Source organism: Haliotis asinina, chromosome 2 (assembly GCF_037392515.1).
Source record: "Haliotis asinina isolate JCU_RB_2024 chromosome 2, JCU_Hal_asi_v2, whole genome shotgun sequence".
Classification (NCBI taxonomy): Eukaryota; Metazoa; Mollusca; class Gastropoda; order Lepetellida; family Haliotidae; genus Haliotis; species Haliotis asinina.
In genome coordinates this window covers 60,935,215-61,079,393 of record NC_090281.1, presented here as the reverse complement: position 1 = coordinate 61,079,393, position 144,179 = coordinate 60,935,215, and the positions used below count along the sequence as shown (strand labels likewise).

At 39.1% G+C, this 144,179-nt stretch overlaps 1 protein-coding gene across 1 annotated transcript; it reads right to left on the bottom strand.

Annotated features, from left to right (window-relative positions):
• Nucleotides 1-29,657: 29,657 nt before the first annotated feature.
• LOC137272757 (cholecystokinin receptor type A-like) lies at nucleotides 29,658-105,321 on the bottom strand. The gene is made up of 4 exons (XM_067805145.1): nucleotides 105,192-105,321; nucleotides 56,527-57,258; nucleotides 32,102-32,485; nucleotides 29,658-31,533 (listed from the first exon to the last, which is right to left on the bottom strand). Exons 2-4 carry the CDS (start codon nucleotides 56,915-56,917, stop codon nucleotides 30,992-30,994), a joined length of 1,317 nt encoding a protein of 438 aa, XP_067661246.1. The 5' UTR covers nucleotides 56,918-57,258; nucleotides 105,192-105,321; the 3' UTR covers nucleotides 29,658-30,991.
• Nucleotides 105,322-144,179: the final 38,858 nt, after the last annotated feature.

Genomic DNA, 144,179 nt, shown 5'->3' with positions numbered 1-144,179 from the left:
ATGCAATTAACGATTATATTTTGAACTTTACTAAGTTTACAAATCAAGGCATGTTTTCCAAAGCAGTTTCAATGGCAGTATGAAATCATTACAATGACAACGACAATTTGATATACAGCTGAATGTTTATAGCAATACAGTCAGATGTAATAGCATTCATGAGGCAGCAACATTATTCAGAAATATGAAACGGATCCAGGCTTGATATCCTGGATGAAAACATGATCCCCGTACATTCGATGTTTTTGAGGAAATGTCAGTTGGCAGAGGTTGTGCTCGCCCCATAAGACAGTCCAAATACCTTCTGCCTAGCTTCATGTCATACTGAATATGTCTTCAGCTGTTTTAGAAGATGGTACATGAAACGTCGTATTTCTTATTTCGGATATCAAATCAATATGTCGTTAGAGTTTGTTGCTGAACAAAACATCAGGATTATGCAAGGGCGATCGACTACAAATCGCGCTTCCATTTGTTCAATGCAAAGACGCCATGCTTTTTCATGCATGGCAGCCTAAAGTAGATTAGTGCGATATTTTTGAAGATTTATTCTCCTGAAAGCCAATCAGATCCATGGAGAGAGTGAATATGGTTTTACACGCTTACACCGCTTTCAGTAATATTCCAGCTATATCACGGCAGAGGCACCAGAAATGAGCTTCACACACTGTACCCATGTGGGGAGCCGAACCCGGGTCTTCAGCGTGACGAACGGGCGCTTTCACCATCAGTCTACCTCACCGCCCCAAATCCATGGAGCAGAAATGAGAGTACTAGTAGCCTCAGTAGCACCAAGAATCACTGCAATGTGTGCAAGGCGCTCTTAAAATATCCCGACTTCACGTAGCCCTTCCTCGTATCAGAGCCGAGTCTTATAATAGATGGCATGATGACCTAGTCATCCAAGAAGTAAGATGTATGAATGACATAGTCAATGCGCTATTGAAATAGGAAGGCTATGTTCTACATATTCAACGTTGAAACCGGTGAAAGGAATCTTGATTTTCTGACGAACCATGTTAAATCGAGTTTCAAGCTCATATATAATGATCACGGAAAACCAGCCGAGCAAAATATCACAACTACTGGTAAAATGATATGAAGCTATCGTCCCATGCTCACAGACGTGAAGAAAAAATGTCATGAGAATGTAAGAATATTGATACAAAAACTGCCACAAAATAGGCTAAGATAGCAAAATTCACATACTAATCCCTAGCCCCTAAATGTAATTCCTACATCAAAGCGCACACACGTAAATGTTCACAGAGTACCAGACACTCTCCGTGTATAGAAGCGTCCGTTAAAGAACTGAAAGTTCCTCATTATCACATTACCGAAATGAAATACGAACCTCGAGCTCGATATCAGCAGACATGTAAGCTTTTGGTAACCTTAAACATGAAACTCAATGGTTCAAATCAGTATTTGTACACAAAATACATCTTTGTTGACCGTAGTTTTGAATACCTACACCTTTCCAGAAACATTGTTAAAGAGAACACATAACCAGATAAGAGGAAATGATTAGATAAATGGCATTTGGACGTGGCGTCATATAATTCTTATAATCAGCATTTTCTCCCAAACTTGCATCGTACCTCCGTAATGTTATATTTGATTGACAACATAATTACTCAAGGACAAATGACGCCACAAATCCTAATGATGAAATGAAGTCATTAACATACAAGGGTGATACATCGACATACATTTCCACTGCAATAAGTGGTATGGTTTCCGAACGGTGTCGTCCAAAAGTGTTGCTCGGGAAACAAACTGACGATGAACACTAACCGGTGAAATCAGTCAGGGTTAGAGTTCTCCAAAATATATATAATTTGAGGTAAACTGTAACATCTTCGAACACGTCTATTATGTTTCTAAGATGCTTCGCTGGTTGATCATACGCGCAATATGGTTTTCAGCAATCTCAGATTAATAGGAGTTAATAGTTCGAATGTAAACAGTCTTTAAACTGTTTAGCATTGGTTTTCTTCCTAACATGTGTCCCATTGTAGGGGGCAGACACGTCAATAAATCAGAACGTCAGTTATCCCTGAACTGTTACGTTATATCTAGTTCACTGTCACCGTCAGTTTACTTAGATTTCTCGTCTGTTACGTTAGTATTAAATTTTAGAAAATAAACATGTGCAGTTCGCTCTAGCCCCACGTGGAAGTTGTACTGTACTGGGCTAAAGAGTACTTAATTACACAATGCATGCAAACAGTATTTCTTAATGAGGATTTAAGAAACGTATAATTGTGTTATATTAATGTCTCAAAGCTTTACCTATGTTTGTTGCTTACTTTATAACCACATTGGTCACCATTCAATAGTTAAACTGTTGACGAAGCTGGAAATAATGCATAACGGTCATGGCGCCGAGGTATGGTAAACAGCTAAATTGGTCTACGAGTCATGTAATACATGGACTTAGGAAGTAAATATTGTTGCTGGGAATGGTTGAACTTAAGAACTTCCACGAGGGTCATGAGTACGATACATTGAACCAAATGATAGTTTCTTTTCCCATTCTTAACACATTGTCTACCATCAAAGATAAGAATTCTTAGAGCTACGAAAGATCCGAGAAAAATTGCCCTGGTTGTTCAGCAATGCCTGTTCAGCAATGCACGTTCAGCAATGCACGCATGTAGTAAGGGACGACTAACGGAATAGGGATGTTAGGTGCATGCATGCATGCATGCATGAATGCAATCGTGTTCCAAATGTGTTTTTTCTCGAATATTGTGTGCAGCGCTAAACATTTGAGAAGGAAAGGCTTGTATCTTATTAACTTAGACATTATGCACGAGATAAGGGTTGGTTATCTTCATTTAAAAGGAGTAAGGATATTAAGTGGAAACTGTCGCTTGTTTTATGAAATGAATCTTGACTGGAAGTGGAATGGTGGTTTTGTAATAAAGTGGTGGACAATTTCACATCAAAGACCAAACGAATGCAAAACTAAATCTTTGTTCAAATATATGTTTTTATGGTGAATGATGCCGTGATTAACAGTATTCAGTTATTACCAAAATAGGAGACTATTGACACTTTCCAACAATTAGATTACCTTAAGACAAAACATTTTACAATTTATTGGCCGAGAAGTTACGGTGCCGTCTATCTTTCAAATCGGCACCAGCATAATCAATACACCTATGACCACGGCATTTTAATGCAATGGCTAGAAAGCACAGATCGAATAGGGTTTCTGTGTCGACGAGCAAACTGAAACGTTAAACGATCCCAAACAATCTGCATGTACAGCATTTAGTGTGGAACTACCAAATAAAGAAATGTGTCGCAATTAATAATCCTATTTAAAATAAAATTGGTTTTAAAAACAAAAAGACAAATTAGTGTAAATCAAACTCAATGGCAGTACATGGATCAAAAGCAGCAATATGTTTCAAGGACATTTTTAAATACAACTGCAGTGTAAACAGCAATAACGTCAGTGATGATAACATTGATCTTGTAGTAACGGTGTTCAGCATTTCACAATAGTTGTAGGTTGGCTATCCAGGGTGAATGATCCTCGCTCAGCCACTGCTTTTGACACAATGTAAGATGACAGAGACACGTGGTTGTTCCTTCGGTAGTCGAAATACCATGCGAAATGTTTCATGCTGAATGATCCTCGCTCAGCCACTGCTTTTGACACAATGTAAGATGACAGAGACACGTGGTTGTTCCTTCGGTAGTCGAAATACCATGCGAAATGTTTCATGCTGAATTAGTCCGTCGCTGTGTTAGAAGATTCCAGACTACTATTTACTAGAAGGCATAAGAATATTGTGAGTCTCACATCGGTGAATTAATACAACAAAATAATGATCAAACACAACATTATGAAATTAGAAAAAATAATGAAATATAATTACAAGATTGTTCGACAATGACATTTGACACCTTTTCTAGTACAAAAAGTGATTATTTTTTATTAGAAGCATTGAAAATCTACTGCTACTGCTGCTGTTGCTGCTACTACTATTATTACTTCCACTACTACTACTGCTACTAGTACTACTCCAGCGAGGACCCGTGAAGATCTGGGATAGCATATGTCCTAAGCAACCCATGCTTGCCACAAAAGGCAACTATGTTTGTCGTTAGAGGCGACTAACGGGATCGGGTTTGATACATGTCATCGGTTCCCAATTACACAGGTTGTCACTGGATCACTGGGTCGTCTGGTCGAGGCTCGGTTATTTAAAGACCGCCGCCATGTAGTTGGGATATTGATGAGTGCGGCCTAAAACTAAATTCACTCACTCACTACTACGAGCAGACTACGTCCCTAGTGAAATGTACATTTTAAGACTGGGAACATATACAGAATCTCCGCTGAGTGACTTCTGAAACCAAATATATCTAGACGAGTTGCTAAAACGTATGAAATCCGAGTTTAGCCAATATAAATTTCATGAACGAGACTTGTAATATTGTATATGTCTCAAGCATTTTCGGTTTGCAAACAGAAACCAATGTTCTAGAGTTCTTAGTATAGACACAAGAAAAACAAATGATCCAAATCTCGCATCCATAGGGTTTAATGGTGTGTTGTGCGGTGGCAGACGTTGACATTAATCGTTAGCCAATGGATGAGGTATGGAAAACTACATAAACAATTTTAACTATCACCTAAAGTCACGTAACGGTTTAAAAATACTGAAAACATCTGAACATGATATCGTCACAAGAAATAAAGTTGCAAGACTCACATTTGTCTTCCTTGGTGCCACGTTACGTTTTTCACAGTCAGAGGAGATGTCTTGACACCATGGAGGCTGCTCACACGCCAGGCATATGATCCCAGCACCCCACGTGCTTTTCATGGTCACATGATCGGAAAGTGGTGCTGGGATATGTAACAAACTAACGAAAACTGCAAAAGTTTCAGACAAAGCGGGTTTTGAACTCCATATGGTTGGATTACTACAACGGGAGGTAATATCACACACAAGGCTGAAGTGATAGCTGCACTATGATACGGAGACAGTACAAATTAGAAAGGTATTTATGATGCATATGAAAATTATGTGATATCTGCACGCGGAAATAATACACAAAAACTGTTTGAATCTTGCATTAACAGTTAGTACCAAGCACGTTTCAGTGGCATAAGAATTAGTGGTGTCATTACACAGAATAATCGATGGCGTCACAATGGCATCCTTGGGGATATGGCTTGATTTCTGGATTTCAATGATTGATTTGACGTAAGTTATTTTTCAAGTTTGTATGTCAAATATTTGAAATCACGTCTTGCTCGCGTCAAGCCCAATGCTGTTTTTTTCTTTTCATTTCGTCCGTCCATTCTGAATGATGATTATCATTATGATTATCAATTTTGCAACAGTGTAAAGATGTTTGAAACAGTGGACAGAGGGATGATTAACCGGAAATGGAGCGGCCTTGGTAGTAATAATGTTCTTGAATATTATATGTGAAGATATATGACCATCATTGTCTTGAAATGACAGTCTGAGGATATTCAGTAGAAACCTGATCATTACTGTGCTGACGGGCCGTCACTGCTGAGGCTGATGATAGTAGGTTGTACACATCCGTTTGTTTATTACTCGTCACTGTAGGCTGTCATTGTGATCCTTCTTGCCTCGTCGCCTTATTATTGAAGGATGTGATTATACGCATTAATGTGGTTGTTACGTGGTTACACGTCACTCCATGCTGATCGATGTGTTACTAACTGTTGTTCGCTATTGATTCAGATATTGTTATTCAAAGAAAATGCTATTATTAAACCGCTCATCAAAAACAAGACCATGGACAGTTCACACTTAAAAAGCTATAGACCGGTTTCAAGTTTCTTAGTTTCTTGTCGAAAGTCAAAGAACGAGCAGTGTTCAAGCGATTAATGGATCACATTTCATCCAACAATATCCTTGACCCATTCCAGTCAGCATACAGACAGCTTGCATCGTCTGCCTCAGGTCCAAGAAAGATCAAATCACACCTTCACTGGTGTTTCTACACTGGTTACCTGCCACATTTCGGATTGACATCTAAATGTTATGCATCACTTTCAGAGCTCTTCATGGACAAACACCAGAATACACTGGCCCAAAAAAGAAACGCATAGGTGAAAATCCAATGTTATGAGAGATGATTTATTAACTTAAATTGCACAAAAAGTAATGGAACTTGAGCAATGATAATTCACACGGGTATTAACAAATGTGTGTCAAGACATATACAATCATTCACAGTGGTATTAAGCGTCTCTATTTTCCATGGCATAGTGAGAAAGTCAGTATCTGGTGTGACCACCACGGGCATCAATCACTGCTCTGCATCGCCTGGGCATTGACTGTATAAGACGTCGTATCCGCCTTTGTGGGATTCTTCTCCACTCATCTCGCAACGCATTCACCAACTGTAGACGTGTCTGTGGCTGCGGCTGTCGACGTCGTAACCGTTTACCCAATTGGTCCCATAAATGTTCAATTGGGTTCAAATCCGGCGATTTTGAGGGCCATGGAAGAACTGTAATGTTGTTGTTGGCAAGGAAATCCGTGGTAATGCGTGCTGTGTGCGGTCTTGCATTGTCGTGCTGGAAAATTTCCCTTCTAGCGTCAATTGTAGGAACAACATGACGGTTCAGAATTTCATCCCGGTAGCGTACAGCATTGAGATTCCCTTGCACATGCACCAACTGTGTCCTGCCGTTCATAGATATGCCTCCCCACATCATTACACCTCCACCACCGTGTCTGTTGACCTCACGAACGCACTGTCGAGCATATCTCTCATTTCGACGTCTGTAAACACGCATCCTTCCATCATGTCTGTACAGCAGAAAACGTGACTCATCGCTGAACCAGATCCTCCTCCAATTCAAGAGGTTCCATGCCCGAACGTTCCTGCACCACTGAAGACGTGCACGACGGTGATGGGGATGCAGAACAGGTCCTGCATGAGGTCGCATAGGTCGAATTCCATGCTCTCTTAGGCGATTCCTGATGGTTTGTGGAGAGACTCTACGCAGCCCAGGAACGTGATCAGCGGTATACGTAGCAGTGACGGCCCGATTACGCAGATGAAGCACCCGGATGTAGCGGTCTTGTGCTGGAGTTGTCACCCTTGGTCTCCCACTCCTTGGACGGTCTCTGGTCGAGTTGTGTTGCGTGTATCGTTGCCAGAGACGGGAAATCGTGCTCTGCCTCACATTCAGACGTCTGGCAACTGATGACTGACTTTCCCCAGCTTCCAGACGTCCAATGGCTCTATTTCTGTTTTCTTCATTTAACCTTGGCATTTTTCGCGTCGCATAGAAAGAAATTCGAAGAATGAATCGCAACAGGACCTGTCCCCTTTTATAGCCATCATAATCAAGATTGAGATCCTGCATTTGCACGTGCATAATGCTTTCAGATTTTCCCACGTGCAGATTATACAAAGCGTTTTCAAGGTGCTGTGGTGTGGCGAATAATCACCAGAGGTTGTGTTTGTTTGTCTGTTTTGGTTGTATTGACTATAAAAACACTTAATATTTACATTAATTGTCATTCCATTCCATATTTTCCGAAAAAATCTACTTTAAAAATGAGATTTCAGCTATGCGTTTCTTTTTTGGGTCAGTGTACCTCTCCAGTCTTCTGTGTCGGTAAATGTCAACTCGGCCATTACGATCCCAGAATCGCCAGGTACTTGTCATTCCTAAAGTTCGACTCCTATGGGAAAATATCATCCCAACGCGCAGTTCCCAGTCTCTGGAACAATTTGCCCACTCACACCAAGAATGCTGAATCTTGTTTCAACTGTCTCTCTGTACATAGTTTTAACTATTTTTTTCTCCAATAGTTTTTAGCGCCATCAGCGGGTATCAGCACCTGGATGTACTGCTATATAAACACCCACATTATTATGAATATTATATTATAAAATGTTGCAATGGGCAGTTTGGTGTTTCAGGTGTTGTCTTGAGGACCGATGGGGTAGCCAAATGCATGTCTCTGATTTCTTCCCAAACCAAAGGGGTTGTTGTCTCCATATCTGTTTCTTTTAAGTCACTGAAATCCTAGGATGTATGATTAGACAACATAAGCTATGAAGGGTACTGTAACTGATGATCAAGAATACAAGTTAGGTCGATATGCAGATGACCCTGAAATATTTTTGGATGGCTCAGTGGAAAACCTGTACTCTGCTTTAGACACACTTAATACAGTTTATTATATGTCAGGGCGAAAAAGTAAACATAGATATGACTAAAGCAATCCAACTGGCTCGAAACCTGGTAGCAGGGATATACTATGTCAAGATCTGAACATAGAATGGGAAAGAAAACAATTCGAAGTATTGGGAAAAAAATTTACTCCAGATTTGAATGATTCATGGGTTATTAACACAAAGAAAAGATTGGAAGAAATTGGTAGATTACTGGCAACTTTGACAAAAGGACTGTTGACTGATAGGAACAATTGCTGTTATTAAGACATTGGCTCTTTCAAAATTAGTTTATGTTTTAACACTTTATCTAACCCCATAGAGAACTTTATCACCGAACTTGAAATAATATTTTAAAAATTCATTTGGAATGACAAAATCAAACGGAGCACTTTAGAAAGTGATTACAAAATGGGGGTTTTGCTCATGATTGGTATCAAAACATTTGTTAACGCCATGAAATTATCTACTCTCACACTTTACTTAAAAAGACAAATCCTGGTAACCCATGCACCTTTCCATTTAAGGATATACTAAAATATGGAGCAAATTTTCAGAATGTAACTGAAGTTGATAATTTATTTTGGAAAGATGTTTTAAAGGCATGGCCTGTATGGCTCAGTAACAATTTCAGAAAGTCTAACCACATATTAGACACTGGGCTAAAAGTGCAATCTTGACCATTAGAGATCTGTGTGATGAACATGGTTTTATATCCTTTGATCATTAAATCTTAAATTTGACAAAAGAGGTACTCATTTAGATCTTGGATACATTGCATATAGTTTACATGAACCTTGGAAAAGAGTATAAAGAAACACGGATACAAAAACACAAACAATCTTGCTATAAATTCTCTCCAAAAGGATTTCATATCCTCAAAATGTTAAACCTCACATGTGCCAAAATGCGAAACAATATTTCATTGTAATGATTTTGATTGGCGTTTGATTTCTGATACTTTAGAAAGAATAAAAAAGGTGTGAAACTGTTAGATTTTTCAATATACATTTCTCAAAGGAACTGTTTATACCAAAAAAGATTTTTTACTAATGAGTCTAGTTGACCATACCATGCGGTGTTTTTGTAATGAGTCTGCTGAGGCCTTATGCCATGTATTTTGGGATTGTGATGAAACAAAAAAACTTTCTGGAAGAATATTGAACAGTGGATCCAAACACGTATTTTGACAAAAAAATTGATTTGGTTTGGCTTTTTAGGTAAGAACCCATTACTGAATCACATAATCTGCTAAGAGGTATATTTACACTAAAACGTCTCACTCTTTGAAAAAACAAATCCAAAAGTTGATAATAACTTGAAGATATTGAAAGACATTTTTACCACTGAAGCATTCATCTCCAGAAGAAACAATAATGTTGAAAGCTTTTTAGCCAAATGGTTTCCTTTCATCCCTGAATTTAGCCCGGAATGACCATTTAACTAAAACATGTTACTGACATTGGTAACTGAATTGATGTACCCATTGTACTCTATCTGTATTGAACCGACTTTTTGCTATGTACACATATTCATTTTTATGCTTTCTCATATTTTTGTACTCATTATTTTAGAAATAATCAAAAAAATGAAAAAAATTATTCACTCGTCACGCCGAAGACCCGGGTTCGACTGCCCACATGGGTACTGTGAAAAGTCGGTATTGTGCTGTCTCCCGTTGTGCTGTTGCTGGAATATTGCTAAAAGCGGAGTAATACCATACTCAGTCACTCACTCATTCACCAGGCTTCATCTGTACAACTATAACTTTGTTCATTACATTGCGTTGGGTCCAGAGGGAATGTGTGACGCGATTAAAGACGGAAATGGCTTCGTAGACGATCACATAAGATCACTAAAGTTCGCAAAACGGGTAAAATGTCCTTTACTTGTACGCGTTCCATACTTTATTTGTTGTTAGCGCCACACTTAGAAATATTACAGTGATATCACAACGGTATTTTGTGAACACTCGAGTGATTGAAGATCCATAGTATACGATGATACATGAGACATGTAATTGGACCCATCATCTGAACAAGCATGGACAGCTGAAGGATACGTCTAACCTGAATCTATCTAATTTTCTTTACGGAATCAAGTGTAATTTCTTCAACTCGCACTGTGTTTTGAAGGAAAATTTCAAACCAACAAAGTTAGTTCATGACAGCAATGAAATCCTGAATTCATGTGTATTTTTCAGGTGAAATGACTTCAATTCTATGCAAACTCATACATTACATGTTCTCCAAGTTAGAACAAATAAATCCTTCGTAGCTCCTCTTTCTCAGCTAAGGCGTCCATTTGAAGCGTCTCTAATATCCCATCTTTGACTATGGATTGCTGGTTCCTAGTCTCGAGGGAGAGGAGGCGACTGTCAAATGATCTGTATTTGTCGGATCGTGTCTTGCCCAGACCAGTTTATATCTGGTTCAGTGACTAGCGCGTACTTCTATATTCCATGCAAGTAGAAATGTTATTTTCAAGTACGCAAAGGATCAGCTAGTGGGAAGAGATATGCTGTCAGCCAATCCTGCTGACATCGGGAACAATCATGGAATATATACTTGGGGGGCTTCATGTAAACACTATTCCTATCTTAATGGATCCCATAAATCATCACCAGAAATTGCTTGACTTTGCATAGGTGAAGCTTTACTCCAAAGATTCATGACCTCGGTTCGTCGGTGGTACCGGCAATCGCATGTTCTGGTTTGTATTTGTGATTACATTTGGGGTATTAGTTGTACTGTTTTATCATTTCGGTGTTATTCGACTGGTTGAGCAATGTACCTATCCAAGATTATATGACATCTACAGACGAGGAGGAAATGCATTTATGAGAGATAACGTCATCAACTCCCTTACGTCACCTTATAACCACACACCATGCACGAGACAGACACGACACATATATTGTAACAGAACGAGTTTTGTTAAGAATCTGTTATTTTTTAATCGACTGTATTTACTTGAATTGTAATGTGTCCTTTCCATCTTTGATTGGGTGGACAGAAAGGAGTGTTCGGGTAACGCACTTATGAAAATGTCCTTACAGTTTCAATATGTGCTGACTTTCTTCCATGTCGTTTGTAGTTACATTGTTTGACTTAGATAAAAATACTTCAAATGTTATCATTGCTAGGGCGATGGTGTAACTTAGGGCATCATTTTTTCATAATGTGTGTCTGTCCATGTAGCAGCCAAATTCTGAACATGGGAAAGAGAAACGTGTCTGGAAAAAACCTCCTAATAAAGACAAAGTTATCTGAATAATGTTCTTGATTCTCATTTATATTAATTTACTACAATGTCTTGCATTCTTTGGGTTTGTGTCGGCGACTGATTAAAAGATAAACAGTTTAGATGTCGAGGGCAATACAATTAGAAGGGTAAGTCGGGCGATGAGAAACACAAAATATAATAATGCTGACCTGACTAGTTGAACCGTTCTGTCGACACACCGAAGGCCCTGGAGTTTTCATTTTGATGTTGCTGGCTTATTGCTGAGAGCGGTGTATAACACGAGTCACTCACTTTCCCCGCCATGCGATACACACTTACACTTACACAGGAATCATGACCTTGCAATTGTCTTCGCTCATTCGACAGTTTCCCCAATCACTGAAATTGTGCTCTAAAGTAGGAATATGAGGCAGGTTTTAAAGTCCATTAGTTGTACTCTAGGGCGGGACATAATGCGAGGCTTTAAACTCCATTATTCCCCTCTCATAATCATCCATGTTCCTGGGCTGTTCCAAGTGGCATTTGGAGTCTCCAGAAAGACATATACCACGACTGTCTAGAAATTGAGTTATTTAGAAGACTATCATCTTAACCATAATGACCACACGAACAGCCTTGAACCCAAATTGTTCACCAAAGTGCTATCACGCATCCGGCATTCAGGCGCTGGACATAAGAGTGATTATGTCTTTCGTGGTGGACGTTGTCGCCCAGCAGTGGTAACATTGCTCGCAACATAATTGTCTTCGGAGAGTTTTGTTTGAAACTGTCATATTACATACCCGGTAAGGGCAAATCATGTTTGAAGTCAAGCCCTGGTCGAGCATCTGATGGTCTGGTCAGAAACTGTTTGTTCAGACTATCACGACTGGCTACTGGAGATGACTGATAACGTCCAGGTCAGTGGAAGGCGGATTGAGTGTTGAACAAGTATATCCGGAGGAGAGGGTTCCAGATGATAAATCTGCCAGAGCTTGACAAATGGAAGACTAATAAGCGGTTTTTCTTATTTGCTTTAATTGCAGGGAAACCTTGGAATGAGTTGTCTTGTCTTGTTTGTTTTGCCATTGTTAATTTGTAGCACCTGATACTATCATTTCGTCAGGGCAGGTTGGTAGGTCAGGCGCCCGATGTCAACATCATTCTATCGAGTGCAGTTAGGTAAATAGGAGGAGAGTGCGCCAGATCCATCAGTTGAGACAAATGACACAGTTTCACAGTCGTTTACATTCCATCAGTTGAGACAGATGACACAATTGGCACATCCGATGTCAACATTCCGTTGTGTGCGCTAAGGTAAAATAGAAGCTGGCACGTGTTCATTCCAGTGGTGAGGATGTGTGAAAGAGCAGCACCCAGTGTTACGATTTCAAATAATGACAGTACTGCATAATCGTCAACACTCAATCATGATTCTATGTTTCTTAAAGGACAGAGTGGTCAGTGAAATTGACACGCGTTTGAAATACCATTCTTCCTGCACTAAGCGTGCAAGATCCCAGTCTCCAGTATGAAGACCCAGATTAGTGGTTTGCGTTATGAGACTCTTCAGTGGTACTCCCAAGTCATCCCTCTCAATCCATGTTGTAGAGTCTGACACCGCCCCTTTGTAAAAAGCAGTAATAGCTGCTAGATCAGTATTCATACGATATAGTGAGTGAGTCTACTTTTACGCCGCACTCAGCAATATTCCAGCCATATGGCGGCGGTCTGTAAATAATCAGGTCTGGACCAAACAATCCAGTGATCAACAGCATGAACATCGATCTGCGCAAATGGGGACCGATGACATGTATCAAACAAGTTAACGAGCCTGACCACCCGATTCCGTTAGTCGCCTCTTACGACTAGCACAATCGCCTTTTATGGCAGGCATGGGTTGCTGAAGGCCTATTCTACCCCGGACCTTCACGGGTCTAATACAATATAGGGTTTAGTGACACCTAGACATACACAATAAGTTTCGGTTTGATTACACATGGAAGTACTGGCAGTGCTCTCCGACGTGAACTCAGAGAGAGTAAACAAGTTTATGACTCGTTACACCGAAGTAGTCTTGGGTTTGATCCTCACATTTGTGTGTGGAACCCATTTTTCATATCCGCAGTCGTGATGGTGCTGTAATATTGCAGAAAACGATGTAAATGTCATATTAAGGTACTCGTGGTGTTTTTGCTCCATGCTATTTTTATTTCATTTTATGGTTACACGCCAGTTTGAATCTAAATCTGTGATTATCTTCTTATTTTACTGTCCTTTATTAGCAGGTTTTAGTTTGAAATTTGTTGTTTGGAAATATTACTGCATAACCTGGTCAAGTCACAATGTGATATGTAGAGTAAAATATAGCTGACGTGACTTTCAGTGAACTCACTCACTCACCCTCTCAATATCCCGTTGCGCCCTGTCGACAAAGCGACAATAGCCGGCATTTATGTCACTTTTGCTGAAGGTTAGCTGCTATCAGATATTCTCGTTTCTCTTGCGTGTTTTTCTCACAAACCGACTGAGAATATTTACTTTATATTACTCAAGCTATCACCTCTGAAACACAGGTATTCATGTTAAGGTAACCGGCAATTTTACTGAAACTCTTATTCGTCACTTAGTTTCTTTTTGAATCAGCTCAGACAGTGTTGGTGTTGAACTGAATGAGTTTCCTTACCATAAAGCACCAATGACGCAGTGACGTTCCTGAAAGAGAAGTGCCTGCTGCAGAACCCCGCCCCACGAAGCGTTCCAAGAAAACGGGTCACGTTCTGTTTCATCGGTTCCACATAAGTGCATGGTTTGGGAGCTCATTCAAATCATGCACCTATGAAAGGCCAGGTTTTTAAATTCCGACAAATCACTGAGCTTAGCTGAATTATGTACATAGTCTGTGTAAATAAATACAATCTTTACAACAAAACTTTACCGTTGGCGAAATGTTGTGGTAGCCCAGTTATGTCCTTATCTCTTTTTTCAAACTTAAATGTGATTAGATGACATCATCTTTTCTTTAAAAGCAGCAAATATTCATATCAGTCATTGTACATTTAAATATGTAATGGTTTATAGTATGAAGTAAACAAAGAACACCATATACAAAATCAAAATCAATAGGATTACTAGCAATATGACAGCAATCTTTAACTCACTGAGTCTGAACCAGAAAATGTTTAATTACTCTATGCCACACATGGGATATGACCCGCGATGGTTTGTCTTTGATGTTTGACATTTCTGTATCAGCGTCGGGAGATGAGACGCCTGAAAAGTGGACTCCCCATGTGAGAAATCGTAATCAGAGTTCATGACACTTGAGTACCATGTAGAAATGATAACGCTGAATCCCACTCCTTGGAGTAGAATGTATTTGAGGAGATTTTAGAAATTTCTTTTGCGTTCTCATGACGTTAATTAACTGTGGCATATTGATTTCTACAGAACAAATAATTGAATATCGTCAACCAAAGAAACCCAATGTACGACAGAACTCGGTGTGCCTTGTTATTGTGGTAAAGTCTTTCAATCTACAGTAATTGCGTCAAAAGATCATTTTAAGGTACACGATAAACTTTAAACACGCTATATTTTCAAGACCGATAAGAACTTACTCTGGACGCAATTTCAAGTCAAATCAGACCCGTTTAAAAACAAAAATGATATGTTATGGATCAATTTTAACTGTGTGTGCAGGCCTCTACGGTGTTTTGGGGGAGATCAGATTCGAAAGATGGATTTTATATTCTAAAGAAAGACATATGTACACAGACTGGTGTCTGTGAATGTTTGTTTCTCAATATAGATGTATGGTCAGTAGTCGTTCATGTTTTTGCTATAATACTTCAGGCTAGTAAATACGGCTTGTTGTTTGCTGCAACATTCCAGCTATATGTCGTCAGACTCTATGTAATGGACCAGACATTCCAGTGACTGACATCATGAGCGTTATAGCGACACAGATATGTCACGATAACATGCATCAACCACATCAGAAATCTTAACCATCCCTTCCAGTCTGTCGCCTTTCACACTAGGTATTGATTAATAAAGACAAGCCCCAACCGGGATCTTTACGGTTATCAACATGGTGTCCAAACACTCATTTCTACTAAATCCATAGTTACAACTATCACACTATATTTACCGTCTAAAACTATAAAAACAAATATATTTCTGATGTTTTAACGAATAACTCTTCGATGTCATCATTTGAATCAAAGTATGACTTTAAAAAATCAACGCCAATTTCCAAATCAAACTTCTCAACCACCTTCCCTTAACAGGTTACAGGACAAAATCATGTCCCTCAAGTGGCATTGGAATGTCGTTTCTTGTTGTGGCCATTCACTTGAAGGACATTTGTATTACTGAAGCGAACAAATTGTGTTTCCCTTAGCACGCAACTAATGGTAGTCTCTTGGGATGCCTTTTTGAACTATTGTATTTCGCCGATAGCAAACTTTCTGCATGTTCTGCTTCCTACCACGAAAAGTACTCCGAGTTGACGTTAAACCTTTATTCCCAGGGCCAAAAAATAACATTTTGATGGTATTTTCCTGAAGTCTAAACACACTGACAATGTATCAAAGGTTCATATTGTACTCATGTATTTTGAATTAATTACATTTTAGAATAATTGTTTTTATACGTTTGATCTCTTTTTGAAATCTGTTTACATTTTTAGGGGTTTGCACTACTTCGGATGAATATGATTCATTCGCTAATGCATGGTTAATTCCTAATTGAAGTTGTCTTGAACTGATGTATAATGCGAAGGTTAGTTGTCGGTCTTCTATGCTGCAAGAGTCCTTTCGGCGCAGTTACGTTGTGATTCGAGCCAAGATCAATGGCGTTGGACAAAGAAGAATCTCTTCGCCGTCAATGTCGATAACATCGTCCCCTATCTTCGAATGTATACAAACTTTTTTCAAACATAGTATGTTGCAAATGGCGTCTAGATCAAAGGAGCTCCCAGTTTTTGTGACCTCCCCAAAGGTGGAAGTTTTACCGAAATATATGGTCACGTCACGCGTTTTAGAATTTTAGATTTTTTTAGATTTTTAGAATCTACTTTCCTGGTTTTCTTGACATTGTAATGTTTTAGACACATGAGCTGAACTTCCAATCCACCCATATTTTATACATGCCCTTCTTGATAAAGTCAAAGCTGTAGTATATTCCATTTCGGTTATACTCAGAAACTGACTCCATGGAACGTAAAAAGTAATCTATTGGTGACACTTTTTTATGACGGGATCACTGAATAAATGGTAACAGCAGATATTTGCGAAGCACATACATGCTTACGATGTAAATCAGTAGAAGTTCTGGTTCAGACCTAATTGGATCGCTGATATTTTGTTATTTTACTAGCGTTATACATATGAAACCGACTGTTTAGATACAAAGTGATTGATACTCCCAGTCCCCACAAAGGCGGTTCAAACCAGTGTGAAACTGAACGTCATTGTTCCACACGCAAGCACCAACACAAAATGTATTGAACCACTTACCCTACAACTCATGGCAGTCACCTTTTATTCTTAATTACTGTACATGCATATGGCAATTTCCTTAGTTAATGCAGATATTATAGATGTTACACACAAATATTGTTCATTTGAATCAATATTTTCATGGCAATAGCCCTAATAATCATAAATATGGAAATTATATAAATTTAATAACGTTTAATCCAAACAACGTAACGTACTTCAATCTCGTATGTGTTTGAAAATCCCCAAATTTGTACAACCCATGTCCCATTGGATAGTCTCAAATCCAATCCATATTCTTAAAGATCAGTTCATCCCAAACTGGCACATTGGCATTATTTCTAGGCCCACGGGAATTTGTTAGGAACACCTGAAGGCATTTCCCAGTTTTGATGATCTAATCCTTCAAAAAGCATTTCTTTGCCATTATTGAGATTTGGAACATGTAACCATAGTTTACCAATTAGGGCGGGCTACTCGTTTTATATTCCAAGTGACAAGAGAACGTGTCAACTAGGCACTTCATCGCAGATGAATATCATTATATTTTTCATTGCGAAGCACCAAATGCTTTAAGGAAATAATATTTACCCACCCATGTAACCTCTTTTCCTGAGAAAACAAAGTTTACTAAAATATTATCTGTAAAAACATCTCGAGATAAAATAAATCTACCAAAACATATCCTATGTTATGTCAGAAAAAATGACAATATGTTGATTTCTGACATTTTGAATTTGAAGTTGTATATATTGAATTGTAAGAATGAAGAATTGAATTGGCTAATTATTTGAAATCTGTTGAAATCGCACTTGAACCGTATTGAAGATCTGGCGCATATGGAGCAATGAACCTAAGGCAATATGGCTGGTTTTATGGAGGTGTTTGTATACATTACACAACAGCTAGATTTCCATTCCAGCTCTGACTGGCAGCCAGCTAAGGTGTAATGCGCACCAGCTTCGTGATTTTGGTGATAATCGGTGTGTTTTGCATCACTTTTAATTTTGAGGGTGCATGTTAACTGAGCCAGACAGCTAGCTGTTAATGTAATGCAAAATAGGCGTGTTCGGAACATAGACGAGTGTCTGGGCTGCTTCGGTGGTGATAAGATCGCACATGTTACCAATGAACCGCACGCGGTAATAACAGGTCTGAGATATATACTGTTAAACAAGTAGGGAATGGTCAATAAAACGGTGACCAAACTACTGATATTTCATATCGTTGATGAGATAAACAGATAACGGGTACATCTGACCAAGACTGATATTATTCGCTGAACTATAGATGATAATAAGATGTTTCTCAATGACTGGACGAAGGACACCACTGTGCAACATTTCTTATGAAAAGTCACATTCAGTTAATAATGGCGTGATTATGTGTCTTTTCTCGAGACAACCACGGATTCGACAATTCATAATTAAACGTCCCATGTTAGCCTGTTAATTTAATCTCATTCTTGTGGCCATCGGTTGTTGACGGTAACGTACGTGCCGTCAAAGTATAACTTAGACATGGTCGATGGGTGACAACTCTGAACTGTGTCCTAGTCATGGTCAGGTTATGTTATTCAACTGGAGGAACATAGTAACAATACGAGACGTGTTATCTTCAGTCATTCTAATATTCGAAACGAAACCCATGTCGGCGCCTATGTCGCCATGATCCCACTCACACTATTATTAGCCACCACAAAACGATCGTCTTGTCTAAAATTAACCGCATGAGAGTGTTCATTACGACGGGTGGTCCACAGTTTCCTATTACAGTCGATCTGCTAAAACAGTGCCAGTTGTCTCCCGTGGTCGACTTCTGTCATCAACGTTATTTGTCTTTCGATATTGCAGTTCTAATTTGCCAATAACTGACCGTGAAAATGGTTAAGAGCTTGCTCCACAATGTTCTGTGTTGTTTCAACTTCAAACATGCCAGTTTGACATTGACGTTCCTGAAGGAACTGATACCGTACTTTCAAATACGTTTTAACTGAGTTTGAACCATCATCAGAACAACGTTCAGTCTGGCCTATGTCACGAACAGCAACGCACTGACACGTCTTACTGTGGATGTCGAACATTACCTCCACGATGTCTGCATGCACAGCGTGAGACACGCTTGCACGAAATCCAAAACATGAGGTGAATGGAGTGAACATTTTCTTTCATCATACAACTCAAAGTTCCAAAGTAATATCACTCCAAAATAGATTAGCGACCCTGCTTTTATTTACTAGTTGCATCAAGAATAGGTAGTTGATGAATAGTGATTATTTAATATAAAACAAATCCCCAAACAATAGAGCAATTCAATATAAGCGAATGCTTTCAGTAAAACCAGCACCACTGAACATCTGGATTAGAATTGGTCTTCAGCGAGCCATGTTTGTCGTGGGAGGAGACTTAGGGATCGGGCGATCAGACACGCTAACGTGCTTGACACATCCTATCCCAACAACGTATGGACGTCTGTAATGTAACTAGAAACTATCTGCAGGGGAACACAAATCGTCTCGTCTCAGATTCTTAGTCACGAATCAACAATCGCTCAAATGTTCCCCTTTACTCACAACTGGTAGCTTGTGAGCCCTTTAACGCATTGATCTTGCTGAAAGGCACACGCCGCCAAAGTGATGTTAAACACATACTGCTTTATGCACAACTCTGGATAAAATGTGCTATTAATTCATTTTCTAACATGGTTTATGTAGATTCAACTCACTGACACGTGGTAATATGGAGGTGACTCTCACATAGCTGCAGCGTTCACCTGTCAGTCTCCTCAAGCTATTGAAAGTATCGCCATACGTCTTACTCACAGATGTAAAACTTTCAAATAGCCTCCTCTATCTTCGGTGAGTCGTGCGCGTTAACAAACAGTTCCAAAGACAATATCAACGTTTCACCTGCCAGCTTGTTTTGTAAGCCAAACTGTATATCGTGTTAAGGTTTTATAGCTTAGAGAAGATCGTATGTATCTTGATAAAGAACATATGAATATATATCACCCCTTCATTATGGCGATCTAAGCGAATGTGTTGAATGAGTGAGTTTTAAGGTCACAGACATAATATCATCTTACCCAAATTCTATTCTTGAGACACATCTCAATTTTGAGGAAGTACGTGATTTATGATGTCTTTTAGTGGCATCCCTTCACCTGATGAAGGGATCTGTAATGATCACGAAACGTTGTGTGGGAAAGAATAATGACTGAAACTTAAATCCATAAACTATCTTGATACGTTGTTTATGTTGAGACGCTTAGAACACGCTGAGCGGTGTACAGCAGATTGGCACACACCAGAATGTCGTTCCTCAAAGTCGACATTTTTCTCTTTTTGTCATCTGCAAATGTCAGACCCAATACCAGCATGCATACCAAATATCGTCGCTATGGACGCTCAAGGGAGATAACTGTAGACCAAACGACGGCACTGTAAAGCTGTAAACTGCCACTTAAATACTGACCAATTGCTACAGGTAACTGGTAACACATACATAGACGGCATTTCCGTGTTCTAGTTAAATTGTCCCCGTCATATGAACAAAGATGTTAATGGTGAAGACACCGGAGTCTAGCCATCGCCGTTGTCAAATTGTTTTGTTTTCCGATGAATCGAGGTGTATTCTTTGACTTCAAAGAATCGAGCTGTTGGTCCTTACGAGCGTCTTATGGAATTTAATGTCGTGCAAGCTGATACTTCTCTGGGCGGGTCTATAAGGTGACGATGCATCACTGAGGCTGACTAAACCGCGATTCACGTCGTCTGGATGGACAGATCAATAGTAGAGGGGCATCATTTCCCAACTCCAAGTGTCATTGGCACAACATACCATCCCGTGCTTATCATGCAAAGATTAAGTCGATTCATCAACATGAACAGCCAGCACTGAGTCTTAGTTTTTCCCCACTGAACCTGAGTGGGGCCTTGTCGACCATCAGAAGCATGCCTCGTAGGATCATGCATGTCTATCCAACATACTTGCTTCAAAATGATTTCTATTTACGAACCGGTTTAGGATTGGTCTCCAGCAAGCCATGCCTGTCGCAAGAGACAACTAACTGAATCTTGTAGCCAGGCTGTTTGACCTGTTTGACACGTCACCGTATCCCAGTTGTGTAGATCGATGTCCATGTTGTTAATCACTGTATTGTTTGATCCAAGCCAGATTACTTACAGACCGCCGCCACACAGCTGCGATATTGATGAGTATGGAGTTAAACAACAAAACAATCAATCTTTTTACCAGTACCAGAGGGATCAGAAGAGATCTCTTAACGATTCATACTGTGCCCTACTTTTCAGGTCTGGTTCGTTGTTCGAAAACCTTTTTCCAGAGCCTAAAATACTTTTTCATGAACCGACAATTACGCCAATGTTCTCCTCAGCATGTGAAACATACAAATGGATCTGAACTTTTTTTTTTTTTTATTAAGTCATGTCTACATAGCCTTAACATATTTTCCATCAGTGAGTCATTATTTGTTTTCGTGCCATTATTTCGAGTTCATTTTTCACCTGGACTACGATTGAGGTTCATTCAGTTTGATCTCATGAGCGTTGTGGCATTTCCGTAAGTCACGTTGCAAGAAGCTGTGTAGGAAGAAATCTTCAAGCTATAAGATTAGCTTCACGATTACTGAAGTGACATGAGCATATTTTTATGCGGACAAGTCAAACCAGCCTCCAGGAATGATATGTATCCGAGAGAAGATGTTTGTGAAGTATTCTAGTTGTCATATTTCTGACATCGTCTCAAATGAAAAACGAACATGTTATTGTGAATGTAAAATCTCCGCTCAGAGAATAATTTCTTTCGATTAACCCGAGAATCATATTCCACTGTACGTGAAGAGCACGTTGGGTTGATGAGGGCACGTATTTAGAACTGACCACTGGAAATCACTGAAAACCAACTTCGTTGTTCTGTTGCTGTGTTCGTTTTATCCTGTTGTTGTATTGGTTTTTGAATGATTATTACACACACACTAACACACTACACCCCCCCCCACACACACACACCCCACACACACCCACACACACACATACACACTCACATATACACACACACACACACACAGTACCTTACAGCTCTGTTGAACATTCCCTAGAGGTTTCAGGTGCACAGTTTAAGAAAGTATTGAAATCAAATCTTTCTGTTGGTTGGTGAACTGCGTACATGTTTAGAATACAATTATTACCATGTTGTTTTGGTTTCCTTCACAGTGTGATCTCATTGTTTCAGCTCTAATATTTCCGGCTAACTCATATGACCTCCTCTTTGCTGAAACATTCCAGCCATATGACGTAAAAAAAACACACATTCCAGTGACTGAAATGAGCATTGGCCAACACAGATGGGTCACGATAACATATATCAACCAAGTCAGACATCTTACTCATTCTTTCTGGTCTTTCCTTTAACATTAAATAAACATTAATGAAGACAAGATTCACCCTGGATCTTCACTGTCAGCACATACATTGTATCAACATCCAAACACCCATTTGCACGAAGCCCATAGTTACAACAATCAGATCATATTTTCCATCTTAAAAATATCAGTGCAATTAAATTTCCTGAACTTCAAAAACTTCTTTCATGACATCATTTGAATGAAAATTTGACTTTATAAACTCAGTGCTAATTTCCAAATGACATTTGCCACTTACATTTCCTTAACCGGGTTACATTACAAAAACATGTCTCCCAAGTGACTTACAAAGTCGTTTCTTGCTGTGACTTGAAGGACGTCCGTATCATTGAAGCGAGCAAATTGTGTTTCTCTCAGCACGCAACTAATGAGAGTCTCTTGGGATGCCTTTATGAACTATTGTATTGCTCCCAGAGCAATAATTATTGCAGCAGGTTCTGCTTTCCTACCACTCATTTCCAGCTGACATTAAACCGTTATTCTGCGGACAAAAAAGTGACATTTAAATAATATTTCCTGAAGACTAAACACACTGGAAATGTATTCATGACGTATATTATATGCAGATATTTTGAAATAATTACTTTTTAGGATAGATATTATTGAACGTTTGAACAATTTTCGAGATCTCTTTACATTTAAAGGAGTTCACACTACTTCGGATGAATTTGATTCATCAGCTAATGCATACTTGTTATTTAATTCCTTATTGAGGTTGGTTTACATTGAAATATCGTGCGAAGGTTAGCTGTCGGTCTTCTATGCCGCAAAAGTCCTTTTACACAGTAACGTTATGATTCGAGCCAAGGTCAAAGGGGCTGCACAAAGAAGAAACTCTTCGCCGTTGATGTCGATAACATCCTTCCCCATCATACAGTATATACAGTTGTTTCAAAATGATGTTATGTAATCAAGATAAGATAAACGCAGAAGCCACACATGGTTCCTTTCCATTTATGGTATGTTACAAACTATACAGTAGACGGCATCTGGATCAGAGCAGCTCCCAATTCATCCTAACGCAATAACACTTTCCCCAAATCCCCAAAATGAAGAGAAATATTCTGCAACGCATTATTCGAAAAAACATTCCTGGTTTTGTGGAAAGTTTAGCGCCTTAGATACATGTAATCGAATCCCAACTGTGCAAGTCGATGCTTATCATGTCAATCAGTGCATGTGTTACAGATCGCTGAAGGTGGCAATACACAAACAGTGCATAAGTTTGTTTATTTGATCCACTGTTGTCATGGTAATCGTCCTAATAGTCATACTAAAAGTGCTTTATGGTTCAACTTCTTTATTATAAAAGGTCACTACGTTTCGAGACAGATTCTAGTCTCTTCTTCACTTCACCTGAAGAAGAGACTAGAATCTGTCTCGAAACGTTGTGACCTTGTATAATAAAGAAGTTGAACCATAAAGCACTTTTAGTTTGATTCCTCCAACTTCTAAATGCCTTTGAAACAACTAATAGTCATAATTATGGGAATAATATGACTCTAATAACGTTTAATCCAAACAGAAAAGTGGTAAAAAAGTGCTGAAAGTGGTATGAGAAGGAATAGTGAAACGAGTTGACGTGATGCTATTTTCTGAATTTGGTACAAATTTGAAACCGTACCAAAGTAAAAAAATGTATAAGGACCAGGCAGGTATCAGCTGGTTTGAGGTTTCGAAGAGCTCACAGAAATGGAAAAATGTGAGGGATGTTCTTCGGCAAACTATTTGCAATCTCTCTGAAATTTCACGTGAGTCGTGTTGGGGATTCCACGCATATGGTGCTAGGAACTGAGGAAGCCAGGCCTGGTTTATGGAGGTGTTTGTATGCAGTACACAACAGCTTGATTTCGATTCCAGCTCTGACTGGCAGCCAACTAAGGTGTAATGCGCACCAGCTTCGTGATTGTGATGATAATCGCTTCTGCTGTGTTTTGCACCTTCTTAAATTGTGACAGATTTTGTTGACTGAACCAGATAGCTAGCTGTTACTGTACTCCAAGTAGGCGTGTTCGGAACATGGATGATTGGGTGGGCGTCTTCGGTGGTGCCAAGACTACACGTGTTTTCAGTGAAGCGCATGTGGCAGTAACATGTATGAGATATATACAGTTAGACAATAGAAGGGTGACATTATTTCGATCTTACATCATTTATGAGATAAAGAGATTTACAATGTGAGGGGATCATTTGACTAAAATTAACATTAGCCGTTGAACTTTCAATGACCACATATGTCCCACAGTCCAAACATTTTATTTACCATGAGAGGGCATGTTTAGTTAATTTCACGTGATTTCACATCTCTTCTCAAGACAATCCCGGATTTGATGGTTCATACTCCTAATTAAACGGCCTATGTCAACTTGTTGGTTCCATCCCATTTTCATGGTCGACGGTTGTTGATTGTGTGGTACGTGCCATTTGCGTTGTCATTCTGAAATACAAAACGAGACACATGTTGGCGAGCAAATGGTACCACATGTGCCTCCAGAACGTTAGGGACAGGTCAGTGAATAACGCTCGCCATGGTTCCATTCACGCCACCCCAACAATTATCGTTCTTTGTAAAGGAAGTGAGTGAGTGAGAGAGGTTTATGTCGCATTTAGCATTTAGCAATAGTCAAGCGAAATCACGGCTATTGGTCGGTGTGATCGACAGTCTGTCATCAACATAATTAGTCTGTCGATATCACAGTTATACTTATATATAGTCACTGACCGTGAAATGTTAAGGCATTGTGCCACAATGTTCTGTCTTGCCCCAACTTCAAAACATGCCAGTTGTACATTGCTGTTCCTGAAGCGACAGACGCCGCATGTCAAAAGACGTTTAATCGAGTTTAAAGAAATACCAGAACAACGTTCAGTCTGGCTTATATTGCGTACAGCAATACATTCACTATGTATTCAGCATTTTACCCGACAGTCTGAGTCAAGATGATGTTTACCTGTACATCATAAAACAATGCTTGGGTGAAATCCATGTTGTGAATTGAGAGATCAGTTTCTAAATCCATATACAATGTTAAGGCTTGGCTTCGAAATAATACCAACCTTTTAGTGGTACGGTCGTGCATGCATGTAGCAGTCAATTAGACATTCAGAATTGGACGGAACTATATTTTGACATTAAAATGAATTACATTTCAGATATTTCAGCTCCAGTGAAGATCTAGCTTAGATCTGGTTAGTATTCAGCCAGCCATGCATGATGGAAGGGGATGGTCAGGCTTAGTTGACGTATGTCATCGTATTCCAACAGCGGAGAATCAATGGATTGTTGGTCAAGACTCGATCATGTAAGGACTTCTGTAAGTTTCCTGTGTGCGGCGTTAAACGTGTGGCGTTAAACCACAAACAAACAATTATTTCAGGAAAAGACATGCCTTCAGTAAAATACATGTACCAAGTGTGATTTAAAGACCTGATCTGACAGACGACATAGGGAACCAACACTTTACACAATGATGAACATGTTGTAATATTTGTGTGATCCGTAAAGGCATAGAAGAAGCTTTTACTATTTGGTTTTTACTATTCATGACGTTCCCTGCAGAAAAAATATGTCGAAGTTTACAACCCTTTAAAGCAAAACCGAGAAGAAAATATATATGCTTGCAACCTGCCCCATATTACCATAATGCCAGTCAGGGAGTTCTCAAAACACACAAACAAGTAATGAAACGCTCGTTAACGCGAAAGTGAAAGAGCCTTCTGACATGAATTGTAAAGATCAACAGAGTGGGGCTTTTGCGCGTGCTTTCGCAACAAACAAAATGTTCCACATGCATCACGCAAAGACAGCTCGCAATAAGCATGCTTCACCAGTCACACAACATTTTAACTTTTCGTTTTATTAAGGCTATACGTTTGAGATATATGTTTCAGAATGTAGGGACGTGTTTAATAAATGAAATAAATGAAAAAAGTCTCTTCTCAGCGGAACCACCAGCGATTCTTAGTCACGAATCAACAATCACTCAAATGTTCCACTTAACCGACAACTGGTAAACACATTTCCTTATAGCTGGTGAGCCCTTTAACACATTGATCTTGCTGAAAGGCACACACCGCCAAAGTGATGTTAAACACACACTGCTTTATGCACAGCTCTGGATGTACATGTTCCCCACTGTTAATTCATTTTCTAACATGATTTATGTCGATTCAACTCACTGACACGTGGTAATATGGATGTGACTCTCACATAGCTGCAGCGTTCACCTGTCAGTCTCCTCAAGCTGCTGAAAGTATCGCCGTACGTCTTACTCACAGATGTAAAACTTCCAAATAGCCTGCCCTATCTTCGGTGACTCGTGCTCAGAAACAGACCGCTCCCGATACGATATGTCTTTACCTGTCAGCATATTCTCTAATTCAAATGGTAAATAGGTTTTAAAGCTTGGACGAGAGTACATTTGTCTTGATAAATAACCTATGAATATCACTCATCCTCTTCATCAGAGGCGAATGTAGTGAATGGGTGAGTTGTAACCTCACCAATATAATATCTTCTTACCTAAAGTTTATTCTTGAGACACACCTGAGTGTTGGAGTACTGGTTAATGGTGTGTTTTAGTGGCATCCCTTCACCTGATGAAGGGATCTGTAATGATCACGAAACGTTGTGTGGGAAAGAATAAAGATTGAAACTTAAATCCATAAAATATCTTGATACATTGTTTATGTTGAGACGTTTAGAACACGCTGATCGTTTACGTGTCATATAGCAGCTTGGCAAACATGAGAATGTGGTTGCCCAAAGTCGGCATGTTTCCCTGTTAGTCATCTGCAAATGTCGGACCCAACACCAGCAAGCACATCACATCGATGATCAGTATCGCTATGGACGCCCAAGAGTAATAACTCTAGACACAACGTGTCCAACGCATGTAGCAGTTTGGCACACACCAGAATGCTGTTGCCCTAAGTCGGCATGTTTCTCTGTTTGTCATCTGCAAATGTCGGACCCAATACCAGCATGCATACAAACACTCGTCGCTATGGACTCTCACGGGAGATAACTGCACAAAACGACGGCACTACAAAACTTTAAATTGCCACTTGAAAACTGACCAATTTCTGCAGGTAACTGGTGTACGAGCACATGCAAAGATGTGGCGAATCCTGCACAGATGGCATTTCCGTGTTCCATCAGAATGTCGTTGCCCAAAGTCGGCATGTTTCTCTGTTTGTCTGCAAATGTCAAACTAAATACTATGGACGCTGTAACAGTAGTTGGCATTATAAAGTTGTAAACTTAAATACTGACCAATTGCTGCAGATAACCGGTGTACGAGCACACCGTAAGGTGAGGTGAACCTTGAGATGATATCTGCGTGTTCGGCATCTAAGTGTCCTAGTTAACTTGTGCTCCTCATTGGAACAAAGATGTCAGCCATGGGGCTAATAGTCTCTGTTTTTACTGAATCGAGGTCTATTCTTGACATACTTATGAGCGTTATTGAAGTTAATGTCGTGCAACGTGATATTTTTCTGGGCGGATCTAAAATGATATGAAGGTGCATCACTGTGTCTGGCTAAACTGCGCTCCACATGATCTGGAGGCACAGGTCAATAATAGACATCATTTCCCAGCACGGAGTGTCGTTTGTACAAGGTGTCATTTGTACAACGTGTTAAGCAACATTTCATCGTGTGCTCATCATGCAGGGAGTGTGAGCCAATTCATCAACACTGACAGTCAGCACTGAGTCGTCGCCTTTCCCCACTGACCCCAACTTAGACGTCACTGGCATTCATGTAATCAACGTCAGAATCCACCCGCCACTCTCAAAGAACTCAGGGCTGCTCCAACTGATGAAAATCACTAGAAGTCAAAATGATATTAGTCGACCATCATAAGCATGCCTCGAAGAATCGTGCACGTCTACCCACCATGTATATGAGCCTGAAAATGTTTTTTATGTATTAACCCGTGAAGATCCGGGTTGGAACTGGTCTTCAGCAACTAACAGTATCTAGTAGGAAATGACTTGATGACACATGGCACCGTATGCCAGTTGCGTAGATGCATGATCACCGTGTTAATTATTGGATATCTGATCCAAATCACATTACTTACAGACCTCCACCATACAGATGAGATATTGTTGAGTACTGCGTTAAACAACAAACCAGCCAATCCATTTATCGATACCAGAGAGATAAGAAGAACTGTCTTGACCATTCATATTGTGCTCTGGTCTGGTACGTTGTTCGGAAACCTTTTTCCAGAGTCTGAAGGTTTTAAGTTTGAAATAGTATGGATTTATATTTTAGCAGATAACTGTCTCACGAACCGACAATTACGCGAATATTTTCCGTAACACTTTATTCATTATTAAGTCATGTCTACACAACTTTAATATATTTTTCAACATGAAGTCATTATTTGTTTTCTTTCCATTATTCCTTGTTCATTTTTCCAACTGGACTACGATTCAGGCTTATTCAGTATGATTTCTTGAGCGTTATGTCAATTCTGTAAGTCACGTTTCATGTTACTGGGCAGGAAGACATCTTGAAGCAATAAAATGAGCTTCACGATTAATGAAGTGCAGTGTTAAGTGACATGTCCATGTTTTTCTGTCATTACGCGAACACATCAAGCCAGCCCCTGGGAATGATATATATCCGCGAAAAGATGTTTGTGAAGTATTCTCATTGTGGTCATATTTCTCAAATCTTCTCAAATGTATAAGTAAGATGTAATTATGAAATCTCCGTTCAGAGAATAATTTCTTTCGATAATTCGCCCAATCATATTCAAATGGACACGAAAAGCAAGTTAGGGTGATGAGGGCACGTATACTGGGCAGCAGAAGAAACGCAACTGTCTTCGTTAAGTTTTTTAAATAGAAGACATAAACGCTTACTTTTATTACATTTCATTTTTTTTTTCGAAACTTGCGTTTCTTTTGCTGTTCAGCATATTAAAATCTGACCACTGGAAATCATCGAAAACCAACTTTGTTCTTCTGTTCTTCTGCTCGTTGTATTGCTTCGTGAACTTAGAACATATTAGAATACAGTTATAACTATGTGGATTGTTTCAATTTTAACATCGAATGGAACTTTTTGGTTCAGTTTGAAAACCGTTAAACTGTCCACTAAACAGACTGTACACCAAAACCTTTTACCCCGCAGATGTTTTTTTTCAAAATTAGTCGTCCTGTTGAAGACTTCCCTGTGGCTTGAGGCACAGCCTCAAACAGTTTTGAAACCTGAAACAATATTTTTGTCCCAGTCATAAGAACAACATAAAGGAACTCTGTATTGATATAGCCATATTTATTCCGCAAATGTTAACACGTAATAATTCTTGTTTGTGTGATGATTTGTTTGCTTGTAGTTTAATGTGGCATCAAGCAATATTACAGCTATATGGCGACGATAATTAAGTCTGAACCAGATAGTAACATTGATCAACAGCATGAGTCTCGACCTACGCAACTGGCATACGATGACTTGTGCGAACAATGTTGGCGAGCCTGAGCTCCCGATCCCGTTAGTCGCCTTTTAAAACAAGCATGGGTCACTGAAGATCAGTTCTAACCCGGATCTTCACGGGTCAGACATAATAAGGGTATATCACTTTATCGACGTTGTGACTCGCCGTTCAATGTTTTGCAGTTTATTTTCTCGTGTGTTATGTTGTCTTGCTGTGTAACGCATTTCGATTTATTCTCTTGGTGTTCACTATAAAATGTATTGCGATCAGTTGTATTCGTGTTAAAGGTTAGTGCAGTTTAGCCTGCTGCTGTTTTACTTACGTCCAGTGTACTCTTCATATTTTATGATGATCAAATGATTTTGCAATAAGTCCACAAATAATCATAGTTGTTTTCAATAGTCGTAATCTATAATCGGGAATTCTTCAAAATACAGTGGCAAAATGCGACATCTTCAGTACTTATTATTTTTGTCAAAACAAACGGTCGTAAAAAGTATAAGTTGTTTGATCACATTTTGACGACCCATGACCATCATATTATTCTGAAGTAAAACTACGGGATTCATTACCTGTCAGATAACATGATCAAGGATGCCAAGTTTTATAAGATGTCTGGACTGTTTAAGTCATCTAAGAAACGTGATGCAATCTATATTTGCCAATACGTGACTAAGGAAACATGATAGGGACTATACACTACATCATGTACAGGCTGATTTGACGATACGTCAAAGTGGAATAAAGAAAAATAACTTCTTACGTATGTTGTTGATCTAAAAAGTTGCGTCCAGAACTGGTGTGTGTATGATCCACACATTCAAAACACATTTTTTGGATTCTTAACAGTTGTTGTTGCATATCCAACAGACATTGCTAACACACCTGGAAACGAGTTACCTTGGTAGACACCCGTGAAGATCCGGGTTAGAACTGATCCTCAGTAACCCATGCTTGTCGTCCAGACTCCGTCATTTACACACCGTCGCCATATAGCTGGAATACTGCTAGGTGCGGCGTAAAATTGAATTCCGTCACCGCGAACATTCAGAAGCAAACACCACACATATTCCACCTTTATCTTAAGTACAAACATTTATTACAACAACAAATGCACGTATTACACGTATTTCCTTCCTCCAAGCCCATCCAAAGCACTCTACACCTGTCTCCGCCAGGAGAACTTTAAGCTTGTTGTGTCGGTAACATGAGCCAGACGCTTGGAATTGTGCTTACCGTTCGACGTCTCGCTCAGTAGCCGGACAACGTCTTTAGATCCACAACAACTAAACACGGCTACGAATCCCTGACGGAAACGCTTGTTCATGAAACAGTATGTGATCGGATGAATACAAGACGACAGATACGCCAACAGGAAAATAGTGGATTTGACAGTCAGACTGACGCTGCGTCTTGCACTCAGATAATCCATGACTGTCCAGGTGTTGACGAGGAACAATGGTGTCCAGCAGATAAAGTACTCCAATACCACAACGCACAACATCTTCATCACTCTTTTCTTGTTCATCAGAATCTTGTGGTAATTCGCTTGCCGTAAGTTGGTCTGGATCAGAAGCGGGTGACTTATCTCCCCTGGGCCTCGTGGTTCGCTGCGGCGAAGGACGATCGGGGATGGTCCGCTGGATGTTGTGGAATGAGGATCCTTTACTACGTATCGAACCGGTTCTAGAGATTCAGCCTCTGAAATGGCAAGGTCCATTGTCATGAGAATGTGTGCACACACAAAAACGTTGTATCTTACATTTGCAAATTTTGATTTTGATCTGGTTTATGTGTGAATTTGAAAAAAAGTTACGTACCAAATTATTCTTTTACGTTGTGATATGGAAGCTATAAAGATAGAATAATGTGATCCTACTTTTTTGAGTTGTGTATGTACTTTCAGTTACATTTCTTGCACACGTGTTCCGCTTATGCCTTGGTCACATATCCAGTTTTCCTTGAAAGATGTGTTAACCATGCCCGGGAGGGCTGGAAAATTGAGAAAGTCTCGCACACTCTAATATCGGTGAAAACCTTAGAAGCCACGACAGCGACTTTAGAAAACTTAAGTGTATGTGGCCAAGGCATTAACCGGATCCGCTGAAGGTAGTTTTGAAACCTAGATTCGTACTCAATATGAACGTTAGTTCTTAGTTCCACGCAGTACTGCATAGTTGTAAACATCTACAACATGGGTCCTTCCGGCATTGAATGGCGTCCAATCGAACTCACTCGCTCTAAACAGTCAAATGAAAGACTCACTGACCTGGTTTACCCGAAACGGGTGTTGGTGGACCCTGGGCGTTCAAATCCTTGCTTAGCTCGTGGGCAACTCTACCATAGGAAGTCGCCATTATGATAAGCGGCATCAGCAACAATACAACGTCCAGCAGCCCCGTGTACAACTTCTCCGCCAGGGCGTTATCCCATATCTCCCGACATGCGAGACTTCCGCTGACAAGGGGGGTAACTTTGTTGTAGCAGGCAATGGGGACCATTAGAGTAAAGGCAACTATCCAGATCCCGCATATGACCTTGTAGGAATGGGAGAGCGTTTGCCAACGTCGGGAACGTAATGGCTGACAAATTGCGTAGAAGCGTTCTAGGGAGATCGCCACCAGGGTGAAGCAGCTCACACCGACTGACACCGCTGCAAAGAAGTAAATGTGTATAAGAATAATGGTATACTTATATCTATTCAGCCCTGGAGAGCGGAAGGCCGGTGGTACGCTCCTTAACGGCGTCATACTGAAAGACGTTAACATATGGCACTTGTTAACGTGCGTGGCACTTGGGTTTAAGAGGGTAAAACACGGACTAGTCGGCTCGGAATATTAATATATTTCTGAGTGGGATGTTATTTATGAACTGCGGCATGGTACTCTCGGTGGCCACACACGCACGCACGCACACACACACACACGGACGCATGCTCCTACGGTGTTACAACGAACATTGTACACTTCTTAAACATTATGGACATATCATCGTTGCAATTGTTGATTATTACAAGGTTGACAAGTACCATTATAGCAATTGTTTGGACATAAAGTACACAATGGTCATCAAGATACGTTTGCCAGTTGTAATGATTTCTTCCGTGTTGCACTTTGTTTGTTCTTAGTTATGATAAAGAACCGCAATGTTTACGTGCACATTGCAACACTCTTTGTGAATAATTGTCATTAAACATACTATTAGGCAAATGGTGGAATAACACAAAGAGTGATTGCGGGATGACGAGTTATCGTTCAGTGGAACTACTTCATCATGGCGGCCACTGAATGACCGAACCAGGGACAGTTAAGATAATCAATAACATGAGCGCATTCTTTTTACAAGAGCCGGTACGTAATATCTTACATTGCTAAACGCAATCACAGCTTTGCAGCTGCTATATAGCTGCGATGTTGCTGAGTTCGGCTATAAACAACAAACCGACCAAACCATAGTTTTCCATGTTCTACATGTCATTATCACCAGGTACTGTCAGCCTGCTCTGCACATAAACATCACAGAAATATTTTTATCCACAAAAATCATTTCATAATCATGTACAGTTCCACAGATATTTGATTATGACTCCCTCTCAAATACATCGTATCTTTTTTTTGTAACATGTATTATCTAAATTCGATAATCGAATATGATTAGGTGGTTGATTCCCAACTATAAAACACACTTACACATGAATCATGCTTGTCCCGTTTTGACATGGTATACGTGATCTTTACTCTGAATTCGTTACTCCGACATCCTTGTTAACCCGGCAGTTTGCTGTGCAACGGATTAACAAGACTTGACCTTATCGATACATGTATACTATCATGAATACATTGATGAATCAGCCTAAGTGATTTTTATGTATTCATCGTAAAGTGTTTAATCTCAAATATATTGATCTACCTTCTGTTGTTGGCGATCTATAGTCTGTTTTTATGTTGTATTGTCTAAATAGTGATATTAGTTGTAACTTTCCATGCTAGTTTTAATTGTAATTGTGATATTCTAGTTGTTTTACTGTCCTTCATCGACAGATTTTACCATATGCATATATTTCATTTAAATTTTCTCGTCACGATATGCTGAGATATTGCCGATGTGACGTAAAACTCACTCACTCACTCAAATATATATCTATGTATCATGAATATGTGTTTATGAATCGCTCTCAATCGCTGATAATACCAGATAATTCCAATCGCTGATGATAGTAGGTAATTCCAATCGCTGATAATACCAGATAATTCCACGAGTGGCATCCATTACACACAGATGCAAAGATGAGCCAGTTATTCATTTAAACAAACACGAGACCAGAAAAACAGGGGTTACCACAGACCTTGTTCCCAGATGCATCGCTAACTTCCTCCACATGTCGACCTTCAAGTGTATTGGGACCCACACAATGGCCCTGAATACTGGCAGAATGCTTGTCCTGATGAAACACTTTGACAAAAGGTCTTTGAGAAAGAGAATATTTGACTGTACCCAACAAGTTGTGATAAGGTAGGAACCCAAGCTGGAGAGGTTAGAATAGGTCCTACAGATCAAGGGAGCTGGTACGCTGACGTCATCCCACTTGTCATACGACCTTGCGATAGTGTTTGTCATTCTGAATCTTCATGTATATGTGAAACATATAAGGCTGGTTAAAGGCTCTATTCCGCTGTTTTGATTCACATTAACATGCATTCGCATTAAGATCAGCTGGCTGGTGCTGCTCAGTATTGTTCATGGTCATGCCAATTTCTATGTCGTTAAGTCATATCCCCGAATCTTATTTGATGATAAAAAATATCTTTCAGCATACCAAACATTTTACACGCTGACCCGTGATGATCCGGGTTAGAATTGATCTTAAGAGTCGTAAGATGTGATTAACGGGCCCCGGATCGGGTGGTCAGGCTCGCTGAATTCGTTGACACAATGTATCATGTCATCGTATCTCAAATGCGTAGATTGATGCTTATGGAGTTGATCACTGGATTCTCTGAACAAGACTCGGTTATGTACTGACCACCACCACATGGCTGAAATATTGCTAAGTGAATCGTAAAGCTAAATTCACTCACTCACTCAGGCTGATTCGTAGTGTACTATCGGGACAGGACACGCACAATTATATCGCCTTGGATTTCTCTTAGCGCTCTGTAGGCATGCCTTGATTTGACTTGTCGTTGCATGGTTTTATGAACGAATGCCTCGTTGGGACCATGCACCAGCACCTGGTATCATCACGCTCAAAATGATTCCTAATAAAAAAATAATACCATTTCAAAATCCTTAAGGAATCTTTGCGGAAAGCAGATTCGTACAATTCCGACTTTATCACCACCGTGGCAATATGTCACCTTAAAATAGTAATACTTGTGTTAATGAAAAGGTGAGCGCATCCTAACAATCCAGGGACGCCTGCTATAAACGAATGTGAAGTCAATTATTTGATTGACACATATGGGATCGTACAGTGTACAATAGGTGTTCCTTGAGGGTGTGGAAACATCGTGCTTGCTTGTATTTATTACATTGAATTCCCTAATCAGATTCTTATGAAGTAACTGTTTCGCCATTATATTTGTATCTTCATCTAAGATCAGGTTAATTTCAAAATTGAGCAGGCGGTAACATATTTAAGGCTACAGATGTTGGTGAATTCATCTTCTATGGCATTTTAGAAGCTGAAGGAACATGAAAACCTGACACTTTAATGGAAAACCATATTGTTACTGCTGTTAACTTTGTTTCATGGCTCGCGCTTCGCCTCCAGAAAACTCGGTATATAAAAATATGATTATTTATGTACATGTTTGTGTGTTTGCACAAGGTGCATTTGATGAACCCAGGCAATAGTAATGCAAATGGCATTAATGAGATTAAAACCATATAAATTCTATGTCCACTTGGACACACCTCATAGATCTCCTGGTTTGTATATTCCCCACGGACTTGAGGATGAAATTGGAGATCCACTGATCCACTAATGTTGCGATTCCATCTATTGTCATCATGGTTATCAATGTTATTGTGTTCATCATTACACAGACCATTGACAAAACCTAAATGGCTACAGTCATGTCCTTGATGGTTTCTCTGGTGCTTCAAATGTCCCTTGTAACGGATAGAATGTCTGTACGCTCAAGTTAAGTGATGAAGGATGCGGCACGTACCAGGATCCAGCTGAGGACGACAGCATCATATCAGTACAGAATGTAAACAGCCTTAATGAGATGGTGGTATAAGTGGCACTTGCAACAGCACTAACACACTAGGTACACTTCTTGTAGTTTACGGCCTCAAACCCGTAGACACACCAGGACGTAGAACTCAGACACTAGATCTGATGGGTATTTTTATGGCCCCTCAGCACGTAACGAGAGTCTCCCTAGTTACCCAAAGGGGATATTTGTGTTTCATAAATTCCAATCATATCGAAACAATATAGTCATCTTGACGTTGAGAATATGTCACATTATTTACCTTCAAAGTCGAACACACATTTACAAGTAAAGTCACGACACTTCGCTATTAATACATATAGTCAGGCATCTATTTGCATGTACTCTAACACCTATCTACACCTACACCCAAACACCTATTTACACCCATAGTCAACAAATATTTACACCTACAGTCGAACACCTATTTGCACCTACAGTCAAACACTTGTTAATACCAACAAACACCTGTTATACCTACAGTCAAACACCTGTTTACACCTACAGTCAAGCACTCCTTTACACTTACAGGCAAACACCTATTTGCACCTATACTCAAACACCTATTTACCCCTACAAACACCTATTTATGCCTACACTCAAAAACCTGTTTGCACAAACACTCAAACACCTGTTTACACCAACACTCAAACGCATAATTGCACCTACTCTCAAACACCTATTTACACCTACATTCAAACGTGTGTTTTACAACAGTCAAACACGTTTGCACCTACAGTCAAACACCTATTTACATCAACAGTCAAACACCTATTTAAAATTTCACTCAAACACCTACTTACACTTACAAAAACCTATTTTCACCTATACCCAAAGACCTATTTACACCTACACTCAAACATCTATTTACATCAACACTCAAGCATATAGTCACACCTGCACTCAAACACATGTTTACACAAACATTCAAACATCTGATAACAACAAACACTCAAACACCTATTTGCACCTACAGTCAAACTCCTATTTACACATACACTCAAACACCTATTCACACCAACACTCAAACATATATTTACTGTCAAAGATAGCTGTGTTGACGCTCTTACGTAAATAATACATTTTGTCCATGACAATAAATTAATTTAATCATGTTTATATAATCGTTATGGGTCTTTCTTTTCAGTCTCCATATCAAAGCAGTTTGTTTTTCAACAGGGTACGCTACCATTCCACACAAGAACCTCACGCGAACCTACATCCAGAAGTGACCTCTGAGTTGGATCTGAATTTTACTGAGAAAACAATATGTGATTTTGGTTGGTTTGGTGTTTCACGTCTCACTCACCAATATTCCAGTCATACGACATCGGTCTGTAAATCATCGAGACTAGACAATCCAGTGATCTAAGCGACTGGGATACGATGATATATGTCAACCAAGTCAGCGAGCCTGACCACCCGATCCCCTTACTCGCCTCTTACAACAAGCATGGATTGCTGAAGAACAATTCTACCCCGGTTCTTCATTGGTGAGTCAACATGAACGCAATTCTACGAGTCCAGATTCTACAATTTGATACATACTAACTGATGAATACGAGTTGATTTTTACAGACTAATTACTTTCACTGATGTATTGAGATAACCGAGTTACAATAACGAAGTCATCACGTCACTTGTGTTCATTGATACATCCATGTAATTTTCTTCGTTGTATTTTCAGTGGATAATAGAGACAGGTTGTAATCTTATCGTTCATTACTTACAGCACTGTGGATGAGATTGGAAAAACATTACAACTAGTCGGCAAGATGAAAATTAGCTTTGGCGGCCTCATTGAACATTGACGGATCGAATTCATAGCCGTGTATAATGAATGCATACCATGTATCCAACTCAGAAATACATAACTATAGAGCCATAAAAGAATCCAGTCAAGTCAGGGTGAGTCTGTTTAAATGGGGAAGGAAAGCCTGAAGTGGTGCAGCTATGGCCGTTTATCACTTTCGTTAATCAAGAAGGGGTTCTGGTGCTGACAAATGTTACAAATATTACTCCTGGTCCTTTTCGAGTCAATATAAGTTCGATATAAAGGGGCAACTTTACTAAACAGTATCATGAGATAAGTATAGCTGAATGTGTAGAAACTGCAGTCGTTCCGACAATCGTGAAATGGGAAGACAATTGGCAATTGTGTCCTGTTAAGGGACAGATGTAGTTAAGTGGTTTAAGTGTTACAACGTCACACCCAACATACTATTGGTCAACCCTGTAGCCTAGCCCTTTCGTAAATATTGTTTTACATCATTGGCACAGTGGCAGCCCTTTTGTCTGAAAACTGATACTGGTTGTTCTCTGGTGTTGACGTTTAACATGAATGCTATGCGACGTTTCACGTCGTTTCACGTCGCATAGTGTAATATTCCATCAATGTCACGGCGGGGGACACCAGAAATGGGCTTCACCATTATAGGACCCCTGAAGGTCCCGGGGTAGAATAGACCTTCAGCAATAGGCCTTCAGGCTCGCTGACTTGGTTGACACATGCCATCGGTTCCCAATCGCGCATGTAGATGCTTATGTTGTTGGTCACTGGATTGTCTGGTCCAGGCTCGATTATTTACAGACAGCCGCCATACGGTTGGAATATTGCTGAGTGCGGCGTAAAAGTAAACTCACCTCACCTCACCTCACCTCACCTTCACCATTATAACCATCTCGAACTCAGACCTTCCGCGTGAAGAGCGAACGTTGTAACCACTCGGCGACCCCACCACCCAATACAACATGAGAATGAATCTAAATTAAAATACTTTTTTGCCTTCTTGGAGGAACTTTTTCCTTAACCAGGAGAATGACATGAAGTTGCGCTTGTAATTGAATGAGTCGGTAAATTGAGTTTAATGGCGTGTACCCGGCTCGTAAATGGACTTTAACATTGAAATTACACTCAGACACTGTTCGTGAAGCATTCAGGGCGTTAAACTCAAATATCATTTCGACAGCCCAGACAGCCATTTGTGTCCTTGTAATTAGCAATGTAGGAATAAAGTCAGCAGCGTCCGCGACACTTTCTGGTAATACCATCTGTGTAAATGTCACTGGATTAAGTCAATTTAGGTTTCTCTTGAAAACTGGACAGGGCATTTCATCACAGACTTCACTAACTCGTTAATGTTATTAAAACGACTATCACATTACGTGTACTTTCACAGGACCTAATACGTCTGAAATATATAATAGTCAAAAGTTAGTGATACACATTTCTCCAAGAAGCGTTGTTTAGTTGCGATAGGATCTGATACAGGTAGTTCGAATCCCAGAACCATGAAAATGATGATACTTGGTGTGTAGGATCCTTGGTTACCACTTTTGGGTAACTTGCGAGGACGGCTACGGCAATGGTATATAGTGTACGACATGACAAAACAATTACGGCGAGTCCAAGATTTGAACCCCACGGTCGATGCTTTGTGACATGTTTCTCTTCATGAATTGCGGCGTTTTACGTCAAAAGGGCCTCCTGTACAGCCACGTGCAGAGACAAAAAAACATACACGCATACGTTGAACTGTAATAACGCTTTATGTTGATTCAAATTGTAGTTTTTCCAAAGTGACATAAGGAAGAAAATTCAAAACGAGTGAAACTCTTGCTGCCCAACGGGGCCCACATGCAGTCTCTCTTGCTGCCACTCTTCAAAGATCATGTGTGATCTTTCTTGATGCCCAATCTCTTACACCATGCGTGACCTCACTTAGTGTTTCTTCAAACTTGACATGTGATCCCCCTTGATTGTCTGTTATGTGAATTCCCCTTCCTACGTTCCCATGTGATCCCCCCATGTAACCTCTTTCTGCCCACCCATGAGCCTCGTTATCCTCATCCTGAAGGCCTCCATATGCCCCTTCGTTGTGCTCTTCTTTTAAGCTTTCATGTGACCCTTCGGTGTGCCTTCTTGTAAGTATCCGCGTGTCCCCGCGTTATATTCTCATGTAAGCCTGCGTGTGACCATTTATTGTGCCCCTCCCGTCAGACTCCATGTGACCCCTCGTTTTGCCTCCATGTAAACCTCCATGTGACCATTTGTTGTGCCCCTCCTGTAAGCCTCCATGTGACCCCTCGTTATGCCTCCATGTAAGCCTGCGTGTAACCATTTGTTGTGCCCCTCCTGTAAGCCTCCATGTGACCCCTCGTTATGCCTCCATGTAAGCCTGCGTGTGACCCTTCGCCGTGCCCCTCCTGTAAGCCTCCATGTGACCCCTCGTTATGCCCCATGTAAACCTCCGTGTGGCCCTTCCCTATGCCCTTTCTCCACGTTAACAGGTAACACTCAATGCTCCTTTTCTGTTTCCAATCGAGGCACTCCTTACCTGCATGGAGTGCGCAACAGTGCACATTTCTTTAAAAAATGCATTAATGTCTCATCGTACAGTACAACGCCACGTGTTCAAGAGGTCCCCTTGGAAAATTTAAGACATGTACCTAAACATGTATCTAATTGTGCTATCAGAAGTACTTGGTCTGGTTGCAAAAAACCGTGGAAATTATGTTAAAGAGAGTGTACGCGTAACTATGGACACTAATTTTCACCTTATTACTATACGTCAGACCACCACTAGGCCTGCAATAGAGTATTTTATCAGTCGTTGTAAGGATATATTTATATAACAATAAGTGAAATAATTTATTCTGGCTGTTGCAAGAACCATTCTCAGATACAAAACATATGTAAATGGATAAAGTATTTAAAACGAATATTTAGTCTAACAGGTTTAATCTGCGTTAGCTGCAGTATATTATTCTGATTGTGGAACTAGATAGACTCAAGGCCCTGCCTCACAATCTGCGATGCGGGATCGACTCAAGGAGGAAACCTTAGAACATAAAAATAACGCAGCTTTGCCTGTTTTAAATGTATATTATTTGACACATGAATTCTTGATCATATAGACATGAGCAATTAGCATTGACTAATAATTGATAGACTGTTTGACAGATCGTTTGAATAACTGAACCGCGTCTCAAATGTGAGGGTAATGAGAGAGGTAATTGACCTGATTGTGTACAAAGCTCCATAGAGATCCTGGGAATATTTGCTTTACTGCTGACTGATAGTGTAGGCCTATGATGGCACAGTTGTCAGTGTTACGTACGGACATGCGAACACGTGCGTGTGTGTATGCTTTCGTACGTGCGCGGGTAGTAGTCATGAAGTGTTTTCTTTGAGCAGTACATATATTTCAAAGATCAAATTCTCCCTAAATATAGGTCCATCAGTACAAACGACTCCATTTTAAGAGTAGTTGATGCCTTATTGGGTATTCGGCGCTGACAAATATTTATCAAACTAGGTTAATTCAACCGAATCAGATATCACCTACGCTTTCACCAACTCTCACATTTGGATTTGTCACATCAAAGATTTCTTTCTCCAATAATCTCATTTGACTTAACCCCAAACGCTGTGTCTGTTCTGACTACGACAGCCGGGCAAGTCAATTGCTCCCAATGTCAGTTAACATCACAAGTTAACCACATCACATGCGAGGAGCTATGATTGATTATGTGCCACACTGGTGCTCTCGACCTGAATAAAGGAGACCAAGAGTTACTAGGTCACTGAAACAGAACTCTTCAATGTAATGAAATTACACGGACATGTAACTTTAGGGCTTAACCTGTCATAGTCATTCTCCCTCTGGAAATGAGGTTCCTCCCAATATTAAGTCTCCACTACTTGGCATCAGAGTAATGTGATCGCACCCATCACATGTTTTCTGAGTCTGAATGCTCCTTGGGGCAATTCTTTACTTTCCGGAAATGAAAAAGAATATTCATTACCTTTTCCTTTAGATAATCCGTGCCTATTTCGCAAATAGCATGGCTGGATCACATTAACTTGTTTTAAAATGTCGCATGAGAAAATTATCACTGTTTGCAGGTTCGTGAATAACAAAGTCGGGACAATATCATCCTTCTTTCCTGATGAATGTAACGCATTGCCGTGGTTCCTTTTACACCTGAGGAAAAACTGATTAAACATCAGTTGATCTTACAATAAACCAGTCGCACAAAGACTTTCCGTGATCAGGTACTGCAATACATGTTCAATATCAGGTCTTTTGCCTTATCTGTACTATACTATGTTATTGACTGAAGTGAAGACTCGGCAGTGATTCCAAATGTTTACGTATCAGCTAAGAAAGTGATACTAGATGCCATGTACAAGATAGATGTGCTCTTGTTTACATTTACAAGCACATAATTGACGTGCCTTTACTGGTGTTTGTGGCGAGTATCAACGTGAGGTCAGTGTACACTATATCACCATGTATACAGTATCATCACAAGTAATTTTGAACCACATGTTCATGAAATAATCGGGTCTACTTTGCCCTATTTTATCTTACATTTATAATTATAATAGTAAAGGTTTAGTGTCCTTTTTAACAATGGTGTCGACCATGCAGCCCACACAAGACATTCACAATGAAAATATCAGGAATTAAACAAATTATGAATCTGTCATATTATTAAGTTCAAAAGGAATGAAAATATTAATGAAATTGTCATTCAAAATATTATTGAAATATTTGAATACAACAATACTCCTACAGTTCGTATATGCAAATTGCATGAAAATAAGGTAGGATTTAAGCTGAATAATCAGATTTTTTGGGTGGGAACACGCGGGTTTACTACTCAGCTGTATTAAACAAGAACTAAATGCCAGATCCATGGACTTTTGTAAAGTCATTTTCATACCCAGAGAGTTAACATAAGTGGTAATGTTTCATATAACCACAACGTTGAATGTGTAGAATGTAAACCTTTAAAAGTTTACTTTTATCGGGATTTCCGCGTCATATCACTTTTGCTCAGACGTTGTTTGATCATCATTCCAATGTAGTCTCTGCATTACTTATGAACTCTAAAACGTATACCCTTTCGCATCCTATTCTTTACACCATGGGCCTCAAAAACCCAATCAGGCCATATTTCAGGAAGTAGAAAATTCTAGTATTCTTTACACAGTGTCATGCACATGCGCTTTGCAACTTAATAATGGAGTATCCTGAACGAAAGGTTGTGTCCAAAGGGCATCTAACATGATGTTTAATTCTTATGTTGATGTGTAATTTATAGTTTTCATATTTAAATCCAGAATGATTTCAACCTATTCTGCCGATATTTAATGATTGGTGAGAGCCTATATACCATCAGCATACTGTAGGCTAGCCATTTCAAGTTTACATTCAGAAAGTTCATAGATCACTTCACTTCACTTCAGTTAAAAAGAAAGGTTGTAGGAGATGGCTCTAAACTTCCGAAATGTCCATACAGTTATATACTGAAACAACACGTAGAAATCTTTTGGCACTGTCACAGTAGGTTTTTCGTTTGGTGGAGGCAACTCACACCTCAACACTTTTCGGGGGAGTCACTTTTCGTTTTGATGGGGGGCACTTGTCCATACATGTACATGTGTGGATGTATGTGCACTCTCTCTCTCTCTCTCGCTCTCTCTCTCTCTCTCTCTCTCTCTCTCTGTGTGTGTGTGTGTTAGGTGTGGATTGTTTGTAGCGGATATGTGTGTGCGGGGCATGTATTAATATTGTGTGTGTCATAGTCTTTATCTATGTAGGCTTCAGTCCCCATTCTGTGTGTGAAGCTATGTCATCCAGATCCAACATGTTCAGAAACATCACCAGAGATCACCGTTTGGTCTTTCGTTCTGTAGTGTAAAAATGTTTCATTGTGTCCACGTCTCCCTTTACTAGATAGAGAATTACGTCTACTGCCAATAAATTTGGAGAATTATAGCTTTTGGTCTTTTAGAGGAATACATGAACCGAAATTAACATGCCTCTAATTTTAACGTCTTTGTGTACATGAAAACACCTATGTTGGCTTCAAAAACACAGGATATGCGTTTGGGGGTTAAGGTAATTTTTCTTATTGGTAACTCGATAGGGAGAATTGTCCTGAGTACTGCACTGACAGACAGGTTACACTTATCATACATATCCTATGTGGGAATGCTTAACTCCTCACCGTTGCAGTGGCAGTGGTACAATTGAACGCCACCGAAATATAGATACAGCAGGATTAACCCAATATGTCACTTGTAATGCAAGAGCGATACGTCTTGACTGGATCCTCTGCTACTTGTCAAGATGTTGTCGCAGTGGTCAGCGATTCACATGGTTACTATAAATAGAGACAAATGAGATCGATCCCCTTAAGATTAATTCTTCCTTACAATTACAACAGGGGCAAACAATGCAACATAACAGGTAACCACAGAAATAAAATTATTGATAAAAAGCGGAAGACATAACATGCAAATACTGCAATCATTGATTCTATATGGGCTTTTCTGGGGACCATTTGTCTTCTTACAAAGGATCAGCCGTTGTGTGACAGTTGATAGTTTGAAGATAAATGTTTATCGCGATGGCTTTTCAATATATGTGATAAATATCGTAAATGTGCCTCGTTGAATGACTCGAGTTATTGTCATCTCACAAATGAACCGTCGTTTCGATATTGAGTGATAAACAGGTTGCCAAAAGGTGAGAGATTAATGCCGAAAAGCAAGTCTGGAAGAACTTCTTGATCATGTCAATATGGAGGATTCAGGAGGAAGTATGTGAACGTGCCGGTAATGACAAGGCTCATTTCAATAATATTATGATTACTGATCGCCCAGAGGCAGCGTGAAAGACTACGTAGCAGATTAAGAAAATAGCTCAGACTATCCTGGCGTTTTCACTTCATTAACAGCACCTATGGTAGCAATAAAGTATGCTAAGGTATGAAATAAAGTATGGAATTAAAGACAAAGACACTAGTCGGCTGCAGATCATAGACAAAAGAGTACATGTATTCCCGCTTTTTATGAGAATGTTTTCTTTCTTTTTCAATTCCTGTTTATGGTAGATGCTAAAACACAAAACCTATTCTCAGTCAATACCCATATGTTGTTGTTGTTCTTCTTCTTCTTATTATTATTATTCTTCTTCTTCTTCTTCAGCTCTTGACTAGAAGTTCAGCTGTTCAGCTTCCTTCCTTCATCATAGAACACCCAGACTTCTGACTTCCGTTTAGACAAATATGTCGAATCGCCATCTTTATCATAGGTCCAAACGGATATTTGTGGCAATCAATGCACATTTTGGTCCCCCCTAGGGCTTGAATGGAATTGTTCATTTAGCTTCACGCCACATATCGTCGCCTTAGGTGGGGTAATAAATACGTTTGGGACTACTTTTGTCACGAAGAAGTGTAATTGCCGTTCAGATGCCGATCACACGAGATGTAAATATGGCTACAACAGCACCCCATGACATTACTAATTGGGCAGATGATCTGTATCTTTAGGAAGACCTTGCTGGTTTTCGCTGAGGTTAATAGTTTCCAGATTTACACGCCATTTACTATATGATATTCAGGGCTAGTTTGGACAATAGATCCATGGGGACCGGTTACATGAGGTCGCATGAATCATCGGTTTAGTCAGCTTTGCCATTAGGAAGGGTGCTGAAGACATCTTGTGTCCAATAAACACTATCTGTGTGCAATGTACCGTTAAAGTATTACATATTTCTTTTGTCTCAGTAACACTTAATACGTGGAAGAATCCTTCGTAAAGTGTCGCCTTTCATTTGTTCTGCTTTTACCTTTACCAAACTTCAGCTTATTCAAACTCAGCCTGAGGAACATTCACTGTTACTCACAGAGCTGATAATGAAAAATCGAGTGCACGCTGATCCACTGACAGGGGTAATAAAATGTAGCGCTTCCAGCACACATTCCGTAACGTTATGGGCTTTGCAAACCGAAATGTGGTGGACTTTGATGTTCGCTTGTCTCGATGAAAATGGATACCTCTTGAGTATTCCTTCCATACTGATTATTTTCCCGTTGTGTCGAACTTTGGGTTCCTCGAAGCATTTAGGTACGTGACCTTCACTTGGAAAAAAAGCATGTATTGTAAAATACATGTGTGAAAATGCTGTTTATTGATATTTAGCTAGTTTTCACTACAACAATATACAAACTTGATTGGGTTGCACAGTGTAAGATAAAGCGTTACTCACTTACTCGCTGCCATTTCATATGCCCCAGAGAAACCATGTAAGACTGTGGCATCATGATTCTAATTTATGGTGAGTCTTTGGACTTCTATTTTCCTTGTATACTAGTACATATTTTTGCGTGTCAGTATATGTGTCAACCCCAAAGTTTGGATGCGCAGATATTGTGTACTGGTTAAAGTTAAAGACCCAGGTTCAACTGCCCACGTAGGTGAAGCACATTTTTGAGAACCCTTCCGTTGAATGTTGCTAAATGTTGTGTTATGCTTTACTCATCCCCAACTCCAACCACTTGGAATAATGACTCCCTCACTGGCTTAACTCTACTTAACTCTCCCCTCCACGAATATTATTTACCTTCAAGAATTATGTCTACTCACATATCAGGATATAATCACCCCGAATGACGCACATCACTACATGCAGTTCGTATTTCAGACATCATATCTAATTTGGACGGTACCATCAGCCGGAGCTCTCTGAGATAAGCTATGCCTTTGTGCGTTTATCTTACTGGTATCTGTGAAGTATTTTCTACACCCAGGACTTTGACATGCGAAGGTATAAATTATTGAAGATTGGAACATGTCGACGTCAACAGGAAAGCAGGTTTGACAAATTGGTGACCGTGGTTCTAACCGTCTCCCCTGATCGTACCAGACTTTAATCAGGAATGTCCACTGAAGTGTGATCGTTCCTTCTTTAGCGGCTGGCGAGATGATGACCTTGACTCCAACAGGCGGTATTACTGCGTTAGGGCTATATTAGCTCAGATTAACAAAGTTCTTGCAGCAAATATACACACAGAAGCAAATTTATTAGGACCACACAGATGAAATATCATGCGCCACTTCCACGGAGCAACTGGGCCATGATCAGTTGTCTTCATACAAATGCTTCAATACCGGGACAATGTCGGTGCAAAGGCCACTCCTAACATGCAAGTACAAGGAGAGAGCATTAAACCCCTAATGGCTCTGTGAGCTTTAGAATAGCCTATGAGAAAACACTGTAATGAAATCAAGCAGGATCAATGACGGATATTCCCAGAGGCCATACGTCTTTAATCTGACGTGAGATCCTAACACGGTTCCAAAGTATGAATAATTTAAGCTTTAATGATGTGACATAATAGGAAAGGCCGGAAAACAAAGATTAACCTATTTCTTCATAATCACTTTGTATTTGCGCGCACCCTTAACGCATATATAACAGTGCGTGTGTTTGTTGTTTTTCAGACCCGATAGATCAGGGTCAACATGTATATCCTACCCATGACCAAGCTCACAAACATGTTCCATGTTGTATCTATAATTACAAGACGCGTGGTTTCATCCTTCATACTACAGCAGTTACTGTTTTAATTTGACCTCTCGTACAGACCACTGCGGTTACATTGCATTCCACAGATGGTACGTGAAAATGTGTTGTAACATTGGAAATTGAACTGAAAAGGTAAGGAAAATGCCAGTATCGTTAATAGTAGCATTTATGATATTTTAATGTACGCCTAGATTCGTCTAGAAATGCCAACTTCTGAAATGATGGTGTAAATCCCAACTGAGCCCATGGAGAAGTATATGTACTGTAAGTCCCCATATGCGGATTTGTCTTGTTGGCAATTCATAGCATGTTCATATTGTTCTATAAACAGTTAAACAGTTTTAGATTTTCAAACTAGTTTTCAATCTCTATCTGTGATCATCTAGTTATTTTACTGTCAATTAGTGATAGCTCTTAGTTTGAAATGTATTCTTTGCAATTATTGTAGAATTGTATAACTTAATCAAGACACAATACTGCCCATGTGACTTACATGAAAGTCACTCACTCACTCGCTATATAATGAACTCAATAGAACCTCTACGTTTCAATCGCTTTACGCATTTCGGCAAAATATACTGAGGAAAACAAATAAGGGAACATCACTTTACGGCAGTGTGCCTTATGTATTTTCGGATCTCACACAGCGCCATTCAAAGCTGGGGATGAAACAAAAGATAATATTAAGGAACATTTTAGCTTTCCTGTGTTCCTTATTTTGTTTCACTCAGTATTTATACAACTTGTACAACAAATGGCCTATATTCCCAATATCATTTTGCTACATGAGACAGTGCGTTTGTTATAAAAGTTGTTTATCGTATATGGTTGACTTTTGCATTCAGATGTAACATGCCCGGTTACACATTACTGTAGATTGGAACATGTCGAATCAGCCGGAAAGCAGATTTGACATAAACAAGACTGAAAGCAGGAAATATCTCAGTCTAAATCATAATTGCTTGGGTAGTAATTTCAGCTCTTTTCCACCCATTAACAGTTTCATCAGCGGTGAACGGTATTGCTCATTTCAAGTTAAGTGCAGTAATTATCTCACAGGAAATACTTTGAAATACTTCTCATACTTTTCCGGTGGACGGAATCTATTCGGATTGGAGCTGTTAAGTGTCAGAAAGTCCTGACCCAGCGTTAGTACCTGTCATTGTCATTACCTTGCTGAGGGTGATCACAATGGTTTCATTACAAAGTCCATAATAGCAATCATGGTAGCAAATATCATGGCGACAAAACGACCGCACCTGCCTGCTGGGACCCCCGGACCAGTACCTACAGGACAAAACGCCCGTACCTGTCTGCTGGGACACCGGGACCAGTGCCTACAAGACAAAATGCCCGTACCTGCCTGGTGGGACACCGGGACCAGTGCCTACAAGACAAAACGCCTGTACCTGCCTGCTGGGACACCGGGACCAGTACCTACAGGACAAAACGCCCGTAGGTGCCTGCTGGGACATCGGGACCAGTACATACAGGACGAAACGCCGTATATGCCTGCTGGGACACCCGGACCAGTACCTACAGGATAAAGCATCTGGAGAGAAAAAACTGTTGTTTCCGTAAAGAAATATGTTTTTATGTAACTTGGAACCTAGCCCATGCGTTGATAAGCCTAGCTCCCTTGACATTCAAACATATCTTCTTTTAGTTCCACTACCAATGGATTTACGTGTATTTACTGGATTTACGGGAGTATATCTTCTCATGATCGAGACATTCAACGATGCCCTTTTCATATATTTCGATCAATGTTTTCGGTTTTTGGTGACAGACCATTGTTCATCTTTTACCATCTAACATTTATCAATGTCTGACCTGCCTGCGGTAGTAGAAACGATAAAAACGTGACATTGATTCGGGTCACTCGTCAAAAACATCAATCAAAGTTGCATCGCCTCTGGTTTATCAGGCTTTTAACTCTTCACCTGTCGGCTAGAAAGAACATGAGACGTCTCAAATGCAATTACAAACGGAAAATGCCATTATGTTTAATTGTTGTCGGTCTGTACTTTGTTCTTGTCGATTCTGTCGTAATTATCTTTTTTACTCTGAAAAGTTGCTAGCTCTGCGATGAGACAATTCATATGTGTTCATGCTGGTTTTGAGAAAGACTGGAACGGTTCCAAGAAAACATCAGTGTTAGACGTTGTAAAGTATAGGCTCTTTTGTGAGTAAAAATCTTTACCAAGGTAGTTTTTAACTTAAAAGGGAAAATCGAAAGCCGACTATTCGGAAAGTATATTAATTGCTGCAAGCGACATTGTATTAAATGCTTTTGAAACCCTGATACAGTACAAAACAACGTCACTACGTCAAAGAACTTCGTCATGTGACTTCAAACACTGTTTTTCAAAACGTCTTGCTCCTGCAAGATTTGAAGCGTTCAGAAGTTAGCCTGAAGAAGTTGATAAATCATCGATACCAACCCGGCTTCCACTGGAATCTTGCAATGTGATAAATGGAATACGCATTCTTTTGTTTGAATATTTAGAACAACAGCCCAAAAGCAGTGGCAAGATGTCTCATGCTATGGGATGCTGGATGATGATTGCAGAGGATGCTGCACATAGAAATTATGCAAATTAGAAATTATCCCATGAAATAATGATTGTGAAAATATGTATGAAAACCTACGGATCGTATCTTGGTAAAGAAGATTAAAGGAACATATTGCCTGACGTCACATGTCACCTGGCATCATACCCATGACAATAAATAAAGGACCACATAAAAGTGTTCCTTTGTCTATTTCCAGAATTCCACCAACAGAGCACTGCGTACCTTGTGTAGAAACCTGGAAAAGAATAAAGGAACACTTGCACTTTCATGTGTTCTCTTATCCGTTTCCATGAGCATAATATGAGGTTTCGGTTTCTGAGTTTGTTTTGGTTTTTGATATGTTTCAGTCTCAACATGACAGCTGTTTGTATGTTGATGTTAGTCAGCTGTTTTCTCCCCCTCTATATATACTACTAAAAAAAGAAACGCCTAACTGGAAATTGTTATGGTTCAGTAAAACATTGCAGTCATGAAGAAAACCTGAATAAACATTAACGATCCAATGCTGCAAGAAACTGTACGTCACAACTGACAAGAGTTCCAGGTCAGGATCGCAGAGCAGTCAGTATCCTGTGTGACCACCATTAGCTCCAATGGTTGCTTGGCATCGGCGTCGCATAGACTGGACCAGATTCCGGATGATGTGCCTAAGAATGAGTTGGTACTCTTCCCTCAAGGCCACAAACAGAGCAGGTAACGTCTGTGACTGATTGTCACGCTGTAGCACACGACGATCCAGTTCGTCCCACAAATGTTCAATATGGTTAAGATCCATTGATCGTGAGAACCAATCAAGAACGTGAACGGTGTTCTGGGCAGGGAAATCCCTGGTTATTCTTGCTGTATGCGGCCGAGCGTTATCATGCTGAAAAATGATGTTCTGGCGGTTCTTGAAAGGAAGGACATGAGGCCTGATGGTTTCATCACAGTAACGTCGAGCTGTCAAGTTGCCCTGGACCTGAATGAGATCTGCCCTGCCACTGTATGAGATGCCAACCCATCCCATGACACTCCTAAGTCAAAATCTTCCACTTCCTGTACACAATTAGCAACGTAGCGTTCGTTACGACGTCAATATACACGTGCTCTTCCGTCATGACGTCGCAGCCTGTCATGTGACACATCACTGAAGACAACAGTTCTCCACATTTGAAATAGCAATGGGAGATGTTGGCGACACCACTGTCTGCGTTGTTGCCGATGTTGACGATGAGGACAGATCCTCGCAAAGGTCGTCTGGAACGAATACCAGCCGCAAGTAAGCTGTTCCTCACAGTCTGATCAGAAATTGAGTCCTGGAGGATGCTGTGGTGATCCTGTTTCGCAAATGTCGAAGTCGAATAAACCTGTCCTGAGCGGGCGGGGTGTCACCTGGTGCGATAACGTGTTGACCCCTGCTGCTGGAAGCGATGCCAAAGTCTTGTTAAGGTACTCTGTGACACATTCAGTTGAACTGACTGAGACTCCCCAGCTTCCATATTACCAGTCGCATAGTTTCGCTGACAGAAGCGTATCTTACATTTTAATACATTACATACATTTCCCACTTTTCTATGCTGCCTTATTGTGACTACATGGGTACACTATCATAGGCTTATGTAACTCGTGCATGATGAAATACCGTGAAGAATCAAGCATGAGTGCTCGCAATGCAGGTCACATACTGGTCTGTACAAGATCTATGTATACATGCTCGAAAGAATGTTTACAGCTAAGTCAATAACTCTTGGTAGCCCGCCATATAGCTGGAATATTGCTGAGTGCGGCGCGAAAATATGACTTAACTCGCCCTTGGAAGCTGATCTAGGCATGATAAATGTATACATTGCGTTAAGATGGTTCATACACAGGCTACACATGTACACGGTTCCGGGATTGATACGGTCTTTGCAAGGCTTACAATGGTCTAAATAACGTTATATGGTCCATCCAGGGACCTTACGGGAACTACAGAGGTTCAAGGAAACTGTACGGAGACTTTACAAGTGCCATGCAGAAACTTTGCACGGTCCGAATAGAGACGATATTTGGGAAGCGTCTGAACAGTGATGTCGTAAGTGTAGTTGGTCATCGGGTATGTACATGATCTTTACTGGGGCTCACCCGAGACGATCCTGGTTAATTTTGATCTTCAGTAACGCAGTCGACATGCTTGTCGTCAGACTACGTAGATCGATTGCTTGTCTGGTCCTAAATCGATCATGTACAGACCATATAGCTGCAAAATTGCACTCACTCACTCACTCACTCACTCACTCACTCACTCACTCACTATACTGGAACCCATAGTGTGTATGCTACGTTCATACACTATATAATACTATACATGGTGTGGGTCGGGTCTGTACGTGAACGACAGTCTTTTGGCAACACAGGCGGGGTGTATACATTATCCATACAGGGACAATACAGGGATTATGCTGTTTGAATACATGTCCTGAATGGGTCTATGCAGGCACTGCAATGGTCTTCATACGACTATTAAGAGTCACACTGGCACTAAACATAGTCTATATATAGTCTATACAGGAAATATACAAGGTCTTTGTTTATACATGTCTTTCATCGCATAAATAAGGCTGGAATATTGCTCAAAGTGTTGTTACACCATACTCTCCCTCTCCTCACTCTAAATAAGGGTTACTGAGGTTGGTTGTACGCTGCACTCAGTGATATGCCAACTATACGGTGGCCGTCTGTAAATAATCGAGTTTGGCCCAGACAACCTAGTGTTCAAAACTATGAGCATCGATCTACGCATTGTGATACAATGGGATACGAAGCCGATTCTAACCCGGATCATCACGGGTTGGGGGGCTAAACGAGGACGAAACGGAAGCTAAAGCTAAAGCTAAAGAGTTGACTCTTCAGAATCATGCTCATATTGCAAAGTGACAATAAAAGGTGGCAGGTCGTATATTTTTTTACAACCATACAGTAAAGTAATGACGTCAAATTGACGACAAACACACCTTGTATATGTCTGTACAACAGAACACCAAACTGTTTAATGGTATCGCCTCACACGTACTGAGGGTGTCATTTCTGATTTCATTTCGCTTGAATGTGGACGAGTATTATGGATCTCGTTGATGATGCTATTCATATAGCATGATTAGAATGTTTCAATCAGAGGCTGTCTGCGACGCGCAAACCTCTGGCTACTGGCGTGGTGGAAACTGGCAGAGGTCAACACGTTTCTGGTCTGTGATTAGCAGACTAAGTCAAGGTCATGCCCAAAATATTACAACAAGCCCGTTCCGGGCGTCTCAGGTCAAAGACAAGAAGACGAGGTTGATTGATTCGAACCCAGGTTCCATGAAATCGAGCTCAAACGGCGAATCAAACTGCCAGAAGCTTTCATCAGGCCACTGGAGTATGAGTTAAGAGAAATCGTTTACATGCAACTCATCTCCATGATCTATTACCACGTGCTGTGCAGCACCTTTCAAATCCTCATAGTGCAGACAGAGGTCAGCGGTGTACACAACGTCGAGACTGGCGTGCTGGTCGCGTGTCATGTCTTCAGAAGAGGCACTGGATACTTCCTTGCATGGTCTGGAAGGCTAAATAATCCACTAGCCAATATTATGGCGGCCGTGGTTAGGTTATGGTGTTGAGTAACAGCACTTTGCCTTAACAAGAACCCCATTCCTGGCACTGGCCTCCATTGCTGTTGTGTTGGCTAACCTTCTTGACTAACATTTTGTCTTTCAGCTCAGCAACGACGGTGTCCACCATGCGTGAACCTATAAAGCTAAATTCCATCACCACATGCAAGGAATGACATGATGAAAGATCAGCCATTTTGATCACGTATAGGACATGATATAGAAAGACGTTGTAGGACTAAGACTATATGGGTGGCCATGTGCTGCAAGAGGAGTGGAGCAGATCGCCTTCCGTCACCATCCGTCATACGTCGTCATTACAGGGGTGTCAAGTGGGTGTCAGTTTATGTCAATTAAAACAAACAAAATAAAAAGCATCAATTTTGAAATCTTACCTTCTTATTACCCTGTACCAGTCCACCTGTTGGTGATCTTAACTCTTCCTTAATACGTCACTAAGGCTGTAATGAGTTCACTTGTCATTTCGTTCATTGTTATCTAACGAACGTTGACTAGACACGCTTTCTAAGTCAAATTTCTAAGTATCCACTCTAAGTATTATATTGGACATATATACAGTCAAGGAACTGGATAGGCTAAAAGCAGGGGAAGATTGTCTAAATAGTGCTCTACTAAAAATAAGGCACAAGTTAATGGGTTAACCTTTTCCAAAATTCTTATTTCTAAATTGTGAGTGCTTGTGAATGATTCAAAACTTTATCGATTTAAGAAATGAATAGCATACCCACCTTCGGAGTAAGATGGTACCAGGTGCACAGCACAAGTCTAGGACAAAGGAATTCACCTCTAAACAGACATTGCTTATATTATGAAATGGATTTAGTTTACTTCCCTTAAAAGACTGCAATCAGTTATGTTGACCATCTGCAAGTTATCGAATACAAGAATTTGTTGAACAAGCCGACTCTTTATGAAGGAAGGGATGGGGGAACAGCTAAGGGCAGGGCATGCTATCCTGACACCTGGTGTCTTCACTGATTGCCAGTTATCATTCATCGATGCAATCTTCACACGTTTAACATTTTAGCCTGAACGAATCTGTTTCCGATGATAAACAAGATTGATTATTACCACATATTAGGAAGGTGTGATCATTTACAGCAACATTACTGTTCGGTTTATTACAACGTGGCCAATCTAGCAACAAACTGTACAGTTAAATTATCCTGACACAGACTGCCGTAATGTAAAATGGCAAAAGTATGTCTGGTTTCCTTAGTGGTCACTTGGCAGGAAAACTGAAAACAGCGTCGGGTCCTAAACACTTACTTTTTCCAGGACTCTGAGTGATACGGGTAACCTTTTCATAAATATCACTGATATGTAATGATCCTTTCATATAATGTTCACAGCGATTTTTTGCCCTATATAGTCCGTTTGGCTCAAAATAGAACCGAAGAATTCCAATGTAACTCGAAAACTAATGAGCATAATATATGAAACGCTGGTCATAATCAGAACATCATACCAACTCTGTTGCAGAATAATTTTCCTTAAAACAAAAAAAGTTGTTTAACTGAAATACTGACTCAGTTCACTGTTTATTACGAGGGAGGAGTGCAGAGAAAGGCACAGCCAGGTGTTCGAGAAGTACGCGCACAAGTACCGAGAAAGTTATTTATTCATTAACCTGTGCTGTGCTATCTCCATGTTTTCTCGCTATTCATCGGTTCGCTTTTGAGCCAAACGGACTGTACACCAAATAGAATATAGTTCTGGGTATAGCTGAGACTGGGTAATTTCTTCGCACTGACGGTTTATATTCATTGACTCAGCATATGACCAACTGGCTCTTCATATTTGACAAGATTGACCAGTATTATAGTACGGTATTTATCTTTGAGTTCGATGAGTATTTTCATACTTTTTTGAAAATAACACGCGAAGCATTTATAACATGCAAGCTCAATGATCGTTTTTGATGGAGTTTTACCTGAATACTGATGGAATATGATACCTTCAAAAAAGTTTACAAATCCGATAAAAATATGTCGCACTTTTATATTACAGGGTCACGTTATACATGGCAGCCTGCGGTGGGAAACATATGGCTGTATGCACTGGTTAATTAATGTTCTTTCCCATGGTTTCAAACATCAGCCTGTCATCATGAGCAACGTGTTAAAATTTAGTCGACGGATCGAATCGATAATTTGATCTATACATCTGCTGTACAAGCCTCGAGCTGCCCATTAAAGAGGCAACTGCAGGCGATGATTTGACCGTAACATTATTGGAAATTGCCACCATTGGGAGACTTCTGTTTGCTGTTAAGCAAGGCGATAGCTAAGCCACTTGGGGTCTCTTACTGGTATACTACAATGTGAATGATAGTCAGAGAAGATATAACCAATGCCCAGTTAAACGATAATGATAATTATACTCTGTTTACAATGCACCGATGCCACATATTATGATATAGTATCAGTAATATACAATCGCTGATTTCAAAGGTTAGGCAAAGATGTAGATCTGCGTTCGCCATTTAATCAAAGCGTGTCAGGTGTCTCTAACAGCTGTTGTCTTTTCATAGTAAACCGAAGAAGTAAGTAGGTTTCAACAGTGATTTTTATTCTACATTCCTCGTTCCCCAATACTGATAATACTGACAGTTTCGACCGCGACATTGATGCTTTAATATTTTGAGGAAAAAAACTTTGAATTCTAACAATTAATTTTCCTAGTCTATATTAGGCTGAGACTGTTGTCATATTTATCAAAACGTAACACAATTGTGATATTTATCAAAATGAAACAATTGCCATGTTTATCAAAAAGTAACCCAGTTGTCATATTATTAAAACGAAGCTGTTTAAATGATCAATACATTTGCCAATTAAAAGTTGATAAGAACCCAAACTGTTCTGAACTTACCTTGCAAGTACCTGATGAGAGCACACATAACGGCTCCAAACACAAAATCCTGCAGCAACAACGGTATCAACGTGAACGGCATGCAGAATACAGCCAGTAGAAGATCACTGATTGCTAAATTCAGCAAGTAGACATTAGTAATGGTCCTCATCTTCTTGTGTTGGAAAAGTGTTAACACAACTAAAGAGTTTCCTACGACTGACAACAGAAAAATTACAGCATATGGTATGCACATTTCTAGAGAAATCCCTCGATGAGGAATTTTGAAATCTATACAACTGTTAAATCTTGGGTCTGACATGATGAGAGCATTTTCCTCTGCGGAAACAGGTGTCCTTCTTGAAATATTATGACAAAATGCCTCCGCATCACAAGTTGTACAGTTATCCATAGTTTCTGCCTGTGGAGTTTCTCCGGTAACAATACTTTCCACTGCTATGCTTTCAGTGCCGTAGCTCCCACTGACTGAGCAACCATATGCCGGCCGACCACCTCTTGCACTGACTATTTCATATCGATTATTGTCCGTTTAATCTTCCAAGGTGCGGGGTATGAAACTTTCTCTCCCAGTATTCATCCGCGTTGGTTCCAGACAAACCGATCCTTACACGAAACACTCAAAAACACATTTCAAATAAATATTTGTCAAGATGTTTTTCCGTTAAATAAGACTGCAGATGGTTTAATGGTACTTTTCCGATTCTTCACGACTTGAATGATGGCTCCACCGAGCTGCAAACAAAACCAATAAACGTCAGTTAAACACTTATGTATGACACACGTGAACTATACCTGTAAAGAGTGGTAGAGGGGCAGTGGACTACCTACCGCGCGCGTATCCATGGCAAGACTGACGTAAACGGTGAGATTTTTTAATAACAAACAGCTGGGGCTTGTTGTTATTCACGGCTGAGCAGCGAAACCATCACAAAGCTTGTCTACATTTCCAGATTATAGCTAATCAAAGAGACTTTATCAAGAACATCCCTCAGGAGAAGATGGGTATTGGATATCTCTAAAGGAAGTATTGAACGTATAATTAGGATATACTGAAGTAGCTTTACAGTGAATGTCCGTTACTGTAGGTCAATATTCGACAGAGGGGATTGCTTTCAGGCGCCTGTCGTCCAGATCACTTTAAATGATCCTGAGAGTTGACCACTAGTGGACAGTGGCCGTCTTCTAACCTTTTTGGGACATTATCGCGAAGGCAGGCAAGGAAATCGCAGTAACAGCCTTTTATATGTGTGTAAGCTTATCAGTCCAGCAATATTTCTCTCCTGTAACTGCGCAGAGTGAGATAAATTATGCACACTGCTTAACGGCTGGCCACAATGGACTATGTTGTAACGACTCGATAAATGGTGGTGTACATTTATGCCTGCGTAATATACTTTGTCGTGTGTAAATTCGTGACGCGTTTCATTGAGTGGTTTCAGTGTTGTGAATGTGTAACACCTGTAACTGAAACAGACTGTCGTAACAATGTCCTGGCCTTTTAGGAGATATGATGTATATAGCACATTAACATTTCGATGTTACACTGTCCTGGTCTCAATTCCCTGATGACTTGACAGAGGTTCTGTAAATTTTAAGTGTCTGTTGGTTGAACAATCTGTTTTTACACAAAACAAAAACAAACAACACAGAATATAATGTCCCCAAATGCCCGTTAGTACCACTACTACTACTCCTGCTGCTGCTGCTGCAGCTGTTGCTGCTGGTTCTACCCTAGATATTATCCAACGTTTTAACCCGGCATTAAACTCTCCATTATAATTACATCTGTTAGTTGATCAGTATGGTCTCTATTTCGACTCTCAGCTCCCTGCGGAGAATACACATTAGTGCCGGATTACAACCGACGAACACGTGTACTGTGCTGTTAGAAAAAAAAAGAAATAATGCAACATCCTTCGTTTCTGGAAATATTGTGACGGCGAGAACCCGGGTAAGAGAATTACACAATGAGTTTTGAAACTGGAACAAGAATATTTGGCTATTTGATGTTATCGATGAGTTGGCAATGTAGCATCGCTTTCATGCTGAATATTATAATATACTTATATTATTTATGCTGCGGAATGAGAGCAATTTCAGAATGGTGTGTGCGCAAAGTAACACAGGTCGCACATTTGATGCTCGTGGAGACAATTAATTGTGATATGAATTTTTCTCAGATATAATCAGTGCCTTACAAACCCTAAATTACTCTGTTTTTCTGTCTTCGACATGCAATCTGTTTTTCTATATTTTTGTATGCATATTTATTTGTCATAAATAAAGAGACTGAATTGACCTGCATTATCATACATATTAATTTAAATTTAATGATCAGAACAGCAGAAATCTCTTATTGGAAAGATGTGTGTATAGTCTACTATAGAAAAATGATGTTGTAAGCACTTTGTCAGTGTTAATACTTGGGCATATCTATGCTGTGTCGAACACTAGGATAAGTCGAAGTTTCACCTTAGTCCTTTGAGTTCAACACAATGGGGTTTGACTGAATATTTCGTCTATCTATTCCTATCATAACCGTAGAGCAATGATGCATAACAAAACGTCAAGACCTCGCCGTCCGGTCTTTACGTTTCCGGTATAAGACAAAAGTGATAACAGATTTAGATGAGGCCTAAGAGTGACAGAGTGAGTATTGCTTTAGCTATATTCCAGCAATATGATGGCAGGGGACACCAGGAATAGGCTCGACACATTTGGGGATGTGGGGAATCAACTACGGGAGATAACCCAAGGCCATCAGCTGAGAGTAGTTATTCATGAATCTGGAATTCGTTTTTATACATATTTGATATCACATGGATTTCTGAACAGTTGTGTAAGAAAACAAGTTGTACAGAGTTGTTGTAATTAGCTAGTAGGCAAGTGTTCAATTACATCAACGACTGACATTGTGTAACGGTCTTCAGAAACATATGTCACATCTGTTAGACGTGTTCAATTCAAAACTCAGTCCTGATGAATGATGCCAAGCCATAAACATATTGATTTAGTACGACTGACTGTTGATACATGTCGCCTGTAGGGTTGTTATTCTGTTTACCTGGGCTAATATCGTGACATGTTTTCCATCAACACAAAGACTGTTATTTAAGACCATTCCTCTCAGTTTAGAACAGCTCTCCGTAACTACTGTGGTTGCTTGATACATTGGGAGCAAAAGGAATTCACGTGTCATCGGGTACAACTGTTGCACGGAAATGGTATCGTGTTAAACTGCAAAAGTAATAGTATGTGAATCTGCGTTATCATTACCATATGATATTTGTTGTTCAAAATGTTTAAATTTACACTGAGCTTTTCATAGTCTGCTTCACAGTCCTTGAACCATATTATATTCATTACAGTCTAGACCTCCCTTCAATACTACAGCCCTAAGCCTGGCCTCCCTGGAACTCATTTTTAATTTAAACGGGTTTATCTGTTACAATAAAAATTCTATATGTATTGAGAGAACAAACGTTAGTCTAGGCCTTTCACAATTCCTTTTAAAGGCGGAGTGGTAATGGGTCAACGACAATGTCAATGAACTGCCGTTGTTTAAAGTAACCAGACATCAGACTGGCTTATGGTTTTCTTCCTAAAGCCTCTCGAAATTTCCTCTTGGGCACCTCCGGCCATAAGTAGACATTGGTAATGACGTGGATAAACAGCATCAGCTGAAGGGTTAAAGTATTTCTATACATGTCTGACCCATGTCGATTTGTAGATTTGTAGATTGGGGTTACACATATTAAACCAACATCGAAAGGTCTTCTTTGGCCGTTTTTCTCACTTCCTTCGAACGATAACTAAAGGAAAGTAACTAGAGAATGTTTGTGGTGACCCCCGCCGTGATATTGCTGTAATATTGCTAAAAGCGGCGTAAAATTAAGCACGTTAAGCCTTTCGATAAAATCTTGTGTCATCACTGACAGTAGATAGAGGGTGATTGCCTAAGAGTGGTCAAGAGTGGTTTCTCAGATTGCGTGTGTCATCACTGTTTTTCAGGGATCGATGCATATATAACCACTGTTGCTTCACCCTCCGCAACCGGTGTGATTCGTTTCGTCCAGTAATGGAGACAGATTGTTATCTCACAATACTAATGGTGCTTTCTCTAAAATTTACTGAACTCATAAAAGTCAAGACGACACAACCACTCATTACAGTGATGAGGCATTCTCTGCTGGTAAAAATGAACAGGCTACCGCGCTGTCATCAAGTATCTCCAGCTGAAACGCCACAACTCCCAACAGCCATTCATGCAGACATGGTGTCCTTTGGCCCTTTTAACAGCTGGGCATTGCAGAAGAAGAGGGGAAGAGAGCCTCGGGGACGACCCAAGACTGGGAACACTTTAAACTGCCACTAAATGTTGATAAACCAGATATGACCATGGATCATCAGCACAGCCAGTACAGTTGGCTTCTCCCGTGAGATGCTGAGGAATGAATTCAGCTTGATCATAGCTTCAGCACAATGGGCTTCAATGCTTCTAACTTTTAAAAACAAAGGCTCCTGCCTCCTATTTGGTGAAAGGATTATGTATTTCTAAGAAGACCCACTCTTGTTCAGCAGTTTTGACTGTGGATGAGTCTAGTGCTCGTCACTATCTGCCAGATGCTGAGCAGTCATAGACATGTAAGCACATAGCGTCGAAGGAAAAGACTCCATCAACTGGTAAAGTGAAGGCGTTTGTATTCTGGGATCCAAAACAAATTTATGTACTACCATATTAAATCTCGCATTATTTTTTTACCAAACCTCTTCAAATCTGCTTTAAACATCAACTGTCTTCAATACCACCCTTGAAGATCCTCGCTAGACGTTGTCTTCAGCAAGTCATGCCTGACCTCGGCCTTCTTTCACAAATCACTAAGGTCACCGTAAATCACTAAGGTAACCTTAGTGTAATGTTAAAGAATGGACGTTGAGCTTAACCTTAGTAAATGTTGCATCGTAAAATGAGTCCCGGGTGTTTAGACTAGGTAGATTTTTGCAGCAAACTTTCACCTGCTATTCCTTCAAGGTTCAATATTCTTTATTTCTAGAGAAGGCCTCATGATCAATAGAGCAAATATTCAGTACGCGAATTATCAGAACATGTTCTTCACGCCCAGAGCAGATGTAAAGGAACATGTATTGTAAACAACTGATTGGCAAAGTCTAAGAACAATAAAATCTTATGGAGACTTAGTATGGTAAACAGTTTGTGTTGCTCATTGCCTATAACTTTACGATGGTATAGATATGTCAGATTATGCACCAAAACCACATGTCCAGTTTCCATATCACTGTTATGCAATGTGATGGTAGAGTCACTAAAAGGCAGTGGTGTGGTATTTGTACACTTGTACTGGTAGGTACTTAAACCGTCTGATGCAGAAAGAGTTATGGAAATGTTCTTTGACATGTAAGGAGAGTGAGTACGTAGCTCTCCTCTCACATGAAAACACTCGCCACAAGAAGACCAGCACTGTAAGTCATGATCGGATAGTCCCTGTACGTTGCCCATACACGTATTATTAAAACTCACTCCCTTTTGCACAATGGTGTTTTGTCGTGTTGTAATGTCAGTGATTTCGACATAGTAACGTTTCTTTTGCCCGTTAGTTTACTTTTCTTCTCCATACATGTATTAACCCTGAATTTGTACCGACAGAGCGACGATACCTTTGCATGAATTTGTGAATACAGTTGTTAATCTATGCTGTTTGTTGATTTCAAACACAGTCGCACTTCAGTTTGTAGTTCCAGTAAATGAAATAGATGCATGTCACTGAATCCCAATTACGTAGGTGTTTGTTCATGATGTCAGTGACTAAAATGCTTGGTTCAAACTTAATCATTGACGGACTTTCGTCTTATGACTGGACTATTGCTGAGTAAACAACAATAAACACGGCTGCAATGCGTGACTGTGGCTTTCAGTTAACTGAACAGCCTCCGTATTTACCAGACAGGTTACAGCTTCTCAGCCTTGAAAAGGAATTATCTGACAGCCATAATAAAAAAGACGGATGACGTCTTTACTGGTTTCATTTTTTTAACTCGAATAAAGTCCTCCCACACACGTCCAGGCACTTCTGTCTTTGGCAGAAGAGTTATGTTGATTTGGCGACCGTCAACATTGTTTGCCTCGCAAAGTTCCTGCCAAGCCGTGTTGCTTAAAGATGGAACATATTTACTGTAGGAAAAGTAATATTGCGCAGGAATACATTGTGCTTTTTATTGTGAAACAATCCGCTTGGTACCAGTGCTTAGTAGTACAGGGTCAAACAATCCGGACATCCTGTTGCCCTCAGTTACAATTCAGCTCGTGCATATCCGGATTAGACTTGTTCTTTATCCACCCATACTTGTGGGCGACTAAGCTAGGCTAAGGGAATCAAGTGGACAAGTTCATTGACATTAAATGTTCATGTTTGTCATAGTGTCCCAGTTGCGTAGATCGATGTTCATGCTGTTGATCACTGGGTTGTCTGGCCCAGCTGGGTTAAAGGCCGGCGTCATTTAGCTGGAATATTGCCGAGAGCGACATAAAACAAAAAACAACAACCGAGATACAATGACGGAGATGCATGTGTACACGTCTTCAGTCTGTCTTCAGCAACTCTATAACTTATGGGATCGGGTAGTCAGGCTCACTGACTTGGCTGACACTTGCTATCGTATCCCAGTTCCTTAGAACGATTGCTGGATTGTCTGGTCCAGACTGGAATTTTTACAAACCTCCATCACTCAGCTGGAATATTGCTGTGTGTGGAGTTAAAGAACAACCAGCCTACCAACTTTGTTAGTAAAGTGAACAATGACCACGAGTCACGTACATTTTCAGCACTCGACATGTGTGATTGGAAAAAAGTGCATTTTAATTTGAGTGCATCTCAAGAAAACATATGGATTATTACAACCTGCATATGAGATGCAAACTATACAGTTTGTACAAACACTTCACATTTTGTTTATAATGGGTGTAACACATAAAACCACCAGTGTGCATTATTTCTACGTTTACTTGTTTATGTAAACTCTTTTCCCTTTCAATAATTGAGTAATTTTGCGCAAGCATTGTATATTTACACATGTAAATCAATACATTTAGAGAAATGACATTCCCTAATTAAGTGCAAATGGGTTTTGTCAAAAATTACGCTTTTTCTGCCGCCGCAAATGGCTTCGTGAAACCGGAAAAAGCCTCCACGACAAAATAATAAATACGCCATACGTCTGGCTAGAAATGGCTGCCGCAATTCACAACATATTTTCAGATGAATTATTGTGTAGTTTAGTCCCGGCGCAGCACTGAATGGATGAGACACGAATATTTAGATCTTCTTTCAGAGTAACAAGGTAATTATTGATATTAATGGACATAGTTCTACATCCGTTTTATAAATAGAAACAGATGGCGTGTCTGGAGCAAGAAAGCTTTTATTTGGACAAACTTGATACTTACGAGGGTTGGCTGAAAAGTTCTAAGCCTCACTGTGAAAAAAAGTTACAAAGTCTACGTTTGTAATTTATTTTTCTACATAGTCCTCTTCCAAGTTCACACACTTTTGTCAGCGATGCTGCAAGGCCCGAATCCCGGTCAGGAAGAAATCTTCTTCAGATACCCTAAAAAAATCAGTCACAGCGGAAATGACGTCATCATTACTTGCAAAATGGCGACCGGCGAGTTCCTTTTTCATTTCGGGGAACAGGTGGAAGTCAGAAGGAGCCAAATCAGGTGAATAAGGAGGATGGTCAATGAGTTCAAAGCCACAATCGCGGATTGTTGACATGGCCACCACCGATTTGTGAACAGGCGCATTGTCTGGGTGGAAGAGGACACCTTTAGCGATCATCCCTCGTCGTTTGGCTTTGATTGCTTCTCGCAACTGGTTCAGTAGATCAGTATAGTATCTGCCGTTGATAGTTTGACCTTTTTCAAGATAATCAATGAGCAGAATACCCCTGGAATCCCAAAAGACTGATGCCATCACCTTTCCAGCCGAAGGAACAGACTTGGCTTTCTTCGGAGCTGGTGAATCAGGATGCTTCCACCCTTTTGACTGTAGTTTTGTTTCTGATTGAAAGTGATGTATCCAGGTCTCATCCATGGTTACAAATCGTGCCACAAAATCATCGGGATCTGCTTCAAAACGACGCAAATTGTCAAGGGACGTCTGGAACCTGACACGTTTCTGTTCTGCTGTCAAGAGCTTTGGCGCCCATCTTGCAGAAACTTTAGTCATTCCTAATTCGTTGGTGATAATATGCTCAACCCTCTCATGAGAGATGCCCACTACACTAGCAATATGTCGAGTAGTCAATCGTCGATCATCCATCAACATATCGAGCACTCGCGTGATGTTTTCTGGAGTGGTTGCTGTTGAAGGCGTGAAGCGTGGGTCATCATCAAGGCTTTGTCTGCCACGCTTAAATTCTGCAGCCCACTTCTTTACTGTGGAAAATGAAGGAGCATCATCCCCTAGCATGTCAGCATGTGTCTGTGTTGGGGACATCCCTTTCTTTTGCAAGTACTTGATGACTGCCCTGTATTCAGTTTTGTCCATTTCTGATGATTTCAGAGGGTAGGTTTACCAAAAGAGCTGTAGTTGAGATAAAACTATTAGTACGTTTGTAGTTCTTGTGTCTATGATTCACTAAATGATTATCCTCATTGGTGGCAAACACCTGTCTCTACCTGGTGGGGAAAAACCACTTAGGCTGAGAACTTTTCAGCCAACCCTCGTACCTTTACATTTCTGTATCCTCTCTGTAGTTGAAACATCACTTTGAAATCATTCATTCATGATTAATGCATGTATTTCCGAAGGAAAAAACGGCATTCTAAAGATGAATACATATCCCTGAAATGTCGATTTCAGGCCTTAACATAAAATACACATCAATATAAACCTCAGTCATTCTATTGTTCTAAATATTTCAAATGTGGAAATACCTTAATCCACAATTGTTGTTTTCCGAAGTCAGGTCATCCTTAAAGAAAGCAAGGTTATTTAAGTGTCCTTTTAAGAAGCGTCAAATGAGGATTTTTCAAAGTTTAAAAGTCACGATTGTATTATAATGTAAGTGTCCATGTCCATTTCTTTCGGCTTTATATGCAGCAAAACGTGCAAGTCGTGTTTAACTATCACTGACAAACAATTATTTACCATAGTGACATATTATGAGCAAGTGTCGTCCATGATTGCAGCAGAATAGTGAGCATTTAAAAAATCCAATGTCGGGGGAAATGATGCACCCAGATACATGATTTCATTTGTGAATGCATAATTTCTAGATTCGTGTATTGCACGTTAATGGAAGAAGGATATGACAAATTGGAATAAGTGATGTATGTGGGGCAGTTGTGCATATGACCTGAGATGCTGCTTAAACTCATCGCATGTGTCTAGTATGGAACATCTGTGATCAGCGAAACTGCCCATAAACATCGCGAAACTGGATTCTGGGTAGTTTATATGATTTTAGAACATAATATTCCATGATGGTATTGATGAGTTCATTATTTGGCAAAAGCTGCTGTCAAGGGATAATATTGTTACGTTTGATATTTTATTGTTGTTGGAATTCACACTGACTGAAACGTAAGAAAGACATTGAAAAAAGTTGTGCTTCACTGTGAGCAGATGCTGCAACAACGTAATGAATATGAAATATCAATATTAAGTAAAACTAAGTAAAACTAGTTTGATGTATATTGTACCAATCGATCGCACCACGAACGCGTATGATCCTGACAACTTCGTAAATACAAGGATCAAATAAGGTCGAACAGGGTCACCACATTGTGAACATCAACTGTGGGTCTCCAACTGAGCTGAGGAGCGCTCCTGTGCACGTCCAGTTAGAACATATTACATTACCGGTACATTGGGACCCCATCTCTTCAACCGTCACCCACTGATCGATGTGACTATGACTATTTGATCCATCACTGCAAATGGTTTTGACAAGTGCTCCAAATTCTCTGTCAGTTGCAACCTTTCCCAAATCAAACAACCGAAAAAAAAGAAAAGAAAAGAAAAAAACAGTTGGAAGACTGTGGATTTGATTTGACAGATGAAGTAAAACATTTTTCTATATCGTTATGTAAACATCACATATTTTCGGATCACGGAGCACATAAGACTTTTATTTATATTCACAAAGAAAAATCCAAATGCAGACACGACATTATGTTTTCCACACGGCTTTTTTCATTACCTAAGGAAAGTGTGTGTCATACTGTATAGTTTTAATGAGAGGTGTCCTAAATACGGACACTGTACAATTAGGCAAATAGCATAGATCAAAATGTTTGACGGCGCCATTGTTTTTGTTTAGTTTTGACATTTTCATCTCTTCAAAACTGGCTTGTAGTGTCTGAACATGGCTACAGAGAAATGTAAGACCTTGTCGCCAGTAACGCTTCTAGTGATATAAAATTCTTTAAGCACAATTCTTCGAATTCATTCTTGATATTTATAATCACGCATACCTTTTTCTAACGTTTCCGCTCATTATACCCAACGGGGTTTCAAGACATATTTGTTTCTGTCTGGTTCTTGCCTGACACTTGTCATTTCTTGTTTTTTTTTTAGATTTGACTGTCATGTTGTAGTAATGCTCGGAATTATGTTTTTAATACATTTTATTACTACCATCTGCCTGCAACATAAACCAGGAGTACGTGTCGAGTTGGGGCTGTAATGACGGCTTCGTAAAGGAAGACACTGACGAGGATTGTAAGAAACAACCAGTAATTGAATTACAGATTACCATCGTTACCATGCACAATTTCTGCAGGATTCCGAAGATAAAACATAACTCATGTAAAGGCAACGGCCTAAAAACGACACCACAGAGCGATGGCATCCTACTGCACGATGAATAGCAATACCACATCGTCAGTAAAATATTTTTTGTAAAATGGCATTTCGAGGGACAATCGAGAGTAATTAAACCGTGTTTCACAGTTATTGTTCTCATAATACCCAGCTGTAACAGCAGCTTTACTTTTTCTTTTTACAAGCTGTTAAGAACCGGAACTACTTTTAAAGTTTAATGATCTGTCTATCTGCGATTAGGAAATGTCAATCACTTGCAATGCATCGATTACGCTTGGCCATTAGGAGTTTGGTTGAACACTGTTTAGAACAATCGTCAAGTACGTGGGAGAAAACCTTAAGTGGTGTATGAACACTGTGGTGAAACCAGGAGCATAAGAATATAGTTGGTTAGTTCGATAGACCAAAAACTAAATCGGAACTCACGATTCGAACCCACGATCAAATGGAAATGACGTTTCTCAGGTCCATATCCGTAGTAGAAATGAAATTTAAAGCATTGTATATTTTATAGTTCATCTTTTTTCAAACACATGGTTTGTAGACTTAATTACAGTTTGTATTCAGAACTTCATATTCTGGAAAATCCTGTCGATTATAGCTGTGAATCATTGTTACGTGAAATATGGTTCTATGTATTAGTCATATATAAGACTGTTGCACATGTTTGCGGCTGGCGGTTTCTTGGTTTTATTGGTCCGAAATAATGCGCTTTTGGTGATAATCATTGCGATGACATACTTCACTTGATACCCGATACAGCGTACTGAGCTGGCCAGTCCTATTTTCGTTCCAGAGTGACCAGCTCAGTTCTGGTTACACAATACCAAATGATTTCAAAATGACTTCCATAGTAACGTCATGTGTTCTTCAACAAGGACGTTAACAGTCATTACATGTACAAGGCATAAACCACCGTGAGCATAAAAAAGATAGCTAGGCGGCTGACCTTGTGTGCTGGCGATTAGGTGCCTGACTCTGAAGGTGTGGGTTCGAATGCCTGGTGGGATTAAACCTAACACAAGTACTAGAGTCTGTACTTTACTAAAAAGATGTAATCCCAAGCATACCATATATAACGTAACAGTTACATTTGGCCACTTTCTAAATGGCATTGTGTAAAAAGCGCTGTCTAAATATTTCCGAGCGTTTCAGTTTGAAGAGTTTCTTGGCGATACTACATGTGATATCGATGGCTGTGTAGTTTTGTAAATACATATGCACTGCTGTCACACGAAGCATTCAAGACATTGTTCACAAACATTCTAAATAGCAATATGTAAAGCAAAACAGACAACACGATCGATCTAAAAGACCAGGTGACTATGATCGACTTGAAGTATAAGAGGATGTTTTCGATTTACTAAGTGCATGACTGCCAAAAATGTCCTTCAAGTGAAAAGCATATACATATTCTCCATTCAAGTAATGTCATCCTTCCATCATTCAGGGCATCGCTTTCTTCTTGAAAATGGATCTTTCTGGCATTTAATCAAAACATGAAATCCTTAGGGGTTTGTGAATTTCTATCTCCATCACTGAAACAGCAGAAACGAGAGCAAACTGGACTCATTTCAACAGCTATCTCGATTGTTGTTTTTTAAAGAAAATCCTCAAGTGAGTGTTTAGCGCTTCGATTCAAAAGCTGCGTTCGTACTGTAAGCAAAAGAAGAATTTTAAGATATTTGCAATACGTTAGCGTGTGCGCTGGGTAGTTGTTTACCTCCTTCCATGGTCACTGTATACTGAAACAAACAACTAAACCCAGTTGACAGCCTTGACACACCAAAATAATGAGGTTTCAGAGTATGTTCTTATTCCTTCATCAAGTGAGTAATGAAGAAGTAAAAACACACTCCGAAATGTCGTATTCTTTGCATTTTAAGTTGATATCAATAAATTAATCCCTTCAAATGCCATATGCCATATAAATTTAACTCATATTTGAGATCGACAACACAGTTAGTCCTGATGGCATGCGAGAAACGTGTGATTGGATGAAGTTCATTGTCACCGCTGTAAGTTCCGAGTCTGCATTTTGCGTTCTGAAATCCTCTTAATTATGAAAATACCGGTAACATGAATGCCTCCTGTATTAACGTTTTAATGAGTTTTATAAACATTGCTTTTCTAAAAGAACTTAGTGTTATTTGTGAGGAAACTCCACATTAAGCATAAAAGTTCTTTTTACTTCAGATAATGTTAACCCTGCGTATTCCTTTTCAATCATAATCAAAATTTATTGTCTTTGCATTTGTCCGTTAGAGATAATCGATAATGCAATTCGGTGGGCTCATTTGGTTTTGTTCTCCTAACCTAAGAATTGTGTCGAAATTGGAACCCCTTTCAGAACTGCAGACTGTGAATGCTAGTCCGTAAAAACCTACAGAACACTAGAGAAGGGAGTGAATCTTATCTGTACTTTGCCAACGAACCGATTTTTGTTGGCTACCACTTCATCTCCTGGGTTAGGGAGGAATCAAATGTAGTTTAATGTGTAGCTGACCCCAAGGCTCCTGAAGATGGAATCCCCCTTCTGCTTACAGTCAAGACAACATCAAAGTCGATAGCTGCAGCTGTTTCGCGGGTTTTGTGCAATACGAGAGTGGAAACTGTTCCAGACGCAGCTGTTAAGTGGCTTCCCTACATTTATGTTATTATACTGCGGAGAGAGATTGTTCGAATAGACTCCCCAGCTTCCAAACACAAGTGCAGAAAGGAAGAAATCTGTTAATGAAAACGACTTTTACTGTAATTTCAAATGCTTTGTATTGCTTTGTCTAACGATGCATAAGGTCAAGACTCAACATGCGTTAAGTTAGAGTGACAACTTCGACAGTTTAAGGTTCTTTTGGAGCATAAACGTTTATGTACATTGTGCATTTGAAGCAGATTTTCGTAAAGTGCCTCAGCAGGTGTTCGTAAAGTGCCTCAGCAGGTGTTCGTAAAGTGCATCAGCAGGTGTTCGTAAAGTGCATCAGCCCTCAGCAGGTGTTCGTAAAGTGCATCAGCAGGTGTTCGTAAAGAGCATCAGCAGGTGTTCGTAGAGTGCCTCACCAGGTGTTCGTAAAGTGCATCAGCAGGTGTTCGTAAAGTGTCTCACCAGGTGTCCGTAAAGTGCATCAGCAGGTGTTCGTAAAGAACATCAGCAGGTGTTCGTAGAGCGCCTCACCAGGTGTTCGTAAATTGCACCAGCATATGTTCGTAAAGTGTCTCACCAGGTGTCCGTAAGGTGCCTCAGCAGGTGTTCGTAAAGTGACTCACCAGGTGTCCGTAAAGTGCATCAGCAGGTGTTCGTAAAGTGACTCACCAGGTGTCCGTAAAGTGCCTCAGCAGGTGTTCGTAAAGTGTCTCACCAGGTGTCCGTAAAGTGCCTCAGCAGGTGTTCGTAAAGTGTCTCACCAGGTGTCCGTAAAGTGCCTCAGCAGGTGTTCGTAAAGTGACTCACCAGGTGTCCGTAAAGTGCATCAGCAGGTGTTCGTAAAGTGCATCAGCAGGTGTGAGTGAGGTCATTTGAATGCCGGAAGTTAACTCTGTTCTTTCAGTTCATGTATATTCAAAGGACGCAGTATAGTTCAAGGGGGAAAGAAAGCCCTTATTCATGCTTGCTGTCTTTGACTTAGCAGTGCTATCACATTCGTCATTTCAAATCGTTGTGTAATATCGTACATGTAGAAAAAATACCCCACACCATTTGTATCGGCCACAAATACTAATAGTATATAACTGATGACTTAGATACCTATCAGCAGCTGCCCCCTAGATTTTTTACAAGGTACAATTATATCCGACTAATCGCTGATGTTTATAGTCAGATATGTGGGCAATGTTGGTTTGTTGCAGGAATTTACATAAACGAGGTTTCATCTTCCCCATTACACAAATACGTGATTAATATTATCTTCACCCTAAGCGAATAAAACTTTTTCCTGTTAGCCTTAAAGTATACGTCCCCTGTGACCCAGCAAAGCATTTGTGGAAGTGAAACTGAATAGAACGTGGAATGTGTGTCTAAACGTTTTACATAAAATCCAAACCCTTCGCGCATAGTGAATCTTCCCCAGGGATATTACGTGTGCAAACCTCGGCGTAGTAAAGGAGATCATGGCATATCTATTACATATAAAACTACATCTCACGTATATAGCCACGGGGACGGAATCCTACTCGAGAAACAACCTTATCGTGTTTCATATTATGTAACTTAGCTTATACGTACATGAAGACATTTTACCCTTCGGTTCAAAATGCATGTTACTAATAACATTATACCGATAAGAGCCACTAGGGGTGCTGTAGTTAATAACGCACTCTCTTTTCATGTACGAAAATGTCCCTTCATATCTCTTATAGGGATGTGTTACATGTTTGGCTTGCATTTTATGTTTGGAATTATAGTTGCGTGATGGAATCAACTTCAGTAATATGTTAAAAATAATCCATGTTTCGTGAAAACAGCAGCGGATAAAAGCCTCTTCATGGTCGTCAGAGATCGTCGAAAAGCAGAGCCGATTGTACAATTCCAACTGCATCATGAGCATGTGATTTTGAATTGGTATGAAATTGTGATAACGTAAGGTGTTTGCGGAAGGAAATACATAACATCTGAAATTATGCCGTTTACATGCTATTGTGACCACGTGACATCTGAAATTGTGAAGTTTATATATTGTTGTTGGTTGGTAGTTTTGCACACCGCACTCTTCAGTTACATAGCTACAAGTACATGACTTCGGTTGGAAAATTATCCAGTTTAGTCCAAACAGCCAATTGACTGACATCATAAGCATCTGGGATTCGATGGCATGTATTAGCAAGTCCGTGAGCCTGAGAAATGGCAAGCATGGGAGGTCAGTTCTAACCCGGATTTTCACGTGTGTTTACAAGTTATGAAAATCCTCATGAAAGTCTTCAAGTGATTGTAGAACGTTTCGTTTCAGAGAGCTGTTCGTATATTAAGCTAAAGAAAACTAAAGTGTGAATTCATATTTATTGTCACACCGGCAGTATTGCAGCCATATCGTGAGTAGAACAATCTATACATTAAACCAAAATACATCTATACCTAACACCCCTGTCGTCGAAGAACAGTGCAAAAATATTACAGATTTGGTTTAAAACTAGTATGTAGTAATACAATCTACAACTACAGTAAACAATACAAAACAAAAACAGGCTACTGATCGCCAGCAACATAAGATACATGTAGATCACCATACCATGGACGAAGAAAAACGTTCACAGTGTATACTAGTATGCATGGTCCCTTGGACTGCATACTGAAACAAACAAGCAAACTCAAGTGTGACAAATGATTTGTCAGACTACATACATCCAAATAACGTCACCATAATTCCTCGAGTGAGGCGTAATCACTGTCACTAGTCTATAGAACAAAACTTTTCAATATGCCTTCATTACATAAACGATGAAGGTACGAAAGACAATGCAGATATTTTGCATTGAATTATCCATTATGCATCATGATACTAAAGTCAGTTTAATAGGAAAATTAATGAATAGCAACATTTGTAACATGAGAAACCTGACGTTTCATGGTGTATTCGTATTCCTTCATCAGGTGTTCTTCGTATTACGGACGTTGATATCAAGACATCTGTCCGTTTAAATGCCATACTAATTTAACTTAAACTTGAGGTGTAAAAGAGTTACATGTTTAGGGCACACAAACACAGGACTTGATTGTAGTTGAGTGTCACCACTGTAACTTCAACGTTGTATAATCTTGCCAAGATCTTTTGAAAGGCAGTGTTAACCTAGAAAATACATGTGTACATTGTGCCGGGATTCGAGGAAAGTCGATATAATCTCTGCTGAAAGGTGGTATATCCTTTCATTCAAGTTGTAGAAGGCGCCAGGTTAGTAATCCAGCGAGCTTGGAGGTGCCGGGACCGAGCCCACATGTGACCGGGTGTGAAAACACCTTGGAGCCAGCTTGTGTGCAGACTCTTTCAGTGTTGTCACAACCCCTACTGTACAGTACACAACCCTGTGCACTTAAAAGAACCCACGAAGCCGTTGGTAGATGACCAAATGGTTTGCACATGAATACGTGCAAACACGTAGTTGCGGGTACAGCAACGTGCAGTAAACATGGATAAAGTACTGTGACTATGTGTCCCAGTCCACCCAGTTGTGAATGAGTACCGCGTAAGGATGGGAAAGCCACATTACCTCTGTGTGACTAGTAGACTGCAATAGTTGTATGATCCCAAGAGAGTTGAGATTGAAAATACGATGTACCTTTGTGATGGACATTGAATGGTCTCTGGGAAAATTGCGCCCTTGAGCAGCTGAACTGGCGAAGTTGATATCGTCGCTACACACAATGTCTAGAATAATAATAAGAATTATGATTCATGACATTGGTAACATCCGGAGGTTGACTGGTAGCAGTAGAACAATAATGCCGTAGCATCATGCTGGAAAATGAAAACCCAATTATACAATTAGACATAAAGCCAGTTATATCGATTTTTATGACATGTGGGATAATTGCATGTAGCTCTTGTTTGCTGAGCTAATTATAAGCGGACAGACTTTAATAGCTTCGATCATTGTTGAAAGAAAACCGGAGTCGGCAAAAATATTCTGCTTCTCATAGGTTCCGTTAAGGGAAGGCATGGGTTCTCGTTCCATTGGCGATCAAACTCTGGTCATATCTGTGAGTAGTTCACAAAGCAGGCACTTAAAGTCGCTTCTCGCTACAGAGACACACTTTTTGTGACCACAGACTGATGTCAATGGTGGCTGGAGAGAACCGTCGCGTTATTAAACACTTCTCGGCTCGAATAAACTATGTATGTCAATCTGCACATATAAACATAGTATATATTGACTGAAAGAATATACTATACTTCGACTGTGCTTTTTGAATGGTACTTAACAATTACAGCATTGTGTTCTTGAAGACAAGGTCAAAAGAATGTACACGTCATTAATCGTCTGGATATAAGACTATGTTAGTACCTTGTTGATGCCAAGCCGATGGTGATTGAGTGGATCAATATTTATAGGGGGATTGATTGAATATTTGGCTTCCATCGGTCCTAGAATTATTAAGGTCAGCTGTTCCAACTGGGTTGTGGAGATGTTTAATCAAGTCTGTGTCCACATTTACTTACAGACGATGAATATGGGTGATCCTGTGATTGATGATGTATTTCGCCGAATTATTCCATAACACACACCATGTAACTGGGTTGAAACCACAACCAGATAATGTTTGGGCCTGAATTTCTATATATGTGATGGTTGTGGTCTCTTCATTCTGACGTAGGTTTTTTGGAGTATATCTGCTTCAACAACACGATCGCATTTTTGATTTCTGTAATTCCAATCATATGAATTAGCCCATACCATCCGCCATGTAACGACAACCCAAAGCTAGCTTGTTTTTACAAACATTAATCTGATATAAAGATACATGTTGAGACCATCATGGCATTACCATTTACCATACCATACAAGGAGCTCAAATGTCAATACAGGACGTTACACACTCTATGTATGCTCAAATATCAATACAAGACGTTACACACTCAATGTGTGCTCAAATATCAATACAAGAAGTTACACACTCAATGTGTGCTCAAATATCAATACAAGAAGTTACACACTCAATGAGTACAATCAATATGGCGTTTGATTAGCATACCAAACAATCTGTCTGTTCTGGATATTCACATCTCCATAACAGCAAAATTAGAGAGGCAACGCCCCACTACCAAACAGTGCTTGCTATTTTTGAATGATATAAACGTATAAATGATTCCTGTAAAGGGAAAATACATTAATGTCACCTTCTTTCGGGTGTTCTAATGATGCATACGTTACTCAATAAATACTAGCTCTTAAGTATTTCAAAACCGAAAAGAACGCCCCCATACTTTTACAAACTCGTATATATTGAAGTTAGTTCACAACTAAACCATGGCGGTTCATATATGTTATATTCACTAAACCGAGGTCGTCCATAATAACGATCATTACATAATGACATTTACAATGTTACGAAATGTATTTTCTGTAATTTGTATTATCATTGATAGTTACCACTGGGTCAGAATGTTTTGAGTTTGAGTTGTGGGTCACATTTCGTATCATATATGTATAATGCAATTATAGTATTTTTAGCGACATGCCTTTTTGATAGCACTTCAGTTACCTGCCCTTGGCAATCCATTGTTTACTTGCTGTTCGAAAACTGACGATCTCGTCACGGTTTGCTGGAATGTTCACGACTGTGTGTCATATATATAAAGGCTGGTTGTTGTGTTGTGCGATGGAAAATCACACACGGACTTACATTCCGAATTACTGGAGTTGCGTGGCTCTGCTTATCAACATATGTTTGTCAACAACATCGGTCATATTCAAATCTGACACTTCGTGCCTAACTGCTCACTGTGGAAACTACCGTCAGGTAGTATATCTGATCTCACTGTAAAATGCCAAGATTCTGGTGAATAAATATTTTTTACTTGAGACCCATTACTAATTGCATTGTGCTAGAAATCTATGTTGTGATTCACTGTAACTTGCTCATTGTTTGCTCAATATATTATTGGATATTTTAGAGTTGCCTGTGTTATATTTTGCTGGTTCAGAGTGGACTTCTTATGCCCTTTGTCCCGGCAGTTTATTAACCGTTACAGCAAATACATGAACATAAACAGATATCTAACATACGATCATGTATATAGCATCATATCAGACATAGCATATTGTATATGGGGTCATATATACCTATAATATAATTTTTATGTTCCCGTGTTACATCAATGCGCTCACTAATATTAATATGCTCCCTAATCAATCAATATATAGCGGAAACAAAGGTAGTTTTTCAAAAGGAGAAACAGATCAAGATTTTACAAACGCAGCTGCTACTTGAGACACCTATGTTCGCCAAATATTCTGTCAAATTAACCTTTTGTATCATATTAGTGTTAATCCTAATTTGAAGATCATTCCAAAAATTCTTAGTTTCGCAACACACCCAATAAACATGTTAGGTTTCATCCCCATCTTTACAAAAAGCTGCATGAGGCACTTTTGGTAAGGTTCATTTTTAAAAGTTCCCTTTTGGGTGTAGATAGTATCATGTCATTAATGTCTTGTTTGTAAAACTTAAACGTCATTGGCCAGTCAAACACATTTACCCATAGTGACACTTATGAGCGTTGTTTTGGTTAAATACCAAACAGCATAAAGTAATCTTGAGTAATTTAATGGTTTCATAAAATTCTTTTGATAAAAATTTCGATTCATGTCATTGCTATCTATATACCTGTGATTTGTTATCGTATTTTTCCATGCTTCAGGTAAAATATTTAGAACATATCTATGATCTAATTCTGATCCCTTTCACTGAATATTTCCCTTTGAAAGATTCAAAAGACATCAAACCTTCTTCAAAATTATCTACAAAATTCAGGGTTACTCGGTCAATGAAATTGTAACTGAAAGGTTAATTGAACTAGCCGTCCTGCACTGACGAACGTCGTAGACACTTGGTATTCTTGTTGAACCCATTAACATGATACATTACATTGGGCAGTCGTTTACAATTCAAATCCACCATTATAACACTTCCGAGCTTTACGGTAATGGTGGCGCCCTTGTCCATGTAATAACATGACGTTAACCAAGATGAATGCTACTTGTGTATATTCGTTTAAATGATCGTCTTCGTACAAATGGGACGATGTCGCCACGTGTTACTCCAAAAACTAGCACAATTTATCTCCAACCATTCCAAGGTGTCTGGATATGGGATTATACGTTTGATGTTACCGATAACCCTAAACCAGGAAGTTCACACAGCTCAGATGTGATTTTCAGGCAAACTCTGCTAAATGGAATTAACGACATCGGAAAATTCTGATACATTAATTTAAGCTGCAAAAGAAGTGAGCAGTAGTAATAGATCATCTTGAATTCCTGGTCACAATCTGTCGTGGGCTATCTGTACACGTCCAAACTAATGCCCGCTTTCAGTCCTAGCCCACTGAAATGTCATTCGGCATTCTAACATGGATATCCCACTTAGACATAGAATAATTTCTCAAAGGTGATCATCCCTGGTTTCATTTTCTTATTACCGTATGTTGATAGGGTAACTTCAGCTACTATCTATAAACTTCAGGACACTCGTTCAGTCCACTGGACCTTGGCGGTGGTCAGCTTTAGTATCTGTTTATATATTGCTTGAAACAATAACTTGTAGGTAAAGAAGAGTAGAAAACCGCAGTGTTTATAGTATTTATATTGTCTGCAATTTTCATTCTGAAAACGTTTCAGTTCCGAAATGCATGAATGCATCGGCTTCATGTGTTAAAGCTTTTGGAAGTTTTATAAAAACCTTTCTGGACGAGCAAGGTATAACGTACAATGAGCGTAACAGAGGGAGCCTACATCGCTTGAGAGCTATAACATAGCTAATCGTTTTGCTTAAGATTACGCTAATCCTACGTATTCCGCCCTTCAGTCACATTTCAATTTTATTATCTATGCGTTTGTCAGTCACAATTCAATTTTACTATCTATGCATTTGTCTGTTAGAGATAATCGATAAATGCCATTTGGCGGCTCATTTGGTTTTGCTCAAAGATTTATGTGACGATTGGAACCCCTTTCAGTACCGCAGACCCTGAATGCTAGTACGTAGAACACCTACACAGAGCACTAGCAGAAGAGGTAAATCTTACAATTTCATCTCATGGATCATAGAGGAATCAAATGTAGTTTATATGTAGGTAGCTCCAAGGCCCCTGAAGATGGAGTCTCCCTTCTGTTCACAGTCAAGACGACCTACTTCATCGTAAACGTTGCCAGCGTAGTCGATAACTGCAGCTGTTTCGCGAGCTTCATTCAATACGAGAGAGGAAACTGTTCCAGGCGTAGCTGTTAAGTGTCTTCACTACATTCGTGCAATTACACTTCAGAGAAACGATGGCTTAAATGGACTCTCCAGCTTCCGACCACATGTGCAGGAACATAAGAAGGAAATCCGGTTCATGTAAACGACTGTTACGGTGGTTTCATTTTCGTTGTCTGACGATGAATATAATAGGTCAAGACTGTCAACATGAGTTAAGTTGGATGTTACAACTTTGACTGTTTAAAGTTATTTAACAGTGCAAACATTCATGTACACTGTGTGAAGAGCATTTGCAGAGGATGTTCGTCGAGCACATCAGCAGGTGCGTGTGATCATTTGGCTGCAAGAAGTTTAAACTGTTGTTCCAGTTCGTGTAAACTCAAAGGGCGTAAGCAAGAATGTCACTATTTAGGCTTGTTTTCTAAGGCTTAACAGAGTAGCACATTCGTCATTTCAATGCATCGAGGTAATACCTACAGGCCATTTTAAAGTGCCACAAAAGATCGTGGAATCACTTTACAAGGAGCTAGAGGGCAAGGTCAGTTTAACGTCACGCCAAAGATGTGAGGTCTATGGGTCATGATCCTTCGGCACAATCCTTGAGTACAATCCACACAGGCCGCTTGTGTTGTGCCCCAATTATATGGCTGGATAGTTGCAATAAGACGTAAAAACGTGACCTCCAAAATTTCCAACAAAGCAAGAAAATTAAAGTAATTGCTACATCACTGTAACCGGAGCTTTTGATAACCACCTTAATTGCTATACTAAATTGTACCTATGAACAAATGCCGGAAAGATAAACCACAGTATAATACTAATGGCTTTAAGATCTGACGCCCCAAGAGAAACTGTGACCATGGGTATCCGCCATCTTTGATAATTAACCTCGGACATTGCTCATGTCCAAGAAACGCATTTACCACTTGATCACCACAGGGAATCTTATGGAAGTTTTACCCCTGGTTTGCTTGCAGCCAGTTTGAATGTGGAGCAGACACTGCAGTTCCTGCTGCAGCATCATGCTAGGGTCCACGCACGTAGTAAATGTAATGTAAGTCCCCATGGACCGTTTCTGGTGATTTTCCTTCAGTTGTTGGCGATAAATAGCCCATTTATTACACCGACAGTGTGATAAAAATAGTTTTTCACATTTAAACATATTTGCTAGCTGGTTTTAAACCATTCTGTGATAGTCTAGTACTTTTATTGTCCATCATTGACAGTGTTGTATATATTATATGTATGTATGCTGTACATACAGAACCATTAGAACAAGGTTTAGTCATGATATGATTAAAATATTGCCCATGTGATTTCAATTTTAACTCACTCATTCATGCTGCAGCAATCCCCGTTCTACAGACCTTGCTAATTGACGACTAACTGCGCCCATCGTTTTCTGAAGAATAAGCACTTTCAAATTTTGTTCGCTGCGAGACATTAGCTTCTAGCAATGTCCTTGCTAAAACTCAGTGAAACAAATGTTCACTTTTACCATGAAATACAGTTGAATATCTCTGAATTATAGTTCATGCATACAGGCAATATTAGTTTAGGAACTTACTGCATTGACTGATCTGTTGTTTTTCACCTTTCCCAATACACAAATGCCATCCTTATTACATTCACCTCAAACACATAGCGTTTCTCGAGTCTCCACTTCCTTAGCAGAATGGCCATTGCTTTAAGTGGGAGTGAAATAGAAAATCGGATGTATGTCTCAAGGGTTTGCGTAAAATCCAAACTCTCCGCGCATAGTGAATCCTCCCAAGGGGCATTCCGTGTGTACACATCGCCATATAAAATGAGCTGATGACATATCTATTACATATAAAGCAAAATCTCACATTTATAGCTACAGGGGTAGGAGCCTTCTCGAGAGACAACCCTATCTTGTTTCATATAGTGTAACCAACTTTAGCATAAGCGTGCATCAAGACATTTTACCCTTCAGTTCGAAATGCATGTTACTAGTAAAACCTTACCGATAAGAGCCACTAGGGGGGCTGTAGTTAATAACGCACTCTCTTTTCATGTACGAAAATGTCCCTTCATATCTCTTATAGGGATGTGTTACATGTTTGGCTTGGATTTTATGTTTGGAATTATAGTTGCGTGATGGAATCAACTTCAGTAATATGTTAAAAATATCCATGTTTCGTGAAAACAGCAGCGGATAAAAGCCTCTCCATGGTCGTCAGAGATCGTCGAAAAGCAGAGCCGATTGTACAATTCCAACTGCATCATGAGCATGTGATTTTGAAATGGTATGAAATTGTGATAACACGTGGTAAAACACGTGACCTCTAAAACCACATTTACAATAAATTCTAGTGTACGTTCAGTAGTTGTTTACGTCTTTGAATGGTCCCTTGTAAAATAGCCTGTATATTGAAACAAACAAGAAAATACAACTGCAATTATTTGTCAGACTTGACACACGCAAACAATGTCACCATATTTCCTCGGACGAGGTTTAATCACAAGACTGTTGAACATTTCGATGGGTCTTCATTACGCAAAACAACCAAAACACGAAAGGCAATGCGGTTTTTTGCATTACATTTAACTTGATCAATCGTGCAACATGATACTAATGAAAATGTGATGGAGGAAATAAATGAATATCAACGTTCTAAATATGAGAGACACGACGTTTCAGAGTATATTGTTATTCCTTCATCTGGTGAATGATGAAGGAGTAAAGGTGTACTCCGAAACGTCGTGTTCTTTGTATTACGGAAGTTGATATCCCTTCAAATGCCATATTAATCACACTTAAATTTGTGGTCGACAACACAGTAACGTCCTGATGGCATGCCGGAATCATGTGATTGGATGAGGATCAGTGTCACCGCTGTAGCTCTTTCGTCGAAACTGTATAATCCCCCCAAGATCAGATGAAATGTGATGTAAGCCTGGCAAAATACATAGCGCTGGTGTCCGATGAAAGTCTCTGCTGAAAGGTCATGCCGGTTCCATTGAAAGGCTGTATTGGATCCCACCAAAGAGCGGAATAACTTAACGGCCGTATTGACTTAAACACCTGCGCTTCTTCGGGCAATCGATGGTCTAGTGCAACCAGACATTATGAAATATGATACATTGATGTTATCCCATCTCATTTACCTTTTCCTGTTGACTAGCACTTGAAATTACGAATCGACAAATAGTCACACCTCTCTGACATTCTGTTTGGTAACACGGAACTCTGGATAGAAGAGTATTTTTACAATAATATCAAACGATGTGACCATTTCAGATTATTTTCTGGGGCGGTGGGGAAACATATTGGTTAAAGCCGTCGCTCGTCACGCCGAAGACCCGGGCTCGATTCATAACATGGGTACAATTGTGAAGCCCATATGTGGTGTTCCCCGCCGTGATATTGCTGGAATGTTGCTGCGATATTTGCTGGGATATTCCATCAAGCGGCGTAAGACTGCATTCAGTCTCTCACACTATTTTGTAGATATTGGGATTTGCTGTCAATTGACAGTTTCTTCGCCTGAAAATCTGAGTGTTCGAGGTCCTCAAAACCTATTTTCGGGACAATCTATGTTGATGCTTAGAACAACAATAGTTTCAAAACTATTCAGTCGAAATCTTTGGAAATATGCATATACATATTTTACATCAAAATGACATGGAAAATACCCAAACCTACGTTCAAGCTCCTGAAATAAGAAAAAGGAAATTTACCAAAAATACGAATAACGTTTGGAACCCGAGAGTTTGATGTATCAGAAAATGCAGCTGTTGTATTTTTTCGGTGTGTGTTTTTTTTTTTTTTCTTGGGGGGTGGGGGGGTGGTGTGTGTGTGTGTTTGTTTCTTTTTGTTATATCGTGTTTTTGTTTGTCAGCTTACGAATTACAGTAAATTGACTATGAATAAAGGGAATGTTCCAGTTACTCTGTCGCACAGTCCCTGAAGCAAATTTATCCAAGAAAACCCACGCAAGGTCTGGAAAATGTGGCAAGACTTAGCTTCTGAAAATGAAGAACCACTTGAACATTGATTCATCTGAGAAGAGAACTGTGTTCCAATCTGGCACTTCAAAATGTCGGTGTCGCCGAATCCACAATAATCCCTTCTTTCTCTGAGTTTTCTTCAGTAAAGGTTTTCGAATATAACACTTGAATCCAAACTGGCCATGTCTCTGATAGATGGTCATGTAACTGATCCGTTGACCCAAAGTGACTCGCAGTATTGTGCGCAGCGTGTTCAGGTCTGCAAAAGTATGACACACGTTCCTTTCAGTTGCCTCTGTCTTCGTGTCGTGTCGTACATTTGGTCCTGTGTGACCTGTGCTAGTCTTCAGCTGACCCTGTCAGTATATGAATTTTGAACATGTCTCGCCCAGGAACGAAACAGCCCTATTATCCGGCTTTCACTGCTTTCCAGGACATAACATTGTCTCTGAGAGTAATATTTGAGTCTTTTCGAAAAAGGTCAATTTCGTCTGTGTAACATTGCCTATTCACTAAAAATTTGAACCTGAATGTTATACAATACATTTTTCATTACACATGTGAAAGTATAAGTGATATAGTATAAGTCAAAGATTTCCAAAAATGTTGAATTACTAACAATTATAAGGGAATTACAACCACATAAGTTTACCGAGAACAACATGTATCTTACTTTAACAGACGTAAGTTTAAATTGAGTGAAGAAATGATTGCTTAAAGATATAGGGAGAATATGACTTCAGCTGTGTTATAGGTATGAGCATATTTACTCACGTTTTCTACTGTTCTGCCGCTACAGAGTTATACCGCGGATTCCAGGGGTGGTGCTATAGTAGACATGATGAGGCCACAATTTTCAAAATTACCAATGTTTTGGGCGACATTACCAATTGTGTAAAAATTTCAAACTCGTAATTATTAGGGACTGGAATTGTAATAGTTTCCTCATAAAGTCTCACACATCATCTTAAATATCAGCTGTAGGTTCCGTTAAGCGTAGGCATGGGTTCCCATTTCATTGGCGATCAAACTCTGATCAAATCTGGTATTCGTTCACTAAACAGGCATCCAAAGGACGTTGCTACACAGAAACCAGTGGATGAACGATATACGGAACGGTATTACCAAGGCCCAAGACGACAGCATTCAGTCGTCAGTCTACATATTCAAAAACATCTTCCCATATATATATATACCATCTGAACAAAAGTGTATGTCAAGATAAACTCAGCCGTCAAGAACAGACTACACATTTAATCTCAAAGCTTATTTCACGACTTTGCGGGATGCAAGGTGCTTAACATTTATAGAATTGTGTTCTTGAAGACAAGGTCAAGAAGATGTGCTAGTCTTTAATTGTCTGGATATAAGACTATGTCAATATCTTGTTGATGCCGTGCCGATTGCTAAGGTGTAGGTCAATATTTGTGTGGGAGAACTGATTGAATATTTAGCTTCCATCATTGCTAGAATTATTAATGTCAGCTGTTCTAACTGGGTTCTGGAGATGCTTAATCAAGTCTGTGTCCACATTTACTTACAGACGGTGATCCTAAGATGTAGATGGTCCTATGATTGATGACGTATTTCCTCGAATTAGTCTTTATCACACACCATGTAACTGGATTTGCAACGACAACCAGATAATGATTAAGTCTGAACTTACATACATCGGTTAGTCGTATTCCATTCATTCTATCGCGGGTAGTTTGGAATTTGAAACTATGAACTTCAATAACGCGACTGCCTCCTGCTTTCTGTAATTGCTATCATATGGAAAGAATCCTTCTTTCAAATTCGTACTAATGCGTTTTAGTGTTCGTGTTATACTGATCCCGACTGAATTGGTGTTTGTTTCAGTAACACCCAGATCATATAGTCAGTAACACCATTAGTCACATTACCTGTTCATCAAATTAGAATAGAAAGAGCATGATGAAATGAAATTTTCAGAAGTAAATGTTACAGGAGTGAATTATATTTCTGATGTCTCCAGTTATGCAGGCCAAGGCTGACAACGCTGTAAATATTCATGGAACGAGTTGAAGTAGAGTGGTAATAAGTACGGATAAATACCTTCGTCATTTACATGTTGCACACCACGTAGAGGTACCGACACCAACCTGTGATATTGTTTAATCATCTCTAAATGTTTTACCGTGAATTTTCCGTTCATCATGTTTTGCCGTTGATCACATATCAAGCTGTACAAGAGGATCCTAATTAATCTACTGGTAAGTCACCTGTATCAGAAATTCGAACATACTTTCACCGTTTGATACTTTTTTAAAAGAGAAATTAGATTCTAATACCTGGATTATTGCGGAATAAATGCATCCGAGTGACTTCAACAGTTCTTTTAGGTTTAAGAAGTTAATTAACATGCATCCTTTGGTTTAGTGTAATCTTCAAAGTTCACAACAAACCAATATGTGTTGCCAAATACGGGTAAACAATGTCACAGAATTTACAGCGTTGTCCTTACAGACGGTTTCAGAGTCTCTCTTATTTTTGCCTCAGTAGCTGTAGCGAACAAATCGTCACACTCCAGCTTATTGACCTGGTGGCATTGCAGAAGATCCCGCTTCAAGCAAGAGATCAGTGCCCCTTTAGCAATCGATTGACTACCTTCTGCATCAACTTTGAAGTTGTGTCACGAAGTTATGTGTTGAAAATAATGCAGCATCTGTGCAATGATCTTCATTAAAATCAGCAGAGCGAATATATGCGTGTAGTGCCTGTATAATTTCTATGTTTTCAGTTTTGAGGACTTCCTCTTGGATTAAAATGAGAATACTGTTTGTGAAAGGTATAATGTCAGAGTGAATACAACTGCTATCATATCGAATCATTTAACGAGACAAGGCGGAAATCGAGTTGTATGATGCCTATCTGGCGTCATTCAAGGTGGACATATGTTACCGGTGTTGTCTTCCATTTTAGTAAGAGATTCAATTTCAACGTACATCACTTTCATTGTTGTTCGCTGATTATACTGTTTTGGTATGGAATTTCATGAACAACAACCTGTTATCGATTTTTCTGCTGATTATTGTGACACCCGGAAGGAAAAAGCCAGCACTTTCACCTTGCAATATGCTTAACAGAAAATTTACCTCTTGACACAAATAAATGGTGCCTGTTGACAGGATTGCATTTCATTTGGATGAAAGTTGATATCTTAGAAGAGCATGGCAAATAAGCTAGTGCTTGTCCCTATCTTATGGTATAACACACACTTTATGGTTTTATGGCATGGCAGATGATTTCTGTACCTGGGTCTAGATTTTCGAAGCTCTCTTAGCGGTAGGTCATTCGTAAGTGTCGCGCATTAACAGTGCCATACAGTCTTAGCGTTAAGAAAGCTTCGAAAATCTAGGCCCTGGTATATGCCTTTCGTGATCTATTACCCATCCATAAAATAATATTGGCATGTTTTACATGCTCAAGGAAGAGTCAAAATCATTATCTACCATCACGGCACAATAATGATAACAATGATTCATTTATATAGCGCCTAGCTGTTGCTCACTGTACTCTATAATAGAAACTGATTATTATTATCCCGGATAATCCAAGCTGCCTGTGAGACGCTAGACGGTTAATGGTTATCACAACTGGTACCCATTTTCAAGCTGCCAAATACGGCCACCCATCAACGCTCTCCACTCTCTGTGTTGCTTAACTTCAACTGATTTGTGACCTGAGCTCTATGCACACCACATACAGAAAGTATAGAATTGTTGTAAAAGCCAATGTCACAGTTATAAAAGATCCCCCATTGTTTTGGCCCTACATTACAATAAAGACACGTTAATTAGATATTTACACGTTACGCGTAATATATTTGAGAGTACGGTAAATAATGTTCTCACTTCATTCCTTGAGATCTGGAATACTTTGATGTGAAGAGTAGACAGTTTTCCCTGTCATTGAGATGCAGCCGTTATTTCTTGTGACAAGTCATTCTGGTCTCTAGGAGTAAACATTTATTAATAGCTTATTTTAGCTAATGGAGCTAAACCCTGCTGGTTGGATGTCTCTAACGTCTCACAGGAGCACATGGTCCCTGCGCACACCGCATTTGCTCAAAAGTTTGAAGTGCGCCAAACATCGAGGAACTCGAAGTATTCAACTTCAACTTTTGATTTTTTTTTTTGTTTGACTGTTCTTCTAACCTCGGTTCTTGGCTCAGTTTCAACCTGTTTATAACGTTGACAAATCCCTGACTCAACTGACTCAATTTAGTTTCATGGTGAGATATGATAGATACGTTAACGGGCTAGTTGTAACATTAGAAACATCGGGCTGTCCGTTCAATTCCAAGTTATATTCACTATGGTTACATGTATAAGTAAGATCGCTCATAACAACGCAGAAGGTGATATTCCATGGGGTTTGCTATGATGAGACATGACAATACTCCTGTTCAACAATTCAAAACCCTGGGAAATACAAAATAGCTACACACAGATAATGGTTACATTAATAATTTATGCAAACAACTCAAACGCCAAAACCCAAAATGAACTGTCTAGTTGATAAATGATTGCGAGTAGACAATGCAGACAATATTGCCTTAATCCAGTCATTTAGTATCATATGTAACTGTCTGCACCAAGCTATTATAATAAGACCTGCCTGGACGCAGGTACTTATTGACAGTTCCTTAAATGCCATTAAGATCTCAGTAACAAAATTAATAGCTCTGAGCCTAAGTTAAATGTTTCTAAATGAGATGAATCGTTACTTTAAATAGCGTTTATGTTACGTGCAATGTGATATTTTGAAATGTTAAAGCATTCAGAAAGGTCGGTGCAAATGTCGATGCGTATTGTCTTTGAATTTACACCAAGTTTATTATTCTTCAGGGGGTATTAACGTAAAGACGTGTATCACATCGGGAAGCTCTATTATTTCTGAAAGCACCATCACATTAACTGTCACATATTTAGCTATCACATATGCTCAAGCTATTCGTGAGGATCCGGGTTAGAACTGATCTTCGGCAACATATGCATAATGAGTGACTAACGGGTCTGGTCTGGTTGACATATGTCATCGTATCTCAGTTGCAACGTTCGATGGTCATGCTGTTGATTACTGGACACATGGCTGGAATGTTGCCGAGTGTAATGTAAATTAACAAACAAACAAACAATCAAGCAAAAGGCATATGCTCAGGATAAACAAACGTCTGTGATATTCCCTGCATATTTTCTTACTATATATAGAGTGCTATGAATATATCGATGAAACGGCATCTGCTTATTAAGTAGAGGTTTCTCAAGCTCTTACGATATCATGTCCCATGTGTGACTTGACTGATAATAGTCACTTTGTCTTAAACAGCATCGAAATGTAAAGCGACCTTGTAGAGGTATGAAAGATCCCTCTATGCCGAGAACGATTCCGTATTTGCTTCGTTTACCTGTTGATTCCTTTGGGCAATATCACACACATATTAAGGAATGGCAAATTGTTTCCGTTAACACTGAAGATGGTAGTTACTATCAATTTACTAACAACATGATTGAGACATTTGGATTTCACTGTGTAAGCTGTGTAACCTTATTCCTTTATATACGAGAAGAAAAGTACGTAGTAGTGTTGCTTTGAAATTGATTTTGCACTCTCGTCAAACAGAAGTAACATAACCTCAATATGCTCATCTTTTAAGACTACAAAACCTTATGGCCCTTCACAACCATTTTCTAAAGTAATGCCTTTTTGTCTCGATCAATGAATTACACGCAACACTGACTCGATGGCCAATTGACTTAGAGAAACGCGATTTTATTGTTCATCCAAATGTTAAATATGTGAAAACCGGACACTGTGCTCAAGCAACATGATCTCTTTATGGTCTCAAGTGTCTTCGTTCAAAATGACATCGTTTGCATGACAAGTATATTGCCATGACATATACCGGTATACTTTCAGGATAGATAAAGATGACGACGAGAGAAACACATGCCAGTTCAAGTAGGTCTTGCTTTGGTAACATCTTTCCAAGTACATCCCAACTGTCCCTTCCCATGTCGAATCAGAAAGACTCTAGTGGATTTCTATTTAGAGCGTATTCACACAACGAAACCAAACACTGTTGTTTAGCATTTTACCTGTCCCTGTACTCAATTTAAACATTCTTGCTATTCACATTGAATTACAGGTATAAAGTATAATAAAATATGACAAACAAAATGTTTACATCGGAAATTATAGAAGTCAGCTAGTTTACCTTTTAGTGTACAGTTTTTTTTTATTTTTGTTTTGTTGTTGTTTAACCCACAGTTAGCAGTTTTACAACATGAGGAATCATTTATGTCACTAATGTGTCGGCCTTTTAATACGTTGTTGAAGGGCCAGACTCACTTGTACCTAAAACGTTTGAGGTCGGAACTGCAGTACTGGATAGACGTCAACCACATAGCAAAATATAACGCAGATGAGACTGTTTCATTTAGTTCTTTGTTCCTGGTTCAGGAGTGTAAATCATTTGAAGAGTATGGACCATTGACGGTTATAAGATAATCGATAAACTTGAAGCTTATGTTTTAGATCTTAGCAAAATTCTCTGGTTTGGGGCTCTCTCCTCGGAAGCGTAATGTGCATACGAAACAAACCACCAAGAAGAGAACTAGAACTAGTGTCCACTCTTTGAAAAATGTCTCAGCCAAACATTTTTCATACACATAACTGGGAGAAATTTGTTTTCGCTGTTACCTAAAGATAGCATGCAATGTTTTATATCTTACTCCAACATCTCTAAAGACCAACATATAGCTTTATCTGCGACATTGTATCGCGGAATTCAGTTTTCTTTTAATTTGTGATGTAGTTACAAAATCGGAGAATCAAAGGTCGGACAGATGTTCTGAGATGTACTGAAACTGAGATTGAAATATGTTTTTTTTTCGAATCGTAATAAACTCATTTGATTCAAAGGCATTCAGCAAATATGAAAAAAATGCTTTTCTTCATTGTATTAGGATTATACGTAGTGTTTTTCATATGGGTCTTTTGTTAAGCATTAATTTTCCAGATGATTATGTCGACTTTCATGAAATTTCGGAATCCAGTATTAAAAGACAGAAGCGACCAAACCCATTCCACATTAATAAGAAATCTTTGGCAAAAGCAGAGTCGCTGTACAATTGTAGCTACATTACGATTATAATCTGTTTCAGCAATGTTGCAGTTGTATGATGTTGCTGATAACCTAATCGAATCTGGATCAGAGAATCCAGTAAATGTCTTCATCCGATACGATAACAGAGCATGTGGTCATGAGTTACTATGATATAGTGATAATATCAGGAGTTCGCAAAAAGGTGACCGGTGGCCAACCGTCACAGACATATGCTAGATCCAGTCAGTTGGTCCCCTGAAATAACTTGGGAATGTATGGTATATGTAATTATGGGGAATTGCATCGGGCATCATTTTTGTGACTGATGCTTCAAATTTGGACCTTTCATCCGCGTGTCTACTGTAAGCTGCTTGAAAGCTTTACTGAAGCCTTGGATGTCGTAAACCCGATCCAAACACTTCAATACAAGGATGGTATGAGGCCCTTTGAAATCCTGGTTAAACGATAACGCTCGATTCTACCTCAAAGGTTGTGTAATGTAAACATCAAAGGTTAGAGATGTTTGAATATTACCCGACATGAAAGGGAGGTGGACGATTGCAATACTGAAATCATCCCTTTTGTTATAGAGCCTAAGAAAAGTTTGCTGTACTCTGAATCTTTATGCATAGATGTAGATATGAAATAGTTGACAAAAAAAGAGGAAAGGACATATCTACGGGTTTTTGTCAACTCTTGAATTTTCCAGAAACTTAATCGTTTCCATGTATCTTATTGAAAAAGCTATTACGTAAATAATATTCTCGTACCTTTTCAAGGTAAAAGACTCTTGAGAATTTATTCTAGATAGTGGCCACGGAAATGTCTGGTTCCGCTAACATGTTTCTTTGAAAACTCTGACGTCAAAGTGCTTATATATTGCCAGCTGGTGGTCATTCTCGTGGTGTTTGTGTCCGTCTCGGGTCTCACGTGGTCGAATTCATACTCAACTTTATTGCTCATTTTTCAAATAATGTACAACAGGGAGTTGATGAGATTGCTTGGAGGCAAGGCGAGTTAACAGCATTTCTGATATCAAAGACATTTCAAAGCCCTTCTCCAATCTCAATGAATAAATCATGAGGATAAAATTAAATGAAATTCGGCCTGACTGTTCTTAATATTCCTTGGCTTTTAATGATAGCATCAAAATGTATATGATTTCTTTAGATCATTTTGGTTATCGAAAACCTACCTTTCTGAAAAGGATAACCAAACGAGAAACATGGTATTCCTTTCAGAGAAAATATAGGGTGCTATCTTCGGTATATTTATGGATCAGTAGTGTATTCCTGTGCTTTCAAAAGATTTTGGGGATTGTCTGGCGAATGAAAATTAAATTGTTGCATCTTGCCGTACGACAATATTAGACATTAGATTTTTGATATGTTAGGTTCATCACTTGATAAAATCCAACGCTATTGATGGAGAACGTGAACATCGAATTCTGGTCATAGGACATATAACCATATTTTCCACGTTACTGCTGTCCGTTTTTAATAAGCATTTTATATACCTGCCTCCCACGCACATGTGTGAACCAAACGTATTTGGTAGACATATCGAGTGCATCAACTTTCAGGTATTTCCACATTTGCATAAAGTCGATGCTCGGTTCTGAAAGCCAAGCTTAAGAGATCTGATTTCAAATGTCTGGCAATAAGAATGTGAAGGCAGTCATTGTTCATTATGTCATTATTATGCCATCTTAACAAACAGCTAAATTTCTTTCCCTGCAGAGTTGAATTTGTTTTGTTGTGAATTTCTTTCTTAAGACCACAATAGCAATAAACAGCTTACTTGAAAATTACGTATTCCACTTAACTTTAGTTATTGCAGGTAATCAATAATTCCAAGTTACTCTTTCGAATCATTACACTAATATTAATAACACACCGAGGTTTAATTTAAACATTCTCGGCATTGGCGGGTTCTTGATTCGTTGCACTATTTTCGGCACTCCTTTTGTGATCGACTGAGAATACCAATGCCCCTATCAAATTGACGGGTTGACTAGAAATTATCGCCAGACATGATGCTTATAGTGCTTATCCGTGCAAACACACACGGTCATTTGGCTCAGCGCTGCCTCTGGTACGTAACTGTATCATTGATTTGATTTTGTTTCCTGAGGATTAATATGGCAGGACATATCAAACCAGATTGATGCACATGAGACAACTTTCGCGTTTATAGTATATTTTCAAAGCAATAAGGTATTAACAATATTACTGAAATTTTCATGAACAGCCTGCTATCACTTGAAACCTTACCTTACCTTACATCATTTTCCAAAATGAACCAGTTATTTCCGATTTGGTTACGCCGATGCGTGATGTTCGGGAGAATGCAAAGCCATTCTGTCGAGGCCATCCATCATCCTAAGTCTGCCTAAACACACAATGCTTGTACTGGTCCCTCGGACAAGGCCTCGAATACCAGAACGGGTAAATGTAGATATCTTTAGTTTGACGTTTGTTTAATACCGCGCTCAGAAATAGTCCAGTTATCTTCCGCCCATCTGTAAAACGTAGAGTCTGGACCATACAATCCAGTGATCAAAATCAAGGGCATCGATCTATACTGTCGGGATACGATATGTGTCAATCAAGTCAGCGAGTCTGACCATCTGATCCCGTTAGCCACCTCTTACGGCAAGCATGTTTTGCTGAAGACCAGTTCAAACCCGTATCTTCACGCGTAATAAGTACTTTTACCCATGCAAAGTTTCAGTGGTGCTTTCTTCTTCTATTTTTGTTGAATGCATCAGGAACATTCCAGGTATGTGGCGGTGTAATTTTTGTGAAAAGTGTCATCAATGCAGACACTCAGTGTGCTCACTAAAATAACCTGATTTAAAAGCCATAACTCGTAAATATAATCAAGACTCATTCTTGACAAGCATCTCAAGAGTATTCATACGAACATTTTGGTAGTTTCTATGAAACTAGTCCCAATTCAGCAGTGAGATGAAAAGCAGGAAGGAAACACTTCTACCGACAGATGAATTTAACGTATTACTTTTTCGACTGGAGATGAGGGCCATTAACGTCAACACGTAACATTTTAACACTTATTTAGCTTATGTTTTTTTTAAGTGTGTCCCCTTTGATAAGCTCCATTCCTGTATCTCCCGCCCATTTCGCGCCTGGACGTAATAATGCCAGACAACTGGCTTAACTGAGAAAGAAGCGTCTTGACACAAGACAGTCATTTCGAGAGCAAACATGAACTGTTCCGTCCCTAGAGTCCGCAGGTCACACACATTTCGTTAATATCCCACTTTTAGACGCATGTCATCCAATATACATTAGCCTCTATCTGATCGAGATTTCATTAAGGGTAGATCAAGTTCCATCTGTTTCGACAACTAGGTTGGCGAGTTGGCTATTTGGAATACTCCAACAACATCAAGGTGTTTGTCACAAACAATCGACCGGATCTATACGGGGAGTGAGTGTTGAAACGGTTTGTCGGTTTCACGTATTCACACATTTGTAGGAAATGACACGTTTGGTATAAAAGCTGACTACAGAGGCATGACACTTCACTGTTAATTAATTACACACTGAGATCAGACACCAGTCTTGGGATGTTTGCACAAAATATTCCAGAATTGTGACAGTGGAGGGTGGTTTTTCAACTATAAATGATTTATCTTAATGGTTCATCTGAAACAGGAAAATTACAAACATTATCTTAATGCGATGACTTAATGTTGTCACTATTGTATCAGTATTATGGATGCAGTAGGACCTCATACGCATTCTAGGGAACAACGAGTTAACGAACACACTGATATTGACTTACCGTTAACTGTCAAGCAGGTTGATGGATGGTGTGCCTATGACAGGGGTACTTTATCACTGTTAAACCACTCACGATCAATGGTGTTTGTTCCTAGTAAGGGCTGGTTATTCACTAGGAAGGGTCATGAACTTGGATCGCGTAACCTCAAAAATCAATTACAGTGCGGGGTCGGACTGTAACATTATGTCCGACGTTGTATATAGACGGTTCGTGTAACTGGTTTATGAATGATTGTTTTATTGTTCAAATGAAACCTGTTAATGATTCATAAATGTTGCAAACACAGGTAGCATGTGATTATGTTACCAGTCTTGAAATGCTATCGGGATACATTTTATCTAAGGTTCGCACTGATGATCATTGATCGAAATATGTATTTACTTTTCAATATGTGAAGTCAGTAATAATATAATTCTCATCTGTTGTCAGCTGTTTTGAAATTCCGATAGCGTTAGGTAAGAAGAGAGGCTAAACTGAAACATAAAATGCCACTTTACTTATTTAGATAGAAGGGAGATTCCATTGGTCTTCAATAAGTATATTGCGTTTAACGTCGCTAAGTACAGCTTCTAAGGTACTTAGATGAAAGTCCGAAGTGATACAGATATCAGATGCAAGCCTACCCGTGAAGGTCTGGGTTGGAATATTGGCCTTCAGTAACCGATGCTTGTCGTAAGAGGCGACTAACAGGTTTGGGTGGTCAGGCTGGCTGACTTGGTTGGCACATCTCATCGGTTCTCAATTGCATAGATCGATGCTCATGCTGTTGATCACTGGACTATTTACAGACCGTCGCCATATAGCTGGAATATTGCTGAAGAGTGTGGCGTAAAACGTAACTCACTCACACTCTCACTCAAATCTTAGCTATCGAGCATTTGCATTACTTTCAAGATCGTTGTACGTATATCCACGCAGATGTACGTTTGAGTGCGTGTGTGCGTGTGTGTGTGACTACGTCGAGGCGATCAGACATTGCTTTATCCTGCTAATGTCATGGCATAGCAACCGAACCTCCATTCAAAGCCCTTTAAAAATATACGGATGGGAATCTTACCATTGAACTTGGTGTGTGCGTGCGTGCGTGCGTGCATATTGATGTAAACTACATCTTTTATAACTATCAATTTATAATGCTCTAGAATACGAACTTCACATAACCTGTGAGTAATTCAAAACTGACGAACTGATGATTAAACTACTGAATTCAATGTGAATGTACTTTATCATGACCATGTACCAATGCATGATTGACAGATTTTCCATTCACTGCTCAAGGAATATGTATACTGATGTAATATGTGTAACATTACTACTGAGTGCGGCGTAAAACTGAACTCACTCACTCACTTACTGCCAAAACAACAAAGTACTGTCGGGTTGGATAGACATAGGCGGTTTGCAGCATAAAGGGACGATAAAGGAACGCTTTATCTGACATATTTGACTTGTGATGTTGGTAACAGACATCTCAACAAAGTCGATCTATTAAGTCGCCATACCGGCTGCGGACACAAAGGTTTGTTCAGAGAACTCTCATACAAAGTCATCCAAAGCGCAACTAGAAAAACACATTTTACAAGCCTTATCTGGTGTTCGGTAACAGTTACATGTCTATCACCACAACGCCAAAACATCACAGACTGTTTTCACCCTTAATGATGTTAAACACAACCCTATCTTTCTAACACATTCCATGTCTGCGAAACTGAAAGGAATCACTCCGGGAAATCAATTGATTTTCAAAACAGAAAAATACTTTGAAATATAACGAGTGGTTGCTCTTTCTTTTGCATCGAATCATTGACACATGACCGATGCAATCTTAGATGTGCCTTTCAATAGTGGCGAAGGTGACGAATAATGAATTTGAACTTCTTCGAGATCAGCAACTCGATATACGCCTTGCAATGTCGCAACGGAGAGCTGGGATGACTTGTAATTCTACAACTGCACTGGTGTGTGTGTATGAAAGAGTGTTCGTATCAGTACTGAGTTCTGACGTTTGGTAATAGTGTGTGGTGGAGATGTAAAACTTGTATGAATATACGGCATAACAGACAAGAGGAGTTTGTAATTTGAAGCTGTGAACATCTCCGTTACACTCTCACTCCCTGTCTCTATTGCTTCCTCTTAGTCGGTCCTTGAGAGACTAGCACATGCAATAGCGCACACACATTCATTTACTCACTGCTCACAGATTCCCATAATCGTTAACTCAACTTCCTGAGTACCATCAGAAATCTTTAAAATTAATCAACATTATTCCGGTGTAAAACGAAAGTTTACTACTTTGCTTTACACATAACGTAGTTCAACAAACCCCCATGGCACTGGCACGTCCTTTGCGCTGGTGTCGTTTTTCTATTCATCGTGCGTCGAATCTTGCCTGATGGAAACGTCTCATGATAGAGATGTTTTTATTTTTAAAAAAGCTTTTGATAAAGTTTAGAGGCGGATTGTAGAAGAAAATGAGAGAAAGTGACATGAAAGGTAAAATACTACAATCAATACAAAATATTCAATATGACAGCAAATCCTATGTAATGTTCAGAAACGAAAAACCATGAACCTGAGTTAAAGCTTTGTAAGCCTGATTAAACATCTCTTTCATATGTTGTATCGCCCTCTTTGAAACATTGAATAGCATTATACCCCAAAAGCTGTATAGCTGCTGAGCTACTGCTCAGCATAAAGGGGAAGTTCATTGCCCAAATCATCCTTCCTGTGTGTAGAGGATAGGATATTATCATGCTTAATAACTCGGCATATGTGTAAATACGAAGCTGGTTAGATTGGGTTTAGTTGTCGTTTAATGGCGCACGCAACAATATTGCAGCTATTTTATGGCAGTCTGTAAATAATAGTGACTGGACCAGACAATCCAGCAATCAAGATCATGAGCACCGTTCTACGGTGCTGACGCAATAGGTCAGCGAGTTTGATCACCCGATGCCTTTAGACGATAAGCATGAAGTCTAACTCTGAGTGTGTGTGTGTGTGTGTGTGTGTGTGTGTGTGTGTGTGTGTGTGTGTGTGTGTTTGGGTTTGTTTTTGTTGATTTTTGTATGTTAGGGGTGTATTTTGTTTGTCTTTTGTCTTTTGGGGGCTTTTTTGGTTTTAGATTTGTTTTGGGTTTTTTGTTTGTTTGTTTGTTTTGGGTTTTTTTTGTTTTTTTGTTTGTTTGTTTTTTTTGGGGGGGAGGATGTTCACTTAAGATTTTAACATTTTTAACTCGTCCCAACCGTGTTCTTTTTCACCTAAAACTTGTATTCTTGAGTTGTTCAACATTAAACGAGCGCTAAGATTACCTTGTGGAACGGGGCACCATAGCTTGTTATCGTGTTTCATGTATCAGCGCTTCCTAACTGGAGTCACTCCCCAATATAGTCAGTGCCACATACTGTTGTGTTGAACTTGAAGGCACCTACTTCAATACTTAAAGTTACAAGAGACTCGAGACAACGACAGGTCGAACATCAATAAGGTACATCCGCACACTGGACACAAGGGGCTGTTCAGAGAATTCTTGTTTCAGAAGATTGGGATTCTGGTGCATTAATTACCATTACCGGGTTCTACTCACTGAGCATTAGTAGATCTGACAAAGTAACTATGAACTTTCCCTTGAACTGGCGATGAACCACAGTTATCGCCTGATTAACCGACATGTACATTCAAGGCATTAACTGACGAATTATCGGTAACATTTGTTTGAAAACGGCAAAGTCCCTTGCCATAAACAACGTTTAGTCTTTGACGCAGGATGGAGTCAAGGAATCTGTGGTAGCTTGATTTCTTTGATCATCAACATCATCCACAGACTCCCAAGGATGAAGAATACCAAACTAACGTGTCAGTCCTTTGATGCAAATGTGTCTGCGAATCTATTTTGATACGTGTACATTAATCTGTTTTTGCTGAGCGTACACTCCCATTAACTTAGCCTCAAGCAAGAGACGCTACCAGAAACATGAATGTCTCCCTGTACCAAAATATATCAAATGGTCACAGCACCTACAAATATTCCTTTCTGTAAAGTTAACCAAAATGTGTGTACCAATGTATTTCCATATATTTCATATGTGATTTACGACCATTGTGTTTACTGATGTCTTCATATGTATTAAGTGAAACATACGATTTCAGTGAACGGGAATATAACCAGATTTAATCAAAGTTTTTGACAATTGGTAAATGGACCACTATAAATCATTATGAGACAAGCGTTTGTGTAAATGGTTCATGCTCTGTCTAACTAGTGGTATTCTACAGTGTAACAGTTCGCGCAGAAATGTATATTGCCAACTCTGGTAAAACTGTAGGAATATGCCACAGATGACTGTACTAAACTAGACTATCGAATCAATGGCTGAAACAGCTTTTACCCATGTGGTGGAAAACAACTTAACCTCAATCTTGAATTACGTCTGCACTGAAAAATAGCATTTAAGAAAGATGATTTCCATCACACAACGTGTGTCATTCCTCGCAGCTTTAAATAGACACACGTGTTTACCCGTGAGAACCTTCCTTTGATATATACATTTACAGGCAAATTGAAATATTGACATTTAGGACAAGAGAACTTTGTCTAGGGTTTTAGTTTGGGAACGCACCCAAAACGGACCCCAAAACAACCTTGGAAACGTCATCAACGTTAGAGAACGTTCCCCAAACCTAGAGAAAACGACCTCTGTGACTGGAGAAAACTGCCCCTGTGCCTGGAGAAAAGGGCCAGCATAGTTTCATCAATATATTTAGAGATGATTTAGAGATGAATAAAAGCAAAATAACATACACATGGGTTTCTGTTATATATATCGGCCGTTTGCTCTGGGTCAAGAGGCCGTTTTCTCGAATTATTTTTGGACCGTTTTCCTGGGGTCTATTTTCACTGTAACCCTTTTCTTTGATCATATTTAGGCTTAAAGCATCAGATTCTCTGTTTGCACATTTTAGATTACGGACCATTTTTTCTCTTCAAGCAAATTCTGTGTCATGTTTGTGAAAACGTTCCACAGAAATGTCAAGAACTATTGTACTCTCACGGCACATGATGTTAAATGACACATTCATCCGAGTTGTTGATTTTGTCTCACGACAACGATTGAATTCTGGTTTCGCTGTGCAGTCACATTGGTTTTAGCAGGTGGGGCATGAAGATCGATGCCAACATATCACCGTGGTCAAAGACGCTATTATTTACCATCTCTTAAGTCTCGAATTCTTCTCGGAGATTAATAATAATCATGGACAGGGTTTTGTCGCTTTTATTCATATCAACCAAATCGATTTGTCTGCTGGTAATCAGTTTAACCCGAGACATATCACTTTTATTGCAGACTTTTATCAAACATGCTGAACAGACACCTGATAAACTGTATGGACCAGACTATAAAACTCCCACACTGTACTTCAGGCGGGCCTGCTGAAACATATGGTTTGAATTGCAGTCTTCGGGTTACTTGAACTCTATCTTTGTTTAATATAACACGAAAGCAAATGCAATTGAAAACTCAAGGTCTGTTTAACAGCAATCCATAGAAATTCTATTTCGTTCGAAACGGGCAGTATTTCTTCTGTTTCAGTATGACCCCAAACCTTTTAAAAGTCTCCTAAATTAAAATCTGATTCTGAAATGAAATTTAACTTTACAGCATAAACACTCGGAAATTTAAGAGCAAACGAATACCCAGTCCTATGTATCCTCCGAAGCAAATTCTTTTCCATGTGAATAGATGCAAAAAATTCGTGAATGGACCACTGAGAAATCAATCATGCCACCAAGTGTTCCCCAAAACAGTAAGCAAATAGTGCGATACCGGTGGCGCCCACCACTGACGAAAGCTACCCACAATATAGATACATGAGAGGACTGACAGTTGTACTCCTGCTTTCCCGCCCTGTAAACCAAAACTGGCAATCATCCAGCTTGATAATTTTAAATTAGGACTCACTGCTGTCCAATGTCAAATTAACATTTTAATCATTTTTTCATCTTTTAATGTGTCCGATGAAAGTGAATGATTTCATCATGAACGACAACGACAAAGGTGTAACGACCAAACAAGACTTTGGTAGTCTTTCTAGCGAACGAAATGACTTCATCCATATATTGCGTCAGTCTTCAGCATGCCAAAGATGTCGCCGCGGTGAGGGCAATAAATATACGATGTAATTGATTTAGACGTTTTTAGCCATTCCTGTAAAAAAAACTACTGGGAACGCAGAAAACAACAGAACTATAAACAACAGAACTATAAAAAAAGTCTATAATCTGTGTCGTTGAAGAAATGAGCTACTGTAGTTGATGAATGGGTCTACGGAACGTTAACGCGCCTCAACATTACACCAGTTACGTATATTAGTTCTTGAATCTGCATGAGAAGAATTTAACAAACAAGGGAAAACTGTGCTCAAGAGGAAAAATGGGGAAAACCTAATATAATCCTTAATTAGAAACTGACAAAGAACGAAATTGATGCTTTTAAGTAACATTCTCAGGCAGAAATCTGTTGCCTGCATGTCCTACAGGTTTTATTTACTGATACAAACATCCTTTCACAGTGGTTGTTTAATAAAGGAACCACACCATGACGTATTCAAGATGCAACAAAACATGTGAATAGCGTTCTTCATCGTGAACATCTGTTTTGGAATAGTCATTAAGGCCAGAAGTAAGCAGCCCTATGTCTACAAGTCTGCTACGATGTTTACGGTTCTGAATATACTGTATGCGAGATGGAATTACTGTTTGGTCAGCGCAAGATATTATTCTAAACCTCTGATAATAATACATTGTTTCATGACGGTAGAACGGACCGATCTCGTCTAGTGATGGATCCTGACATAAATATAATCAGAGAAGGATCCTGATGTGGTCTTCCCAAATGCCTGAGGCGCCCTTCACAAACATCAGTTGAAGCCTTAGTCTCATCATATATATTCAGATTCTGACATGTTTAGTGACAAACTATATGCTCATGGAAACGAATAAAGGAACACATGAACGTGCACGTGTTCCTATACTCTTTTCCGGGTTTATATACGAATTTGTGGTACTGAGAGTGAGTCAGTCAGCGAGTTTAGTTTACTAATAGGTTTATGTCACACTCAGCAATATTGAAGCTATATGGCAGTGGTCTGTAAATAGTCGGGTTTGGACAGAGAATCCTGTGGTCAACAGCATGAGCATCGATCTGCGCAGTTGGAAACCGATGAATCAACCAAGTCAGCGGGCGTGACCACCGATCCGCTTAGTCGCCTTTTGCGGCAAGCATGGGTTGCTGAAGGCCTATTTTGCCCTAGATCTAGTTTTATAAAGATGTAAAGTCTTGCCGTTGAATGTCTTTGCGACAGGTGGTACTTGATGGGCAATGTATGCTCACCTTTCTTAAACTCTGAAAAAATGGTGATTCATAAACATGTCTGTGATCACAGTTAAAACTGGAAATTTCTTATGGTGGAAAAGGTTTTGACTGGTTCTTTTATGTAACGTTTTAGTCAGATAGTTTTCGTTTCTTTACTTCCACGTGTGCATATATCCAAATTACCAACAGATTCGTTTTGTACACAGTATAGTTTCAGCATTATCGATGCAGCGTAAAGTAACATTCACTCTCTCGTTCTGAACAGCCGCAATATGCAGCACTTAATATGTGTAACGCGATTGTGTCTCACCGTTCCCAGACGGCACGAGTGTTTATCTATGCTATAAATCACCGATATGTTTGCTTAGATTGTCGACACTTCGCGTTGATGTCGACGTAATGTTAGCAACCTCTGTGTAAGCATAAATCACCATTACCAGTGAATAATCATTCTCCATCGTCTGCCGAAACAGATTCCACGGTGACGTAAAAGGCAAAATAGTGAAGGACGACATAAATGGATTTGTAAAAAACTTGTGATACCACCAGGACAACTTTCACGAGAACAGCCGTGTGCGTAAAACTACATTCGTTCAGTTAATCACCATGACGATTTAAGTGACATCTATAAGCATTTGTCGTCAGAGGCGACAGACTTGCTGTGGTGATCGGTTTGGCTGACATATCTGAAAGTATCCCAGTTGTTTAGATCGATCCTCATGCTGTTTATCGCTGAGCTGTCTGGGGAGGCAGTAGCAATTTGGCTGGACTATTGCTGAGAGCGGCGTTAAACAAAAGACTAACAGAAGATGCTCACATTTACATGTTCTGGTATTCGTGGTCTTGTGCGCCAAATGCATACGTCACAGAGCGTCGTATTTCGAAGAGGATTCTCAGTTGAGAGCCAGTGGCCAAGGTAATTATGACCAAACAAAATAAACTGCCGCACAAAACTTCACTCATGCGCCAAATAATACCACACTCTTTGGCAACAGTATTCAGTATTTTCAACTTGCCAGTGCTATACAGCACTTTGCGATTGATTCAATAAACCACCGCTTTCGCCTTCCGGGAATCACAAAAGCCGCATACACTATATATTCTTACTTACCAACAGGCAACACATTGCAGTGCAGCTTCTTCTCCTACAGTCTGCTTTTTTGTTTGGTGTGCTATCTTATCCACGATGAACTTCATTCCTCATTTTATTTAGATAAATTAACTACTTTCAGAAGACACATCCATCGATACCTGAATGTCCAGAGCACATTACGTCGGTGGACAGTGTATCACGACGTGTTAGAACATTGATCTTCAGTAACTCATGCGTGTCGCAAGAGACGACCAAGAGGATCGGGTGGTCAGGCTCGCTGACTTGATTAACGTATGTCATCGGTTCCCAAATGCGCAGGTTGATGCTCATGCTGTTGATCACAGGATTGTCTGGACCAGACGCTATCGTTTACAGACCACTCCTATATAGCTGGAATATTTCTGAGTGCGGAGAAAAAAATAAACTCAATTACTTTCTCACTATAGTCTGAACCCCAATATGGTTGCACGACTGACTGTAATTCTAATAAGAAACACTGTCCATATCGCCTGAAGAGTGCTACTCTTTTTAGCCTAAGCCACCTCAGAACGTACCCCAGATATGCACGATTGTTTGGCTAGAACTAACTCTTTACCGACCTCGACCTTCACTTGCAAGATATGAGGAAAGATCCTTTACATTTGTCAATCCAATGATACTTTCATCTAGCAGAAAATGAAAAAAAAATATAAAATGTCACACATACTATCAATGCATGGTATGATATTAAATGTCAGCATGAAGAAACTAGAAATGTTGTGAGCTCAAGTGGAAATCATATGATTTCTCAGTACTCTCAGTAGTCCCAGCAGGATATCCGGTTCTCAGAAAGTTGTGCTGCAGCTCAATGGGTCTTGTGCTCTGGCTTTGTAATTTGGTCGACTTATATCACGTTCTTCACTTACGTGTCATAACGCTGCCATTTTGTTTGATTAATTGCATCACAAAATAGTAATCTGCAGAAAGTATCAATTTCGTAATTGTCTTCACCATCAGTATTGTTGTCTTCTGACAAACGTCATTACGCCCGATTCCAAGGGAGTCGGACCGCCTACTAAACACATACTTACAGACAGTTTCGATTTGTAACAAAGATGAACGGTATGGAATCAACGATGTCGTTATTTTCTTGATGAAATCAACCGCTGCTCCGCTGAAAACGCTATATTCACTGTCCATTAAACATGATCATAGTTGAATGAATAATAGTGACAGAATGTCATAATTTACGTCAAATATCACCAGTATACATCTTTGACAGAGATCAATATTACACAGGTCTTCAAAGCAGCTAAGATGGACAAAAACAATGAACAAAATGCAACAAGGCAATTTTCATTATCGACCTTTTGCTGATACATCCAGATAGGTCTGGACTACGCTGTTGTTGACATACCACGCCGTTACACTCGCCTACTGAAGCGCGTCAACAGGACTATTAAATTTATGAATAATATACTTATGGAAACAAATAAGGAAACACCACTTCATTCGTGAGATTTCCCCTACAAAAACGCTATTCGAAGCTGGCGATAAAAACTGGAAAATATTCCTTTATTTGTTTCTCTTAGTATATGTCACGTGTTTCCTAAAGTTTCAGTCTAGTAAGTAGGTTTTCCTCCCACGCCAACGCCGTGACATGCTTAGAGTACTGTTGAAAACTATACTCACTCATTCTAAACACACACGTAGCCTCAGCATCAAACAGATGTCCTCTGTTTCAGTACTGAGGAGACAACAGACCTATTGTAAGTCAGATGACACTTATGGCATGCAATCGCAATGTTTGCAGAGTTTATAAGTATATAAAAACCTGGTAGATATACACACCAACTTTGCGAATATTATTTTGCATTTAAGTGTCCATGAACAGATCACATTTACACGCATTTGGGGTATTTATCATGGTAACATTGTAGTAGATACTTTGTCCTTAAATCAGTGTAGTAAGGGCATACTTCCTCTCCAATAACCATTACAAAAGTACAAAATGTACACAATCTGGAAATTATTAAAGGAACGCCGTGGTCCTTTATTTGTATGTCTCAGTATATATATGCATCATGTAAAGGAAACCATAAACAAGTACGATACATTTAGTGTCAAGATCGTACAGGTCACCAAGCAAGAACAACGTTTAAACTCCAGACACTGATGAATGTTCTAATGATGAACTATTCATGAACTTCATCAATATTTCAAGTGTTCTGTCCGACAAAACGACAGCAAAGTTTCTTACATGACTGATTGAAAATGACTTCTTGAAGTAAATGCACACTTTAGGAGTGTATGGATGATTTCATAATGATAAATCAGGTTATTTCTCTAGCGGGTGTGTTCCTGAATAATAAATTTGACGCATTAGGAATACAGAATGTGTAGTGTGTTCGCCAAGGTCAATATTAAAACACTTTGAAAATATTGTTTACTGCACGCTTGAAATGAAAATGAGTCACCCGAGGGATGTCATGACGGCGGGTTTGAACAAACAGTCCAGATCCGGCAATACCATTGCACAAACGCATGAATAAATGCACTGTGTGGATATCTCGACATTTTAATACGAAGTACACACGCGATTACTGTTTTACAATAAAAGCAATCTTCATATATTGCATCCATGTATAAAGGCTAAAAGTACGTTTGCAAGCCAAACATGTCTGCATCCCAACAGGTAAGAATATCACCATATGATGATGCTTTATACTATTTACTTGAAAATCTGATTATTAGTTACATCTATTTCCATTCTTTTCGCGAAACCACAAACATATTAACATATCCATGGCCTATGATAACTAATAAACTACAAATATCATCTGACCCTCAAAATGTTTACTAACAGAAAAAATACGTAATCAGAAAGAATTTAATCTGAATCAAGTCATTCATAGGACACTACGATATGTCACTCTCAGGGGGATTTTACATCGATGATAAAAACATTGTTCCATTTCCAACTTATGGTGCAGAGATATGGGGTTTTAAAAAAAGAGAATGTATTGAACCTGCCCATCGAAAATTCTGCAAACTTTAACTTCGGCCTAGTTACAGATCATCTAATGCTATCTGTTGACATTATATAGATCAGGGTGCAATGCACTAGGCATAAAAAATATTAGAAGAGATGTTGCCTCTTTCAGTGATGATATCATGTTATGTAAACACTGTAAAAGTATTGAGGATGATATTGAAATTCATATTGTTTCTATTTGTAAACGCTATGAGGATATACGTCATCGTTACAATCCCAAAAACGACCAATGGATAGTATTATCCACTCCATGGCATCATCAGACATTAAATCATAAATGATTTTGTCAAGTTCTTAGAGCGTGTAAATTCTGCTCCTGTTAGCGTTGGTGTATGAAATTGCAATCAAAGTCACTATTTTACGATGAGTCGTATAGACTTTATACAAATAAACCCTTCTTCTGATGAACTCAGACATATTATGACATGGGACAATTATGACTCGATGTATATATCCGAACCACAAAATCAAAATGTCAAGCGAGTAATTATTTCTCACCTGTGAAACAGTATGGTAGATCTCTTCAACACCAGTACTGAGATAACAGATGCTTGAGCGCCGCCCGTTCTTGACCGCATCCGCATTGACAGACCGTTCCCTCTATCTAACTATTCAATCATCTCCTGGAATTGACCGGTAAACGATGCCATCTACCAGTCGCCAAAGTCATTGGAAAGGCTGTGCCAGCACGGGCAAAACTATCAGTAGTGGATTCCAAGTAATGGAATTATCAAACTCCCTTTGCTTCAGCCGTTATCTCGCGTACGTAATTCATGGAATTCAGCTGTTTGCATGTGCAGAGCAATATCTTGTGAAAACTGTCTATCATTTGGATCGTAACGAACTCTCTCTAACCATATCCGTCAATCAAAGCACCCAGTCGAGCAGTAAGCTATCATTAAAAGAATGCTTCTGGGAGAATTAGGAGAAGCAGGTTCAGATGGCTAGCTGCTAAATTAATAATAAACGTCTTTGTTATTGTCTGCACGACGTGGACTGTTATGATCATACCGCGGTGGATATTTAGGTTATTTATTGGTCCATCGGAATACCGAATATCCTGTGTCGGATTGGAAGTTCCTGTGACAGTATTATAGTGCACGACTTGTCTCATTGATGTTTCAGTTGGCACATTATACGGAGAGCCACTTAGTAATAACACAGGCAGGGTGTTTACGAGTCTAATGAATCCGTTTTCAGATTTACTCATATGAGGAGCAGTTGGGAGAATTGGGCGTGTGTTGCACGAGAGTGTTGTTTCTATTGAAAGCTGTCTTTTATGGTAACTGCGTCGAATATGATGATGAATTCAACTCTTCAATGTTACAGCTATATTCCCATGGTCTGCACATAACAGAGCATGTTCCAGACAATCCAGTTATCTGACTTCATAATAATTTATCTACGAAAATGGGAAACGATGACACGTGTCAATACAAGCAGCGAGTCTGACTTTTACCACCAGCATAAGTTTCAAATTCCATCCCAACAAGCGTGCGTGCTTGTTTCGTGTGTGTGTGTGTACGCGCGCTCGTCTGTGTATAAACAAATTCATACAAACATGAAGCACACATAAATATCATGTATACACGACTCTACAGTGTAATTGTTCTGTATAATAATCGTTACAAAAAACGTTACAAAATCCACAGTGATTATACGCGCTTATATCCAAGATATATGTATATATACAAGGGAATACCTGTATGTGCTACTGTGCATTAGTGAATCCTCTGAAAATACCTGTGTGTGAACGTGTGCATGTTTATATTATAATGTACACATGTTGTGTCTTATTGTGTATGTTTTGTGTGCGTACTTCAGATCTGCAGACAGAGTCACTATCTCAGTGGTGTGACATATCACTTTCATCACAGCGCTCAGGCAATAGCAGGAACCTGATCGTGGAGCATTGCCCCCTTTAAGTAGTGTTGTGGTTGAAGATGGTATGGGTGAAATGAGTCGAGCGACGGCTGAAGCATTACAAACTCGCAGGGATTTGTACTTTAGATATTCAGTGTTGATAGCTTTGATGCGCACGACATTCTTGCAGTTCGGCACCCAGTACGTTCAATTACAGGACTGGTGAGTTATTTACTTCCCGCTGCGCAACAATCTGCATCGTAGAATCATATCTACGTCAACACGTGGAATTAATAACATGCTGTAGTTGATTAATGGTCAGCCAGAACGTCAACAAGACGTCAGTTTGATCTTGAGCTTGGTGGATAAGAGGGAAATTCGTTCAATGTCGATCATGCTAAATTTCAACGAGGCACAGATTGCTAGTTATTAAAAATATATATTCATGATAACAAGTTGTATGTGGACTGATATGATCATAGATTATGTCATTTTTTTTCTTTGAATTAGAAGATGAAAATTTGTTTGAAAAATCTCGATCCTGGCCACTTTGAGAAGTGTTTTTGCCAATGCATGATGAACGAAAATTACAGACGTAAAGCGTCATGAGTGAGGAACGGAAAGCGTGGCCATTCGCAAAACTTGCAAGTCCAAGAGAAAATAAGCATGAGACGACGGGGTCGAAGTGCCACAGGTCCCAGCCAGGTCCAGGGTTGAACCTGTTGGAGGGGTTCATTGGGCCAAATTCAACCTTCGTGACCTGAGTAATAAAAGCTTGAGCCAAAGCCAAAGGCGTCAAGGTTGACAGGTATTCAACATCCAAATATGTTTCTTAAAAGCTGGTGGGAACGGGAGTCCAAGTCGTCTTAAGCACAGATATGAACTGAGCAGGGATGCGTGCCCAAGGAATAGCAAAATCACTCAGCATCTGACTGGTCGTGACTCTTCCATATTATCAACCAGCATTGATTGACTGTAGAAAATTCGACCTCACATTCCTCTTTAACGGTTTGGCACAATAATTCGGTGTGCGAGTGTGGCATAAATTGTTGTGATATCAATTCGTAAAATGTATTCACTAGTGCTGTATTCAGCCGGTCACACAATATTTTGTGAGCTGTGGGGCTTCACTTCAAAGATGTATAAAATGTCAGCAAAAAATTCTTTATTGCTTTGCGATTGGAAACTGGAAAGAGTAGCGGGTTGATTTCCAAACTAGATTGAAATTTAATTAAATTGTGCTTGATAAACTCACTCAGCAGTAGAATTTAAAATTAGTTCTCCCAATGTAGGCCAATTTTCGGTCGATATTCCCAAACAAATCTATTTTGACCACACTTAAAAATCGCCAGTGCAAAATAATTGGGTTCTGATATTGTATAAAACGTGTTGGGCTTGATATTTTCCTAAGCTGGATCTATGTATCTATTATCTATCCTTAGCCGTACAGTCTGAGCACAGCAGCTATTGTGTGCAACTTCCTACTTAGGTATGCTGTCATCACCTCATTACGTTTCTTCGTACCTAACACATAAGACTATCAATTCTCGTACAACCTAACCATCGCAATACACAGTCTGACAGCTGTCTCAATACGTAGGTTATGTCATAGTAAGTGTGCTTTCTGTTGATGGTCTAGCCACCATGTGGTTCTGGAGTTTGTTTAGATGGTGTGTTAGTGAGTGAACCACTTTAATATCAATGTCTCAGCGACTGAGGAGGATATGTACAATCTTTCATAAGCACCTGGTTTGATCACAGTTTAATTGTGATTCATAAATATGGTTTTACGTTCTATGGTTTAAATGTTTTTCTCATTATTAACACGATTCTGGTTACAGCTGCCACTACCTCGCTCACTAACAGATTGTTAAACACTTGCAGACTTTCCCTGATCTTTGAAAGGCGACAATGTGGAGTCCAGATCCACATGTTTTCTAGCTGAAGGAAACCAACTGTCGTCCGTCTTTGCTGTCATCTGAAGTCAGGAAAACAGTATCACCTATCTGTGCTCAACATCGAGTTACATCTAACAAACACAACATTAATCACGTCGGAACGGTGATAATCACTATTGTAATAACAGACCTGGTCCGGTCAAGTACTAAATATCACTAGTTGTTTCGTTTTAGTGGTACGTTTGTGTAACGCCTTTCACATGAGACTCTCATCAGTGAGTGATACGTGACTTCTAGAAGGAGAAGGCTAACGTGCAACGCTTGGTGGAAATGTGAACACACATAGATGTCTGGATAACCAGTAAATGATATTTGGACATCCTCTCCTCTTTTATACACATAATAACTCTGCTCCCTGTTCGGTTTGCTGAAGACGAATACATGCTGTTTCTGCCTGTACTTTCTTTACGCATAATCCAACCAATCACAATGATTCAGTGTGATCAGACTTCACTCCTAATCAAGTTCTGATACGGCTATACCGTGTTTCCTATACTTGATATAAAACTCCTGCGTGGGGATCATGTCAGTCGAATCAGTGTACAAACCATGGTATACTTTATATGAAACTTTGCTGATAGTTATTGACAATGACGTATCTGTCTAAACACTCAAAACAAACTGAGAAACTGTAGGATGTACAGGCTATATCCACTTTACCTGTTTTCCGTCTTAGGCCACATTTAGGCCATCACGTTATGTATCACCTCGGACTTCCATGGTGCAGTTGCATGCCTCTTAACTAGGTTTCTTTAGCCTGTCCTGTAATTCTGCCGCGCACGTGCACAACATCTTCAGTCTACCTTGCTTAACATCCATACGGGACTGCAGGCCAAACAAGAAAAAATGGACGTGTGCGAACAGCCTCTTACTGTTTACGTCCAAAGAGCACATCATTACCAATGGCGATCAGTTTACGATTGAGTTATGGCTTGTTCAAACATTTTCATCCAATGCAATGCACAGCGAATAGAGATGAGTTGACATGGTAGATCGTCCTATCCAAAATCATGCGCGTGTGCAAAAGCTCTTCAGGAGATGGATGGTGTCTACATACCCCATACGCCATACAGGTGGCATGATTGGGTCTCGTTCTTTTCCCCAGGTGCACCTTTACAACCAGAAAAGCGGCATCATTGAAATAGGCCCTCTCCAAACATATTTCATCTGACATGTTACACTAGGTTTTACATACAACGGTTGCTGAACACAAATGTTTTGGTCACAGGCACTAAATTGAAAATGACAGAAATGTGTTAGAGTCCATTTATAGAATTTTCCCTTGTTAATTTGCCTTTCACGCACATTGGGGAGTGCCCAGCAATTCTCTGGAGTTGACGTTTTTGGGGTTTCTTCAACTGGACTGATGTTTCTACTGTTGCACAGAAGACGCCTAGTCTCATCAAAAGCTCAGCATCATTTATCAATTATGTAGAGTTTAAAACAAAACAAACGTCAGCACTGAGACATAGAATCGCTTCCAGCTTGGTTGCAAAACCAACATATTTTATGAAAGTTTTTTTGTCTGAACGTCTTTGCACTTGAACATTACAGTTGTAATTCAACATGAAAATCGATTATTATTATTTTTTAACAGCAACTGTAAATACCCTACCGTGCCAACGGATATTGTGGTACCTCATTGGGACTGCGAAGATTGCCCTTTATTATTACCTGTGCAGGCAGTATTTACACCTCCTTATACAATTGCAATTACTTACTGACTCGCATGATAGCATGGTGTTCCAGCACAACGTCATGCGTTATGACAGTAATCGCTGAACTGCAGTTTCCTGGTCCAGACTCAATTGTTCCATGCTAATGTCTGTTTAGTAGCCTGCTCCTCTTGCGGAGGTGGGCCATAAACAGGCCATCATCAATGTTTGGGAGATCCAGACACACAGACAGATTTATTCAGAAATATCACAGGCCAATATTACCAGCAATGTTGGTTTCATGAGTTACGCATGCCACGGTGCTGAAGGTGTTATCTTTCTCTTCGCCGCTGGACTGTATATAGGTATAGACATGCATTATATGGATTATTAAGTTTTCAGGTTAAACAAATTCTGGCAAAGATGTTACAGTGTGAGACTTGAGACGCATACATCTTTGCGATGGGCAACACTTACGTACAGACAACACATAAAATTCAGGAGGTTCCAGTTAAACTCCTAGTAGTCTGCTCGCTTAAACCTATTTCAGCTTAAACGAGACATGCATAGTCTCATACATACTTGGATAGAGAGTTATAAAATTTGTGCATTTGACAGATTTGAAAATGTTTATAAATGTACGGAATTAAACATATTGTATTACCCACGTGGTAATTCGTGATGGGGTTTCATAACAAACTCTTATGACACAGGTGTCAAAAGACCTTCCAGTGATTTGGATGGCTAATATGTGAACTTTGACATTACCGGTACTACTTTCATCACTCATTCCATTCATGATTTTCATTCAGAAGTTTTCACACCTTATGATAGCATGTAAAACGAAAACACTTCTGTGTAATTAAATAAAATTTATTTCATTTAGTGTGGTTATTTTCAGTCCTATAATAACTCAGATTTCTGTAATAAAAACGAAAATGAAACAACGTAAATAAGTAAAAAATACGTCTAGTAGGTCTCTTGTGAGTGTAAACAAATATGAAGTTGCTTGTAAAAGATATTGATTTGGTCAAAATCGACGGACAATTGGATGGAAGAGTTGTGAATATAAGTTGAGATTGAATACCTTCAGCGTGTATGTTGTCAGAACCGCATATCAAAAGATGAGCGTCGCTCTTGTATCTCGATTACTGCCACTGTCAGCCGCAACCACTCGTGTCTTCCCTTACAAAAACGTATGTTGTATTGCCACTGCCATGCCTCCCGTGGTTTCTTATGCTGGGGCCAAAAGCACTTGCCAGAGTCTGAACAGAATAGGCTTAAAACATCTTCATTCGAGGTACTAGGCTGTGTTTTCGCTAAAGCTCGTGACAGACTAAAAGTATTTCACTTGGGACATAAACTTGATATGAATGGGGAAGTTCGTTTCATATCCTATAAACATATTGAACAACACCATTCAGGTTGAAGGTTGTCGAATAATGTTTCTTTGCAAAGACGATCGTTCATCCTCACATTGTCAACGTATCGTGCAAACCATGTTAAAACAAAATAAAATTTTGAACATGAGTAGCCACGAATGTGCGACTAGTGTCATAGTTTGACTCACTAGTTTGAGCTTTAAGTATGGCTGGAGAGTCGCCAACACGTCAAAGTCCTTGTGTTATGCAGTGGTCGGGGAGTGTCTCTGCCACACGTTCTCAACACCATAGTGTTATTGCTTCACTCATTTGCAGAATCTATACATCTATACACATGTATTGCCATACATCTTCAAAAATACAATATGCAGGTGTCCTTACTTCTGCCACTCACACAGCTGGATTATTCTAAATAATAAAAGTCCTCCATAAAACTACAAGCTTATTTCTGAATTTATCTGTGGACTAAGAATGCATCCTTGGCGGGTACCTATATTACACTGGAAGTATTGCGATAATCCAGCAGATGTTCTAACCCAGGTACATGTTCAGTCCACCGGATCGGGTGATCAGTCTCGCTGACTTGGTTGACAGATGACACACACCCATTTTTCGTAGATCGATGCCCATGCTGTTTGTCACTGGATCGTCTGGTCCAGACGCGATTATTTACAGACCGCGCCATACTGCTGGAATATTGTTGAGTGCCATTAACAATCGACTTAAACACTTTTATCAATTTCAGAGGTATCTCTATAAGGCCTCTGGGGGAGCCTAGTGGTTAAAGCATTCGCTCGTCACGCAGAAGACCCATGTCCTCCAAATGGATAGAATATGTGGAGCACATTTCTGATATCCCTCACCTTGATATTCCGGGAATATTGCTAAACATGGCGGTAAACCGTACTCACTCACTCCACCTCTATAACTGTTAAGACTATTCATATCACGGGACTTGAACAGAGGACATTCCCGAGTAATATTAAAATGCTGACCACGTTCCATCTGTAAATTGTGTGAACTGTGTTTTTCAAACAAACGATCTTACAGAATACTACTCAAATAGTCTAGCGTGAAATAAATGTTTAAAATTATGTATAATAACCCATAAAATTCGTTCATCCTTTAAGAATGGCCTGTTATAAATAGTGCCATTTACTTTGGCTGCCATTGTCTGGTTAGAGAGATCACCTGTGATGTTCATATTTCAGGTTTCTATCAGATGAATACTTGAATATGATGTCAATTTCGCTTTTTTTATTCGAGATTACTCTATAACGAGCAAAAGGAACAAGGAAACCGAATCCAAAATATTCACCTGTATCCTTACTGTCAGTTCAATACATGCCAGAAAAGGAACATGTCATGTCATGATCGATCTCTTCATTTCAACAGGATGGACTGGAGACATATCATTGTAGCGTCTCATAAAACAATATCAAGTTTCTATCATAATAATCGATCACATTTAACATACCGCCAGACATCATTTTGACGAATTCTGATGCGCACTTTTCTCTATATTCACTTATATTTCGGTTGTTATGATGTAATTAGGTTCATACAACTTCAACACAATACTGCTTGAAGGTATACCGAAAATTTACATGTATGAGTGGTCATATTTCGGTTCATACTGATGACTTACGTTAAAGAATATAGACCGTTTCTTGCTAACAGTATTTCCAAATGAGGTTCATGCTTCGTATTCTTCAGATTAATCTCATTAATCATCATGGAATTTCATACCAACGCTCTTAAACACGATGACAAGGGAACATTAATGCATTTTAGAAGCAGATCACTAAATGACACCAACAAACAATAATAGCTCACTGAGCTCTGATTTCTGTGAAAACGCCAGAGTCTGACAGAATATCTTTTACACTGTGGGTTTCACCATAGTTTAAATCTTGTTGTTGTAAAACCGTGTTTGAATGTATTTTTGAGCGGTTTAGTTACTCAAGTCTTCGCTAGTTGGACCTGATAGTGAACCCAAGTGATGGACTATGCAACTTGTTCCAATATCTAAATGATTTAAAATCTGCATATAGTATAATTAAAGCATGGTTGAATGTATTCTTTGGGTGGTTTAGATGTAATATTCTTTGCTAGTTCGAACTGACAATGAATCCGTGTGAATGACACTTATTCAACTTGTTCCAGTATCTGAATGATTTAAAAATCCTCATATACTGTTTAGTGGTTTAGTTACCGTTGTCTTGTTTGTTGGGGATGACAATGAACGCAAGTGAATAACTATAAAACCTGTTGCAGTATCTGATTGATTTAAAATATGAAATATAACATAGTTATGCCGTATTTGTATGTACTGTTAGAGTGATTTTGTATTCTGTGCTTGTTGGAAATGACAATGAATCCAAATGATGGCCTGTTGAACTTGTTGCAATATCTGAATGATTTAAAATGTGAAACATAATACAGTTAAACCATGTTTAAATGGGTTTTTTTTGTGATTGTGTAGTCTTTGCTAGTTGAAACTGACAATGAACCCATGTGTTCAAGGAATGATAATTAACCATGGTGGTGGAGGTTCCCGTCAGCAGTCTGCCAGGGAAGCTGGCAAGGAAACAAGTTCTGAGGTCAAGTCATATAAACAACAGGGTTTAACTGTGATCTAAAGAGGAGAGTGTGTGTTGAGCTCTGAGCCATTATATGTTACAGTCGCTTGCGAACAATCAGAGTCAGTTGGAGGAAAGTCATAAAATTGGACATGGCTAAAGAAAATCGAACCAGCACTGGAAGCACTCGGGGTAATGATCAAGGGATTTGGTTATCGCTACGTACATTGTACATGATTGTTTGGATATTTGTCCTTGTTCCTGTTTGTTTGGATAATTGTCCTTGTAATTGTTTTCAAATGTCTTGTTTGAAAAGACGGACCAAAGGTTCCGCCAATTTATCTTGCCTCCATACCTTATTACCAAGTCACGAACTAAAATTTGCAAGTATATTAAGCACCACGGGCTACCTGATCACCAGAGAGCAATATTACAATTAGATCTATGTGTAAATTTCGTATATCTGTCCATGACTTCAGGGTTAACCAACAACCTAAAAAGAAAGGCTGTGATAAATCCGACACGAATACCACGTTTTCTTTATCTGTGATAGGTAAACTATGTTCTGCTCCGTAATGAATACTTTTTGTCCATCAAAAAATATTGCAAAGCTAGATTAACAATGCAACAAATATTCAACGCACCTGATGTAAATGTATTACGTCTAACAGCTATATATCTGTTAAAAATATTTAGCTTAAGATGTTCTTAATACAACGTTGGCCACGTGAACATAACTGTTCATAACATAATACAATTGTACTATGGGCCATGAGGCCTCAAATACGGAATAAAGTTGATGATGATGAGCAAATATTACAAACCACCATTATCGGTTTATATATTACATTTGGGAAGAAATAAACCTGATCACCTCTCTGTACTCATCTTCGATTTCAGATAAACTGGTTTTTCGCGTTCAGCATCTACGTGTATAATATTCCTGATTTTATTTGGGTTTGATATGTTTAATCACATTCTGTATACATGTATACACATGAAGATCCATGTAGATACAGCATTGTTTATAACATGTCATGAGAGACATATGATATTTCTGCGATGTTTGATAAGATATATAAACGTGCACCTAGGAAGACTGAAATATCTGATAACTGACAAAACCGAAATCGGAACACATGTTGTATAGCTGGGAAGGATTGATGTGCTATGTTTGGTTTCTCTTACGTATTCGCTAGTATTCACAATTACAATGTTCATGTTGGTTTCAATCAACTGGATATGATGTGATAAATGGGAACAATTGGATGAGTATAATGTAAACCTTCCCACTTAAACTGACAATTTTGCCCCATCATTATGCCAATGTTAAAGTAAGTACAGTTTGGTAAAGTAAGTCAAGGAGTAAATTCCTGATTTAAAATGGAAGTCAAGATGGAAACGCAAATAAAACCCCATTCTATTTAGCACTGAAAGTTTACTATTATAATTTGCAAGCTGCTCCATAACACATCCGTCACGGTGGTTTTATTTGTTGTTAACCGCAACGCACAGCAATTGTGCAGTCATTTAATAGTCCAGTCTATCCAGTGGCAGTTTGGAGACAATGATATGCTTCAACCAGTTGCAGGTCAGTGAGCTGACCAACATGTCACATTAATTATCGCCTATCAATTATCGCCTGCACCACACGCCCAGTAGAGTGAATGCAAGATATACACATACACATACATATCAACCATAACGTCTCGTAATTCCAATTCATGTTTGATACCATTGATATATAGGCTGATAGTATTAAAATATGTGAAGACTTTTAATATGATCACATGTATTACACTATATTATCACACAGCATTTGTTGTTGCTTTCTTTCATTGCATTTAAGGCCTAATTACAAAACAACATTTTACCAGGATACCATGATGGTAAACAATGTGGATGGAAGCACCATCTGCCTACCATTACAAACCGGAAACGGTTGCAGTTACCAGAGTAATGAGTTGGGTTAATGTTGATGTATTAGCAGCTGAAGATGAGAGGGAGGCTCGCGTTTAGACCACTTTGCTTACATGTTTGGTCCAGTCGACGTCAGCAGTAAATGCAAGGATAAAACCTGTGGGTGAGATATTGTCAACACAAAGATGGGATCTTCTGAATTAGATCAAAGGCTTGAACAATATTTCCGCAGTGGTTACACAGCGTCCAGGGCTTCAGGATTGCGCGACATACTGAGACACACCTATTTTCCTTAATCAACCGTACGCATTACGAATCATCAACGGATTGTGTTGCGTGGACCACACCTACGTATACAGATGTAAGAAACATCGTGTTCGGGGTCGTTGGGTACTTCATGAAATGGTGAGGGGTTTCAAAGTAAAGGTCGAGTTTTGATTGCATGGTGATTATAGAGTATCAGTAGTGGCGAGTGTCTACCCTGGTGATGGTGTTGTGTTGGAGTCCACTACTGACGAAGTATTCGTTTCATTGTCGTTTTACGTTTCACTGTCGCTCTTCCAGACAAGACATTAACGCGAGGAGCATCGAAATACACAGATGAGATACAATGACATGCATGCACCCTGCCAGACATCCGTAAGTCGAGTCTTACAACCACCGGTTCTTGAAGAGTAATTGTAAGCCGGATGTTCGTGGACGGCAAGAGTCTGTATGAATCCATGACAAGGTCTTGACATTCTCACAGAATCCAAGTTTGCAGACATCGTAATGATTACCATATCTGCATGCACTTAGATTCAAGAACGAACCTTGCGAACTCAAGAGCACAAAGAGCAGACATGTAACGTGTATTTTTGCACCAGTGGATTAACGTAAACATATATAATGTCATGACGATAATAGTGGATTCGATAATGGTTTTGTTTGCAATTTTTTCGTTGAAAATTGTACACGCAGACGTGCCACGTAAGTCACAGGGACGACCTGATAATCTGTGAGTGGTGATTTACTCCGGGTTTTGCATTGTGACGATGATCATTTGTCACTAGTAGATATATCTATAGAACATGATCAGTGTGCACTATTTAGCGTACGTCAATGGAGCTTTGGACAATTTCTGTTGAATGTGCTACATAAAAGAAATTTAAAACGTATAATGTACTTCTCAAAATAGGATAAAATGCAATAAAGTGAAAAATAATTAGTTCATTAATGTTTACACTCGCAAGCAATTACGGTTTTATGAGGTCATCTATCATCTGACACCTATCGCTTCATTTCATCGTTACCATTTGGAGTTATGAGACAACACTTTTCCATTTGATGCCAAAATGTATATGAGGTATTCAGAGATAGTGGAATGGCAACTTGTGCTCAAAGGTGTGTTATCTGATAGGGGCCTCATAATGAATATACTTGAAACGTGTTACCTTACTCCATCAAAACAGGTACGTTTACTTCCGACCTTTTTATTTTATTTGGATATTTTCAGAAACGTGCAAAACGATTTTATGGTAGGTGGGAATGTTTCAGAATAATTACAGCTGCACAGAAATAAAAAATACCGATTTTTGTACTTGAGTTCTTTGATTATCTATCTAGCAATTATATTCAAATCATTCAATAAATGTCACAACAAAGAGGGTTTCGTACAATACTAGAAGGAACAATGTTTACGATGAACAACTTTTTGTCTGAGTTTTAAGGACACTTGCTTTGATTGAAATAACAGCAGGTTATCTCACAACACTCACGATATTCTGAAGAAATCCAAATTGTTAGGTGTATTGAAGTGATGACAGTTTTATTCAACTTACTACTTATAGTCAACCTGTCGCGTATATGACCCAATAGCATTCGTCAATATCCGGTTTGTGCAAATCTTAAGTATCAAGCGTACAATGATCTGTATCCACTACTGTCTAATTAGAAATAGTATTTGTCGAAGCAGTGTCATTTGTTATCTGTGTGTGTATCTGTATATATATATAACTAGCAACAGTTGGTGAACCACATCATCTGTTATCTGTGTGTGTGTTTGTGTGTATATATATATGTGTGTGTTTGTGTATATATATGTGGATACAGATAATCTGGCTAGGGTAAGCCCCGAAAAGTGGTGAAAATTAACTCTAGAAGTTATTATCCTTAAAATTTGTCCTGTATTATGTTTTGATGTGCTTACGTTAAACCTGTTTTATAGTTTAGTGATGAATGTGAGTGAATATGAGCTTGAATGTGCATCTATGACAGTGTTAATTTAAAATAAAACAGTGTGAGCCCATAACATCATACCTCAATTATGAATCCCAGTAAAGGAACTAATATGTGTAAAAATGACCTTTTCAACACTGGTGTATTCTTTTTTTCCTGGAAAACGTTTTAAATTTTTTTGCGGTATGCAGTAGCATGGGTGACTGGTAACAGTGCCTCAGAACGGTTGTTGTAATTTCGACAATTACAACATTCAAGTTGTTTTAGATACATAACATTATTACATAACTTCATGAATCTTCACAAACAGGACTGCAGCACGCACTGTCCGTCTGTGAAGATTCATGAAGTTATGTGATAATGCTATGTATCTACATCGTTGTTATGAGTGAGTAGCTCTGTTGACGTATTCTGTTCTGTTCTGTTCTATGACTACATTTTGTCATCATACCATTCCCATGTGTTCACTTTGAGATGAGGACATAGCCTGTATTTAAATGCCAAATGATAATGTATTTCATTTCATGTTCCTATTTGTAAGTGTTATCTTTTTGGTGTCAGAGAGGCCATTGAATGAACACGTTATCTCACAAGTTACAGGCGCTTCTTTGAAGCTTCCATTTCAGCGTGTCGTATTACGTATTGGATAAGTAATAGGTCATTAAGAGCACGGTCGAGAATGCGATGGTGTACAGAGTAATTTACTTGTGGTTCTTGAAGTGTAACACTATATAGGGCGTGTTTCCTTATCAAGCACTGATGAAGAAAGGCAATACCCCATGTGGGTGATGGTGCCACCCAGTGTGTTATATGACTAATCAAGACTGATTATTGACTGTGCTCGATTAGATGCCCAGGTAACAGTAAATGTTTCACTCTTTTCGCTCTGGATTTCACATGGATAGTTGTGTTGTCAGATATGCAGTAGGGTTTATAGATTTAGCAAATACGACCTATATTAGGTGTTTTCTTATGAACGCTGTGGCTAATTGTGTCATCTAGTATATCATACGACTAATCAAGTCCGATTATTAAGTATACCCGATTTGCTGCTAACTAACAGGAAATGTGTAACCTTTCACTTTCTTCACTTACGATTTAACTTGGATGGTTGTTTTCGTTGATTGGTAACTTAATGCCAGATGTTTATAGGATTTATAGGTTTCCTTATTAAGGCACATATGTGAAGCAGGATGACAACCTTGAGAACGAATGTTATACTCAGATGTTTCAAAACCTAAACTCGTTAAACAACAAATGTGTCCATGCTGGCTGTTTCTACTCATTTACCGTTATTTTAACACCGTATTTAGCAGTACAACTGTTGTATTTCAGTATGTCAAAGTGACAGAGGTTTCGCGTGTTTACGACTTAGGGGAAAGCCCGGAGCCACTGAAATAGCAACTTACAATGCGCGTAGCGATGAAAGTGAATGTAAATATCCCGTGCTATTCGTTGCATCCGCACTCTTATTTGTAGCACAAATATAATAACTGAACCTTGTCACACAACCAAAGGTCACATTGGACTATCAAACTGAACATGCAGCTATACACCAAGACTTCAAAATCGGCCGAAAACAGAGATCATGCCCTCTTAATAATATAGACCTCGAGTAGCGCCATCTACATGGATACAACAATATCAGGTAAACATCAGGCACTGAATACAACCAAAGCAGCAAACATCAGCAAACTCCGAAAGTACCTCGACGATGAAACTTAACTTGTAAGATTTTAATTCAGTCTCAAGTAACAAGCAGACTTGACTATTGTAACTCTCTAGTGTTTGGATCTGGCGTAATCTCTCACTTACAGAGAGTTCAGAACAAGACAGCTCGTGTCGTCACCCGCTCCAGAAAGGACTGTCACATTACGCCAATTCTCAGAGATCTACATTGGTTGCCCATCAGACATCGGGTCAGCTTCAAGTTACTCCTCTTGACATACAGCACTCTTAATGCTGAATTATTACCTGCTTATTTAAAGGATCTGCTGTCGGTCTACCACCCAACAAGAACCCTATGTTCTGCCCAGAAGGAGAAACTGGCTGTTCCGTGAACATCAACAATGGCTGGAGATCGTGCCTTCCCAGTCGCAGATGCTACCCTGTGGAACACGGTGCCCCTCGACATCAGAAACAGTGACTCTCTCCCAACTTTTAAGAGAAAACTAAAAACATTTCTTTTCAACTGATGAACTGAAGCAAAGTGACTTCTATCGTGTAAAGCACCATTGATCAGCTGCGTACAGCTGGAAATAGGGGCTATACAAAGCAATTATTATTATGTTTTACAGATTAAGATTGACATGCAGCAGAGAGGGTTCGGGTGATCCTGGCCCAGTCAGGCCGGTAAGGCTCGAATAAAATGTGCGGGGTAAATATAAACATGTAAGGTTTTGGTAAGGTTTGCAGATTAAAGTAAAATGGTATTCGTCTTCAGTGTGTTCTTCGGTACATACTACACATACTCTATCAGATTTAGATTTATTAACATATCTGCCTACATCTAGGTAGGTCTTTGGTTAATAATTCAGCCCCAAACAGTTTTAAAAGCAGCATAAGATGAAATCAAGATTCTTATTCCCATATCCTTTTCAAATAAATAGCCAATGGTCGGCCCTAAGATAAACACGTTACTGTATATACTGAATGATGAAAACGGTCGTGACGCTTACCTCAGCACAACAACATCCGGTTAAGTGTAAGCACGTGTTTGTTATCCAGTAGCTGGACTAATCTCTGCTAACGAAAAATTGGAAGGAAGATAAAGGTCTGTCAACGTGTTATGTCCGACATTTATTGTCTTATGGTCTATTATTTCTACCTCGTGACATTTCGTGTTTCAAGTACGAACTACAAGTAAATGAAAAGGACATGAATCCCAGGCAATATGTGCTAAGAGCAGAGTCCAGTGACATCAGAAAGGTGCATTACGATTACAGTCATGGAGACACAGGGAACTTTAGGTCAAGCGTTCATCTGATGATGTATGTAAATGTGCCATTGAGGTGTCTGGGAATACATCCTATATGTACCTCTCAAAAGGGTATTACGTAAACGTTGGACATCGTTTTTGTAACTGACACTTCGTACCTCCCCAGAACAAAATGGACGCCTCCCTTAAAATAATCATCATTAATTATATATTTCGTTTTTAGCATATACTGGACTTCTTTTGTCCAGTATATAACGGATATTTCCGGAAGAAATGGATATACTGAAATGAAGATAGATTTTAGAAGTTCATAGATATATCTATAAAATGTACACAGTCATTAGATAAGTCTAAAGGAATGTCAGTAATGTTGATTAAGAGTCTTGTTTTGTATCAAATATATAATAGAATAAAGAGATTACATAATTTGAATAGCACAGTTCCACGAATTTTACGCGAACGTGGAATATTCATAAGACATCGGTGACATTAATGACAGAAAAATAATTGGTGAGTGAGTGTGTGTGTTAAGATTTAACGTCACATCGGCAATATTTCAGGTATATCGTAACGATAAAATACTTGAAATTGACATGAAATATGTGTAGAATATAAACGCCTATCACCAAAGGACAGTACAACTACTAGATTAGTACAAATAGAATAAAAACCAACGTGTAAAAAGAGTACCATTTGGACAATACTATATACAACACAGGCTACAGGTCGCCAACAACGGAAGGCAGATCACCATACTAGGGAGCATGAGGACTTGCTGTACCTCTGCTACCTGCATGGACCCTAGTTGGATTTACACAGTCCCATCAGATGCTGGCGATTGTAAGAAATGTTAACCAAAATTAAAATAACAAGTATACTACGATTAAAAAGCCAATATGCTTAAATTTACATCGAATGTTTGGGGACGTGTGTACCCTCTCAGGAGAACAATAATTTGCAAAATGATTGGAACCAAACGATTAAGTACTGTTTTCTGTTCACAACATGGAAAAAGCTTGCTATTCATTGTTTTCCCGTCAGTTAGAATGAAACTCTGAGCTATTTAGTTGGTAATTTCCGAACAGGAAGTCACATATATAACATATACCGATAAACAAGAAACACATGTACAAATGGGCATAACATAAAGGTTTGGCTTGAGCTGTTACGAGACTGAAAAGACGATAATTATTTCATTCATATACAATGTTTTCCTTCAAACTCATGAGACCAAATAATGTAAACATGACTTACAACCTTCCTAAATGAACTAACTTTCATTTGAAAGCAAACATGCACTAACATTCACCTTGAAATGTACTTTCTTGAGACTACAGCTTGATACTACTTGATACGATGTCAAATTTTCATTTCAAAACTAACGTGAACTGTCACTATGAAACTTTGTAAACAAAAGGTCTCTTGACACTAATACGTCCAGGTGTTCTTAAAACAAACGTATTTTTGTTAAGTAAACAGTTAACTCAAAATAGCTTATCGTGAAGATGAGATCTTGAAGTTTACGCGAATTTTAATCTTGAACCACATACATCAATCAACTTAATATTTAAACGAACTCTTTAATTCTCTTCTTGAAGCTAAAATACCACCTAGTGCTGTCGAAGTATGTTCATTAAGAAAAGGTGAACTTATTTACTCATTTCCGCGAATACATGTGATATTGCTGATGCTGTGTTTAGTAACATTCACTCACTCTGTAGTCTGTGTGAAAGTTGACGTGAAAGTTGACGTGAAAGTGATTCCTCCTTGCATTAAATTATAATTATCCTTCTCCTACTCATGCTGTTACGTTCTGATCAACCCTACACTATATAGCGTGTAGTTTTCTGTGTCATCCCAATTGTATGTTTTTTTATTGTTGTTAATGTGAGACTCTTTACATTTTCAGACAACAAGACTATATCTAATGTTTTTATTTCCCATCAGAGATGTGAATTAATCATGATGGCCCCCATTATTGAATGTTCTATTCTTAGTCATCGAATGAAATATGGAGAGTGCATAGAAACAATAAACCAAGACCATGAGTCTTAACTCGACATGGATTGTTGGTAAGAAAATTAATGACAGCAACTAATTGGCAACAAATATACAATTGCTGTTTTGGTTCACACAGAGCAACAGGGAAAATACATGCTATTGACGGTAATCGCGTAGTATTAACCTGAAAAGAGAGCTATTTAGCTGGTAATTTCCGTTCCATTTGATTATAGATTGAGGACGAGGAAATCTTGTAAATGTTTTATTCGTATTTGTCCCAAAGAAATTGTTTGGTAATAACAAGCCAGGGCATTTATCGGAGGAGAGTAATGGAGCACTACTCAGGGTGGGAATAGTGCGTGTAGGTGAGTTTGTTTCACCCAATGTGAAGGAGTCATTGAATGCTGGAGAATGACCTCCGTGCTTGTTTACTTCACAGACCATAGACACATTATGGAGATCTTTTAAAACGAAAGTGTACACTGTGTTGATATGTCACAAACCCGCCCTAACTGACTGTATGCATATTTGCAAAATGGCGTAATCAGCTTTATAACAAAAAATTAACTGGGAACAATTTCAGCTGCCAGATATCATTAAACAAACACCGTGCCATTCAAGTGACCTGAGCAGATCCAAACAAAATGACTTTTTTAAAACTACAAAAATAAAACATACTGTAAGATTTTGTCTACTTGGTAATGGCGCAAAATATGAATCTTGTAATATTTCTTCTATTTTCGATGATGTACGGAACAGTAACTTGGTAAGAATAATATTAGAGGTTATAAAAATACATTTAATATTGTTTCCTTTTTAGGCACTTATTTTGGTTAATGTTTAACCTCTAAAAGTATTCTTACCAATTTACTGCTTGGGTTACCCGAATGTCAAGTTCATCCCTGAGTATATGAGTATCATTGCGGATGATTCTTGGGGGAAATGATATATAGCTGTTGCAATAAGTTTTTAGACTGTTGGGATGCTGCTGTCGATCGACTCTAGCACTACATAGGTGTTTCCAATGCGGATGGAATTAATAAACGAATTAAAAAAGGTTTTAAAGTTTTCGTTGTCTTGGCTGATCCATCTTTTTGGCTTGGTATCGCCAGTTGTCGATGAGTGGCGTAGAACTTTTGGAATAAAGATCCCATTGTGAGTATTTACTGCTGATTTTGTGGGGAAATTCCTTACCCTTTCATAAAGTACTGGGTTTGGGTCTATACACCTACATGCCTTAAGGTTTGCAACACTTTTTCCAAGCGAGACACGCTCCCATGGTTAAGCGTGTCGTACAAAAGGTGCTGACATGAATCGCATATGTACACAAGAATCAGATATTGTATTTGTTTGGGGATTAATAAAAAATGTTCCTTCGTACCACTGAATCCACTATTCCAAACTGATTTACTATATCCCGTCTGCTCTTGGACTACTAAAACCATGCAATTCCTCAATAGTACACATCTGCTCGACTAACTAAATTTAGAATGTGGTTTCCATTGCATTTAAGCCGTGCAAAGTGACGAGACACAGTTTGGATTGGGCTTAAGAAAAGACAGCATATCGCTGAAACGTCTAAGGGAATCAATTTCGGAGCTTCTGGTGATGGTTTGACCGCACAATGATTGATTATCGAGAATGCTTAGCGAGACACGTTACCAGACAGATTAGTCAAACCAAACACTCCTCAAAACCTAGTTCTCGTGATCAAAGGAACAGGTCCCGACTATTCTTACACCCATATTTAACAAAATGATCACTTGAGTAGAATAGTCAGTATTCGAACCAAATCATGATATGGTTGAAACTCAATGTACACTCTTATGTCTATATCTTGTAAGATGATTCAGATAGGAAAATGTATATATCTATGCGAATGTTCACCTGTATGCATTACTTCACTGCAAAAATAATAAAATATTTCATTGTCACTGCACAAATGAACTGGGGTAGAATAAAATGTGTATAGATAATTCACACCATATTTGACAACCATGCTGGTATTGCGTCAAGTATATGTTTCGAGCACTGTGTATGATGTCAGAGGACTGGATCAGATTGGATTGTCAGACGCGATATATATCAGGGTTACATGTGATCACATACAAGTCTTGCACATGGTATCAACAGCAGATTACATTACTTAGCCGTGGTTGTATAGATGGTACAACGTCATGTATAATAGGAGATTCATAGTCTACATTGTCCTCGTAGACTCCCTGATAACTTTGACCAATTTCCAGAAAAGGAGGCCTCGCTGATAAAGCCTTACTATCCACATTGCAGGGTAGCGTACCGTTGATGTGAGTAGACCCTGGTCTGAGGTCGTCAACATTCGTCGTTTATATACTTATAGTTTCGCGGTCATGACCAACCGTCTTCGGTTGCCTTATTGCTGTTGATCTATCCTCCAAGTGCAACATGGATACCTGTTTTTAAAATCCGAATTTCTACAAGCTGTTGACTGTGGAACAATGACGGGCCCGCCTCCTTTCATGTCTTTCAAGAGCACTAAACCACTGTAGACAACTACATTGTATATATTGGTGTTTATGAATTAATTTCGTGTCATTGATTGATATTACAGTTAACTTTAGTATTGTGCATGGCAAAGTCTGTGATTATCAGTGAAGAAATCATGCAGCATTTGCAACAAACCTGCTACAAGACAGATGTCACCCTCTGGACCTCTACGGAAAATGCATTTGTAAAGAAGTTACCTTCTAAGACGATTCCTTCTTCATCCTGCAGCCATCTAATTACCCAGCCGTTAATGGACAGGATAAAATGACAATTCCTATATTTGTTTTATTGAGAACGGTAACTGAAGACATGATGATCAATGAGAAAATAGTAGTGTGCAGTGACCGTACTGAAACCCCCTCCTCTGAACGAATATCTTTCATTAAATTTACTACATATGTACGATCACTGAAGTTTTATTTATCAAGTGATTTATCGTCATGATTGAACATTTGACATCTTATCAGTCTCCCCCTATTAAAGAAATCCGTGTAAAGATAGTGTCTTCATAACGTAGACGAACGGTCCATATTTTCTTCTGATAAATTAGTTGTTTGATTTCTTTGCTAAAACACTGAAAAGCAAATTATATATCATTTCAAACACCTTCAGGAGATAATAGTAAACCCTTTTCAGGCGTTCGTTTTTATCGTTAGTTAATGAATTGATTACGAGACAGCAGCAATATTCGGTCTTAAGTTTGATGGAGGATTCAACAATAGCATACAAGGATAATTGTTGTGAACTAACTGACCAGAATTCATGGAGTTAAGCAATAGACACTGTGTGCCATTACCAAATGTGTTCTCTGCAATCCAAACAAATCAAGGAAATGTAAATGTCAAATGAGTTTTCAAAAAAGGTGGCAGAATAGCTAAAACAGAAATATGGTCAATTGGAACAGAGAAACTAGAAACTGTTTCCTATTATATGTATCTGGGATTAGCGTTGTCTTGTAGAAATGTATTCACAAAAGCTTGCGATGTTTTGTGTAAGCAAGCAGAGAAAGCATTGTTTCCTATTAAGAAATTCATGTACAGATACAAAAGAATACCGTTTGATATTCTCTTCAAAATCTTTGGTTGTAAAATCCAACCTATATTATTGTATGGAGCAGAAATTTGGGGAACTGTTATCCGCCATGAAATAGAAAAAGTACACTCAAAATTCTGTAAAAACGTACTACACGTTGGTTATCATACACCAAACAAGGCGGTTTTAGCCGAATGTGGGAGATATCCTCTGCGTATAAACTAGATGTCACGAGTTGTTTCATTTTGGGTACGTCTGCTCGGCAACCGGATTCACGTTACTCGCGTCGCGTGTACGATATGCTTAAACGTTTAGCCGATAACGGGGATGTCAACTGGGCTTCGGCAGTACGGTCAATACTATTTCAACATGGCTTTGCTTATGTACGGCTATACCAAAACGTTGGGAATTGTGAACTGTTTCTAAGTATTTTCAAACAACGTTGTAAAGACATATACGACCAGGAATGTTCAGAGGATATAAGGGGACTCCAAATCACTGCACATGTACTCTACTTTCAAATTAGACATTGCTCCAGAACTGTATTTGACTGCACTCTCTTCTCAACATCTGCGCAGAGTTTTATCAAAATTTAGATGCGGCTCCACTAATCTGAAAGTAGTTGGGTATAGAAGATCTAAAGACACTGACCTTAGTTTAGTCATGTGTGACTATTGCAAATATACACCAGAGGATGAGCATCATGTGTGACTATTGCAAATATACACCAGAGGATGAGCATCATGTGTGACTATTGCAAATATACACCAGAGGATGAGCATCATGTGTGACTATTGCAAATATACACCAGAGGATGAGCATCATGTGTGACTATTGCAAATATACACCAGAGGATGAGCATCATGTGTGACTATTGCAAATATACACCAGAGGATGAGCATCATGTGTGACTATTGCAAATATACACCAGAGGATGAGCATCATGTGTGACTATTGCAAATATACACCAGAGGATGAGCATCATGTGTGACTATTGCAAATATACACCAGAGGATGAGCATCATGTGTGACTATTGCAAATATACACCAGAGGATGAGTATCATGTGTGACTATTGCAAATATACACCAGAGGATGAGTATCATGTGTGACTATTGCAAATATACACCAGAGGATGAGCATCATGTGTGACTATTGCAAATATACACCAGAGGATGAGTATCATGTGTGACTATTGCAAATATACACCAGAGGATGAGTATCATGTGTGACTATTGCAAATATACACCAGAGGATGAGCATCATGTGTGACTATTGCAAATATACACCAGAGGATGAGTATCATGTGTGACTATTGCAAATATACACCAGAGGATGAGTATCATGTGTGACTATTGCAAATATACACCAGAGGATGAGCATCATGTGTGACTATTGCAAATATACACCAGAGGATGAGCATCATGTGTGACTATTGCAAATATACACCAGAGGATGAGCATCATGTGTGACTATTGCAAATATACACCAGAGGATGAGCATCATGTGTGACTATTGCAAATATACACCAGAGGATGAGCATCATGTGTGACTATTGCAAATATACACCAGAGGATGAGTATCATGTGTGACTATTGCAAATATACACCAGAGGATGAGCATCATGTGTGACTATTGCAAATATACACCAGAGGATGAGTATCATGTGTGACTATTGCAAATATACACCAGAGGATGAGTATCATGTGTGACTATTGCAAATATACACCAGAGGATGAGCATCATGTGTGACTATTGCAAATATACACCAGAGGATGAGTATCATGTGCTGATGAAATGTCCTCTTTATGCAGCAGAAAGAACCCACTATATACCAAGTATCTATTCCATGAACCCGGATATACATAAATTTATACATCTTCTAAATACTAAGAACCATAACATTATACTCCGTCTTGCAATTTTTGTAAATAAAATCTTGTCCAGGCGCTCTGCAATAATTTAACACAAGATGTCATTTTGTACTATTGGCCTCATGGCCATATCTACGAAATAAACCTGTCTGTCTGTCTGTCTGTAAATGTCAAACGTGCGTAGCCCGTTTTCTCGGCGACTACGTCTGTTTCAATCCAAAGCATTTGTGCGACATTTCATGTCATACAAAGTCGAAAGTACAGTTTGACACTTTAAAACACATGGTATCATAACTTTTACATTCTGCATCATGTCATCAAAACGTTTAACCATTGGAGAATGTGACTGCTATTGGCTTCAACACACGCCCAGACACGTCAAAGCATTGATGATGTAAGACCATGAAAGCCGTTATGCGAGATCCGCTGCCATTTCCGAAAGGAGACAGTGTTCCAGATGTTGAACGGAGACATTTACCCCTAGTAGTGTTCTGATATGTCAATCCAGGTAGTCCCATAAGTGTTCTATCGAATACACGTAAAAACAACGATTTTACTGATATACTGATTTCACCTTAGCACCTCAGATCACACATCGTCATTGATATGCTTTCAATGATGCAGATCTCGAGCAATGCCATCTACCCAACCGGAACAGTTGATGCCAGTTATTCTTGATGTATCAGCACTGGTAACACAGATAGTGAGTGTGTGAGTTAATATTTAACGTTACATCGGAAATATTGCAGCCATATCGTGACGAGAACGATTAATGATAAAAATACAATTGAATTAATAGCACATACATTGTAAAACCCTGTCAACGAAGGACAGTAAAACTAACTAGAATATCACATAGTAGAATGTAAAATTAGTGATTAGACCTAAAACAATGTCTCTATAGAGAGTAACACAGATAACACCTTTGTGAATGTGTCCAAAACATAGCAAATTATTTGTTATTCCACAGGCCTGACCATGATTGCCACCCGCAATATAAAATTACATAATGCTAAAAGCTCCCATTATTTTCTTACCTGGGAAGGCAGATCCATTTGTTTGGGAACATGTAACGAGGTTTATAACGGATTACCATGCAGGGATCAAGCCTACATAAAGACTTGTATAGGCAGGTAATATAGTGTCCGTGATAATGAAAGTGTTTCACATGAGTGTTGATAGGTTGATGTGTAGTAGACTATGGGGTTCAAAGACTGAATAAAAAAGACATCTGCAAAGAATGAATATTTACTCTCTTACAAAACTCCACACAAAATGTCAGCATCTAAGATTTTCACTCCCAAAACTACACTAAAATAAACACACTCTTGTTCAATTGACCTTGCACTGATGAAAAATGGTAGTGGTGTCAAGAGTGTACCTGAACTTAAGCAAGAACCAAAAATATATGAACATGACAAAAACACTCTGAAAATGCTAGGCAATGTTTGGTAAGAACAGACTCTAAAGTACATGAATGGTTCGCCAACCACTGATTGTGAACGTTATCTAACTTACCGACAGGCCCTCATCAGAGACACGGGGAATTTAAGTCAACCGTTCATCTGATCACACAGGTGTATGGAATTATATTCCTGTATGGGAATATATCCTATTTAAGCATCTCAGAAGAGAATTACGTCAGTTCTCTACCAGGATTTGCCTTAAAAGGAATTGTTTTACAAGGCGAACACTAGACTAAAGGCTTAATATTTCTGGAATGGAAGGTAAAGTTGTTCATTTAAAAGTTGATGAAAAGAACGGAGAGTTCAGACCTATCCTCAATCTAAAGGGTTTGAACTACATGACGAGGGGCTGTCTTTCAAGATGGGCACACAGCACGCTCAGTGATCTCATTTGTAGAGGCATAATAATACACTAATTTTGCATACTATATCAACAGCAAATTACATTTTTTGCCGTCGTTTTACCGATGGAACATGGGGTTTCATAGCATGGGGTTCGTAACACGATGCTTAAAATCCATATCTTCCTCAAAGACATCCTGATTACGTCAGATCAAATAGCAGAAAAGGAGACATTTTCGCTAAAGCGCTACTGTTCACAGTGCATAGTAGTGTAGGTGTGAGTTGATAAGTCCTGCTTATAAATTCCCAAGTTGGCGAACGTCAACCCGTCCCGTTCACAAACTTACAGTTTCACGGCCATATATCCAACCTCTCGTCGTTTGTCCCATTTTGCTTCTATTTTACTCTTGGAAGTACGTAGAGGAACTCTCCTTGTCATTAACTGAGATATCGTTTGCTGTTATGCCATATTAGGCATTTAATTACTTTGCGAAATGAGAAAGAGATATGGGAAATCATCTATCCTTGAGACTACATTTCGAAGGCATTACTAGATGAAACTCATTTTGATGTTGTTCCATTGTCGAATGATGGCATTTCCTTATGTATATGTGTCTTCATCGTTAGAAAATCATCTAATCATGCGTATGATAAGACATAATGGCTATCTAAATTCAAAGGCATGAAGGTTTAATTAGGTTCCTTCTTTTCAAATTACTCTCACGTGATTTGAAAAAAAAGATGTGATTATAAAACAGCTGCGAGGTACATTGAGGTCTTTATAGCGATTCACATTAGATGTATAACGTTGAGATAGCTAATTACCAGGAACGGTTACGTGTGCAGCTGAGCTGGGAGGTCGGGTTTCTCGACACACACTTAAGTTTTACTCATAAATTTAAAATTGAGATTGACAATTTGAAACCAACTCATTTTTAAAAATAAAAAACCCAAACAGCTTAAGAACATTATTACTATTGATCTTTGCTACTGAGACAGGATGACATGCAGCAAAAAGGGACAGCGAGTCTGACCACCCTATTACATCATTCACCTTTTAAGACTTGCAAGAGTTGCTGAACACCAATTCTGACCAGATGTAGCTTTCCTCTGCGAGCGGTATATCAATGGATGCACATTGATGCACTTTCATTTACAAATCTCATATTTTATTCTACACAGATACCACTGCCAGTTACGACTTTCTTACTTACACCACATGCATCACTCATCTCTAGATAGCTTTTAATGGTCTTTCCTACTTTAGATATTAAAAAGGGCCATCTCAATGAGGTCTATTAATCCTTCAATTCTCACGGTAATGGACAGTACACTAATAACAGGAAACATGTTATCACGTCACCCAAGAAGGTATATGGGAGTAATGAGTCGAATATGACAGTTACTTACGATCTGGATATTGGTTTGTTAGTTAGGAATACGTTTACTTGTGTGATAAGATAGTCGTCCCTTTTGATTATTTGCTTAGCTTTCAAACATTTCCTACAGTCAATTATGAACTTGTATCGTGCCTTTCGTGCAAAGGGTTTGAGACAAAGTGCAATCCCACGCAAGAAACATTTCAAACATCGTTGATGTCACTTTAATGTCACGTATCTGATGCACGTGAGAACGAGTGAGTGCGCTTGACGTGACGTTAAAACTGTGAGGAGTTAGTAGGTTTACATGTAACCATGAGAACACCAGCAAGGCACTGTGTAGAGTTCATGTTACTTGTCGTCGCAATATTCCACCTGTATCACGAGGACAGGGAATAATATTTCTAGCCGTTGGTTGGTAAGCTAAATACAATTCCGAAGTTGAGTATTATGTGCAAAGCATATATTGGGGTTGACCCTCAACGATATTTATCAAGATGTTGTCAATCTCTGCTCACCAGATATTGCAATTTAGTATTAACGACTTGAAATGCAGAAAATACGGTTTTCATAACGCAAACAAGAACGTGATCTAGATTAATTGAAGATTTGCTTTCTATACTGGAAGAAACAAGATCCATCTTCAGGACCTCAACGTGACGAAGCAGCTGTTATTGATTATTGGTAGGTTTCAACAAGGAAGATGCATATCGAGGGACAATTCTGAAGAGCATGTATCAACGGAATTTGTAAAAGCACAGTAAATTACGTTTCATCCTGCAACTAGCACTAACTCAGTTGAATTAGAGCGGCCAGTAACTGATCGAGTCTGACACAGGAAGTCAGTAATCACCTGCTGAAACATTAACAACCACCTTCTTCGGCCTACTGAAATCTCAAGGTTGATACGCATTATTCCAGCATATAAGATCTCACCACTGGACATGTTGTATAATGCATTTCCCCCCTTCTCGCCTTGCCAACATTTGAAGACGTAGTATCTTCCTTGTTGATATGACGTGATGTTGTCTTCCACTGTGCAAATACTAAACGTATGTCATATCTCAGTCACGCATGCTATGAGTGAGTGAGATCGGTTCTACGCCGCCGTTAGTAATATTCCAGAAACACCTCACTTTGAAGTAATCCTAATATCCGATATCATCCCCCCTCACCCCGCCCCCCTCACCCAACACACACACACACACAATATTTCTTTACGATAGGAATGTTGCAAGCATACCAATGTCCTGACACTGAGCGAGATACACAACAAATAGCCTTTACATAAATTATACTGACCAATGTCGGGAACATTCAAACAAACCATGGCTGCATCGCCATTCAGTTTCAGGTAGAACTTTCTCGATAGCCAAGTCAACAAGATAATAATCAGTCAAGCGAAGTAACTCTAGAGTGCTATTTAATAATGTGTGCCGCTAATAAACAATTGAAATTGAACACATATGAAGCGAAATGTGACCCATAATAACTATCAGTGATTGTACAAATTAAAAAACACACACTGTTGCAACATAATAAATTAATTGAAATCATTATCTCTCTGTGTTGTCAATTATGCTTAGTATGTACTACCGAACCATTGTTACCGCTGATAAACCATGGGGTCTGTTCCGAGTGCGGGCCGGTTTGGACTAAATATCCAGAGGCCAGTTCGGCTTGGGGCCGGTTCAGATGTATCCACTAATAATTCGTCCCCCGCAATATGCAAATCTACATGCGCAGACAGTAAGGACGTCAGTTGATCTAATACGTAAGTAAGCTTTAAAATAGTAACTATAGCCTAAGAGATTTGTCCAAGTCTAATGATGTCATGAATCCGTGTAGATGAATCGAGATAGTTTGCTTATGATGGCATTACCTCTATCAGACTAAATCTGATACTGATTGAAATGGTTATTGATAGCTTTGGTTTGGTTCTTCTTGCCAGGCCTGGTACAAAAATAAGCTCGACTGAAACAAATATTCTTTTCTGTACAGATAAAGAATTTGCTTCTGTATGTTTAGCACATGTATATATTTAACTGAAAATTACATATCAATATTTCTTCATACCATTACTGTTATTTCGCAGTTACGACTGCTGAGCTTATTGTACCAAATGTCTGTAACAGAAAAATTTCAATATGCCGATTGCTATCTTTGATACCACTATGATCAATCATTTCATTTTTCTTCCCGAACATGGCATAATTCTGGACATTTTTCTGGCAGGTTCTGCTGCTTATTGTTGTTGCATATGTTTGATTTTTAATGGAAACCTGCTGTTGCGTGGTTTCAGTAAAACAAGTTGATTATTAACTGATAATGTTTGTTATTTCACAATTACCTTCTATACGAACCATATTGTTATTGAACAGCTGACTTTCAACTTAGAAATGACACATTAAATACCACCAAGAGAAAAAAATATATACAAAATGTGGACCTAAGGTTAAAGCTAAAACCACATTGCAAGAAATCCGTGACAGAATTACAAGCGATCGTTAGTGTATTGAAATATCATGGTGAGTGTTACCATGAGATGAGTAACATTATCAATACAAAATGGGTGTCATACAAAGAAGAGACCTTAACACTCATTTTAAATTACCCAGTGAAACAAAACTGAACATGTCATTCTCCAAGAGTCGGATGTTTTCAAAACATAAACGAGACCATAAATATTTTTGCTGCCGTCTCAAACGTTTATGGGCATGTATTATATACAGGAGACGTTTATATGACGCAAGGGTATCTTCGTCCAAATGTTGCCAACCATGTTCAGTGCATGACTAAACAGAACCTGGCGATATGTTAAAACATCCTGTGAATTAAAGGACAAGGTATGATAAGGGTGGTTTTGGGCCCACTAAGAGAATTGGCTGAAAACATGTTATTTGTTTGGAGACAAGTCAGCTTTGCATGAAAATGCTACATTTTACATGATCTGAGGTGTAATTTCACCGCAGAGGGGCCCCAAAATGGGTTTTTTGTTCCCATGAAAAGTAACAAGAAGTCTGAAATATCACTGTGCCATAATGACTTATTTACAACTGTCATTTTATTTACATACAAATTGCAGCAGTTTTACGACAGGTACTCATGCTGCAAAACATGTCAATGTCAATCATAATGTTTTAACCTCAAGGGGCCCAATTAGGGTTGCAAAACATTGTTAAGTCAATTACTTGCCAATTGTGTCCCCACAACTCAGTCATTATTCACAGCATTCTTTGCAAATGTAATCCATGGGTCAATTTTACAACATGTAAGCATGATAACCAATCATGTTGTACTATGAATCACAGGGGCCTGTTTTGGGTAAAGCTACATAAAGCTACTAGAAAGTGTTACAAGTCAGCATTTACAACCAGTTTTAGCAAATACACAGTTAACATCTCAATCATCATATGTTATTACAATAACCAATCATGTTGCACTAAAAAATCACAGATCTTGACCTCAAAGGGGCCCATTTCGGGTGCAATTTCATTGTCAGCACAGGTTCATATTAACACCATGCAAGTGTTAAAGTCAGTATTCAAAAGACTTCACAGAGTAATTATTCACACCTTATCCACTTTAAAGATACAAAACATCCACTATTACTCTTCATTCACACAGTCATCAATCTCAGTTTCTGATTCACTGTCAAGAACTGCAGTATTCAAGAGTGTTAAACCTAAAGTAGATCAAAATATATAAAATATGAATTTTAAAATATTGGGAACAAAGGCAACTAGACTGACTTTAAAAGGTGAATGGTCAGGGTCTTAATGAAAAAATGTACATGATGTTAATTAAAGTTTGTTTCAACAATGTACATAGATTACCAAACTGCAGAAAAAAATTACAATATTTGGATTTGATGTGAAACAGTTTAGTTAAACATTGTAGACTGGATAAACCAACTTTGAAAGAAAAAGAAAGAAAAGTTACATGGATTTGAACCTGCATGTCTGATAACAAAAAAAAATCATCAGACCACTATTGCAACCGTTAGTCCACATATTCATTTACCTCACAATGTGAATTTAAGCTTATATAATTACACTTTACAACTATGTATGACTTGACGTCTGTTTGTGATCATCATTCTAGCTAAAAAAAATCCTCTTCATAGAGTTAACTGTAGTCATTTTGGTTACATGAAATCTAATAGGTCATTGGAAACATCAAGGTGCATAAGGTCTTGGAAAATGCATAGGTTTATACATGGCAATCCTGTTGAATGGCAGTGTTATTTTGACAGTGACAGGTGACTCAAAGGTGTTCGATAAATAGATGACAGAAAGACTATGATCAAGTTCTGACATAATAACAAAGTTTCTCACCTCTACAATGCTGCTTGATCATATTTTGAAAATCTTCAGACATCCTCTTACTTTTCTAGCAGAGACCAACAACCAAAAACCAAAACCAATGTTTACCTCTCATAAATCAGCCTTGCGAGTGCCTTATGATATTAAAAATTTTAATAAAGATGTTTGATATGTGTATTTTAGAGCCCAAAACCATTTAAAATATAATGTACCATGGCACAGATGCGTAAATGTGATGGATTGTTTTTAAAGATGTTATTTTATGTCATTGTTTATTTTTTGAGATGTTGTATGGGGCAATTTCATAAACCGAAAAATGTACTTTTTTAAAGATTTTGATGTCAGCAAAAGCGTGACCCACCACAATTTTTTAGGTGCGCATTCTAATTTACTCTCTTCATATGTGGTGAAAAAATTGGGATGGGTCACACTTTTGCTCACACTTTTCTATCACTCTGAAAATCAGAAAATGTCGGTTTCTAGAAGATATTGTAAAATATGTTAACTTTGAGGTCTTCAAAGAGGAAAACTAACAACACTAAAAACATAGAAATGCAATTGGAGGTAACTTCAACAATTAATTTAGCCCTTTTTATGCTAAAATTATCGTGTTGTAAAATTTTGATAATCATGACATGTTGTGTGCCAATAAGGGCCTCTATCATACCTTGTCCTTTGTCTGAGACAACTGGTGCTTGAAATAATACGCACTGGAAGCTGTTTCGTGGACACATTACTTTAATTTACAATTTTAAAAATGCAGAAATTAAATAGTTGATATACGAGGCATTTGTTCAGGATGAGTCATTAAGGTTATGTGTCTGGTAAAGAACATCTATCTATGGATCCTGTTCACTCAACTACTGACCTCTAGAAGTCCCATGCGATTACACCAGTTCTATCCATGCTAAATCTAGAAACGATTATTTATTAGGCTGTTTGTTAGGTCAGTCCAGTTCACCACCAGGAGACGATTTCACAAGAACCGAATCCCGTGATAATTATGTCACTTACAGGAAAGGGAATTCTTAGCTATTTAACCCAGTACAATCATCTGTATATTTGAAGTATGGGATCTATACACGAGAAGCAGGAAGCTTTATAATCACAAGGGTTTTAATGATAGAGTGCCCAATACGGTCCGTCGCCACTGGTTTTATGTGTTGCCCAGGAGGATCAAATGGCCGACTCCTTGTTATCATGTAGTACATCATATGCTCTCCTCACCCTTAGCACAAGTTTGATTGTTCTCCTTACACTGTAATTGCTCTGCCCGCCTCAGAGGATCACGATCTGCTCAAGGGAATCATTATGACTGCAGAGATACACAAGTACTAGAGACGCAAACTTTTTTCAATGAAGCCACAAGCCACGTTTGAAAAGAGAATTATGGACCTAGTAACCGACTGAATCCACGAACACACGAAGAAATCTAGAAACACAACCAGGGCGGCATTCTAACCTACGAGGTACACATCTATGCACATCTAAACAATGAGATCATATTTGTTAGTATATCGGTACTTAAACACTTATTAATCACCTAGGACTCCTTTCGCGCAGCAACTTTTACTGAGGTTAACTTCAACTCCCATTCTTTATCATTACACTTTTACCTGAGTGACTTACGATCACCTCAGTGCTATGTGAAAGGAACGGTACACTTATGTGTCGAAATAACGACGTTATTTGAATCATCATAACGTCTCATTAGAGATAAACTCAGAATCAGCTGACAGTGTCTAGACAGTCAGAATGATCACAACTTCAACACGTTAGATTTCTCTGAAACGCACTATTTGATGACAAGATGTCGAGGTTGACAAATAAATGCCACACGTCAGAACTGAGCTCATATATATTCCTTAAATATCCACGTTGATGATAGGGTTTAAGAGCTTTACAAACAAACATCACATATGAAAACCGACAGCAAATAGCATTCATGATACAAGTTAATCTGTTTACATCGTGAAAGTAGATGCTACTGAGGATAAGTGAGAATTCGTCATATTTGGTAAGATTGGCCAATGTTATCGGTAATTCTTTCATCTAAAACAATGATTCTATGTGGACATCTAGTGTTCTATGCGTGACATGAGATGAAACAAAATTGTTGGACTCAATGACGTGAGTGAGCGCATGTGGGTGGGTGCGTGAGGTCTCGTCAATATCAACATTTGGGTTACTTAAGCGCCAGGCACTCCGGGAAAATGGCCAGTTAATACTTCCTAATTATGTTTTGAAGTTCATCACATTAAACAGTCTGGAAATATTATTCGGACGTTTTGCTCTGAGAATATTTGGTGCTCGTTTACTTCCAGCGTTAATATAGATGGGACCTGTAGGAACTAGTCATTTCACATTTGAATGACTATCTGCAGGCATATGTTTATTGTTTGCAAAGGCTTTAAATTGATAAATGAAACCTGGACCACCACGAGGGTTCTCACTCTAAATCAACACGCGTAATGGGAAAGTCGATCAAATATTAATGTTTCGTATCGCGTACACTCCCATACATTATCTGGAATTCTAACAAGAGAAGTCAAATCAGTGATATTTTTCAGTTTCCAAGGCAACGTTAACACTACCAAATATAGGAACGTTTCGTTTCCTGAACCCAACCCCTTACCTGTATAGTACTTCAGCAAACAAATAAGGCATTCTCCTGTTTTGCTACTGATCAGTGACGTACTATGTTTTCGTTTCCAGGACGACACGTTGGACATTTGAAAATAAGCAAGTGATAGTCATATATGTGGGTTGTTTTCGCACAATCAATAAAATTGATATGTTTAAATAAGGAAACGATTTGTTTATAGAAGCATGATCCATAACTCTAAATCTATTTGTTCATGAAATGCTGTGTGCACATTAGGTGTCATTTATTATTAACGAATGTCGTATAATGCATATTATTTGTTTTTATATCAGTGAGATCGACTTTGGATCAAACGCGTAACGCATCAATATTTCTTCAACAAAATATTTGATGTAATTAGGATTGTTTTGCTTGCTTGTTTTGTTTGTGTTTCAAAGGCAACAAAATGAACCTGTTTTGTTAAGTAGTAATATTCATATGAGTACCATTACCTATTGAGCTACAACACTTCTTGTTCAAACTGCAAGCGTCCCAAGGAAGTGCTGACCTGGTTCATGTTTAAGTTTTATATAATATGTTGTGGACGTTTTGTTTCTAAAGTAATAACATGTTGAGAGTTTCAGTAATAGATAGGCTTCATAGCTAGATATTTCTTAAGAATTGTGCATTTTGAGATAAAAGCACAACTTACATGACTACTTAGGTGTGGGAAGTACTTTAAGATAAGATACACACACACACACACAAACACACACACACACACACATCCATGCATACATACATACATACATACATACATACATACATACATACATACATACATACATACATACATACATACATACATACATACATACATACATGATTTCTGCTTCAGACACCATCAGCAAAGAATGTAATAGAAAGGAAATTCATAGAAGAGATAGGCGTGGATGATGGCTGCACAGGATTAACAGTCATGACAGCCTTTAAACTTGTTGATGCAACAAGAAAACTTACAAATGAAAATATACTTAATGAAACTGACTGGGAACAAGATGTCATTTGTCAGACTGTCAAAACTGAGTCAGTGCAATGCCAAAAAAATTGCAAAAAACATGACAGTTTTAAAGGTTACCATTCCTTTGCAGATATTATTCTAGGAATATCACATTTGGAAAATAACCCCTGGCACTTGCAGCTCTTGCGCAGGCTAGATGGTGATGAAGGTGTTGTGAAACTTTTGGGATAAAAAAGAAAAAAAAAGCAAAATGGCACAAGACATGCAGACTTATAATCAAGCATTGAAAAGAGCCGAAAAAAGAAAATTGGAAACACTGCTCACAACAACAACAACAACAGTGACACATTAATGCACAAACGCACACGGTCTGTTTCATCACTTGTCCAAGAAAAGGTCGATTCCACGCGAACATGATCCTGGAGGACCAAGCATCAAATGCCAGGGTAAGGAATCCACTACTCAGACTTCACTTTCATTTGCCCAGCTTTTGATATTCAACAGTGTCAAGCACAAACGGATCTCCAAAGATAAACTGCCCTCCGTAAAACATCGTTCAGACCTTGAAACCCCAGTTCCCACTTATCTTGGTCTTATGGTGGACGCCCAGACACGCAAGAGAGACCCTAAAGACAAGAGTTTCTATGGATGACAGCTTCTTTATTGTGAAGTGTCACGACGTTTCAAAGTATGTCCTTACTGCTTCATCAGGAGAATGAGAGAGACCTTGTTGAAAAAATACACAATCTTAGCCTTTGTATCTACTACGATAAGGTGCTGACAATTTCAACACATTTGGGAAATAAGGCGTGTTAACAATTTGATAAGGACAACGCTGTATGTCCTGTGAATTTGCGCTTCCAGCTTTTCACAAGAGCTGGTGTTGATAACATAGATCACAATCCTACCTCACCTACAGTCTTTTCATTGAGTTGGCCTATCACTATTTCAACACCCTCGGTTTGGAAACGGTAGAATAGAATGTGATGTGGTCTCTGTAGACGTTACAGACACATATCGTCAAATACCTTGAATCATGTTACACAATGTTATACAGAACACCTGATGAAAAAGATGCCACTATTCCTAACATGAACACTTCACTTCCGAACAAAGTTGACTTGGGTGCAAATTTAGGTGATGAATACATGTGCTTGAAGCACACAAAACAGGTTCTGGAAAACCTCGCTCTAAGTGAGACGCTGAACTTTACATGATCTACATGGCATGCAGAAAGACAAGTTCAAAGGATATCATCTTGACATCTTCAGCTCTTTTTCCTTTATTCAATGTAAGTGCTAAATCAGTTGCCATGATCAAACACTCAGTGGACATTGCTCGAGATGCTGAAGTTGAATGAAGGTCATATAATCAATCATTATACCTTGGACCAACTTTTGTTTGCTCTAGTAAATCAGATTTATATGGTATAAACGTATGGTGAAGACTTGATAGTTTGGCGGTCTACACACAAAGATGGCAGTATTGAAAACCATAAGAGACTGGCTAAGTAGAAGTGGCTGGACACAAGTTCTTGTTCAGGCGTGGATAGCAGATTCAGTTTTGAAAGCAACACATGTTGCACGGACAAGAAGGACTCATCAACTAACAGCTGCTACTTTGTACAACCTTCAACATCAAGCTTATGAAAAATGCACTGAAACAACTCATGACAATCGTGAAGGTCCCCAGGTATTTGATAAATACATCATCCAATGTTTCATTACTGGGGCACAGTATTAGACCTGAAGCTGTGCATGTTATCCTTTGTGCGGTCATTGAGGGAAAACAACTTTGACTTGTGAGTGAGTGAGTTAATATTTAACGTCACATCGGCAATATTTCAGCCAGTTTGATATTGAAATGATACATGTATATATCATAAAAAGACTGTGGTCAAAGGACAGTAAAACAACTAGAATACCACACTTACAGTTAAAACAAGTATGGAAAGTTAAACTAATAGCAGTAATTGGACAAAACAATATAAAATATATCATCAACAAATGAAGGTAGATCACCATACTAGGGACCATGGCTTTGACTTGTACGTATAAACCCTGACAAACTTTGTTCCATGGTTCTTTTGGCTTCGGACCACACATTGGCGAGACATCCAGCGGTAGCAGAAGCATTCCATTCTCACCTCCAGGATCAAACTGTCAGCATACAACTGTCCTCAGTTATAACCACCATCAGGGACTTGATCAATCCGTTTGAAGATGGCAGCAAGGATTTGATTGTCTTGGACACAAGAGTGCTAGTTACCACATCAGCAATCAAATCTGTTTACACAGCACATTCAGCTGACAAGGAACAGTTTGACCAGTTTACCAAGGAGCCTTTAACTGATAGAACAGCACTTATTCACAACGTCATCTCTTGGAACAAGCTCCCTCTGTTTGTGACTACAATGCCAAAATGCAAACACAAGCTGTTTTCAATGAAATCGGCCATTGAACTATTTTCCCGATTGTACATTGAGTGCCAAATACGTGATGGAAATCGAGATGAATTCTTTTGGCATGAAATCCAGCCTTGTCCCCCACCTCTCTGTCAGAATCAGGCCTTCTGTGACTTGGCAAGAAGGGTGACCTACTGAAATGTCTTGATGTTGGTAGTCAACTCATCTGTGAAGCTCCTGCAGCCATCTGTGTGAATCTGGACGGTGATGCAATTGTCCAAAAGTTCAGGTAAGGAACCACAAGGGCTTTCAGTGAATATGCAAGCAGGGTATTTGTTTCATCATGCCCTGTCAAAATTTCACAACGCTTCCTGTGTAGATCTTGTCTGGGACAGATACATTTCAAACAGTCTGAAGGACACTGCAAGATCAAAACGAAGAGAGGGTGCTCCAGAAAAGAGCTGTAGGAACAATTTCACTTCCAGCTGATTGGCAGTCATTCTTACATTTTGACAGCAACAAAGACGGTTCCTGTCACATGCTGCCAAAGTGGAAAAGAATTGTATGTGACTGATATTCAACTTCTCAGCATTCCACAAAAAAGAGAACATGTCAGGTATTGAACCCAGCACTGAACTCTGGATTGTCTATGGAACAGGAAACCATTTACAAGGTTCCGTGGCAGCACACGAAATGTCCTCCTTCCTGGGACCTGAGAAATCCAGAGTCCTGCCGATGTCTCATGCACTCACAGGATGTAATACAGTGTCATATTTTGCCAGACATGGGAAGAAATCTGCTTAGACAGCCTGGAATATGGTGTCTGGGTTGACTGAAGCCCTGTTGACACCAGCATCTGCTCTAACCTGCATACCAGACAACACCTTCACTACAATTGAATGGTCTTTCCTTCAGATGTATGACAAAGCAAGCAAGGATAATCATATCAACAGTGCCAGAGCGTCTTTGTTCGTAAAGAATAATTCTTTACCAGGCATCCTTCCAACAGGCGCTGCCGCCGCGAAGAGAGCCGCCTACCAAGCGGGGCGTGTAGGGGCAGACCTTTATAGCTCAGTCAGAACATCCATCTCTAACTGACTGGGGTTGGGTCAGGAACAACGAAGGACTCACAAACCCTTTTGGACAACACTTCCGGAAGCAGCAAAATCAAGCTCTTCATGCAAATGTAAAAAAAAATATTTCCCGAAGAAACTTGAAATACGAACATTAAGCATTAACTATCCTATATTGTACAACATTGTCGGGGGTGCGGGTTAAAGATCAGCTGTAAACTCTGCATGTTTCAACATGCTCTGAATGGATCTGAGTGGTCAGCTTTGCCTTAAAATGAAATTATCACGTCAATAGAAAATATAGAACGTATAGTATAGAACGTATAGATTGGAATCGCTACCCAGCTTAGATTGCACAAGTGTCACCGCATTTGTGTCACAACATCTGTTTAGAGAGTTCCAAACGTGATTAAATATAGGTCGCCCCTCAAAATACCGGCATAGAAAATCCGCCGTTGAATTTGGATTACATCATATATATGTTCAAAAGACGGTGTTCCTTTCAAATGATGATACAACAGAATGTGTGCAATAAATTGTTTATTTTCGTGATTCTACAAACGTTTCGTTGCTTGAAGTTCCTCTGCCTTTCAAAAAGTGATCTCTTTGTTGTTCACCTCTTTCATCTTTACCCACTCATGTGCACCTATGATCATAGTAACACGAGACGTGACAAATGCAAACACACAAAGGTGTCACGTGACTGCCATTACAGAACGTCGTCACGAACAGCGTTTGTTTAGAGAAAAGTGTGATCCTACGAAATAGCAAGACCAATTACAAAGGAAGCATGAAAGTAGTACCAAGCCCACTCCAGTGATACCAAACTAAAAATAATAACTCCTGCTACGGAGGTCGGAGGGGCAATAGGATACACAACAAAAGACACATGGACGACTAAGAGGACGACTATTTTGATCATGCTTGGAAACACAATCTGTGGCA

Bases quoted from the DNA above. Each gene is read 5' to 3' on its own strand.
- LOC137272757 (XM_067805145.1), bottom strand. From the start codon at position 56,917: ATGGATAACTGTACAACTTGTGATGCGGAGGCATTTTGTCATAATATT. The intron at 32,486-56,526 runs GTAAGTTCAGAA...ACTTCTTTGCAG, and splicing joins TCTCATCAGGTACTTGCAAG to CGGTGTCAGTCGGTGTGAGC. The intron at 31,534-32,101 runs GTCAGTGAGTCT...TTGCCATTTCAG, and splicing joins ACCCGTTTCGGGTAAACCAG to AGGCTGAATCTCTAGAACCG.